At 40.0% G+C, this 144,179-nt stretch overlaps 1 protein-coding gene, 1 long non-coding RNA gene and 3 pseudogenes across 2 annotated transcripts; 2 read left to right on the plus strand and 3 right to left on the minus strand.

Moving 5' to 3' along the window:
- Positions 1-6,151: 6,151 nt before the first annotated feature.
- On the minus strand, positions 6,152-9,306 carry LOC132440239 (UDP-N-acetylglucosamine--peptide N-acetylglucosaminyltransferase 110 kDa subunit pseudogene; annotated as a pseudogene).
- A 2,786-nt stretch (positions 9,307-12,092) lies between these two features.
- Positions 12,093-16,117, minus strand: LOC132440240 (uncharacterized). The gene is made up of 3 exons (XR_009522544.1): positions 15,515-16,117; positions 14,462-14,557; positions 12,093-13,286 (listed from the first exon to the last, which is right to left on the minus strand). It is a non-coding gene; the product is annotated as an uncharacterized lncRNA (long non-coding RNA).
- An 11,075-nt stretch (positions 16,118-27,192) lies between these two features.
- On the plus strand, positions 27,193-101,634 carry LOC132440325 (uncharacterized). Its single transcript, XM_069540006.1, has 4 exons — positions 27,193-28,326; positions 37,613-37,694; positions 39,658-39,748; positions 101,390-101,634. The coding sequence occupies exons 1-2, from the start codon at positions 27,193-27,195 to the stop codon at positions 37,646-37,648; spliced, it is 1,170 nt and encodes a 389-aa protein (XP_069396107.1). The 3' UTR covers positions 37,649-37,694; positions 39,658-39,748; positions 101,390-101,634.
- A 4,425-nt stretch (positions 101,635-106,059) lies between these two features.
- Positions 106,060-118,472, plus strand: LOC132440326 (ferritin light chain pseudogene; annotated as a pseudogene).
- Positions 118,473-131,885: 13,413 nt separating this feature from the next.
- On the minus strand, positions 131,886-135,116 carry LOC132413105 (UDP-N-acetylglucosamine--peptide N-acetylglucosaminyltransferase 110 kDa subunit pseudogene; annotated as a pseudogene).
- Between the last annotated feature and the right edge of the window lie 9,063 nt (positions 135,117-144,179).

Raw genomic sequence — 144,179 nt, forward strand, 5'->3', positions numbered from 1 at the left:
AATGAGCACGGATATACAGACCTGCAACAGGACCATCATGGGAACGAATAAGCTGTTGAAGCAAACGAAAAGAGGATGATAATTCAGGGTCATTAGTATGTCCTATGCTCACAGTCTCCAGAAGAAATCATAAGCTAATAAGATATTTACTATCAGAAAACAAATTAAAAGGTATAGAAGGCAAATGTTTAAAAGACATAATGACAGCATACAGTTCAACACGTTGAGCTGAAGTCAAGGAAGTTTCTTTAATGAGGTTTGTTCCGTCATCAATGATTACAGTAGCCACTCCTGAAGAAGAACCGTCTGTAAAAACCAAAGGTACATGAGGAACAGGCTGTTGCCTAATTATAGAAGGAAAGATATGAGTTAAGTTTGCTGAATTGGATCAATTTATCAGCAGGATAATGGCATTCCAAGGTACCTGAAAATGCTGCAAGAGCAAGACCCCATTCATTACTATGTTGAAAAAGCCAATTTTGTGGACTAACTGAATAAGGGATAATAATTTTAGAAGGTTCTATACTTATAGGTTGTAAGCATCTAGTTCTACCTTGCATTATTAAATTACTAATAAGTTCATAATAAGGGTTAATAACTTTAGAGGGTGTAGTTTTCATATGAATCTATTCAATAATTCCAACAGTTTGCCATAAGACGGCAGTAGGCACATGAGGAGTTGGACAAATTATTAAGAAAATTGGAAGGTGAGTATGAATTCTAGTTAATTGTGTAGAACTGATAGATCTATTGACTATTTGTAAAGCTTGAAATCTTTCTGGAGTCATAGAGCGTGAAGAAGAAGGATCTGAGTCACCTTTAAGAATATCAAACAAAGGCTGTAATTGAGCAGTAGTAAGTTTTAAGGAAGGCCTTAGCCAATTAATATCGCCAAGTAATTTTTGAAAAGCATTTAATGTTTTTAAATTATCAACTCAAATTTGCAGTTTTTGAGGCCTAATAGTAGTGTTATCAATATATTTTCCCAAATATAAAAATGGAGATTGTCTTTGAATTATTTTTGAGGCAATGACCAAGCCAAATGATTGTAAGGACTGTTGTAAAAATTGAAAAGCAGTCTCTAATAAAGAAATATTATCAGTGGCTAAAAGTATATCATCCATATAATGTATGAGATATAACAATGGAAACCTTTTTCTCACAGGAGTCAAGGCCTGAGCCACATATTTTTGGCATAATGTAGGACTATTTGCCATGCCCTGAGGCAATACTTTCCATTGAAATCTCCTCATGGCTTCCTTAAAATTTAAGGCAGGCAAGCTAAAAGCAAAATGTTTTCTATCTTCAGGAAACAAAGGAATAGTGAAAAAACAATCTTTTAAATCTATAACTTAAAGATGATAGTTGTGTGGTATGGCTGTTGGAGAGGGTAGGCCTGGTTGAAGAGCTCCCATTATTAGCATAGTTTTATTAACAGCTCTTAGATCCTGTAATAACCTATATTTTCCAGATTTTTTCTTGATAATAAAAATAGGAGTATTCCAAGGACTACTGGAAATTTCTAAATGTCCTAATTGCTCCAGTACTAATTGTTCTGCAGCTTCTCATTTCTCCTTTGTGAGGGTCCATTGGTCCACCCATACAGGGTCATCAGTCAGCCAAGTAATTGGATCAGCAGTGAGTGGAGGAGAATCCAAGGCCCCTAAGAAAAACCCAAACCTTGTCTATCATATTTTATTTTCACATCAATAGGATAGACAGTTCCTTGTTGATTTTTTCCCAGCCCTTTTGTGGGAAGAAATCCTTGATCCAACATCATATTAGAGACTTGAGAGTTTGGACTATAAAGTAATACTCCCATTTCTTTTAATATATCTCGGCCCCAGAGGTTTAAAGGCAGCCCAGGCAAAACATAAGGCTGGAAGTATCCTGAATGGCCCTCACTATCTTGCCATAATAAAAACTGACTACTTTGCATAGGAGAAGAACTTTGTCCTATTCCGTGAAGTTCTGTAATAGTAGGACTAATGGGCCAACGTTTAGGCCAGTGTATCTGCGTCATAACAGAGACATCAGCTCCAGTGTCTAAAAAACCTGAAAAAACCTTTCCATTAATGGTTCATTTCATTTCTGGACGTTCTCTCCCTATCTTCTGAATCCAGTAGGCAGCATCAGACGATCCAAAAGCCTTTGTTTCTCTCTTTTGATGTTGTAAAATTTGTCCATGAGGTACAAAGGGCAAAAGTAGCAACTGTGCAATTTGATCACCAGGAGAAATAGTTATTATATTTTTAATAGTTTGTGCCATGACTTTTATTTCTCCTTCGTAGTCAGAAACCATGACTCCTGGCATAATAGTTAAACCTTTCATGGTGACACTACTTCTTCCCAATAATAGTCCCATCAAACCCTTGCGTAAAGGTCCACAGATGCCCGTAGAGAGGGCCTGAGGACCCATTTCAGGAGTTAATACATATCGGGCGGAGGTACTGAGCTCCAGTCCTGCGCTTCCTGGTGTTGCTCTGGAGAGCGAGCATATTGTATGTTTTGTTTTTGGTTAATGTCTGATTGATAATTTGAGGAGGATACACAGACATTGCCCTTATTATTTGTTGGGGCCGGGGAAGGCCCCGGGAGGAGTTTCCCGACAGTGGTGGCCCATCCTTGTGGGCCACTGAGCAACAATCTTGTGCCCAATGTTTTCCCCTATTGCATTTAGGGCATAAACCAGGGATTTTCTGACCATCTGGAGGTTTCTGAGTAGGAAAGGAAGGACTAGGGTTAGAATTAAAAGATCTACATTCTCTAGCAAAATGACCTGCCTTTCTGCATTTAAAACAAGTCTTTGTTTTCTTTTGATTGTTTTTAAACCCCACTTTAGTTAATGCTGCAGCCACAGCAGCACCCTGTATATAAGTGGGCCCAATGTCTGCACAAAGGTGAATATAATCCTCCAATGTTTCCCGTTTTCTCCAAGGTCGAATCGCAGCCTGACACTCATTATTAGCATTTTCAAAAGCAAGTTGCTTAACTACAATTGTACCAGTGAGTCCGTCCACAATGAGTCTCCCCACCGCCTGTGACAACCTATCTACAAAATCAGCATATGGTTCATCAGGTCCCTGTCTAAGTTTTGAAAGATCTTCAGTTTTGTGTGTAGAAGGACATTTCCTCCAGGCTTGTAATGCCAAATGATTTATTTGAGGATAAGCAACAAAGGGATAAGTTAATTGATCTTGTAAAGAAAGATACTGTCCTTCCCCAATCAGCATATGATAATCAACTGGAATATTATGGGCAGCATTCTTTTCTGCTTGTTCAGCAGCCCGTTCATAAAAATCAAACTTCCATATTAAATAATCTCCACCATTTAAACAAGCTCGTGCAATAGACTTCCAATCAGCGGGGGGAAGAGCTTCTCCTGTCAACCATAGCAGTAGTAAAAGGAGCAGTGGGCCCATATTGAGCACAGGCAGATTTTCAATCTTTCAAAACTTTCAAAGGGAGAGCCTGATGCCCCCTAGTAGCTTGTTGAGGATTATTAGGATCAGGTCTTTCTATGACGGGACAACAGAAAATAGGATCTTCTCCTCGTTTTATTGCTCCTTGTACAGCACGCTGCAAGGGACTGAGCATTTTTACAGATGTAGATTTTTGAGGAAGACAGTCCTTATTAACCTGCAGCTTTTTCACTGACTTATCTATCACAGCCATTAGAAAATCATCCTCAGGATATTTCTCTCTTTTATGTTTACAAGCCTCATCTGTTAAGTCAAAATGTTCCTCTTCATCTAAAATATTTAAATTAATTAGCTCTTTCGGTTTAGGAAGTGGCGACACAGTAGTTGATAATACAGTCTCTCCTTCTGTCAGAGGCTTATGTTTTTCTGACTTTACATTCAAATCAACACTATCATGAGAAGAATCTAAACATATTTTTATCAGAGTCCACAAACTATATGTAACAACAGGAGTATGAGTAGGCCCTCGAGACTCATAATAATTTTTTAAATCTTCTCCAACTTTCTGCCAGATTTCTATGTCAACAGAGCCGCCATCAGGAAACCAGGGAGATACACCATGGATATGCTGTAAAAATTCAGTCAACTGTGAGGTAGAAATTTTATTACCCCGAGCTTTAAGCATCGAAAGTAAAACCTGAGCAAATAATTCACACTCTTTGAGCCCGTTTGCCCCATCTTATTTCACTTCTGACTATTGCCTTATGCCTCTATTCGTTTCACTTTTACTGGTGGCCACACATATTTTGCATAAGGGTTCTCTTACCTGCACTTTCTTTTTCTTTTAATTGCCTTCACGCTTCAGGTCCCTGTTCGAGTGCCACTTGCCGCGGACCAGCCGGAGAAAGAGGATCTCACCGCCCAGGGTCAGAAGGGAAGGGGTAAGGAACTGAAGTAGCACCGACGGATGGGGTCAGAAGGACCAAGACAACTGATGGTTGCAAGGCAAATTTTATTATGCTACAGTTGCAGATTATCTAGACTAGAAATCGGAAGGTTGCCAGATGGTGGTTTACATTATCTACAGACTGTCTCGGCTCAAGGTTAACTTCCCTGGGAGGAAACCCATAAACCCAGAAGCATCAAAAATAACCTGCATGTGCAGGGGGGAGACAGCTTTGCTTGTCTCATTTTACATTCTTTCTGATCTCTGGGCCCTGGTGATTTATCTCCCATGGAAAGGAGAAAGGAGGGGAACAAGTAGGGACAGTCCCTTCGAGCAGCGGCGGCATGCCTAGCATGTCCTTACCTGCTCTCAAGGCTGACTGCTTCCCACACATATGTTGCCTTGTTTAAGCCTCAAGCCCTCAATCCTTTGTTGAAATACAATAATTTCATTCCTATGGTATTCAATACCAAAAACTCAACCTCCAGGAGGGCTAAAGTCTAATTTGTACTCCAAACCAAGTAGCAGTGCAGTTCACTACTACTGAGGCTGAATCCATAAAGACTTCAAGACCACGTCCAGAAGACAAGTTATTATATATAATACCCTAGAAGTTCTGAAACATAATTATCATATACATAGCTGGTCCTTCAGAGCTTTTTACCTATAACATGTTTTTTGATGAAAGTTATTTAATGTACTAGAGATAACTGTGACTTACTGATCAAATATTTGAATACTTATACTTACCTGGGATTTCATTTCTGCTGAAAGAAAAAGGAAGAACAGGACTCACTAAAAAAAAAACAAACTTTAGAAGTGAACGTAAAAATCTTAACACACACTATCACTTTTGGAAGCAGCATAGAGGGGCAGTCAATGGTAAACACTGGTGAAATAGGTCAAAACTCTAGGCCAAAAATCCATTATTATTATCATCAGTGACAGTACCACAACTGTGCCCTTCAGAATTAATAATCACTCCTAAGAATCTTCATTTGGCACCAGATGATGCGGTTAAGAGAAACACTCTGGGAGGTTTTGAATCAGACTTGGTTTTTTGTTAGCCAAGTTACAGGAGAATTTTTAAAGTGGGGGGAAGGGAAGAAGGAAACGGACCAGGAGAAGAATTGAAGCCATCATCTATAAACCAACAAAGCACTGATAGTTCCAAACATTATGTCAGAAACTAAAATGACTGATATAGGCTCAAGTGGTTTATAAAACCTACAAAAAGACTACACCAGCAAAGTCCCCATTTATCTGTAGAGTTCAGAAACTAAAACAAGGAATATTTTAGCTTAAAAGCTTGTCTCAAGAGAATCATATACACTTCACATGAATAAAAATACCTGAAACCAAACATTTTTAAAAGCTCCAATACCCAAAATATAAAGAAAAATATTAATTCAGAAGACTCAATCAATCCATGATAATCACAAAATGGCTGGGCAATCTCTATCTCCCTTCCACACTAACCATCCATCCCATGGAAGACCAAGGGAGATCAGACCTTCCAGACTTACCTTCCAGACCTTCCAGACACCTGGCTGCTGCAAAATTCTATGGAGACTCCTTGTGCAACAGCAGTTTCCCATCTCTTGTGTCTCTCCTCATCATGATCATGATCATGCAGGAAGCAAGTCTGGCTGTGCTATTTCTTATCATTGTCTGTCACCCATCTGCAGCATGGTATTGTACAGATAAGGAAAAAGTAGTTCCCTTTCCCCCAGAAGGTTGAGGCTCAGGTACAGGGTAATTCTCCTGTGCACACAGTCATTATTTAGGCCGACTCAGTGACTTCAACAGGCTTAATCATGTGATCAGGTTTGTTGCCAGCTGCATAATGCTCCCACATCTGTAGACAGAGCCACTCTAGGTCCATTGTGTATTGTTTGGTGTTGAACAGAGGGCTAGATGTTCTCTGCTTCCAGACTTTGCCACGAATTTTCTTCAGGTATTCTAGATCAGTTCCCAGTTTCACAGCTATGTCTTCATATTCTTGTCTATTTTGAGCAATAAGCTCAAGACAGCCTAAACAAGTGAGCTGGGAAGCTGCAACTCGGGAAGCAAGAGTCTCTCCTGACATAGTCACCATGGGTGTCCCTGACCAAAGGACATCCATCCCTGTGGTGTGTCCATTACAGAGTGGAGTGTCCAAGCAGACATCAGCCAGCTGGCCTCTCCGAACATGTTCCTCTTTAGGAGCAACAGGTGAAAAAATGATACGCTTCTGGGGGAGGCCCATATTTTGTGCATACTGTTGAATATTAGGTTCTCCTACTGCTGGAAAACGCAACAGCCACAGTACTCTATTGGGAACACGCTTCAGGATATTTGCCCACATCTGCAAAGTAGATGGGTCAATTTTATATAACTGATTGAAGTTACAGTACACAATGGCATCTTCCGGTAACCCGTACTGAGAACGGGTGGTTACAATAATGGTACGGGGAACCTCCTCTCCAGTGGCAGCCTTAATGTTGATCTGGGTAGTTGCCAGTCCATTGCTAAGACTGAATCCATTAATTGTTATCTGAATTTGTCCTCTGTTAATCATTTCAATAACTGCCTCTGCAATAGTATTCATAGGAATGACAGGCATATTAAGAGCCGTATTACTGCTGTCTGCGTTGTCTCCTCCATCAGGACATTTCATCTTGACAATCTGCACATCTGGGAGACTATCAAGAAATGCTTTGAGGTCGATGCCATTCAGCACAATCCGATTGTCATAAATGTGCCCATTGGACTTAAAATCGATGACTGCCTTCTTCTTCAGGTGAGGGAACATATTAGCATGATCACCAATAAAGAAAGTATGGGGCATATAAGCCAGTTTCTCAGAATACTGCTCAGCAACTTCAGCAGGTGAAGTTTCCTGATCAGTGATGGTATAATCCATGAAAAGCACGCCACTGGTCCCAGGGTAGCCCAGCCACATTGCCTGAATAGGAGCTGGCCTGAGAGCAAAGAGTTCATTTCGAGCACCCCTGGTATAACCATTCATATTTACAAGGATGTGTATACCATCTTGATGGATGCAATCAGCTGCTTTCCCATTGCATGGAATCTGAGAAAGATCAATGAAATGATGGGCTTCTGCCATCACCTTCGCTCGGAAGTTTGTGCCATCATCTGGGCTCAGGGCATAACAGAATACCTCAAATTTATCAGGATTGTGCATGCCTGGAATAGACTGCATAAGATGAGAAGTAGGATGATTCCCAAAGTCAGAATTCACGTATCCTACACGCAGTCGACCATCACTGAGTTTCAAGTCTTTTGGATGTTCGTACGGTGGTTTATGAAGGGCACTGATCTCATCCAAGCAGAGGTTTCCATGGCTCTCAGCCATGAGAACCTTCCTGAAGCCATGAGAAAGAGGATAGAGCATACTATGATGAGGCTGCACAGAAGGCAACCTATTCTTCTCCAGCTGGTCAGCCACAATGCTGACCAACTTCTTCATTCGCTCATCATAGTCTGTCCAATCACAGACAATCTGCAGGCAATGAGCCAAATCACAATAAGCGTCAGGAAAATCAGGTTCAAGCTTCAGAGCAGTGCGATAAGAAGCAATTGCTTCTGGAATATTCCCTGAATACTTGTGAATGGAAGCCACATTGCTGTGGGCATCCGCAAGTGCAGGGTTAATCTGAATGGCACGAGTATAACACTGCAAGGCTCCCTGAACATCCTGCATCTCCTTTAGGGTGTCTCCCATGTTACAGTAGGCATCAGCAAAGGTAGGACTGATTCGAACAGCCTCCTTATAATGCATCAGAGCTTCCTGCAGTTTTCCCTGCTGCTGCAATACACTTGCTAAATTTGAATGGGCAACAGCAAACTCTGGGAAGACTTCTAATGCTTTACAATACAAGCGAACTGCCTCTTCAAAGTCTCCCTGGTCTCCTTTGATATTGGCTAGGTTATTCAGAGAGTCTGCATGGGTGGGACACAGCCGCAGAGCTGTATTATAACACTCTTCTGCTTCGGCAACACTGCCCTTCTCTTCCAGAGCGTTGGCTAGGTTGCAGTAAGCATCAGGGAAATGTGGTTGCAATTCAATAGCTCGCCTGCAGGTGTCTATTGCCAGATCTATCAGGCCTTGCTCATAGTATACACAAACCAGGTTGGCACGTACCACTGCATGATTTGGGCCCAAGCTTAGGGCACAAAGGTAAGCTGCCACAGCTCTGTCAAAAATCCGTGCCTCTTTCAAGACATTTCCTAAATTGATATAAGGATCCAGAAAATTGGGGTCAAGGGTGACAGCCTTTTCAAAGTGATGAATTGCAAGCCAAATCTCCCCTTGTGCATTGAAAACACAGCCAAGATTACTCCAAGCTACTGCAAAGTTCGGTTGCGTCTCCATTGCTTTCAAATAACATGCCTTGGCTCCTTCCAAGCGACCCAGGGCTTTGAGCAGGTTCCCCAGGTCACTGCAAACACAGTACAAATCAGGATTGCACTGAAGAGCAGAGACGTAAGCTTGTACTGCCCCTTCCATGTCGCCTGCTGCTACCAAAGCGGCTGCCAGGTTAATATAACCATCGATGAAATCTGGTTTGAGATGCAATGCATGCCGGTAATGCTCAATCGCTTCCTGCAACTGCCCTCTTTCCTTGTACACATTCCCCAAATTCGAATAGGCTTCTGCCAGAAGAGGGTTCTGTTTAATTGCCAGAGTACTAAAGTGGGCAGATCTGTCCAGCCTTCGACACTGGAAGTGTAGAGATGAAAGTAATAAAAGTACTCCAGTATTGTCTGGCTCTTGTCTCCACAGCTGCATGCAGTGTCTCTCAGCTGCCTCAAAATCTCCTGCCTGATACTCTCGATGTGCCAACTCAGCTAACCCTTGGAAGGAAAGCATACGTTTCGTTGGTTCTGTGCTGTCGGCCACGTTGCCCACAGAAGACGCCATCTGGAGCTTCTGGAGAGAGTGAGAAAAGGGGGTAATTGAGTCCCGCTGCCGCCACTACTGGCAAGAATGTTTCTAGAGGTAGCAAATACGAGGGCAGCAGCCGTACCACTGCTTTGGTAGGCTTAAGCGGCGGCAACAGTTACAGGCACCGAACCTTAGGAACTCTGGTTGGCCATCTACCTCTCATGCTCTTGAAATCTTAATTCTTAACCCTGCCCTCTTCCACCATTTTTCTCCTAATCAGGGAATAAAAATTACCTATACACTTGCCTTAGAAGAAATCAAAAGTCAGTAGTCCAAACACTGTTTAAAATTTTGTTTTCTGTCCAGTTGGGAAGGAAATACATGATTGACTTTACTTCATCATTCATGTAGTCAATGTGGAAAACATTAGGGCCGTGAATTTCAATACAGTAAGATCAGAAAATTTTAAATTGGCCTTCCCAAACCACAAATAAGTAACCGATGTTGCATATAATGCTAAAATCTTAGAGAATGAGTTTGATATTTTAAAAGTTCTGAAAGGATTAGCTAATTTCTCTTCATCATACTTCTCATGCCTCAAACCTGAGTATTACTTTTTTAAAAATAAATTTATTTATCTTTATTTATTTATTTTTATTTTGGCTGCGTTGGGTCTTCAATGCTGCGTGCAGACTTTCTCTAGTTGTGGCGAGCGGGGGCTACTCTTTGTTGGGGTGCCTGGGCTTCCATCACAGCAGCTTCTATTGTTGTTCCACAACTCTATGGGTTCCTTTTTAGGTCCTATGAAGAACCCTAGAAATTAGTTCGTGGAATTATAGGTTTTTGCAAAAATTGTCAAAAGTGAGATATTTTAACTTCCATCAGTTAAGACCAGCGTCTCTTTCTTTGCCAATTTTCCTTCTATCATATTCCGCTATGTTGGATCATATTGGAATGGCCACAGGCTTTTTTGAAATCTGGCTAAGGAGATTTTATTTTTTCTGTGGTACGCGGGCCTCTCACTGTTGTGGCCTCTCCCGTTGTGGAGCACAGGCTCTGGACGCACAGGCTCAGCGGCCATGGCTCACGGGCCTAGCCGCTCCACGGCATGTGGGATCTTCCCGGACCGGGACACGAACCCGTGTCCCCTGCGTTGGCAGGTGGACTCTCAACCACTGCGCCACCAGGGAAGCCCTAGGGAGATGTTTTAAGTGAGGCTATTATGTGATTTTCAGACACCGCCATATGTAATTGACTATATACTATCCCATTACAGGAATAACTTCCAGTACTCATACTGACTACTCTACTGACTTAACTAGCACAAGACACAGAAGCATAAGGACAAACACCACCTTACAATATAGCCATGTCTTGCACTTCACAGCTCTCAAAGCATGTGCGTTTGAAGAAGAAAAAAAGAACTGAAAAGTACAAAACCAGAAGCTAATCTGTGGAAAATTATTTCAATCATCAGGCATGTGAAAGATAAGTCAAAGATTCAGTTCTCATCAATGCTTAGTCAAAACGGAAATTTTCTTCTGTCAAGAATATACTCCAGGGGCTTCCCTGATGGCGCAGTGGTTAAGAAGCCACCTGCCAATGCAGGGGACAAGGGTTCGAGTCCTGGTCCGGGAAGATCCCACATGTCACGGAGCAACTAAGCCAGTGTGCCACAACTACGGAACCTGCGCTCTAGAGCCCGTGAGCCACGACTATTGAGCCTGCGAGCCACACCTACCGAAGCCTCCGTGCCTAGCGCCCGTGCTCTGCAACAAGAGAAGCCACCGCAATGAGAAGCCTGTGCACCGCAACGAAGAGTAGCCCCCAGTCCCTGCAAGCAGAGAAAGCCTGCGCACAGCAACGAAGACCCAACACAGCCAAAAATAAATAAATAAATAAATAAATAAATAAATAAATAAATAAATAAATGAATGAATGAATATACTCCGTCAACAATGTGTGTAATGGAATGGTGTGAATGAGTATTTTATCAGAATCCCTGTAATGCACAAACCTATAGCAGTACTGAAATCAGTAATGCATTTATAATAGTAAATACTTATGAGGAAGTAATGCATAGAGGTTTTCTCAAAGTTAACAATGAAAATTAATGTGACATTATCAATAATAAATTGTGAAGCTGAAATAAACTTTTCTAAACTATTAATAACTGGAAGCAAATTCTAATCAACCATGTTACAAGAAATCTATGTCTAAAAACTACAAAGTTTATTTCTTAAAATTTTATTTCGAAAATACATAAACTGTCGTATGAGGAGGCAGTTAAAGAATATATAGCTAAAAGAGTGGGGGAAAAGTTTTATAGAGACACATCTGGCAGTAGTTAATTTTTAAATGTCATTTTCCTAGATTTTGTGACACCTATAGTATTGATATTTGAAAGCATTTAAAAAATTGTAATTTGAAGATTTGCTACTTCCAGGTAGAATAAAATATTTTGAAGCAAAACAACGTTTCCACTGAGAAAAACAAAAAAAGCCAAATAAAATAGCCAGCATTCAATCAAAAACGGACTTGAGGATATGGGGAGGGGGAAGGGTCATCTGTGACAAAGTGGGAGAGAGGCATAGACATATATACACTAACAAACGTAAGGTAGATAACTATTGGGAAGCAGCCGCGTAGCACAGGGATATCAGCTCGGTGCTTTGTGACCGCCTGGAGGGGTGGGATAGGGAGGGTGGGAGGGAGGGAGATGCAAGCGGGAAGAGATATGGGAACATATGTGTGTGTGTGTAACTGATTCACTTTGTTATAAAGCGGAAACTAACACACCTTTGTAAAGCAATTATACCCCAATAAAGATGTTACAAAAAAAAAAAACACAAGAAAATATATAGGTGAAGTGTAAAAGGGTTGGAATAGATATACCATAACAGTAAAAACAAAACAAAACAACAACAACAGAACTGGAGTGGCTAAGAAAATATCAGAAAAAAATTACATTTTAAGATGAAAATTTTTACTAGCGACAAAGACATTTTAAAATGATAAAATGATTATTCCATCTAGAATGCATAATAATTATAAACTTATATGCACCTAACAACAGGACTTCAAAATACAATGAAGGAAAATCGGCACAACAGAAAAGAGAAACAGACAGTTCTACAATAATAGTTGGATACTTTAATACCCTTCTTTCAGTAGCAGAACAACAGAAAATCAACAAGAAAATAAAAACCTTGAACAGCATTATCAATCAAGTAGACGTAACAGCCATCTATAAAACATTCCACCCAACAGCATCAGAATATACATTCTTTTCAAATGCACATGGATATACTATATGCTAGGCCATAAAACAAATTTCAGTACATTTTAAAGGACATAAACAATACAAAGAGTGCTCTCAGATGACAACAGAATGCAATAAGAAATCGTTAACAGAAAGAAATTTGTTGAAAATCACAAATGGAAATTAAAGAATATATTCCTAAATAATTCATGGGTCAAGTAAGAACTCATAAGGGGAATTAGAAATAATTTGAGATGAATTAAAATGAAAGTATAACATATGAATACTTGATTGGTCCCACATACTCTTCTGAAAAGCAGAGGGGTTAGACAAAGAGATCTAAATTAATTAAAAAATCATTTATTATTCTGGGAATAAAAAGAACTGGGCTTAGTCTCAGTTTTGCCTTTATCTTTGTGTCTGTTGATTATCTTGGAATAGTCATTACATAGTCAAAATACAGTTGCCAGCTCAGGAATCAAATACTGTCATCTCTAGGGCTACCATAACAAGATACCACAAACTTGTTAGCTTAAAAGAACAGAAATTTATTTTATCACAGCTCTAGAGGCCAGAAGTTCAAACTCAAAGTGTTGAGAGGGCCATGTTCTTTCTGACGCCTCAAGGGGAGGATCCTTCTTTGTCTTAACCAGATTCTGGTGGTGACCATCAATCACTGGTGTTGGCAGTTGTTTGATTTGCAGCTGCATCACTCTGGTCTCTTTCACTGTTGTCACATGGAATTGTCTCTGTGTGTTTCTGTCTCTGGAAACAATTTGAATAGAAATTTCTATTTTTAAAAAACAAACTGTTAATTATTATGCTCTATTTAGATGCTTCCTATAACCCACACCCACCTCCATTTCCCCATATGTATTTGAGCAGGAAAGAGGAACTCCTCTGAGCTATCATATTGGAAAGAATCAATAATACAATGTTTTACTAGAGATGCCTCTTATCTAAAATATTTGAATTAAATATAAAATCTGGGGAAATTATCGCCCAGTTTCCCTCCTCTAGAGGCATGTTCTAAATGATAGACAGCAGAATATTTTATACCCATGAGGTTTGCTGACATTATTGATTTGGTCCAGGATCTGTATTTTCTCTCTAAAGAAAACAGTATTCTCTCTTTACTTTCTTTAATATATAATGTTGGTGTCTTAAGTTTATTGTCAGAGAGGATGCTTATATTTCAAATGGTTTGGTTGTATTTCACCAGTATTATTACAAGATAGTCAAACAATGGCTGGGCTCCAGGATAGACCTCGGTCCCTTTGTTCCACTGGGATACTGATCTGAAAGCCACTGTTTTCTTATATTCCAAAGACCAAATAAATAAAACAAATAAATAAACAAACAAAAAAAACAAGTCAATGAAACTATTTTAAAACCAACTCTCTTTTCTTCCTCATCCATGTTAATTCTCTTCTACCTAAAATTGCTTCCTGGAAGTGATTTTTATGTTTCTTAGAGCTTCTTTATGTACATATCCACACTAATGCATATAAAACTGTGCCTTGTAGATCTTATACTTTTTCCATTTGAATAACTATTTTCTCATGTCAAATAGAGTTTATCCATTGTCCTAGATATGCATTTTTCCTGTGTATTTGAGCATCATAGGAAGATAAATTCTACTCCTGAAAATGTTAACTGGTCACTGAGACACAGAAAGCTATTATTCTTACCAGTTTTCAATAGTGAGTAGATTTTGTAGGAGTGGAATTTTAAGATGTAAGTATACTGTTTTTCTACACTCAAATTCCGTTCCCCTTATCATAGAAATTGACCAGTGAAGTGTGCTGCTGACTTTTCAGAATCCGTGTACATATAATCCATTAGGTTATTAGATATAACATTGGTCAGAAAAGCATACTGTGAAATGTTGCTTTTATTTAAACTCCCACTATTTTCACTACATGGTTTCAAGATTTTACTTCATTATTGTCCTCTGGTGGTGGGCTCTGTGAACTGCATATTTACGGGTCTGGAGCACATATCTTCCCGGAGGTATACAACTCCTCAGGTACCAGCTAAAGAGTAGATGATAAGAAGCATTCAGATTTATTAAAACTCATTAAGAATATCAGTAGCCTGACTGTTGTTTCTAAAAATATAAAATATTTATCCTTCTGTTGTCAAACAACCGTATTTCATGAAAAGAAGTGTAACTCCTTTTTTGCTTGCAATAGAAGAACTATAATTGAAGATATTCTTCATTTGGACCAAATACCTTCTCTGAAAATATAAGTTAAAATAGGAGTTGAAATTTCCAAAATATTCTTTAGGAAATAAAACTCCACATATAATTTCAAATTATAATTTAATTTTACCTTAAATTTAAACATCTATATTGAATTTAATTTAAGGAAGGAAGAAAGAAAGAAGAAAAGAAGGAAAGAAAGAAAGAAAGAATGGAGGGAGGGAGGGACGGTGGGAGGAAGGAAGGAAGGAAGGAAGGGAGGAGGGAAGTAAGGAAAAAGGAAAGAAAGAAAGAAGATAAAGTAAAATAAAGTTATTAAATTAAAAAATACTTATTAAGAAAAAAAATTAAGAAAAAAAACGAACGGATAGAACCTTTGGATAAATGGTGGAAGCAAAGCTATACAGACAAAATCTCATACAGAAGCATACACTTACAAACTCACAAAAAGAGGAAGAGGGGGAAAAATCATAAATCTTGCTCTCAAAGTCCACTTCCTCAATTTGGGATGATTCTTTGTCTGAATGAGGGAAGGAAAGAAGGAAGGAAGGAAAGAAAGAAAGAAAGAAAGAAAGAAAGAAAGAAGATAAAGTAATATAAAATAAAGTTATTAAAATAAAAATAATTATTAAGAAAAAAATTTTTTAAAAAAACAAACGGATAGAACCCTAGGACAAATGGTGGAAGCAAAGTTATACAGGCAAAATCTCAAAGAGAAGCATACACATACACGCTCAGAAAAAGAGGTAAAGGGGAAAAAATGATAAATCTTGCTCTCAAAGTCCACCTCCTCAATTTGGGATGATTCGTTGTCTATTCATGTATTCCACAGATGCAGAGTACATCAAGTTGATTGTGGAGCTTTAATATGCTGCTTCTGAGGCTGCTGGGCGAGATTTCCCTTTCTCTTCTTTGTTCTCACAGCTCCCAGGGGCTCAGGTTTGGATTTGGCCCCGCCTCTGCGTGTAGGTCGCTGGAGGGCGTCTGTTTTTCACTCAGACAAGATGGGGTTAAAGAAGCCGCTGATTCGGGGGCTCTGGTTCACTCAGGCCGGGGAGGAGGGAGGGGCACGGAGTGCGGGGCGAGCCTGCGCCGCCAGAGGCCAGCGTGACTTTGCACCAGCCTGAGGCTCACCATGCGTTCTCCCGGGGAAGTTGTTCCTGGATCCCGGGAACCTGGCTGTGGCGGGCTGCACAGGCTCCCCGTAGGCGGGGTGTGGATAGTGACCTGTGCTCGCACACAGGCTTCTTGGTGGCGGCAGCAGCAGCCTTAGCGTCTCATGCCCGTCTCTGGGGTCCGCGCTTTTAGCCACGACTCGCGCCCGTCTCTGGAGCTCCTTTAAGCAGCGCTCTTAATCCCCTCTCCTCGCGCAGCAGGAAAGAAAGAGGGAAGTAAAAGTCTCTTGCTTCTTCGGGAGCTCCAGATCTTTTCCTGGACTCCCACTCCCCCACCCCCCCCAGCCGTGGTGCACTAACCCCTTCAGGCTATGTTCTCGCCACCAACCCTAGTCCTCTCCCTGCGCTCCGAGTAAAGCTCGATCCTCAGCTTGCAGCCCCGCCGCCCCCGCGGCTGAGCAGACAAACCTCTCGGGCTGGTGAGTGCCAGTTGGAACCTATCCTGACGGGCTTAGTTGCTCCATGGCATGTGGGATCTTCCCACCAGGGCTCGAACCTGTGTTCCCTGCACTGGCAGGAAGATTCTTAACCACTGCACCACCAGGGAAGTCCCTAAAGCAATTATTTTTTTAACTCTATGGCTTTAAATAATCCTTGGCTCTGAAATTCCCTGTACCCCTCAGCTACGTAACCACAGGCCCCTCTGCACTAAATCCTTTTCTTACACTTTGTAACTTTTTAAGCAACGCCCCTCTTTAGGAAGACATAATCCCTTCTCTGTAGAAAACATGAAAGACCTGAACAAATCAAGATTTCTCCATGGAGAATTCAGCTAGTCCTGTGCTTAGCTCCGAACAAGGAAATCCATGTCTACACCAAGCAGCCATTACCCGGACTAATGCCTGACTTGAATAACAAGCAAATTATTGTGCTTTTAATTGTACCCTGCTGGGTCACAAACCACGTGTGAGAGAGGAATGTGCCCAGCTTCTCCAGGAGAAACAGGTCAGGCCTCTAATCCTCCTTTTCTGTCAACTTCCCCTCCCCCTTTCCAATCCTTTCTCTTCTCAGCAGAGCAGAGGGAAAAGAAAGAGACAGCTAAATTATGTTTAAAATGGAAGAGTCTAAAAGAAGAAAAACGGCGGTCAGTACTGACTTGGGAGAAGATGCATTATCTATCCACAGCCTCTGCAGTGTGGGCCATTTGAGGACAATCAGTGTTCCAACCGGCTTGCTGGAGGGCGATATCTGCGAGCCTAAACCAGGCTTTCTCAGCCTCAGCACGACTGCTGGGTGGGGTTGGATGCTTCTTTGCTGTGGGCCTGTCCTGTGATGGAAGGACTTTTAGCCTCGCATAAGCTGTGACCATCCAAAGTGTCCCAAGACACTTTCAAATGTCTCCTGGGTGCAAAATTGCCCCTGGTGGAGAACCACGGCCCCAAGCCCTTCCATATTGGGATGTACTTGCTCTCTCTCCCATTCTCTCCCCCCCCCCCATACACAAAACCCAAGAAAATCATGGTTCCTGTGTTAAAACTGGGGAGATCAACGTGCTCTTCATGTAGGTAGAATGAGTGGAAAGGAAAAAGACACTGACTTGTGTGTAGTCAGGGGACAGAGTGGGAACCCGCTCAACGCCAAGACTGAAAAGAGTCTTAGGATGTGGGTGTGTTTCTGGCTCCCTTTGGGAAGTAGCAATGCCCCTGGTTGAACAAGCCAACTTTCGAACGCCTCTACCCTGTGCACTTTGGAATAGGGCTTGCTGTGGGCGAGATGAGGAGTGATGGCGAGGCTGCAGAGATGAAGGCGTCTGTGAAGGTGCTGTCTGTCTCCTCCCACACTACTTGGGACAGGGGAGAACTATCCAGCTTCACAGAGATACCCATTGCTCAGACAATGACGATCCTGTCTTGGACCTAAACATCGGGATGAAAGAGGGCTACTGACAAGACAGACGTTGTGCAAGCATGGGGTTGCACTTTCATTACAGACATTGAGGCAAACATTTCACTCCTGGTGATATAAGACCTCCCCTATTTTTAGGAACTTACAAGAAGCGTTATTGCTTGTTCTTACCGGCCAGAAGGAAAGGCGGGAGAACGAGCACACTGCAGTGAGCCCCCATATCCACTAGATGGCGGTGTACATCTTCCTCAGAAGCCAGGCGGGCAGCGCTCCGGGCAGCTCGTTGGCCTAAGCAAGACAAGGGCCACTTTTCTTTCCGGAGACAGGCGTCTCTTCTCATTGTGGGCACAAACAGCCCCAAACAATTGCACTGACCACACAGCTCTAAGCCACGTTCCAGGGCACTGCCGTCTGTTCAGGAGTGAACGCTGGGAAAATGAACCACGCTGCTAATTTGCTTGATTGGGGGGAAAATAAGATCTCAAGTGACAGTGGGTGTAATTTATTTTTCCAACAAGAATAGGGGCAAAGCCATTTCATCCACCACCACCCCCACACACAACTGCTACCATAAATGAAAGCAATCACCTAATTAGTCCTGAATTACTAACTGGCAGGGTAAAGATCTGCTGGAAGTCAAGCTGAAGTGGGGAGTCTGGAGAAAGGGATGTGATTTCTGCAGGGGAAGAGGGGAGGGGTAGGGCGGGGTGGGAGGGGCGGGAGGGGAGGGAAGGCCTGAAGCCCATTGTGAGGTCCTGCGCCCCTGTGGTCTGGGGGCCGTGCTGGCCCTGACCCTGGGAGAAAAAGAGGCTCAGTGATGTCTTCAGGCCGTTCATTTTGTGCAGGAGAATGACTTTATAAAGTGAAGGAAAAAGAACCTGTTGGAGAAAACCTATCCGAGAGTTTCTCTGAAAATGCTACAGATGGAGATGAACTGGCTTGGGAAGGAGAGCACAGCCCTGTGGCGCCTGGCAACCCCGCTGCTGGTGGACCCCCCCCAGGAAGGTTCTGTCACGGAAACGACAGGCAGATCTGAAACCAAGTTGGGCTTTACGTCATTAAGAAATCCCCCAAAGGAATGGAATAAAGGCCTCCTTTCACACTTTGGGTTTTGCATGTGTCCTGAGCAAGCGCCTCTTCCCCAGCTGAGACAGCGCGCTGTCCCCGCGACCCAGTGAGCGGCCCTCGTCCTGCGGGGAAAGCAAAACAGCAGCGGGGTGGGTGCGCGCCCAGAGCTGCCCCTCTCGCAATTGATTTGTTCAGGGATGACTTCTTGCGTTCTAGTTAGATGTGACTTTAATCGAAGTGCTTTCCTAAGGCGATTTATCACAACTGTGAACAGTCAGTCTGCACAGCTGCTGCTCTTTTAGGGAAACGCACAGGCTCGGGAGGCGGAGGGCGCGGCGCGGGCTCCCCTCTTTCCCACGGACCGGCCCGCGTGCCCCTCGCCCACCAGAAATATGTGCGCCGCGTCCTCAGAGGCCGCCGCTTCTGTGCTCGGGCTCCTCTGCTGTTTCTGGCTGCTGAACAGCCATCTCCTCTCTCCTGGGAGGGGCAGCTGGTTTCCTTTTGGGGCTCTCCCCTTCTCCCCGTCTCAGCTCCTGGAGCGGAGACGAGGCTGCCCCTCTCTCCCTGCACGCTGTGGGCTGGGTGTGCAACCCGGCTCGTGCCACAGTCCCCCCCGCCCCCCCGTCCCCGCCGATCCCGCTCGGTGCCCACCACAGCCGGCAAAGCCCACACGGGGCGCCCAGTTAAAGCTGAACCGCAGATGAAAACCACGACTTTTTAGGGTGTCTTCAACATTGCATGCAACATACTTCTACTAAAAAAATTACTGTTTATCTGAAGTTCAGCTTTAACGAGGCGGGCATCCTGTATTTTGTCTGGCAGCCTTCTTGGTTGTAAAGAAAATGTTTGTCCAGAGCAGGTCAAATTGGAATCAGCCTAGGACTTTTAACTGGAGCTTTGGGGAAAAATACTTAAAAGGTATCTTTTGGGACTGCTAGGCTTGTAGGATTCATGCTTGCAACCGCTGGGAGCCAGCTTTGCTATCATGTGGGGAGAGCTGCTTGAACTAGAAGCCAACACCACAGAGAGCAGACCTGTTTCATTTGAACAGGTGGATCCAGCTGTTCTTGAAGCTGGCCAGGTGGGTGGTAGAGGTCAGTGTGCCGATGGCCAGGAGGGATAATAATTTCCTACCCCTCAAATCTGGGAAGTGAAAACAGCAGGGCTGAATGTGCCCACGGGGCATGGCTTCTGTTCAACTGGAAGAGTGGTGAATGGCTATTGGGTGACCAAAACAGTCGGTCTACTATATTCTTACTTTGTTTGCTAATTGTTTTGCTGCATGTAAACTCTTTGTTGCATTAGCTCTTGTTCATGACATCATGTCTGGAGACAGGGTCTGATAGACTTACATGTGGAATTGGAGACTTCAATTTCAAATCTGCCTCTGCCTGGTTGAGTGGCTTTAGGGTCCTCGTAACCTCTACAAAGTTGAGTTTCTGGGTCTGAAACCTAAGGACAGAGGTGATCGTAATCCATTTGGACTGCTATAACAAAATACCAGAGGCTGGGTAGCTTATGAACAACAGAAATTTATTTCTCATAGTTCTGGAGGTTGGAAGTCTAAGATCAGGGTGCGAGCAGATTCACAGTCCGGTGAGTATCCTCTTCCTGGGTCACAGTTGGCGTGTTTTCTCTGTAACCTCCCATGGCAGAAAGGTCGAGGGACCTTTGCGGGGTCTCTTTTATGAGGGCACTAATTTTGTTCATGAGGGCTCTACCCTCATGACCTTATCACCTCCCAAATGCCACACCTCCTGATACCATCACTTTGGGGGTTAGGATTTCAACATATGAATTTTGGGGGAGGCAAATGTTAAATCTATAGCAGAGGCACTTTCCCCATAGGACGGGGGAGAGGGAAAGTATGTAAGCACCTGTCATAGGGCCTGGTGTGGAGCAGGTGCCCCATACAGATGTTATTATAAAATATTGAGTATAGTTCCCTGTGCCATAGAGGATATCCTTCTATCTATTCTATGCCTTCTTTGAATGACCGTAGCACTTGTTGTCTGTATCATTTTTATGTCTGTTGTTGCTTTGTGACTGAAAATGAAAAATTTCTATTTGTCCATGTCCTGGCCCTTACATAAAAATGTGTTCATTTATCTATTTCATATTTATTGACTACATCTTAGACACCGTGTTAACTGCTGGTTCTAGATGTTAGTAAAATATAGACCTTCCTGCTCAAAGGGTCACAGTATTTGTGGGAAAGCATAAATGAACAACCTATGTCTCTAAGAGCTTTGTACTTCCCAAAGAGAACACACCTCGTAGGTACAATAAATCCATGTATCATACGTAAGTGTATAAATAGTTAATGGGATTATACACCTGAGATAACTGCTTTTCGATTCCGAGGAAATGATGATTATATTTCACCAGGAGCTCAATACCACTCTGAGAATGAGGGCTTAACCCCCGACTTGACTCACTGCCTCGATTTCTTATATAAAAATACACAAGTCTGTACATACACTCTAGAAAAAGGCTTATCTGGCATGAATTTCAGATAGCAAGAAGAAAACTTCAAGAGGTTCAGAGAAGCATCCAGAAGCTCAGATGACTCTCTGGCACTAATACAACATGCCTGACAGGAAAATAGAACTGTAAATCTCACAAAATTAGATGATCTTTTAAGAATTTCAATACCTCCTGCTATTAATTGGAAATCCTAGAAGAATAGCTTCTTTTAAAATGTACTGATAATATGCTTTACAGCTTAATATTCAGAAGCCTATGTTTTGGCTAAGTGAGCTTCAGGAAGGAAGGAAATTTGCAGTTTACCTCCACTTACTTTGGAACCGCTGGTTCCAAACATCTACTTCTATGCACAGTCACCTTATCATCTGTAAAATGGAGGCAACTCTAAGACAACAGAGTTACAGAGATGTTGCACAGCTCCATGTGTCATTGTCTTCATTTGTTTCAGAATACCAATAACATCTAAGCGACTACTGAAAGAGTGCTATATTATTTGGGGTCATCTAGTGCAGCTCTGTCAAAGTAAAGAAAAGGGACCTAGAATGACTATAATTTTCCCAAGAGGACACAATTATTTTATGGTAAATCTGGGAGAAGAAACCTGATCTCTTGGATCCCATTCCATTGTTCTTTCATTGGGTTCTGAACAACCCAGAGAAATAAAGAAAAATAAAACTCCTGTGTGCTGTGTCACTGGTACAGGACACGGCAAGATTGGAATTGGAGCACTACATATTAAGAGGTATCTGAGAAATTCTTCAAACTAATTGAGATATATACCAGGTACATAGAAAACACTATGTTTTATGAAGATGATTTTGTGCAATGAACAGAACTGGTAACACACACTGGAAGGTGAATTCTCATTTTCTGGCACCTTGAAAACTCCACCTCAACATACACGTTAAAATAAACATTTGAACTGGGTCATATTTAATTCTGCATGCTCTTGTAAGTCAGCAAAATATTCCATATATCATTTAAGTTGTCACTCACTTTTAAACTTGACTTTCAATTTCTAAAAGTCTTTCCAAACATAAAACAGAGGTGGGAAAATGGTATATGGGAAGCTGCAGAGAAGAAATAAGCTTATTTCATTAGGCATAAGGATGAATATCCAAACAACTTCTTCATGGCTGAAAGTGTCCAAATCTACTGTCTTCATTTTGTAGTCAAGGCTTCCGGAAAAATATGCTAATGGATTCCTTATTACCCAAATGCCCCATATCAGTTTCAGTAGGTATCATTATATCTTATGGAAATTTTTCTCAGTGACAGTGAAAGATATCCTGGCTGAACATCCCCCTGCCCATGACACAGAGATGATGGTCTCAAGCTATCTTGAAGGCATTGGAGCCCACACTATCTGTTACTAATATTAATGGTGGATAAAACTTCATATTCTGTTTGCTCTATATTTGTTAAATCATTTCTTCCCTTCATTAAACTGGATGGCCCATAATTGAGTCTGTAGTGTGTCTATCATTGGAAACTGAACAAAGTTTTGTTGGTTTTATTAATGTCATACGTTTCTAGGGAGGGTCTATTCAATAACTAAGTCTAGTTTCACAGTTACAAATAAATTATGATGTAACTTTGAATAAATTAAGCTCATCATAAAGGAAGGATACTGAGAGTTGCTACTACCCCTTCCTTGAGGGGCTCTCGTAAAGCACTAAGTAAAGTAACAGAGGTGTATATGTATGCATATATTTTCAATGATATTTGTACAGACTTAAAAAGAACTCTACAGAATGCATTACAAAAACCTTAATGCTGTGTGTCCCTAGTTCCCAGCTCTCTCATTAGAACTACTTAAATGAACACAATCTTATCTGTTAGGATAGCTATCAGAGTACTCCAAATACTACTTCTTGCAGTACCCTGTCCCAACCATTTGCCATCCTCTTCACATTAGTCCTCAAGTCAGAAGCCCCGAAGATCTGTTCATTAATTTATGAACACATTTCTTCATCCAGCCAAGAAAATTGATTGATCTCTTACCAAATTTCAGGCACCATTCTTCAGTATGATGTATAGGCATGTTCAGGAAACACAGTAGTGATTAACACAGATGAATATAGTCTCTCTTGAGCTGAGGGGGGAGACAAACGTAAATAAGCAAATATAAAATCGTAAGTATAGGGCTTCCCTGGTGGCGCAGTGGTTGAAAGTCCCCCTGCCTATGCAGGGGACATGGGTTCGTGTCCCAGTCCGGGAAGATGCCACATGCCGCGGAGCGGCTGGGCCCGTGAGCCATGGCCGCTGAGCCTGCGCATAAGGAGCCTGTGCTCCGCATTGGGCGAGGCCACAACAGTGAGAGGCCCGCGTACCGCCAAAACAAAAAAAGCTATGAAAACAAAACCTGTGGATGGAGACCTCCATGAAAGATGGAAGAGTATAATAATGGCCAGAGTACATTACTGTGGCAGAAGCAGCAGCCCTTAAGGAGGACAATTTTATAAATTACAAATTGGATTTAAATAGACAGGGAATTGAAAGTGGAGACATTTTCTGCAGAAGATGATGGACAGGGGAGAACAAAGAAAAGAAAACTGACATTGTTAGCAAAATACAATGCTAAACATATAAGATAGGACTGAGTCCTTAACTTTCATTTTTATTAATGAGTGGGTGAGTATAGATTACTGACTACACAGAACCAAGCCTGGAAACACATTTTATATTTATGATCTTTGTGCCTAAAACTAGATTCTCCTGCAATTTAATATGACACTAGGACAATGACTGGCCAAGTTTTAGATTAATCACTCTTACACAAAGATTTTTCATTCATATAATCTCAAACAAATACTGCGTCACCAATTAAGTTCCAGATCCTATGCACTCTGGCTGAAGATATAAATATCTTGCAAGCCCAGCGTCACTTTCCTCTTTCTCTGGTAACAAATCACACTTTCTATTATGACAATGGCCCCAGTTATCGGCCCAGGAATAAACACTTGACTCAGGAAGAGCCAATTAAAGCCTTCCTTTAGAGTTGATCGAGAGCTTTAAGGTTAGAGTATTTCAATCTTATGAAATTTTTGTAAAACAAAATTATTTCAAAATCGACTAATTATTCTTTAAGTTCTAGAAACTGCATTCTGCGACTAAGAGGACAATTTATTTGCCGTCGTTTCTGCTCTGCCCACTTTATGTTTCTGTTATTGTGAGATAAAGGCAGTGGGGAATGGCAAACCAATTCTGATTCATTCAACACATGAGTGCTTCTTAGGTACAAAAAACCATTCTGAACATTGTCCGAGGTAAAAAGATAAATAATACCTAGCCCCTTATAATACCTAGCCCCTTACCCTCAAGGATCTTCCAGCTTAGCAAGGGAAATAAAACATGCACACAGATGACTGCAACAAAAAGAAGATAATGATTGCTGCCAGATGTTTGGGGAGAATGAGGAGAGCAAAGAGAGAACACAGAATAAGGCAACATTCAACAGTCAGCCAAGAACTATTTGTTGAGCAATTGCAAGCTGTGACCTGGAAATGGAAGAGGAGAACATAGATCTTCACATGGGCAGGTGAAAAATCAAGTGTTATTACTTGTAACACAGCTCTTCAAATATATTTTTTGGCACCAAATGCCTATTAAATAGCCTTAAATTAAAAACTAAATAAGGATACAGTCTCTATCAAATATAGCCTCAGGTACTGATGCCTAAATACTAGGATCACAGTATTTGTGTTCCCAAGGATGCCTTTCTATTGTTTTGCTTCTTTCCCCCTTTCCAAACTAGCTAATGCTGCCTTACCAGGATATCTATTTCACTTGTTCCAGCCTTTTTGATCCAATGTATTGAATAGCAGAATAGGTGAGTTACAAGAGGATATTTTGACTTCAAACAACAGAGATAAAATACTATATAATTGAAAAAAAAGAAGCAATCTTTCAGGCACATGTGGATCCAGGAGTTCACATGTTCTAACCAGGTCCCTTTCTCTCTTCCCCACCCCTTCTTCTCTCTGCCTTTTCTCCTCTCTGGTATTTCTCATTATGGGATCCAAATATTTCCCTGTTTATGTGGGAGCTTCTGGCACAGCTGCGGGCTTATACGCTCGCAGCTCCAGGGCTGGCTGGAAGGGGCGGGCGCATCACAGCATAAGGTTGCACAAGGTGTGCACTTATATAGCAGGGCATCACATTTATGAGTGACGGATGATCACATTGTATACAGGGGTAGCTTCTCATAGTTTTTACATCACTTTTCTTGAAGATGGCGGTAAAATGGTATGTTTTTACAAAATCAAATAGTGTAACATTGTCCAAAAGATATACATAAAGCATTTCGAGGAAGGAGGCTCCTTTTTCTTTTAACTCCGGCACGGATTGTCTATTGGACAGTGGTAACCCTATGTCATCAACCTCGTTACTCCAGCAGAAGTCCAGGGATTAGCCCTGCATAACTCTTGTTAGCCTCTATTCCCTTCCTTGAACACTGTAGCCAGAAGGTTTTTTTCCTCCTCAAACCTTAAGTATTGAAACCTGGAGGAGGGGCATGTCTGAAAAGAAAATGATGGACTGGACTCTCCCTAGAAGGAAGATAAATGGGTGGTCAACAAGAAAAATAATAAAATCCTCTGTACCAGGAAACGTTTGAAGTGTTGTCTGGGTATCAAAAAACGGGTGCCCTACACATAAAGCAACAGAGGATATTGGTCTAAAAAGAACACCATGGCCAAAGGTGCATGACCTATTTCAACAGAGGATTTGAAAGCTAAAAGTTAACGTGTAAAATATTCAATTCAATGTCATCATTTTACAGATGGGCAAAGTAAAACTCAGACACAGGAACAGAAGTGCCAAGGTCAGACAGGTGGTTGGTGGAAGAGACAACCAACTTCCCAACTTCTGACTTTTTAGGGGTGTGTGTGTGTGTTGTTTTGTTTGTGTGCAAGGACATTTTTCTTTAGTACACTAACATTACAACAGAAAGTATAGTCTTGTCTTGGTTTTCTCTACGCCCTCAATTCTGTATAAGACAGTTTCGCTGCACTCCAACAGAAAGGCTCAGCAAGAGTAGAGACCACCATAAGCAGTACACGTGGGCACCAAGGGCAGATACATTGCCCTTCCTTGTGTAGGAACTAGGGCCACTTGTTGCTTTAATGGGCCAAGTTTGGGCTGGACCTGCAGGAGGGGACACCTTTGAAAAACAGCTTCCTAACTGCACTACAACCTGCTCTGGCATCCTGATTCCACTCCCCAAACCCCCCAAATCTTCAGCCAGAAAAAAAAAAAAGAAGAATGGATCACTGGATCACTGGATTGATGGGGAGATTTCTGTCTGCTCCTCCTACTGCCACCTCTTTCTTGCTATTTCCTGCCCGAGGAAACCTGACATCAGCCCAAAAGCATCTCTGGAAATGGGCAGGAGGGAGCCTTACACCTGTCAGCGCCAGAGAAGAAAGTGCGCTCTGCAGAGTTCTCAGTTGTTCCATCTCTTGCGATGAAAGGAAGAAAAGGAGCGAATCCGCCACAGATTTACTGGAGACCAGGGTTACTTCATCCGGCTCCGGCCACAGTAACCCCTGAAGACCAAAGATGCATTTCCATTCCCAGCATTTCTTGTTGGCGTCTTTCCCTACAGGCTAGCCCAGTGCCTGGCCCCGGAGAAGTCTCTGCGTAAAGGTTCTTTAGGTCATCAATCAGCCTCCTGTGTGTATGTGTGTTTTTCTTAGGAAAAACTGGCACAGACGAATTAGCAGTACAGACTGGGGTCTCCCTACTACCCTTCATGCTTGGCGGCATCACCTTCGACTACCTCGCATTCTCCCGGCGCTGACAGTCCCGGCTCCGGACCTCAGGGTTGGAAGCAGTCAGCCCCAACTAGAACCGCCCTGTCCGGGGCTGATGCCACCCTGTGTCTAGAATGTGCGTGTGGGTGCAGGCGGGCGAGCGAGCGGCTTCTACAGTGAGACCGAAGCAGGAGCTCAGCCTTCGCCTGCGACCTGCAATCCCCAGATTCCCTGGGGACCTCGAAACTCCGAATCGGAGGTACTCCCCCCCCACAGCCGCCCACCCATTCCCTCCCCCCTTACCTCAGCACGCAGCCCCTCCCTGCGTGATGATGCAAAACCGTGGGGAGGGTGGGCGCTGGGAAGGGTGGGGAGAGCCTGAGAGCGAGCGAGGGTGGGAGGGAGTGGGCGGAGGAGGAGAGGGAGCCGAACGCGCATTTAAAGTGATAGCCATCCTCGCTCTCTCCCCAGTGCTGGGCTGTTGGAGAGCTCGAGCTGCAAGCCACCGAGCGCGAGCTCGAGCGCGGCGCGCTGGCCGGGGAACACAAGAGCGCACGGCGCCCCAAGCTGGCAGGCGCCGCGGGACCCCCCACCCTCGCCGACTGCCCTTCCCCGGGCGCCCCTACCCTCCTCGCCCGCAGGAGACCCTGGGCTTCCCCGGAGGAGCTCACCCCAAGGGGCCAGGACTCCGGCGAGCCCGCCACCGTCCCCTCGAGTGCCGCTGCCACCACCGCAGCCGCGGGAGCAGCATGGTCCAGCTGGGGAAGCTGCTCCGCGCCCTGACTTTGATGAAGTTTCCCTGCTGCGTGCTGGAGGTGCTTCTGTGCGCGCTGGCGGCGGCGGCGCGCGGCCAGGAGATGTACGCCCCGCACTCCATTCGGATCGAGGGGGACGTCACCCTCGGGGGGCTGTTCCCGGTGCACGCGAAGGGTCCCAGCGGAGTGCCCTGCGGCGACATCAAGAGGGAGAACGGGATCCACAGGCTGGAAGCGATGCTCTACGCCCTGGACCAGATCAACAGCGATCCCAACATGCTGCCCAACGTGACGCTGGGAGCGCGGATCCTGGACACTTGTTCCAGGGACACTTATGCGCTCGAACAGTCGCTCACTTTCGTCCAGGCGCTCATCCAGAAGGACACCTCCGAAGTGCGCTGCACCAACGGCGAGCCTCCGGTTTTCGTCAAGCCCGAGAAAGTAGTTGGAGTGATTGGGGCTTCGGGGAGTTCGGTCTCCATCATGGTAGCCAACATCCTGAGGCTTTTCCAGGTAGGGGGGCGCTCCCTCCGGGGCAGAGCGCGCCGTAGCTCCCCGCGCTCTTTATCCTGAAGGCTGGCTTGGACTCCAGGGGTGCGGGGTCTGGTCAGCCTTCGCTCATTTCCACCCTGGAGATCCTGCCGAATCCCTCCCACCTCACCCGAGGAGGTACTTGCCCTGCTTGATTCCTTTCCCTTCCATCTCTCCCTTGTCCGCGCTCCACTCCATCCGGCTTGACATTCTGGATTTATGGCCCCATTGACAAGAAACAGTCTCCGAAAAACAAGGCGATGATTTAAATGGGTTTGCATTCGAGTGAAATATGGTTCCAAACCAGGCTTGTAAAAGTGCCGGGCTCCTGTGAGAGCCACTTAGGCGCAAGGAATATGAAAGATGAGAAGACGCCTAGAAACTAGGCATTTCTCAACTCCCCAGCTTCCCTGCCCCAAGCCGCCCGACAAGCTGCAGCTGCCTTGGAAAATTTCGAGAAGAGCTTAGGGAGGCAGTTCTTAAACCGAAGGCTAAGTCTTCACCTACATTTGGACGTGAATTGCCCATTTCGCTCGGGTTGGATTTCCCGACCTGTCACCTATCTCTGCGAGGGCATGGGGCGGAAGGCGTGGGGACTGTCCTGAAGCGGGGAGAAGCCACCCGCAGACATGCCCCCAGGTGATTTGCTCTGGGCAGTTGTTTGCACCGTCTAAACTGCCTTTGCGATCCGGCCACTGGCAGGAGCCAGGCGATCAGCTTTCTACTCCTGCCAGCTCAGAGCCCGGAGGTGAGCTCATGCTAACTGCGAAACACAGTCGCTTTTTCTGCACCCACCCTGTGCCCATCCTTTCCCACGACCTCTCTAACGCAGCCCCCAACCCCAATCCTGGGTTTTGAGGACGATTCTCAGAGCCAGACAAGAAGGCGCCTGGAGGGAGGCAGTAGGGTGCGCTGAGCAAGGCCGGGCGGTCCTCTAGCTCCGGGTGCAGGCGGGCAACGGCGGAAGATGCGAGGACGGCGGATCGGGCCCGCTGAGCGGTGGGCGGTGCTGCAGTGCTCTCTCACCGCCTGCTCCCGCAGCCTCGGCCCCACGGCTCCTGTGCCGCCCTGGGTATAGATGGATGGCTTCTGGATGAAGAAATTGAGTTTCAGGGTCTGCGTGACTATGGGTTCTCTTGTTTCTCTGTCTTTCTTCCTGTGTGTCTCTCTCCTTGTGTCTCTTTCTCCCTGCTTTTTTTTTTTTTTTGTCTCTCTGTTTTTATGTTCTCCCTTTCAATTTCTGCCTCTCTTTTCCTTCTCTACCCCTATCTCCAGGTTTTTTGTTCCTCTCTGTCTTGAAGTGATCCTTTCCTAATGCACAGCTCTCTCCCTGCCTGGTAGGACCCAAGCTCAGTTAGTCCCTTCTCCAGATGTTCTGGGTGACCCTTATGCTCCCCGTAGCTAAAAAGTCGGCTCCCTCTCAAGTGCCTTTCCTGAAGCATGTTGGGTTTCTGGAGGGGACTCCTTGTGAGATTCAAGGTGTCACTACATCAGCACCCAGGGGTATGAAGTTTGTGTTTGTGCTAGAAGGAGGGGTGCCTGTCTAAAGCTGCAGCCTGGTATGGCCCCTCTGAGCCTCTGAGCATCCCTAGCACCTGTTGAGTATGCCACCTCTAGATGTTTGCAAGGCCAAAAGTGCTTCTGGGCAGCCTTCACTTTGAGGTAATGCTTTCAGGAAGAGCCTGGGTTGTCGGAAGCAAAACCCAGAAGCACTTCCTTTACCTCTGAGCTTAAACTAGAGAACCTGAGGAGGCAGCGCTGCAGGGAGGATGAGGCCAGAGGTCACCTGAGAACCACAGGGGCAACTCACAGTATTTTTACTGGAGCTCTGGGGGTTGAAGGCACATTTGCTGTTTGACATTTTTAAAATTATTTTGGCGCCTTCACTTGGAGCTTGGGAGCTTGCAGATGGGCCTGCCTGTCGAAAAAAGAGTGAAATCTTAAAGTCAAGAGAGAGCTTGCAGACTAGGTGAAGGATTGTGTTTGCTGAAAAAGATTCCAGGGGGAGCTGATTCCTTCTCCGGTGTGTGGATCTGAGGCACTTGCAAGAAAAGAGAACGCTTGCCTTATGCTTAGTTCCCCCGTTCCCTGGGCTGGGAAGGAAAGGAACTGAATGCCAGCATTAGCAGTGTGCGTTGGGACCAAAACCATTCAGAGAAAACACTGTCATTTTCCTCTAATTTGCAAATTGCAACTATTCATGTTGGATTGAACAGCTGAGGGAAAAGAGCCCCCAGTTTTCACCTGCATTTATTGAGAAGAGGCTGGTAGTAGGAGGGATGCACCAACTTGTAGCTTGTGCTGCAAGCTGGATATAAGCTTGGTGTGAGCATCCTGGTTAACCACTGTCCATGTTCAAATATACAGAGATAGATTCCAACAATCTCTTCCAGTAGCCTTATTTTTGCGTGTGATCTTAGAAGCTCCTGGCATGTAAGTCCAGCCCCCAGTTTCCCAGCCTCTGTAAACCTGCAAAATGAATAGAGAGAATAGTGGAACACAGACCCCTTGTTCAAAGACACAGTCACTTTAGGGAAAGAGGAAAAGAACGGGTAGGTGAATCTTCTCTGGGATTGCAGGGTTCAGCTCAATGAAGACTGTCCTGTATAAAAGAAACTCCTCTGAATGGTTGAATTCTTAGCTCTCCAGAGATTTGAGTTTTCTTTTCCCCAGTCCCTGTGGGTTGCTGTGGGGAATGTGCCAAACCTATCATTTGAGATAAAAATTTATGGTGAGGTAAGCTTCTAGGCTGGAGGAAGGAAGACTTAGTGACTGAAATGGGGGATGCTAAGCACTGGGGGGCAGGAAGGAACAAGGAGCTAGTAATGGATGTAACAAATGCTGCAGCTGCCAGCAAAGCCTGGATTGAAGTTCCTTCCTGAAAATGAGGACCTGGGCAAGAATGACCACTCAGATGTAAACAGTGTCTCTGACTGGGAATTCTCATCTGCCTGCCGGTGGGCCAGAGCTGAGCAAGTCCTTTCTCTCCTCTGTATGCACACTGAATTGGTTAGTAAGTGACATGTCAGAGGACAGGAATCATATTCAGTGGATCTTTCAAATCCAGGAGTTTGAGGCTAATGAAATTAGTGTGTGGCCAGGGCTCTGCCAACTAGAATTAAGTCACTGCAGCCACCCTGCAATGCATTTTCAGCCTGAAGGGAGCATCAGGGAGGAATTTCGGGAGATTTGTTTCTGAGCCTGTACAAAATAATACTCTCCTAATGCTAAGAAAGATTAAATGTAAATTAATATTGACTACGAGTAACATATTTAAAAAATAATCGCCGAGTGGGGGATGGCTTAAAGTGGAGAGATTATATAATATGGTGTGCAAAGAATAAATCTCTTCTGACCACTGTTTCATGGGCTATAAGTAAGATCTATTACAATGGAAAGTAATGGGAACGTTTTTATTCAAGACTTCTCTGCTATTGACTTGAGAGCAAACACTCTGAGAGTATAAATTACTCTTGCTATGTGCTGACTCTGAATGAACAATATTTCATGTGCAGTGACATGGTCTAAGCTATAGACTTGGAATTGAATGGCATCTGTTTCAATTGTTTTGTTCTCTCAAGAGCAACTAGATAGAAAAAAGTGGTCAATTTGACCCTTGTGGGAGCGTGTTGCAAATCTAAACCTGTGTCCCTCATACCATAAATGAAATACATTTGTAAATTTGTGTTTTCCTTCTGTTCATTGATGCTTGAGTATAATCTCAAACTTTGGCAGCAACATTTTATACATAAGTACTTGGTTTTCTTCCTTTCTTCTTTCTCTTTCTCCTCTCTCTCTCTCTCTCTCTCTCTCTTTCTCCATCTTATGTAATTGGATAGAACTGGGCACCTAGGATGATGTGGTGTTACTATAGTGGGATTTTTTTTTTTAAAAAAAAAACAACTCTAAGTTACCCTTTTAAAAATTTCATAAATACAGGTGTCAGTGCCATTTGGAATAGTCTCTATAACAATTTCTGTCTCCACATTAACTGTGTTTCAGCAAATTTACCTAACAGATGGTGAGTGGGCAATTTTTAAAGGGGCATTTTTTAAAAGAGCGGAGAGGGAAGGAATAGAGACAGGCACATACTATATTTGAAGTTACCTCCACGTGTATTTTATGTATGTATACCCATACAATTAAGAAGTCTTTGGATGTTTTATCTTCAAGAATAATTCAGATAATGGATTACTTGAATATCATAAACATTTAGGGTTTAACAGATTTGTTACATATAGACGTTGTATCATGGATTTAAAAGACCATAGCAAGCGGGCAGCGGCGGGCGGAGCGACCGAGGGGCGGCGCGGGCTGGGCGGCGGGTGCGGGGGTCCGTGCTTCCTCGCGGTAGAGGGCTGGGGTTCGCCGGCGACGCCGGGTTGTTCCGCGTTGCCAGGTTACCGAGCGCGTGCCCCGCGCCCGCTCTTCCGCCCGGGCCGCCCTCGGCGCCGCCTGAGCCGCGGTGCGGGCTGCGCGGGGCGCCGGTTCCGCGGAAGCCTGGGTCGGGCGCTGCGTGCGGGACTCTCGTCGCTCGTGGACGGGGCGCGAGCGCGCGGAGGACGTAGGGCGCCGACCTGGGCCTCCCCGGCGCTCCGGCTCCGCTCAGGGCGCCCGCTCAGGGGCCTCCGGCGCGAGGCCCCCTTCGTGGTCAAGATGGCGGCGCCCAGGCGGGCCGCGCCGAGGTGAGCTGGAGCCGGGCCCGGAGAGGGGCGAGTCGGCCACTCCCAGGACTTGGACCCCGGGCTGGTCTCCCGTCTCCCGGGGAGCGGTGGGTGAGTGGGCGCGGCCGCGCGTTGGTCCCTCTCGTGGGGTGGTCAGCTCTTCGTGCGTCCGCAGACTTCTGTCGTCTTATAGTCAGATCTGGGGTGGCCCAGGTTGGAGGCGAGGGTGCTTGATTGGGGAAACCTGAGGGGTTTAAGGACTCTATTGCGATCGTTTCAGACCCCAGCAAGAAGCTGAGCAAGTTTCCTCCTGACTCTCTTCCCGGCTAAGTTTTCTCCTTTCTCTGAAGGCGCCAGCTTTCCTGAATCACCTTGTTACCCGGGGGGATACAGTTGGTGGTTCTGATGGTGGAACGTAGGACCCGGCGCGGGGAAGCCTGAGCTGGTTCTAGTTACTTTGTTTGCAAAGCACTTGTCTTGTCTTTGGAATCTTTGTGTATGTAACCAACGTTGGGAAGAGCCAGCGTTTTCTCCTCCAAAACACTGCGAGGGGTAACTTTATACGTAAGAAACAAGTGGGCGTTCACATCCATCTCTTTTCCAACCACTGAGTTTTGGTTGTGTTTCTTTTCTTTAAGTTTGTCTCGTTCTGAAGTGATAACAAAAAAACACACAAAACAAAAAAAAGACCATAGCCAATTACACAAAGTATACTCTAGTCGCAGTCCTGCCATTAATTAGCTTAAGTCATTTAATTTTTCTAGGCCTCATTTTTCTCATGTGATGTTTTTTCTTTGAAAAAGTATAGTTTCTGGAAGTCTCTAATCTCTGTGTCATAGTTCAGCTTGGAGAAAACCTGTTCTTATCCGAACTCCATGACATTGTATTTCCAGCTCCAACTTTGGACTTTGAGTGAGTTGGGGGCAACTTTTTAAGGATATTTTCACACAGCTTTTTTAGTTAATATCAGTCTAGCTGACTTGTGATACTCAGACTTTCTCCCATATTCTTTTACCAGTGTGTTCCTTAGTCATATATGTAAAGACTGTTGTGGGAAAAATGACCTCCTGGGTCAGCTTACTGCATGGTCATCGACACAGGGCAGGGAGTAAGATTCTGTGGATTTTACAGAAGCAGATACAGGTTTCATTATCCATGTCCTCTCCCCTTTCATCTTACAAAAACAGCAGGCTTTTCTTGGAGAACTGCCAGATAATGCCATCCTGCCTCCTCACGAGCCCCGGGGATGAGTCGCCCAGGGACTGAACTCCAGTAAAGCAGGTGATTGGCTCATGGGTAGGCATCTGACCTCGGCTAAGTCTATCAGACTCCTCCCCAGGACTTTTGTCTCAGAGCAAAATGGAAGAATTGTCTTTTCTCTCTGGAATTTCTAAGCTGGGGAGATATGACTCTGGGACTCCCAGTGACCATCCAGCACAAGAAGAGACTTTCTGTAAAATAAAGTCTTGCAGAGGTAAGCAGGGCTGAGCGATGTAGACAGAGCTGGAACCCTGCTGATACTCTGGAACTTCCAGATCCAACTGTATCTGAATATGGCTGCATCCCTGAATTTCTAGTACTTGTTTGTTGAGGTGGTTGTTGTTTGGTTTTTGTTTTTAAATTTCCTTTGACTATTTTGAATTTGTTTTCAGCCATGTGCATTTGAAAGCATCATAGCTAAAAGAGCTAATTTCCTACATTAATGTCAGGTTTGCTTCCTTAAGTGAAAAATCATATCCTCTATTTTCTTTAAATAAAATCCTTCTAGCTCAGGTTTGAGATATTCAAAACTCTGCCTCCTACCCCCCTCTTTTCCAACATTTACTATATCACCTTGAAGAACTTGTGACCACATCTTTCCCATCTAGACGCAGTTGAGAGAGAGAGCAAAGACTTCTGATATAAACTGCAACCTATACGCCTCCTACCTGGAAGCTTTAGAACATACTTGATTCTTGTCATTAAAGCAAATCTTTTGTTGTTGTCTCCAGGGCACAGAAGCATTTTCATGGCATAATGGAGTACAAAGTACATTAAGCCTAACTCTATTTCTCATCCTCTTACTTTAAATAGGCAGAAAAGAACAATCTCAAACACATTTTCCCAACAAATAAAATACATATACGATTATGTTTAGAAGACGTTTATGCAACATATAGTTAGACTGATTAATTAATGGACCTTTCGCCAATTGGCACAGTAAATATATATGTTCAATGTGCTCAATTAAAAAGAAGACAATAACACATTTTTACAGGTTAATTATCTGAGAAGAGTATTGTGCCAGCACACTTGATACTACAGTATTTCATGTTTGACAGGTAATCTTCTTTCAATTATATTTACTGCTAAATGTTTCTTGGATCAAGCTATTAAATTATAAGGTCACAAGTAAAATGATATGAAATTACAATGATAAAGGGACACATATCCCACTTTATGAGAATAGAAGTTCTATTCAGTACTACTAGTAGTGACCACAGTACTAATTTGAGCCCTTACTATGAGCCACTGTGCCCATATACATTTAGTTCTTACAGTAGTTCTGCAAAGGGCATATAATAATCCACAGTGTAAAGCTGAAGAAAGTGATTCTCATAGCTGAAAGTCACATAGCTGGTGAGTGGCAAAGTCTAGATTCAAACTTAGAGTCGTCTGACAATGCCCAGGTTGCTGACCACTATGTACACTGCTCAATTGTTGCACCAATAAAGAAGTGCTTGAAATAATTATAGATTTGCCTACCCCGAAACTGCAGTGATTTAAAGACATCAAAGTTGCCAGTTGCTTAACCACATCTACTTACAGAAAGAAATTACATTTTATTTCATTTCTAAAACAAGATTAATTCTGCAGGCCCATCGAAACTTGAGCACACAAATCCTACCTCCAAATGAACGATGCTTGTTTTCCATTATTCAACAGATGGCCCTGTACAGAGGCAATAAATATATAGTAGAATTTTCATTCAAATAAATGAGAAGAGAGGTTTCTTCTTGTCCTGATTCAGTGCCCATCATTATGGATTATGATGGCTCTTCCCAAACTTTACTTCATTCACTCCACTCTTTCTACAAAACTCCAGTAATGGAATCCATCATTCAGATATATGTGCAAAGCGAAAGGACTGTATTGATACAGTTGCTGAAAGTCAAGTTGATAGAGCACAGGAAATACATCCTAATAAATGCAACATTAATGTTTGTGTGGGCCTTGGAGTGAGGGGTAGAAGAATTTTCAGTTTAATGGAATATTTTGCCTCTTGCTGTGAAAGTGTGGCTTAATAGTCTTGTAATTGGTCATTTACAGAATCCTCCATCTCTGGGTTTCATGCTTGCTTTACTCTGCAGCTGTTGATTCCTTCTCTTGTTCTGGATGGAAGATAGCAACGAAGCCACTTCAAAGGGCTCAGCCTGCCTTTTTGTGTTATTGTTTAGATGAAGATATTTCCATTTATTAAAGCACACTATTTAAACATTTTTATCATGTTTCAAACTTGACTGTATCCTGAAGGTATGAGCACAGGCAGACATAATGGGGGATGTTTTCCAGGAGAGAACATACCCTTATCAAAGGAATTATGAGAATTTTCATGTATGGATTGAGAATCAAATGCTGGAGTTAGACCTGAATTTAAATTCATACTCGCAACTTATTACCAGTCTCATCTTGATCAAACGGTTACCACACTTCTCATCAATTTCCTTATCTTTGAAAGCGGAATAAGAGAAGTATGCCTGGTGGAGTTACACATCAAGCTCATCTGATAGAATATTCATAAGGATTTTGCACAAAATATACATGGAAATATTTTAGCACTGAGTTTAGCATGCGATTCGTCTTCAATACATTTAAGAGCTATTATTTTATTATTATTATGCTATCATTAAATATCACTATTACTTAAATGTCATTATTGCTAAAATTGCTGTAAAACTACCGCAATAACCCATGATGAATTCCCCTCTTCTGTTTCCTTTGTTTAAATGGAAAATATATATATAAATCTAGACAGAGAACACTTTAGTGATCCTATTCAGTGGAGTGAGAATTTCCATGGCACTGATTAAAACAAATCCTGAATTGCATGGACTTAAGATAGCAGAGAGGGGCTTCCCTGGTGGCGCAGTGGTTGAGAGTTCGTGACCCGATCCGGGAAGATCCCACATGCTGCGGAGCGGCTGGGCCTGTGAGCCGTGGCCGCTGAGCCTGTGCGTCCGGAGCCTGTGCTCCGCAACGGGAGAGGCTGCAACAGTAAGAAGCCCGCGTACCGCAAAGAAGGAGAAAAAAAAAAAAAAAAGATAGCAGAGAGGCTAAGAGATTTGAAGTTCGACATCCCCAAGTGTGAATTCTACTGTGACCCTCTTCTAGCTCTAGAACCTTGAGGAAGTTACTTAAACTTTCTGAGCTTTACTACTAGTTTCCTCATCTGTATCTTTTTCAGGACTATTTATCAAGCATCTTCCTGTTCTCTATGCTTGGACGTATCAATGAATAAATTAGACAAGAGCCTTTGCCTGCGTGCTCCTTCTTGCATGCTTTCTCCCTCCTTACACTCTCGTGTGGAAACGGATGTTATAAATAAATTCTATGCTTTGTCACAGGTTGATGGGCGCTACGGGATAAGGAAAAGGATGTGAAGCTCACTGAAGAGGCTTGGGTTGGGAGTGCTGGAGGAGTGTACAGGTAGGTTCTGATTTTAAATAGGGTAGTCAGGGTGGATTTTATAAGTTGACATCTGAGCAAAGACTTGAAGTGAGGGAGTTGTCAGAATGTATGATGGGGAGCCCACTCCCTGGGAGCAAGAATAACCAGTCCCAAAACTCTAAGGCAGAAATATGCCGGGCAGCTTGGAGGAATATCAAGGAGGCCACCCTGGCTGACTTAGTCAGTGGGGAGGAAGAGACAGCAGGAGGGCTGGAGGTCGGATATGTGATGGGATGGATTGGGTAAGTCCTGGGAGGCCATCACATGCATTGTGTCTTTTACTCTAAATGTAGGCAGCCAGGGGCAGGATTTTAGCCGAGGTGTGGCATGAACTGTCTCTTGTTTGAAAAGCATAACTCTATCTGTGGTCTTGAGGATGTGGGGAGAGAGTGGAGTCAGGGAGAATCTCGGGAGGTGACTACAGGATCCTCGAGGTCTATGTTGGTGGCCTGCACCAGGCTGCTAGCGGCTGGTAATTCTCAGAAGTGGCACATTGGGAAGGTTGTGACAGCATTTCGTGGTAGATTGAATGCAAGAATGGAAAGGAAGAGGGGGTCAAGGGTGAATTCGAGATTTAGGGCCTGGGGAACTGGAAAGGTGTGGTTACTGTCACCTAAGATGGAAAAAGTTTGGGGTAGAGCACGTTTGGGGGATTAAAGACCAGTTTTGGAGGTATAAGATTTGAGATGTTTTCGTGACATCCAAGTAGAGATGCTGAGTACACAGTTGGATACACAAGTCTGCAGTTCTGAAGAAAGGTCTAAACTAGAGATACACTTTAATACAATGGAGATATTAAGAATAATTACATGGAAGCGCTATTTTAAAGGTAAAATGAAGTAATGCAATTAGCACTCTGTCTTCTCAAAACATTTAATAACTGTTAGCTAAAATAATTACCTGAAATGAAAAAATACCTATAGTTTGTTTTGTTGTTTGCAGTAAAAGTGAATAAAATGTCACAATTATTTTAATAGTATTTGTGACACAGTAGTTTTAGTTAAGACACCATGACTACAAACATTTACACTAAACCCTTCAGTCTCCTGCTTTTCACTCTGATAGGGTACTTGGAACCATATTTTGTAAGGTTTAAGTTAGTTGTCATAGGGTACCTCTTTAATTAGAAGTAATTCTGAACTGCCTAGTTCCATGCAGTTTTATATACATATATGTATAATTATTATTTTATGATTTATCAAACTCTGTTGAAAATTTGCATCACTGATATACATTAGAATTTAAGCATTTACCCAGGTACTCAAGGAAAAAAATGTACTTGTCTTGTAATTTCCATAGGGGTACTTACTTTCACATCTTCCCTTCACTTTGCAATTGCAAACATGGCAGGGGAAATATTATCTTACTGGTCTTTGAGTTCCCCTTAGCTATCTGCAACTCCTTAAACAGCCTTTGTGGCTTAACCAAAATTCTCTTCCATCTTCATTCCGCTAACAGATATTGGTCTAAGCATGTACTTATACTAAAAAATGCATGACCACGTTGTCTCTACACATCTATAATTTTATGTTAACACTATCATTATGTAAGCTGTACTTTAATTGTAATTATTAACAGATTTTATGTCAACACACATCCATTTCTAGTGTTCATCTGGTGTTCAAGGGGAGAGCAGCATGTCGTAAATTTTATCAAAATATAACATCTGAAGAATAGAACAGAGGGTAATTGTGTAATTCTGTATTCACTCTAATTAAGTTCAGTGGAGTTGGCATAATAGAATTAAGATGAAAAAAAAAAGACATCGAGGTACCATGACTCCCTCTCCTAACACACCCTTTTCGTATCCGAGAGCAGAGACTCAGCACCTTTCTGTACAGAAATGGAGACAGGAAGAGGCCAGAGGATGAATGACAGGCACGAATGAGGTGGAACTTTGAAGAGCAACATGGAAATGAAATACTTCTTTTGTATTTGGTAGGTGGGGAAAATGTACCAGCGTGTATGCCTACTGGGACCACGTTTTCCAGAACAGTTAAGCCCAGTGTCAACTGTGCTGTCCCACCTTCCTCGTAAGTAGGAACATACTGTTACTTGAATCTTTGCTTCCTGTTTCTTGATAGCTGGTTGAGAAGATTATCACAGGAAGTGCATCTTGTTAGCAAATACACTGTTTTGAAATGATTGACACTCACTGAAGAGTGGCAACTCCAAGCTTGCTCTCTCTTGATCTTGGACTATTTAAGTCTGGAGTGCAGGAGTGGGTTATGGGGAAAGACCATTGGAATTCTTATGTCTTCAGCATAATGGTTATAGCATAATGGTTAGGAGTGTAGGTGCTGGTTCAAATCTCTGCTTTCCACTTGCTAACCATATGAGCTTGGGCAATTTACCTGATTACCTGAACCTCAATACTCCTGCCTATAAAATGATGTTAATAATATTTCATCCCCATAGACTTGTTTTCAATGTTAACATGAAGTCACTTACGCCAAGCACTTAATACAATGCCTAGAGCATAGTGAAGTCTATTATTACTATTACTAGTACTACTACTACTATTATTATTATTACTGTCACAATGCCATGTGCTATTTTTCCTATGCCTTATTCCATTATCTTTTGCCCTGTCCCCCCATTTCTGTCTTGTTTCTGTACAAGGGTAGGTTTGTCACAGAGCATTTTCTTTCCCTAGTGTCTGACTCTTAGTCATCAAGGTGACTGGTCCACGACCCGACATTCATTGCTGCTCGTTGAAGCAACCCATTTTGAGAAGGGGAGTTGGATATTGATGCCAAGTTGGGTCAAGGAGAGAGAATTTTCTCTCTTCTGCACTCAGAGAGCTAAGTGGAATATTCAGGCCTCAGAAGGAGAATCAGGCAAAGGGCAACATGCTTAATTTCATACCTTAGTGATTAAGAACAAGTCAGACAGGCTGGATTTGAACTCATTTCCGTCATGTACTGACAATGGGATCTTAGGTGCTTTTGTAACCCGTCTGAGGCTCAGTCAACATCTGAAAGAGACGAATAACATTATCAGGACCTAGCGTATAGCCTCCTTGTAATAAGTGAGTAAATCCTTTTAAAACGTTCAGCACGTTGTTTGGCATATAAACACGTAATAAAATTTAGCTTCTTTGACTACTCCCGCTGCTAATATTAAGTAGCTGAGCAGATCCGAGGCCCATTTTTTTCTTAGATTGCACATAATCATTTGGACAACCAGCTCACATTGATCAACCGTTGCTTATATATAAACCCCCATGAACCCAAAGGTGCTTTAACTCTCTCCCAGTCAGAGCCTGTTCTGGGGGCAGAAGCAACACCGGCACTACCCCCGTCATCTTTGCCTTTATTGTCACTACACTCGCCTGCTGTACTGAGCACTTTCTGTGTGCCAGGCACCAAATTCAGCCCTGCATATGCACTGTATCATATAGTTCTCACACTCAGGTGGGAGACATTATCATCGTCCCCAATTTTCAGATAAAGACGCCGAGGTGTTGGAAACGTAAGAAACTTGACCCACAGCAAGAGATGGAGCCGGAGTATTCAAACCCTTCTCTCTGACCACAAGAACCCTTAAATATTAGCATACTACTACATCCTGGTAAGAAAATCTGCTTCCAGCCACTCTGGTGAGAGTAGAAATGATTCTCAGTCCCCACATTCCTCTATTGCCCATGCCACCCTAGCCTCAGGACTAGGGGGGAAAGGAAGTAATCTCTTCAAAGAGCAGCCAAAGGGAACCTACTCCCTTCTGCCTTTTCGTAATCAACTAACCAATATTTTATTTCCTTCTTAAGAGTCCCCACGTGTTCCTTTTGGTACTTAGCTTGGCCTTTTAGAATTCTGACATTCTGTACATGACTCATCCACTGTATTTCATGTTAATTTATTGAGGTCAAGTATAGGGTCTTACTCATCCTGAAGTCCAGTTATCCCCTGTCACATCTAACTCTGTTCTTTTCTTCTCGTAGGACATCTGCAGATATTTATTTGAATTTTGTTCAATTGTTCTCATCAATAGTACATTAAAAGTTATACAGAAAGTGCTTTCTTATAAGGAAAACCATCGAAATAGATTTCTAGCTCTTTACTTTTTATAGCACTATTGTAGAGATTATAGATCTCCAGGTAATATTTTTTAGATTGAGTTCTTCATATCATCTTATTTTTACATATAATGATAAATCTGAATTTTCTCTATCAAAGCTCTGAGACTTCACTGGCTTGTAACTTAGCTTGTTGATTATGTGTGGTTGACTTTTCCATTTACAATGATATTTGATCCTGGTAAGGATGGGGCTGGGTGGGAAGGTACATCTTAGCGCCATCAATTGGTTTTGTAGAGAACTAACATAAAGATCTAAAGTCTCATCATATTTCTGCAGAACTCATGAATCATTTTATTATAATTCCATTCATTCAGGGAGTATAAAACCATTTTCAAATTGTTATTCCTAATTTGTTCATCTTCTCTTCCTTAGTCTTAGTGAGAAGAGAGCAGGCTGAATGGAAGAAAGTCATTATGACCACTGGGGCCACTAGGGTAGGCATCAGTCCCAGAGTTTTGTTTTCATCTCTCCGCTATTAATATTGGCTAATGTCTTGAGTGCTTACTTGGGGCAAATTACTTAGCCGACCATGGCAAATGGATTGTGTCATTTCATCCCCTGATAGTCATACAATTAATGTATGTATTATTATGATATCCCATAATGCATACGTGGAACAGAGCCTCAGAAGTAGTTATTTGCTCACCAAAATATGGTAGATGTGGAATTTGGACTCAGGTCTGATAGACTCGTAAATCACTCCTAGTGATTTTTACCACGAAATTAAAGTTGTATACCTCTGGAGAGTAGATAGTTTCTAAAATTTCCTCAGCTCTAACGTTTTATAATTAAATTTTTGTCTGATGGCAAGCTTAACGGTTAAGATGGGTAGGAAGGAATGCCAGCCTGTTGAATGGAATTTCCCTGAAATGAGCCGGTTCACTCATTCATTCACTCAGCATGTATTGAATGTTTGCTCTGTGCAAAGGCATTTTAGGCATCACAGTGGAGTGAGCGCCCCTTCCATAGACTCTCCTGCAGCACTCAGAGAAGTCTTGGACTGGTTTGCCTGTTATGGAATGGGGCTTGGTGATAGAAGCCTGGTTTGTCCTCCACTGATAAAACTAAGACATACTCATATGAGTTTAGAGGCATCTTGAAGCCGTGGGATAGTAACACACATGAATCTTACCATTTTTGCCTGGGATTAATGATATAAAGGCTTTGGATTTGGGTATGGAAAATGGGTGCAATTATGGGTGTGTTGGTTCTACATATATATGGACATCACGTGTCATCAGCCTGCAGCTACCTGCCATTCCTCACTACTCCTTCTTTTCACAAACCAAACAAGTACCTTCTTATCTCTCCTGTGGATAAGCTCTTGACAGTGGCACTAGGGCCTCCCTCAATAAGTACATCATTGGCTAAACCAGTGGTTTCTCAGATATGCTCATTGAACAACCCTTAAGGTGGATTGACATTCCACTGCCTAGAATAGAATATGGTGTTCTTTAGAAATCGGGGGGAAAAAATAGGCCACCAGATGTACTTTCTTTAATTTAAATTGTTTATATATATGAACAATTGTTATATATGTGTATGTATACTTGTTCGTATATATGAATGGTTTAAAATTGAAGAGATAGATATATACACACAGACATGTATATATGTATATTTAAATTTTGGCTTCTGTTAGCAAGTAGTAAATTAAATTATTAGCAGATCCATACTGCAGGGAAATAACCAATCAGATTTCATTCAATAGCTTGCTTTTTTGTAGACTTATGGTTGTGATTTTACATCTGCAGGTATGTTTGCTGAAGAAAATATTTCTGCCACTTTACACAAAATTAAATTCATTTAATACCAATGCGGCATGTCTCAAATGTCTTAGTACAGTTTTAATCTTGAATCGCATCAGAAGTATGAAATTAGAAACATACCCCAAAATCATTTGAAGATATAATTACTTTCATTTCCCTTATACTTTTGAGACTTTTGAAAAACAAGTATTTAGTTGTACTTATCTGTTTCTGTCTCTCTAAGGATAGCAAACACTGAAACACAATTCTTTTTAAAAGTCAGGATTAAAAATATATTGTCCAAGATGATCAAAACTAAGGAAGTGGCAAAGAAATTCAAAAATTTAAACTTTCAAAGGGTGCTTTTTTTGTGAATGTGTAGTACTTGTTCTTCTGAAGGAATTAATCTTTTAAAAAATTTAATTAACTTATTTTTTATTGAAGTATACTTGGTTTACAGCGTTGTGTTAATTACTGCTGTACAGCAAAGTGACTCTGTTATACATATGTATATACATTCTTTTTCATACTCTTTTCCATTATGGTTTATCACAGGATATTGAATATAGTTCCCTGTGCTATATAGTAGGACCTTGTTGTTTAGCCAATCTATATATACCAGTTTGCATCTGCTAATCCCAAACTCCCAGTTCATCCCTCTCCCACCTGCTTCCCCCTTGGCAGCCACCAGTCTATTCTCTATGTCTCTGATTCTGTTTCTGTTTCATAGATAGGTTCATTTGTGTCATATTTTAGATTCCACATATAAGTGGTATCATGGTATTTGTCTTTCTCTTTCTGACTTACTTTGCTTAGTATGATAATCTCTAGTTGCATCCGTGTTGCTGCTGCAAATGGCATTATTTCATTCTTTTTTTTATGGCTGAGTAGTATTTCATTGTATCTATGTACCACATCATCTTTATCCATTCATCTGTTGATGGACATTTAGGTTGTTTCCATGTCTTGGCTATTGTGAATATTGCTGCTGTGAAGATCAGGGTGAATGTGTCTTTTTGAATTATAGTTTGGTCTGGATATACGCCCAGGAGTGGGATTGCTGGATCATATGGTAGGTCTATTTTTAGTTTTCTGAGGAACCTCCATACTGTTTTCCACAGTGGCTGCACCAACTTACATTCCCACCAACAGTGTTGTAGGAGGGTTCCCTTTTCTCCACACCTTCTCCAGCATATGTTATTTGTAGACTTTTTAATGGTGGCCATTCTGACTGGTGTGAGGTGGTACCTCATGGTAGTTTTGATTTGCATTTCTTTAATAATTGGCAGTGTTGAGCATCTTTTCATGTGCCTATTGGCCATCTGTATTTCTTCTTTGGAGAAATGTCTCTTTAAGTCTTCTGCCTATTTTTTTGATTGGGTTGTTTGCTTTTATTGTCATCAAGTTGTATGAGCTGTTTGTATATTTTGGAAATTAAGCCCTTGCTGGTCGCATCATTTGCAAATATTTTCTCCCATTCTGTAGGTTGTCTTTTCATTTTGTTTATGGTTTCCTTTGCTGTGCAAAAGCTTGTAAGTTTGATTTGGTCCCCTTTGTTTATTTTCATTTTTATTTCTATTGTCTTGGGAGACTGACCTAAGAAAACATTGGTATGATTTATGTCAGAGAATATTTTGCCTGTGTTCTCTTCTAGAAGTTTTATGGTGTCATGTCTTATGTTTAAGTCTTTAAGACATTTTGAGTTTATTTTCGTGTATGGTGAAAGGATGTGTTCTAACTTCACTGGTTTATATAAGGCTGTCCAACTTTACCAACACCACTTGCGGAAGAGCCTGTCTCTTTCCCATTATATATTCTTGCCTCCTTTGTCAAAGATTAATTGTCAAAGATTAACTGAGGTGTGTGTGTTTATTTCTGGGCTCTGTATTCTGTTCCATTGATCCATATGTCTGTTTTTGTGCCAATACCACGCTGTTTTGATTACTGTGACTTTGGAGTACTGTCTGAGTCTGGGGTGGCTATGCCTCCAACGTTGTTCTTTTTCTTCAGGATTGCTTTGGCGATTCTGGGTCTTTTATGGTTCTGTATGAATTTTAGGATTATTTGTTCTAATTGCGTGAAAAATGTCATGGGTAATTTGATAGGGATCGCATTAAATCTGTAGATTGCTTTGGGTAGTATGAGCATTTTAACAATGTTAATTCCTCCAACCCAAGAACATGAGATGTCTTTCCATTTCTTTGAATCATCTTCACGTTCCTTTATTAATGTCTTACAGTTCTCCGCGTATAAGTCTTTTGCCTTCTTGGTGAGGTTTATTCCTAAGTATTTCATTTTTGGGGTTGTAATTTTAAAAGGCATTGTTTTTTACATTCCCTTTCCGATCTTTCATTGTTGGTATAAAGAAATGCAACCAATTTCTGTATGTTAATCTTGTATTCTGCTACCTTGCTGAATTCGTTTATCAGTGGTAGTAGTTTTCATGTAGAGTCTTTAGGGTTTTCTCTATATAGTATCATATCATCTGCATCTAATGACAATTTTACCTCTTCCTGAAGGAATTAATCTTGAAGTTCTACTAAGACTTTTGGGATACCTGTTTTAATGAGCCACTACTTCCTGCCTGAGATTGCACTATGCACCAGAGATTCTAGAATTAGCATAATAAAACTAATAATGCAAACAACAGCAACAAATCTTCACAAACCTCCCTTGCAAGGAAGTAAAGTCCACTGGAAAAACAGACAAGTGAAACACACATTCAAAATGGCAGTGATTCTCAAACATTTAGGTGCTGAAAAATCATGACAAGCATGATAACCAGGGCAATTACTAGACCCCTTCTCCAGCTGGTCAGGTGTAAGGTCCTGTAACTCTATTTTTGGTGAATGCCTCCAGGAGAGTGTGAGACAGATGTTCTCAGTTGTCGTCAACCTTTAGTGTGCATCAGATTTGCCTGAGAATATTGTTAAAACACAGATTGCTGGGCTCCAGTGCCAGAGTTCTAACCAGTTCCCAGGTGTGGCTGATATTGCTGGCCCAGGGACCACATTTTGAGAACCACCTTTCAAAACTCTGCAGTATGTGGTTGTGTGTTGTGAATGCAGTATGCAGTTGTGTGTGTTGTGAATGAGACGGGCCCAGAGAACCAAAGGAGGGCAAAGGGACTCTGCCCTAAATTAGCCAAAGGTAACCATAGCAGCTAGAATTGATTGACCCAAGAAAAAATTATAAGAACTTTACCTGCATTTGCTCATTTAATCCTTTCAGTAAGGTACATAGGTGCTACTTAGTGTTCCTCTTTTACAGGGGTGTCCAGAGAAGGTAACTACTTTGCCCACGTCCTAAACTGATAAGTAACAGATTAAGAATTCAAGTCTAGGAAGTCTGATTCCAGAGCCCACACCTCTACCCTTTCTGCATGTAGAGAGGAGTAAAGGGTTGTCAGTGAAGCCTTCCTGGGGGCCCTGGCCTCTGAGTGTAGATAGAGGGATGAGTGGACATAAAGATCATTATTTGTGTGTGGTGGGGGTAGGGGAGGAAGTATGAGGGCTTTCAGGAGAGCCTGCCCTCCCCATACATCTGCTATAAGCAAGTCTGATGATCATGAGTATGACTATGGGATACTGAGAAGGGTTCTAGAACCCTGAGGTTAGAGTTCTGGATCAGTTAGTAGGTTACAGAAAGTGAATGAGTGATTTACCTTACTTTCCACGGGTAGCAGGAAGTTTGGAGATAGTCCCTCTAGCGTTAGTCCAGCTGCTGAAGGGCATCACCAGGGGACTGGGTTGCTTCGCTCTTCCAGCTTCCACATGTCTAGCACGTCCACATAGCTTCAAAGTGACCCCAGAATCTCCAATAGTGTTCCAACAATTTGGGCAGGAAGAAAGAAAAGGAAAAAAAAAAAGAAATTAAGTAAGAAAAAAAAGGCAGTGTCTAACTCAGAGAGCAAATTTTTTACCACAGATGGTCAGCAGACTTGCACTTAGATCTCATCAGCTCGGATTTTAAACTGGCCACCTTAGCCTTAAGGATAATGGGGTCTCCTAAACCAGGGCTCTGGTAGTAAGGAATAAGGAGAGAGTGGTACTGATTAGCAGTGCCTGCTGTCCCAAACAAATATTATCCCCAAACTATTTTTTTTTATCCTATATTTTACTTTAAAGAATGGAGGGGAAACATTATGTATCTGTAAATAGCCTTTTAGAAAGGGTACAATTATATAGTTATACAACCCCCTGGAGGGCTCCTTTCTTCTAAAATCTCTTTAAAAACTGTTCAAGGTTAAGGACATTTTTATCTTAATTTAGTCACTTGCAGTCGATTATCTTGGAATGACATCCTCTCTCTGCAGATGTTCTGTCAGGCTTTAGAAAATTCTAGAAGTGGACAGAGAAGTGTTATGGTACATGTATTTGCAATATGCACGTCTTTGAAATGAAATCCATTTAGGGACCAAAAGGCATTTCATGTCTTTGCTATACATTTTCACATATTTGCCTTTCCAGAATTCCTTTGAGCAAATCTGTTAGATGTAACCCATCCGTTACTCCCATCTGAATTCTTTATTACTAAACATTCTTCAGTATGCTCTCACTCCCCTCTGTCAAAGGCGTTTCTCTGGGTCCTCACCCTTCTCATCTCATATGTGAATGCGTATCTTAAACTGAAGCAACAGTCTGCTATGACTTCTCCATAACTTGAAGAACCCGTCTTTGTGGGAAAAAAAGTAGACTTACTAACTTAAAAGGTAAAATGCGCGCAATTTTTCTGAGAATTAAAAACTAAGATAAAAACATAAGCAAGGGAAAAAACTTACAGTGGATCCTTTTCAAAGACTTTATTTTACAGAGAAGGCAACTGAGGTTTAAAGAAAAAATGCGTTAGTTAAACACTAAATAATAAACCTTAAACCTCAGTGGAGCAACACATGGACAGTTCATTTCTCACTCACTCAGGAGTGTAGTATGGACTTTGGTGGTCTGAGGGTCAGTTTTCTGCTCAGTTATTCAGGGACCCACCACCTTCATCAAGTGGCTCTACGTTTGTCCTAAAAAGGAAAGGAGAGAGGAAGCTGCAAGCTACAATTATCAACTCGTTATCCTTCAGACATAAACTCTTCAGGTCACCTCTGGTCACATTCTTTGGGATAGAACCATACCCAGATGCAAGCGGAGATGGAGAATGTTGTTCCTATCTTGGTCCTAGTGATGCCTCTACAGGCTGGAGGAGCTAATTAAAGTGTAGTCAACAGCTCGTTGTTTCTGCCACAATGAGTGATTAGCCTAAGGCTGTGGATTAATTATGTGTGTGTGTCACATATACATATAATACACACAAACATATATATGTGTGTGTATATATACATTTTTTAGCATGAGTTGACACATGGGCCTTCTGCCGTATCAAAAGAGTACAAACTGCCTCTTGTTGCTTTTTCTTAATTGAAGTTGACTACTACTATCTATTTCCCTTCATTTTGCTACCTCCCCCCCCCCGCCTTTCAGTATTATATGAAAATTCTGAAAGAAATAATTTCAAAGTTTCCAGTGCTTTTAAAGGTAATAGAATACTCAGACCTTAACAATTTTCCTGTGTGAACCTTTTGCCAGACTAAAATAGTTAACTTATGAAAAGTAAATTTAGATTGATACAAAAGAGAAAATAAGCTGATTTTTTTTTTTTTACACAAATACCCTGAGCCAGGGTGGAAAATACATGGAAAACTGGAGGAATTTAGATCCTTTTGTTGTAAATTTAAATATTTTTAATTGTAAAAATAATACAGGCTCATTGCAGAAACTGCAAAATTGAAAGGATTTAAAGAAAAAAGGAAAAATAACTCAAAATCCCATTTCTGATAAATCATCTCTGTAACATTTTTGAGGGTATCTTTTGAAACTTTTTTGTGACGGGGTGCATATAAATACAATGCAAGTATAAAATACCTTTAATTATTATATCAAACTACAAAACAGTTCTATAACATTTTTATTTAGTAATATAAGTATGATTACTCATCACCTAGTAAAAATCTGCAGCATCATTTTTAATGGTTGAACAGCATTCTATTATTTATTTAACCAGTCCCTACTGTTCAACATTTAGATTATTCCTGTTTTGCTTTGCTAAACAATGAGACAAGCATCCTTGTTCATATGTCTTTGAGCATTTGTTTATTTCCTTAGAATGGACTTCTAGAACTTGAATGGCTGGTTGTCAGTTCTGGTACATACTGACATATTGTCTTCCAGAAGGGTTACCGTGCTTTTTATTTCTACCAAGAATTTAACATCTAGTGTGGTTTCTTACACACACTCATCAGTACCAGTATTATCAATATCAATACCAGTATTATCAAGTTTTTTAAAACTTTGTCATTCTAGTCAGTAAAATATGACACCTGAATTATTTTATTTGTATTTCTTTGATTAATAATAGCAAAGTTGAACATATTTTCATATCTTTATTGGCTGTTAATACTTTTTACTTTGTGACTTTATGGCATCCATTTTTCATCGATGTATAACAACCTTTTATATATCAGTGTGTTTATTTTGTTATTTGTTGTAAATGCAATTTTTTTCTCTTCATTTATTAATTTTTATTTTGTGTGTGTTGAACTTCTTTAATACTGTCAAGTCTATTCAAAAACCCTTTAATGAACACAACAAATGTGGAAAATCAGTCATTCTCCTGCATTTTGTAATCAATGTATTTCCTTTTGGGCAGTGTGGAAATGTAAGTTCTTATTTCATCTTATGGTTGGAAAGAATCTATTCCCTCGGAAAGGGATTATAGTCTCCATGATGCAGTAATGGGAGATTTTATAGGGTAGGCAGGGTCTACAGAAGAAAAAACCCTAAATCACACTCCATTGGTGGTTGCCTTATTTATAAAAATGGCATTTGAGGTTGTGTGACTGCCATCAGGTAAGCAAAATTAATTTTTAGCATGAAGTACTCCTATCAGCAAGAACAGCCTAGGATAGGCTAGCAGTAAGAAGTGAGGGGTTATGGGATTGGGGCATAGCCTCTGTTTCCTCCAATGCAGCTGGAAATTTAAACTCTGGGGCTCCTGCTTGATCCAATCAGCCCAGCTAGTATGTGTTGCCAGGTAGGGTGAATAGACTCAGAAGTACAAGAGCTCATCCTTGGTCCCCTCTGGAAATGAGCAGAGAATACTGTGTCAAGCAGAGGTGATCAGTCCATGGTCTGGAGACCTGGATCTCCTCACAGAGTCCTTAAAGTCAGGGTGAGACAAAATGCCAATACAAATTATATTGATGACAGTATCAATGAGGTGACATTGAGTCCTTTGACCGACCCAACGTGTGTCTGCAGTGTGCCATCCATTAGTAAATGGGCAAAGCCATTTGACAGATCTATCTGATACAATGAATGAATCTGACACTCATAGTTTGAAAAACTGAAACTGTATCCATTTGTCAAGAACAGTGGCTACTTGTTCTGCTTTATTCCCCCTGGTAGAACTAGGTAACATTGCAGGCAGTAAGACGTTCCGGCATTTCACCCTGGAGTAGCCCCCAAACTGAAGAAGCTGTCTTATCAGTAGTTAGCTCCTTGTCACCAAGAATATTAAAGTAGATTTGTATGATTAGCAAATTAAAGAGACTGTAGTGCCTACCACTACTGTATTCACTAAGGCACCCAAGTTATTCTAAGGAAATCCTCATAATACATTAGGACCGTTTTGAATATTTTTATTTGATTAGCCATAATCTTCTAGTTATAACATCCATCACCATTTTGGCCTTCTTTTCTTACAGCCTAGCCCTGTGGTCTTGGGCTAATCACTAACCTGCTTAGATACAATTTTCTTCTCTATGAAATAGAAACAATATTATATGCTTTGAAGGACTGCAGGAAGATGAGCTGTAATGTTTATCAAGTGCCTAGTAAGTAGCCTGGCCCATAATAAATACTTGGCTAATTGTAGATGTTAGTTTCATTTTTAGTTTTATTTCCAAACATTGCTCTTTACTTTTGGAACTCTAAAATTTGTTTTGAGAGTGGAGGACTTGTTGTTTGGATTCCTCCAACACTCTCTGTATATTCTGTACTTCTATCCCTACATCATTTATATTAATGGAATAAATGATCTTTGGTCTGGTGATTCCAAGGTGACGAGGAGCTAAGTGGAGGTTCAGTATACACCTGGAAGTATGGATTTTCATGCCCAGTGCAAATGTGGGAAAGGCATTATTCCCACATTATAAAGGGGGTAAAGACCTCCAACTTGAGGAGACTCTGGGTTGAGAGATGAGAGATCTACAGGTACTGTGTGTATCGTACAGGGTACCACAGGGGCTTTTATGTTCTGTAGCAAGAATTTGCACCTTATACCCTTGTAGTTAGAAGTAAAGCATACCACATAACTAATATCTAGTAAGCATTAGAGTTAGAATAAATACCATTTATTTAACGTTTCCTTTGTGTTAAGCATTTTACAGTTACAACATATGGATGGATACTATATTGTAATGGTTAAGAGTGTAGTTTTTTGAGCTGGATAATCCTGGATTGGAGTCTCATCTTTATTACCTCTTTTTTTTCTGTTTTATTGAGGTATAATTGACAAAACTGTAAGATAGTCAAAGAGTATATCATGATGATTTGATATACATATGCGTTGCAAAAGGATCCTTCCCATCACGTTAATTAATACATCTAACAGCTCATGACACCTTTTTCCTTTTTTTCTTTTTTTGGTGAGAACACTTAAGTTCTATTCTCTCAGAAAATGTTAGTTATACAATACAGTATTATTGACTGTAGTAACTATGTTATACAGTAGATCCTCAGACCTTATTCATCCTGCAGCTGAAAGTTTGTACCCTTTTACCAGTCTTCCCCTCTTTTCCCCACCCACACCCCAGCCCCTGGCAACCAGTTTTCTACTCTGTTTCTATGAGTGTGGCTTTTTTTCTTTTTAGATTCCATATATAGATGATATCATTCGTATTTATCCTGTCTGGCTTATTTCATCAGCATAATGCACTCCTGTTTCATCTATATTGTCACAAATGAAAGGATCTCCTTCATTTTTTTAAGGCTGAATTATATTCCATTACCTCTTAAATGAGTGACTTTTGGTACATTGTTTACACTTTCTAAGCCTCAGGGTTTCTTTTCTTCTGTAAAACAAAAATATATATATACTAACAGGTTATTTTCTGATATGTGGAATGTTTGTTGAATCAACAACTAATTAGTTGAGATCATAAATGTGACACTTAGCACTGTATTAACATTTATTAATACTCTCCCTGTTAATTTCTACAATAAATTGTATAATAAGTAACAATAATAATAGTACTACTAGTAGTTTTAGAAAATGCATAGGATGTGCCAGGCATCATATACTGTGCTACCCTCCTTCATGTGTACCACAAGTTACATGTGGACATCATCTTCCACGTTGTTTCCTTTAAAGAAAATTGAAGCTCAGCAAGATTGAGTAGCTTGCTCCAGATGTGAACAAGTGATTCAGGTCTGAATCACTCCACATATAGGTTCTTAATGACTCCATGTCTTTAATTCCACATCTGCATTTGTTTGTTGTTGTTTTTAACTTTCCAAGCATCTGATCTGAAATTCCTTTCTCTGGGGAATTTTCCACTTTGTGGGTCTTGGTGAGAAACAGAGCCTTCCTCTCGTTATACAAGCTGAACATGTCAGATACACTGTTTACTCACATGCTCAGTCTCCCTTACAGATGGAAAACAGTCGGGCGACCTCGGGTTGGCCAACTGCACCCCTCTCTTGGATTTTGAATTACAAATAAATGATGTAAAGAAGCAAGGCCAGCAGTGCTGGGTCAACCTCCTGTTTCCTGTTCCTGCTTGGTAGCAAGGCCAGCTAGGACTTATAACATCACTTTGGCCTGATCCTATAATTGCAATAGCATAGGCTTGGCTTTCGGTTGTTTAGTCTGCTTCTAGTTACTGAGACCTAACCATAAACTTCCAAAAGTTTCCTTTCTGCTCAAATTAGCCGTATCTGGTTCCTGATTACAAATAAGACCTTTCCTGATATACAATGGTGACCTACTTATCCAGGCAGATGTAACATCGTCCTGGCAGGGACAGAGGGCAGGCAAGTTCCTTGAACAGCTGAACAAGAAGAAAAAGACCTAAGAAGGAAGAATTGAAGCCAGTTCTGCTTGTGTTATAATTCTACCCGCAGCTGCCTCTGTTTCACAGAGCACATGCTAAGGACCATGTCCCTTCCCCTGTAACAGAAGAGCAAAGTAGACCCAGGCCTTCCAACCCAGAGACCAGCTGAGCTATACTGTGGGCAATCTAGGATGTGAAAGACTTCACTCAATGTCTTTGTCACTTGACACATTGTTCCTCTCTTTGGGAAGTAGCTTCTTTGTGTGACAAGAATATGCTAAACCAACACTTAAGTGGACAGAGGTGAAAGATGCCAAAATTAGCTACAGAAAAAAAGGCGTAAAGACTTGTATTTTCTGTTATTTGAAGGTGTTAAGACCCCACATAGAATATGAGTCCTTTAAAGGAAAGTTGTGAGTGGCCCAGGGAATGTTGAATTTCCATGTGGCAATATGTTCTTGATCGGTCATGATGATGATGATGGTAGCATCAGTAGCATTTATCAATGTTTCCTGGGTGAGAGGCACTTTATCCTAATGACCTTTTATCCCCATGACGACCCTGTGAAGTAGGAAATACTGTTTCAGCATCTTCAGGTTTTTCTTTTCTTTTTTTTTTTTTTTATCAGGAATTTACCCTAGATCACAGTTGGGTGGTAGAACGACCAGAACTGGACACTAGCCTTTCCTGAATTCCCAGAGTGTGATCTTAGCAGTTGTATTGCCTGATGCAGAGCCATGTAAATGTTGCCAAAGCAATGAAACGTGTACCTATTTCTAACAGATTCTAACTCAGAAGCTCTGGGGTTAAGTGCAGAGCAGTTGAGTGTGATTGTCTTTACAGACAGTAGATAACTTAAGAGAAGTTGTTTAAAAGTATATTTGCATATTGCACTGCACTGTCATATCTGTGATTGGTTAGTTATTGAGTAACTAACACAAATCCCAATCCCAACTCTAATCTCATTCATCTCTTGTATGATATTTGACCTAACTGAGGCAGTTTTTTTTTGTTCTTTCCCACAAACACACATCGAACATCCAAAACATGCTTACCATTGGTGAGCATATTCTCTTAGTTATTTAGGAGTTGAGTAAGAGTGAGAGAGAAGGGCTTCCCTGGTGGCGCAGTGGTTGAGCGTTCTGCCTGCCGATGCAGGGGACGCGGGTTCGTGCCCCGGTCCGGGAAGATCCCACATGCTGCGGAGTGGCTGGGCCCGTGAGTCATGGCCACTGAGCTTGCACGTCCGGAGCCTGTGCTCTGCAATGGGAGAGGCCACAACAGTGAGAGGCCCAAGTACCGCAATAAAAAAAAAAAGTGAGAGAGAAAAAGACACATAAATATGAAATACGGTCATCATTTTTTAAATATCCTTTATGTTGTTAATCCCTCTTAGCATTTACTGCCATTCACTCATTTGTATTATTTGGGGTATAGCAGTTTATTCACACAGCATTTTTATATATGGCTTATAATTTGTATTCTATTTTATAACACTAATAATTATAGACTATTGACAAACTCATCAGACCCTACATATTCATTTCAAAATCATGAAAATAAGGTGGAAAATGAGATGTAAAGTGGAAAATCTATGTGTATGTTTTCATTGGTGGAATGAGGAGCTACCTGAATATCACTCCTTTAGCTTTTCCTTCAAATGGTGCACTTTTTCCTCCATGCATAGGAGTCCCTTCCATTAGGTAAACAGTAGTCTTGAGGGCAAACCTCAGAAGTAGAAACAGGAGAACTTTTCAGTTATGGTAAAATCAAACATATTTTTATTCAGTAGTGAAAAAAAATTCTTCATGAGAAGTTCAACCACTGTGAGTTCCATGGTGAAAAACTTTCCACTTATAGATGCAACTTCCCCCAGAATTCTGAGAAATGTCGGTAGTAGAGAGGGGTGTTGCATACACCTGTTTCATTTCCCTCTGACTTTTCCTTCTCCTTTCTCTATTGACATTAAAATCTATAGTGAAAGCGCATAGTAAGCAGTCTAGGACAATTGATATGACATTTGATCTAAATCTCCAAAGTCTATTTTAGATGGGGATGATATGAGAGTCACAGGAGGGGAAAAAATCTAGAATTATTCTTATGTGATCAAATGTACTAAAATAACAAAAGCAAATCTTATTTCTAGCTAATAAAATAGCGTTCCTTATATGATGTCATATTATGGCAGAAAAGAAATATATGCGTCTATTTTCTTCTTTTTTTTTTTTTTAACATCTTTATTGGGGTATAATTGCTTTACAATGGTGTGTTAGTTTCTGCTTTATAACAAAGTGAATCAGTCATACATAAACATATGTTCCCATATGTCTTCCCTCTTGCATCTCCCTCCCTCCCACCCTCTGTATCCCACCCCTCCAGGCTGTCACAAAGCACCGAGCCAATATCCCTGTGCCATGCAGCTGCTTCCCACTAGCTATCTACCTTACTACGTTTGTTAGTGTGTATATGCCGATGACTCTCTCTCGCCCTGTCACAGCTCACCCTTCCCCCTCCCCATAACCTCAAGTCCGTTCTCTAGGAGGTCTGCGTCTTTATTCCTGCTTTACCCCTAGGTTCTTCATGATATTTTTTTTCTTAAATTCCATATGTATGTGTTAGCATACGGTATTTGTCTTTTTCTTTCTGACTTACTTCACTCTGTATGACAGACTCTAGGTCTATCCACCTCATTACAAATAGCTCAATTTTGTTTCCTTTTATGGCTGAGTAACATTCCATTGTATATATGTGCCACATCTTCTTTATCCATTCATCCGATGATGGGCACTTAGGTTGTTTCCATCTCCGGGCTATTGTAAATAGAGCTGCAATGAACATTTTGGTACATGACTCTTTTTGAATTTTGGTTTTCTCAGGGTATATGCCCAGTAGTGGGATTGCTGGGTCATATGGTAGTTCTATTTGTAGTTTTTTAAGGAACCTCCATACTGTTCTCCATAGTGGCTGAACCAATTCACATTCCCACCAGCAGTGCAAGAGTGTTCCCTTTTCTCCACACCCTCTCCAGCATTTATTGTTTCTAGATTTTTTGATGATGGCCATTCTGACTGGTGTGAGATGATATCTCATTGCAGTTTTGATTTGCATTTCTCTAATGATTAATGATGTTGAGCATTCTTTCATGTGTTTGTTGGCAGTCTGTATATCTTCTTTGGAGAAATGTCTGTTTAGGTCTTCTGCCCATTTTTGGATTGGGTTGTTTGTTTTCTTGTTATTGAGCTGCATGAGCTGCTTGTAAATTTTGGAAATTAATCCTTTGTCAGTTGCTTCATTTGCAAATATTTTCTCCCATTCTGAGGGTTGTCTTTTGGTCTTGTTTATGGTTTCCTTTGCTGTGCAAAAGCTTTGAAGTTTCATTAGGTCCCATTTGTTTATTTTTGTTTTTATTTCCATTACTCTAGGAGGTGGGTCAGAAAGTATCTTGCTTTGATTTATGTCATACAGTGTTCTGCCTATGTTTTCCTGTAAGAGTTTGATAGTTTCTGGTCTTACATTTAGGTCTTTAATCCATTTTGAGCTTATTTTTGTGTATGGTGTTAGGGAGTGATCTAATCTCATACTTTTACATGTACCTGTCCAGTTTTCCCAGCACCACTTACTGAAGAGGCTGTCCTTTCTCCACTGTACATTCCTGCCACGTTTATCAAAGATAAGGTGTCCATATGTGCATGGGTTTATCTCTGGGCTTTCTATCCTGTTCCATTGATCTATCTTTCTGTTTTTGTGCCAGTACCATACCGTCTTGATAACTGTAGCTTTGTAGTATAGTCTGAAGTCAGGGAGCCTGATTCCTCCAGCTCCGTGTTTCGTTCTCAAGATTGCTTTGGGTATTCGGGGTCTTTTGTGTTTCCATACAAATTGCAAAATTTTTTGTTCTAGTTCTGTGAAAAATGCCAGTGGTAGTTTGATAGGGATTGCATTGAGTATATAGATTGCTTTGGGTAGTAGAGTCATTTTCACAATGTTGATTCTTCCAATCCAAGAACATGGTATATCTCTCCATCTATTTGTATCATCTTTAATTTCTTTCATCAGTGTCTTATAATTTTCTGCATACAGGTCTTTTGTCTCCTTAGGTAGGTTTCTTCCTAGATATTTTATTCTTTTTGTTGCAATGGTAAATGGGAGTGTTTTCTTGATTTCACTTTCAGATTTTTCATCATTAGTATATAGGAATGTCAGAGATTTCTGTGCATTAATTTTGTATCCTGCAACTTTACCAAATTCATTGATTAGCTCTAGTAGTTTTCTGGTAGCATCTTTAGGGTTCTCTATATATAGGATCATGTCATCTGCAAACAGTGACAGCTTTACTTCTTCTTTTCCGATTTTGATTCCTTTTATTTCCTTTTCTTCTCTGATTGCTGTGGCTAAAACTTCCAAAACTATGTTGAATAAGAGTGGTGAGAGTGGGCAACCTTGTCTTGTTCCTGCTCTTAGTGGAAATGCTTTCAGTTTTTCACCATTGAGGATGATGTTGGCTGTGGGCTTGTCATATATGGCCTTTATTATGTTGAGGAAAGTTCCTTCTATGCCTACTTTCTGCAGGGTTTTTATCATAAATGGGTGTTGAATTTTGTCAAAAGCTTTCTCTGCATCTATTGAGATGATCATATGGTTTTTCTCCTTCAATTTGTTAATATGGTTTATCACATTGATAGATTTGCGTATATTGAAGAATCTTTGCATTCCTGGAATAAACCCCACTTGATCATGGTGTATGATCCTTTTAATGTGCTGTTGGATTCTGTTTGCTAGTATTTTGTTGAGGATTTTTGCATCTATGATCATCAGTGATATTGGCCTGTAGTTTTCTTTCTTTGTGACATCCTTGTCTGGTTTTGGTATCAAGGTGATGGTGGCCTCATAGAAGGAGTTTGGGAGTGTTCCTCCCTCTGCTCTATTTTGGAAGAGTTTGAGAAGGATAGGTGTTAGCTCTTCTCTAAATGCTTGATAGAATTCGCCTGTGAAGCCATCTGGTCCTGGGCTTTGGTTTGTTGGAAGATTTTTAATCACAGTTTCAATTTCAGTGCTTGTGATTGGTCTGTTCATATTTTCTATTTCTTCCTGATTCAGTCTTGGCAGGTTGTGCATTTCTAAGAATTTGTCCATGTCTTCCATGTTGTCCATTTTATTGGCATAGAGTTGCTTGTAGTAATCTCTCATGATCTCTTTTATTTCTGCAGTGTCAGTTGTTATCTCTCCTTTTTCATTTCTAATTCTATTGATTTGAGTCTTCTCCCTTTTTTTCTTGATGAGTCTGGCTAGTGGTTTATCAATTTTGTTTATCTTTTCAAAGAACCAGCTTTTAGTTTTATTGATCTTTGCTATTGTTTCCTTCATTTCTTTTTCATTTATTTCTGATATGATTTTTATGATTTCTTTCCTTCTGCTAGCTTTGGGGTTTTTTTGTTCTTCTTTCTCTAATTGCTTGAGGTGCAAGGTTAGGTTGTTTATTCGAGATGTTTCCTGCTTCTTAAGGTGGGCTTGTATTGCTATAAACTTCCCCCTTAGAACTGCTTTTGCTGCATCCCACAGGTTTTGGGTCGTTGTGTCTCCATTGTCATTTGTTTCTAGGTATTTTTTTATTTCCTCTTTGATTTCTTCAGTGATCACTTCATTATTAAGTAGTGTATTGTTTAGCCTCCATGTGTTTGTATTTTTTACAGATCTTTTCCTGTAATTGATATCTAGTCTCATGGCGTTGTGGTCACAAAAGATACTTGATACAATTTCAATTTTCTTAAATTTACCAAGGCTTGATTTGTGACCTAAGATATGATCTATCCTGGAGAATGTTCCATGAGCACTTGAGAAAAATGTGTATTCTGTTGTTTTTGGATGGAGTGTCCTATAAATATCAATTAAGTCCATCTTGTTTAATGTATCATTTAAAGCTTGTGTTTCCTTATTTATTTTCATTTTGGATGATCTGTCCATTGGTGAAAGTGGGGTGTTTAAGTCCCCTACTCTGAATGTGTTACTGTCGATGTCCCCTTTTATGGCTGTTAGTATTTGCCTTATTGTATGTATTGAGGTGCTCCTATGTTGGGTGCATAAATATTTACAATTGTTATATCTTCTTCTTGGATCGATCCCTTGATCATTATGTAGTGTCCTTCTTTGTCTCTTTTAATAGTCCTTATTTTAAAGTCTATTTTGTCTGATATGAGAATTGCTACTCCAGCTTTCTTTTGGTTTCCATTTGCATGGAATATCTTTTTCCATCCCCTTACTTTCAGTCTGTATGTGTCTCTAGGTCTGAAGTGGGTCTCTTGTAGACAGCATATATAAGAGTCTTGTTTTTGTATCCATTCAGCTAATCTGTGTCTTTTGGTGGGAGCATTTAGTCCATTTACATTTAAGGTAATTATCGATATGTATGTTCCTATTCCCATTTTCTAAATTGTTTTGGGTTCATTATTATAGGTCTTTTCCTTCTCTTGTGTTTCTTGCCTAGAGAAGATCCTTTAGCATTTGTTGTAAAGCTGGTTTGGTGGTGCTGAACTCTCTCAGCTTTTGCTTGTCTGTAAAGGTTTTAATTTCTCCATCAAATCTGAATGAGATCCTTGCTGGGTAGAGTAGTCTTGGCTGCAGGTTTTTCTCCTTCATCACTTTCAGTATGTCCTGCCACTCCCTTCTGGCTTGTAGGGTTTCTGCTGAGAGATCAGCTGTTAACCTTATGGGGATTCCCTTATGTGTTATTTGTTGTTTTTCCCTTGCTGCTTTTAATATGCTTTCTTTGTATTTAATTTTTGACAGTTTGATTAATATGTGTCTTGGCGTATTTCTCCTTGTATTTATCCTGTATGGGACTCTCTGTGCTTCCTGGACTTGATTAACTATTTCCTTTCCCATATTAGGGAAGTTTTCAACTATAATCTCTTCAAATATTTTCTCAGTCCCTTTCTTTTTCTCTTCTTCTTCTGGAACGCCTATAATTCGAATGTTGGTGTGTTTAATGTTGTCCCTGAGGTCTCTGAGACTGTCCTCATTTCTTTTCATTCTTTTTTCTTTATTCTGCTCTGCAGTAGTTATTTCCACTATTTTATCTTCCAGGTCACTTATCCGTTCTTCTGCCTCAGTTATTCTGCTATTGATCCCATCTAGAGTACTTTTAATTTCATTTATTGTGTTGTTCATCATTGCTTGTTTCATCTTTAGTTCTTCTAGGTCCTTGTTAACTGATTCTTGCATTTTGTCCATCTATTGTCCATTCTATCTCCAAGATTTCGGATCAACCTTACTATCATTATTCTGAATTCTTTTTCAGGTAGACTGCCTATTTCCTCTTCATTTGTTAGGTCTGGTGCATTTTTATCTTGCTCCTTTATCTGCTGTGTGTTTTTCTGTCTTCTCATTTTGCTTATCTTACTGTGTTTGGGGTCTCCTTTTTGCAGGCTGCAGGTTCGTAGTTCCTCCTGTTTTTGATGTCTGTCTCCAGTGGCTAAGGTTGGTTCAGTGGGTTGTGTAGGCTTCCTGGTGGAGGGTACTAGTGCCTGTGTTGTGGTGGATGAGGCTGGATCTTGTCTCTCTAGTGGGCAGGTTCACGTCTGGTGGTGTGTTTTGGGGTGTCTGTGGCCTTATTATGATTTTAGGCAGCCTCTCTGCTAATGCGTGGGGTTGTGTTCCTGTTTTGCTAGTTGTTTGGCATAGGTTTTCCAGCACTGTGGCTTGCTGGTCGTTGAGTGAAGCTGGGTGCTGGTGTTAAGATGGAGGTCTCTGGGAGATTTTCACCATTTGATATTATGTGGAGCTGGGAGGTCTCTTGTTGACCAGTGTCCTGAAGTTGGCTCTCCTACCTCAGAGGCAGAGCCCTGCCTCCTGGCTGGAGCACCAAGAGCTTTTCATCCACACGGCTCAGGATAAAAGGGAGAAAAAGTAGAGGGAATTAGTAGAAGTATGAGGAAAGAAAGAAGGAAAGGAGGGTAGGAAGGAAGGAAGAAAGAAAGAAGCAAAGAAGGAAAGAAGGCAAGAAGGAAAGAAAGGGAGGGAGGGAGGAAGGAAGGAAGGAGGGAAAGAAGGAAAACAGAAAGAAAGACGATACAGTAAAAATAAAATAAAGTATAGTAAAGTTATTGAATTAAAAAATTCTTATTTAGAAAAAGAAAAGGGACGGATAGAACCTTAGGACAAATGTTGGAAGCAAAGCTATACAGACAAAATCTTATACAGAAGCATACACATACACCCTCACTAAAAGAGGTAAATGGGGAAAAATCATAAATCTTGCTGTCAGAGACCACCTCCTCAATTTGGGATGATTCGTTGTCTAAAGGAGGGAAGGAAGGAAGGAAGGAAAGAAAGAAAGAAAGAAAGAAAGAGAAAGAAAGAAAGAAGGTAAAGTATAATAACGTTATTAAAATTAATTAAGAAAAAAAATTTTTTTAAAAAAACATGGACGAATAGAACCCTAGGACAAATGGTGGAAGCAAGACTATACAGACAAGATCTCACACAGAAGCATACACATACACATACACATTCACAAAAAGAGGAAAAGGGAAAAAATCATAGATGTTGTTCCTAAAGTCCACTTCCTTAATTTGGGATGATTGGTTGTCTATTCAGGTATTCCACAGATGCAGGGTATATCAAGTTGATTGTGGAGCTTTAATCCGCTGCTTCTGAGGCTGCTGGGAGAGATTTCCCTTTCTCTTCTTTGTTCTCACAGCTCCCAGGGGCTCAGCTTTGGATTTGGCCCTGCCACTGCGTGTAGGTCGCTGGAGGGCGTCTGTTTTTTGCTCAGACAGGATGGGGTTAAAAGAGCCGCTGATTCGGGGGCTCTGGCGCACTCAGGCCGGCGGGGAGGGAGGGGCACGGAGTGCGGGGCGGGCCTGCGGTGGCAAAGGCCGGCGTGACTTTGCACCAGCCTGAGGCGCCGCCGTGCGTTCTCCCGGAGAAGTTGTCCCTGGATCCCAGGAACCTGGTAGTGGCAGGCTGCACAGGCTCCGCGGAAGAGGGGTGTGGAGAGTGCCCTGTGCTCGCACACAGGCCCCTTGGTGGCGGCAGCAGCAGCCTTAACGTCTCCCGCCCGTCTCTGGATTCCGCGCTCTCAGCCGCGGCTCGCGCCCGTCTCTGGGGTCAGCGCTTTTAGACGCGGCTCGCGCCCGTCTCTGGGGTCCGTGCTTTCAGCCGCGGCTCGCGCCCGTCTCTGGGGTTCGCGCTTTTAGCCGCGGCTCGCGCCCGTCTCTGGAGTTCCTTTAAGCAGCTTTCTTAAACCCTTCTCCTCACGCCCCAGGAAACAAAGAGGGAAGGAAAAGTCTCCTGCCTCTTCGGCAGGTGCAGGCTTTTCCCCGGACTCCCTCCCGGCTAGCTGTGGTGCACTAACCCCTTCAGGCTATGTTCAAGCTGCCAACCCCAGTCCTCTCCCTGCGGTCCCTCTGAAACCGAAACCCGAGCCTGAGAGCCTCCGCTCGCAGCCCAGCCCGCCCCGGCGGGTGAGCAGACAAGCCTCTCGGGCTGGTGAGTGCCGGTCGGCACCGATCCTCTGTGCGGGAATCTCCCCGCTTTGCCCTCCGCACCCGTTGCTGTGCACTCCTCCGCGGCTTCGAAGCTCCCCCCTCCGCCTCCCGCAGTCTCCGCCCGCGAAGGGGCTTCCTAGTGTGTAGAAACTTTTCCTCCTTCACAGCTCCCTCCCACTGGTGCAGGTGCCGTCCCTATTCTTTTGTCTTTTTTTTTTTTTTTTTCTTTTGCCCTACCCAGGTACGTGGGGAGTTTCTTGCCTTTTGGGAGGTCTGAGGTCTTCTGCCAGCGTTCAGTAGGTGTTCTGTAGGAGTTGTTCCACGTGTAGATGTATTTCTGGTGTATCTGTGGGGAGGAAGGTGATCTCCGCGTCTTACTCTTCCGCCATCTTCCGCCTTCTCCGCGTCTATTTTCTTCTATATTAAAACTGCTAAGGAGTGGGGACCAATGAACTAAATCAATTGTTTTGGGTTCAAGTTGTAGTTTTTAGTAGCCATCCTTCTTAGCAAGTTTTCAGAAGCAAATGTAGTTTGTTTACTATCACCACTAAATGTGCCATTGTGTAGATTTGTGGAAAAAAGTATTATCAAATATATATACTTTAAAATGATTTGTGTAAATTTATCTATTCATATTATTATTCTTCCCAAGTAAATCAAAATATACTATATACTATGTTTTTCTTCTATAGCTTAAAAGGGGAATGTATGTTGAAACTTATTCAAATATTTATTAGGTGTCTACTAAGTGCCAGGCACTCTACTAGGCAGTAGAGATGTTGTATTAGAGGTGGAAAATGTCCTTGACCTCCAGAACTGATACTCTTGTAAGAGAAATACTGGGTCAAACTAAGTCAACAGTTTCTTTGCTACAGAGCTTTTTACGAGTCTTGTGAATTATGAGTCTCTGATAAGGAGATGTAGTGGACAACAGGTCCCAAATTTATTTGAAATCTTTTCCTTCATGGACTGTCTCATAGGATTTATGATCCACTGAACACACCTTGAGAGACACTAGTATTCTGCAGTGGTTAGTTAATTGTTTTCTATTATATACTGAATCCATGATATTATTATCTGGATTTTTTGGAGGATACAATGATGTACATGGCCACTGTGATGATAAGGGGGTCCAGTTTAGTTAAGAAGAGAAACCACAGGAGCTGTAACTTAATGTAACAAAGAAATACACACACATATACATATATTTATATGTAAATTACTATTTATATAGTATACAGTATCTTCTGAAGAAGATAGAGTTGTTTGTAACTTGGGATCTCACAGGAGGTTTCACAGAGAAGGTAGACCCTGAGCTGGGCACAATTTCAGTAAGTTAATTTGGTTCTGACCGTACGATAAAATCAGGTATTTGCACTGGTCAATCTGACCTTGATGGAACAGCATTCCATTTGCAGGGAATAGTGTGATCAAACATGCAGTGGTGGAGATTGCCAGCTTGTAATATTTCAGTACCTGGAAAGTGTTGGAACATCTGCTTTCTCCACGGTCTAGAAAAGTGAATCTCAAGTGAAATGCAAGTATAATGGAGGCCAGTGCTCTTTGCTTTGTACACTGCTTTGATTCTACAACATGCAACAATGTAGTGATCTGTTTCAGATTGTCATTATTCGAGAGGGTTCTTAGTAACAGGAGTGGAAAAGGAAGACCTCTCTTCCTGTGTTTCTGCCCTATGCTCTTTTTTTTTTTTTTTTTTGTTGCTGTACGCGGGCCTCTCACTGCTGTGGCCTCCCCCGCTGCCGAGCACAGGCTCCGGACGCGCAGGCTCAGCGGCCATGACTCAGGGGCCCAGCCACTCCGCAGCATGTGGGATCTTCCCGGGCCGGGGCACGAACCCGTGTCCTCTGCATCGGCAGGCGGACTCTCAACCACTGCGCCACCAGGGAAGCCCTGCCCTATGCTCTTAAGCCAGAAAAGGTACCAGCATCACTGACCTGACCTTGTCTCAGGTATCTATCAGGATCTACTAGAATCATTCTAGTGAAAGGTAACTAGACGTCCAAAGGACTTAAAAGATACACTATAACCTTTGTATACTTTATATACCTGGTGAAACAAAAATGTCACCTGAGTGGTCCCCTTCCCTAGAAATACCAGTATGTTTTTCCAGTGCATGGCAGAACTTTGCAGGTAAAACTGGGATAAAGGTGAAGAACAGTCTTAAAATTCTAGTCCTTGAACAGCACCTAACACACAACAGGTTTTCAATAATCTTAGCAACAGTATTCACAAATAATGACCATCAGCGTAACTGCTCTTTTGTGCCAAAATACATTACCATATTACTTTTTTTCCTTCAGCTTTACAACTTGGGTTCTATTATTGTTTCCGTTTTACAGATTAGGAAAGTGAGGCTCAGAGATGCTAAGTCACTTGGGCAAGGTCACAGAGCTTGTAGGAGATAAACCTGCACCCTTACTGTTGGATCCTACAAACCGGACCATAATTTAAGTCCTTCAAAATATACCTCAGAACATTTGAGTAAATTAATGAATAAATCCTCCTAGTCAGACTGACCAGATCATTATATTAGGTTCAGCTATAAGTGGAGGAAAGTCATAATCATAGTTGGACAGTTAATACAGTAATTTACTTGCTTTGAATTTTCTAAATGATATTTAGCTGGTAGTTTCATGATGATAACCATCGAATAAAAACAGGCATATTTTGGTGTTTGGAATAAGATCTCATATTGAGTAAAATACATATTGATTCCTAGACCTATATGATGTGAGTAACAGATGACATTGAGATGTCATCTAGAAGTACTCCTGTGCAGTTCATCATGTCAACCCAGCTAATAATTTTAGAATGTTCAGAGTGAATAATATATGCAGCCATAAAGCCTATATCTAATCAATGCAAATAATATTTTTCCTATGCTAAACCCAGAGTTAAGTTATAACACGCATCATAAGATTAATGGGCCATTTTTTCTTCATCACTTTGCTAAATTACTTAGTCTGGAAACCATTCAGAAGGTTGCGAATTGGAGCTCAGCAGTAGTAGTGAGACTGTGCCTCTGATGATGAAACTATTTCCACCCCGACCCCTACTGCTCCCTTCTTGGGAAAGAAGGCAACATTTCTCCTAGAAAAAGTCACAGGTTTATAAGCTGGCTTGAATAATACGTTTGGAGGAATAGTGTGTCTTTTAAGCAGAGCCTATCTCAGCATATAAAATAATTTTTACCTACCATTTAATGAAATTAACACTCACTTTGAGGCTAGGTCTTTTGCCATTTGACTCCTGGATCACGTCTATGGATATATTTTTTTCTTGAGATGAAGTGTGAACCCAATATAGTATCCATCATTCAGTCTATCTAGCTGATGTACATCCTCTGAAGTACAAGCTCCGTGAGGCCAGGCACTTTATCTGCTCTATCAGTGTAGCCCTGATGCCTAGTGTGTAGCTTTTGGAGATTCTTAATAAACATTTGTACTGAATAAGGTATGTATGTGGTGAGTAAAAGTTGGCTTCCCATTTTACAGTCAAGAGTATCCCACTCATGTTCTGTGAACACTGGATAGCAGAATCTTACTATGTTATTTTTCTGTTCCCTTTGCAAGTTTCCTGAAAGGGCATTCCTGTCCTTAGAATGTCCATCTCCTCCCATCTTCCTGGAGAATAACTCTTCTTTCTTAAATACTTAGCCCCTTTATTGACTCTTTAAGATTGAATATTACCTCCTTACAAACAGGAAAATGCAGTGCTTCTTTTTTCAACATTTATCACCAGAAAATTATTCTAACACCTGAAATTCTGGACCTAAAATGCTTGGACTAGTGGTTCTCAAAGTCTGGTACCCAGACCAGCACATCAGCTGCACGTAGGAATTTTTAGAAGTGAAAGTCTTGGGCCCTGCTGCAGACCTACAGACTCAGACACTCTGGGGGTGGGGCCCACTACCTGTTTCAGCAAGGTCTCTTGGTGATGCTGATGCATACTCAAGTTTGAGAGCCACTGCTTAGACCTAGAACTTAAGGTTTAGGCTTTGGACAGATCTGAGTCCTAAACTACTGAGACACTGGAGTGACCATGAGCAAGTTACTTCTGGGAACCTCTTAGCATCTGTGTGCCTTGCTTAGCTAATAGTGATTTTAATTAATTAGAATAATGCACACGGTGTGTACTCAAGAGAGTAACCAAAGCATGCTTTATGTTCCATAAATTCTAGCTGTTTACCATTATCATCAATCAGAGCTTACTGACACATCCTGAAGACATTCTTCTAATAAGTGTAATAATGTGGTTTGTAAAATTAACAGCTTAGAACAGCATATTACAAAGTTCATCAGACAGGGTCTCAGCAGGAAATCAGGGGTACATCAATAAGGATAAATTCGGCCCAATGTAGAGAATCAAGAGATAGTGTAGTGCCCTGGGTTCAGTAAAAGTGTGGCTACTTTATAGGAGATGAAAGAGAAAGGAAGCCTTGCTGGAGAGAGAGTCCTCCCCAAAGATGCTGTGACGCCCCACAGAGAAGCACTATACGTTAGTTGGGGGATGCAGCCAACTCCCAGCAATTTGGCAAGAATTAATAACCCTAACTTCACTCCTCTCCTTCATTCCCTACAATCTTCTATTGGTACTCTTCATTGGTGAGCCAAACGGAAGCCAGAGCAAGGACACTTACTAAGATAGGCCGTGCAAGCCATCCATATAGAGTTGGGTGGAGAAAGGATGTGGAAGGGCAAATAGGACATATTTCCCGTAGGTGGTGAGCGAGCTGTAAAATCACTCGCCCTTCTAACATCATTGCCATTGCAGGAGCATGGAGGAGCAAGTGGTTAGTTCTGACTCGGCAGATCCAGGAGACTGCAGGACAGAACTGGTATATGAGTTGGGCTTTAAAGGTAGATTTGAATTTTAATGGAGAGTATGGAGTAAGAAATGGTGAAGAACCAAGGGAAAGGGAGATTCATTGCAAATGGAGAAAAGAAAAGTGGCATAAAGACAAGAAAAGTCAAGACTTACGGAAGAGATAGCAAATACTCTGCGTGTGACTGGAGCAGAGAATGGGTAGACGAAGGCTGGAAGTTAAGATGAAGTCATCCTTGAATAACATTAAAGTTTCCTCCTTTAACCTCAATTTCCACCTTCTACTCCCTTCATTAACATTGGAAAATTAAAAGTGAATTTGACTGGGCTGGTGACAATGGCAGCATGAAGCAAAGAGAGAATAGGAGTAAAAAATTTAGTAGTACCTTGGTGAAGCTGGGTAAATGATGGGTGGTGGTGTCACGTCAAAGCATGGGCAAGTGATTGTGACAAACATAGGCTTATTTCTTGACTATATGACTTCAGTTAAGGTACTTAAGCCCTCTAGGCTGCAGTCTCCCAACCTGTAAAATGGGGATAAAACCTCGCTTCCTCCAAGGTTTCTGTGAGGATCTAATGAGCAATGGAAGTAAGAGTTGAGTCCAGTAATCAGTTTTTAATACATATAAACTAATGTGAGGATAAGGGTAAGAATACTTGCTATCATTTATTGAATACTTATGTGTCCAATATTGTGCTAGTCTATTTACATATCTTTTCTCACTTAGCTTTCTTTTCTCTTATCTGCCTTTGTATAGGCAAGAGATAACTGATGGCTCAGTTATGAGGAAACGCAGTTGTGAGGAAAATGTCAGAGGGAAAATGTACCAGAAAGTTAATTCCTAATGGATCTGTCAACCTTAAACAGAGCATGTCTGTGCTAAAATGTGTAAAATATCTGTGCTAAAACTACTCAATTGGACAAGTTTTGATAAAGTATTAACTTAATGAATAGGCATAAACAGTGGCTGTTTTTACAAGATCTGGTACAATATGCACAGTAGTTCTGGCCTTAGCACTAGGCAAGGATCATTCTTTTTGTATCTTCCTGATTGCTTCCTCTACAGAAATGGGATAATCCCTCCTCTTCTAAACTGGAAAGTAGTTTCTTCCCTCAATAAAACTAGTTTCTTCTCCAGGTTGAGCTTTTCCAACTCTTAGAGGTCTAAAATGAATGATATGAAACATACTATATTTGCATCTTTTTTTATTTAAGAGTTATCTAAGGAGATTTATCTAATTACATAGGAATTTCCTAAGAGATGCCAAAATAAACAATCAACAAGTTTTCTTTAAATATCATATATATTATATAACAAGATCCACCTAAGAGTTAAAATATAAGTAGGTATAAAATTTAACTATTTGAAGATAATTTTTCTTCTTACCACTGAAGCAATAAGCAGGTAGTAGTACAATTTGGGGAAAACAATATTTCTGGCTTTTGTCTGTTTTATTTTAATTTGTGATATTCATGAGATCTTTTGTGAAGCCTTTGGGTATATAGTAAAATTCATGGGTTTTTAACTTTGTATTGACTCGTATTTTTGTAGGTTTTAAATTTTTCTTCTGGCTTTAATTTATACTATCTCCTTTTACTTCTTCATTTAGAAATAATGTATTTTTCTCAGGATTGCAATCTCAGTGCAGTCCTCTACTTTTCTATTTGTTGGACGTTTTCTTAGACATCTACATTTTTATCTAGTTAGTACATTTCTAGTTTTTTATACAATTGATAAGAACTCTTTAATCTTATGAATTCTTTATATTTTCTCTTTGGAGACAAGATTTATAGGGATTTCCTTGGGCTTAAACTAGAAAGAAAAATGAATTTGCATATGAAATGTTGAAGGCTTTGTTACAAAGTGGATTAACATTATATGTATGTTTGAAATAAACTACTTCAACCAGAGCACCTAGCTGTTAACCTAGATTAATATCTATCATAAAATATGTGCATGCTTCCAACACATGGCATTGCCTCCTATTACTGCATGTCCAGGAGAAATGGTTTTGTCTTGCAGCAAAAGGCATTAGCTCTTTGCACATTTTTTTTTTTTAATGACAGCTATCCAAAAATCAAGCTGAACCCTTGTATGTGAGGACAGAAAAGGACAATTTTTAGACAGGTCTAATATCCAGTTGTACCTTTCAGTCACTTAGAGAGAAGGCTTAGACCCCTGAAGTCTAAAGTCACAGGTTTTTTAGGATTATGGTGGTATATACCTCCAGTTTATAGGAAAAAAATGCGTTGTAGAAAATCCAAGTTAAATTAGGACTAAAATCCAAGTTAAATCTAGAACTAAAGTTTTACTGCCCCAAATACTTGTAAACTCTAGGTTACTGCTCTGTTGTCCATTTCATCAGTTGCAGAATATTCAAGTTAGTCTTTCAATGCTAACAAGAACATAAAAATGCATTATGTCTAAAAGCAGAACATGATTGCCAAGCCAGATCTGCGCATTACCTGAGAGTTTGGGGGGCCACCCAAGCGGCATCTACTTGTTTGCTACTGACCTTCATTTAGACTTGCTCAAGAATTTTTACAATGTAATAACATACACCCTTATGTACTCTTGAGTTTATTGAAAACACACAGCAAATGTGCACACACACACACATACACACCAGCACACCAGCACGCACCTACTCTAGAGCCTAGAATTTTAAGAGTCAGAACTATTTATTTGCTTCTGGATTAAGATGGACCCTGTATTTCCTCAGCATGCTAATTAGAAACTCTATAAACAATTCAAAACCAGCTTCTTAAAATTCTGTTTTACAAAAATTGATGTTAAATATTATCCTCAGAGAGTTCTACTCTGACTTTTCAAATTGTTTTTTTCTCCCTTCATGGGATAAACAGTTAGGGTTTCTTTTTGTTTGTTTTTTATCTCTCATTGTAAAAAATTCTATCTTAAAAGCTGATTTATTATTTCTTCCTTAGCATGGATGACATGGGAACAAAGATGATATTTCATCAGTCTTGTTTTTATTTAAGTTGAAAGGTTATATATTTCTACTATCTATTGCAATAATGCTAAATATATATATATATATTTTTTAATGTTTATTAACCTTTTCAAACCACACGTATGCGTCTTTTTTTCTTTTTTTTGCGGTACGAGGGCCTCTCACTGTCGTGGCCTCTCCCGTTGCGGAGCACAGGCTCCAGACGTGCAGGCTCAGCGGCCATGGTTCACGGGCCCAGCCGCTCCGCAGCACGCGGGATCCTCCCGAACCGGGGCGCAAACCCATGTCCCCTGCATCGGCAGGCGGACTCTCAACCACTGCGCCACCAGGGAAGCCCCTAAATATTTTTAAAGTACTTGTAAATCTTATGACATTATTTTTTTAGTTTGTATTTAAGGCATTTACTCAAAAGGGACCATATGCCTCAGTTCATGTCACTCTATCATCAGTGTGTACGGTCACTCTATTTTCTAATACTTTTAAGATTGGTTTTGGCCCCGACGTTCCTCTGCCAGATTTATTTCCTTTATTTTCCCCTATATAGCACCATTTGGGCCATTTAATATGTAATTTCCCAACTCACCTTTCATAGTTATTTTAAACATGTGTATCTATTTGAAATACCGAATTGTTTTGTATTTTCTAATTTTTGCAAAAGTAGTATCGACTAAAAATCACATCCTATTCTTTTATTTTTTCTACACAAAATTATTGTTTTAAAATTTGTCTGTGTTGCTCCATAGAAATTATTGCTTCTGGCCACTGTCTAATATTCCACCATATGTTAATACCATGTTTTGCTTATCCATTACCCTGGTGATACATACTTAGGCTATTTTCAACACTTTATGTCCACCATAAAGCATTAATACACTCTTTCCACATGTCCCCTTGAGTAACAGTGCAGAGTAACAGTGCAGCCGTGGAATGGCTGAGGTAGAAGTCATATATATGCCTTATTTCACAGATTCCTCCTCGGAATAGCTGTACCATTTTCCCCTCACCAGCAATACTTGGAATTTCTCTCTTGCCATATCCTTTGTCACCACATGCTGTTAATCTGCATTTTAAAAAATTAATCAATTTATTTATTTTTGGCTGCATTGGGTCTTCGTTGCTACACTCAGACTCTCTCTAGTTGCAGCGAGCGGGGTCTACTCTTCGTTGCGGTGCGCAGGCTTCTCATTGCAGTGGCTTCTCTTGTTGCGGAGCACAGGCTCTAGGCGCGCGGGCTCAGTAGTTGTGGCTCCCAGGCTCTAGAGCGCAGGCTCAGTAGTTGTGGTGCGCAGGCGGAGTTGCTCCACAGCATAATTTGCACTTTAACTTCTGGAAATTTGGCATGTGTGGATTCATATGAAGTAAGGTGTTTTAATTCTGCATTGCTCTGATTCTAGAAAAGTTAGGTCTTCATATACTTTCTTGCTATTCATGTTTTCCATTCTATGAATTGCCTATCATGACCTTCGCTCATTTTTCTATTGAGTATTGTGTGTCTTTAGAGATGTAGAAGTTTTTGTATTCAGATGTTGTGTCCTTTGTTGGGTTTTAGATAATGTATATGTCTTCTACCCATCAACTGTTTTTCAGTCTGACTTTGGTATCCTTTATTGTACATAAAATTCTAATTTTTTATTAAAGTATAATTGATTTACAATATTATGTTAATTTCAGGTGTACAACATGGTGATTCAATATTTTTATAGATTTTGCTCCATTGAAAGTTACTATAAAATATTGGCTGTATTCCCCATGCCCTACAATATATCCTTGTATCTCATTTATTTTATACATAGTTGTCTGCACTTTCTAATTCCCAGCCTGTATCTTGCCCCTTTCGCTTCCCTCTCCCCACTAGTAACCACTAGATTGTTTTCTATATCTGTGAATCTGTTTCTGTTTTGTTGTATTCATTCATTTGTCTTATTTTTTAGATTCTACTTATAAGTGATATCATTACAGTATTTGTCTTTGTCTGACTTATTTCACTAAGCATAATACCCTCCAGGTCCATCTATGTTGTTGCAAATGACACAATTTAATCATTTTTTATGGCTGAGCAGTGTTTCATTGTGTATATATGGCATGTATTCTTTATTCATTTATCTGTTGATGGACACTTAGGTTGCTTCCATATCTTGGCTATTGTAAACAATGCTGTTATAAACACTGGATGTGAGTGCATGCATCTTTTCAAATCAGTGTTTCTGTTTTCTTCAGATATATACCCAGGAGTGGAATTACTGGATTATATGGTTGCTCTGTTTTGTTTTTGTTTTTATTAACATCTTTATTGGAGTATAGTTGCTTTACCATGGTGTGTTAGTTTCTGCTTTATAACAAAGTGAGTCAGCTATACATATACATATGTCCCCATATCTTCTTCCTCTTGTGTCTCCCTCCCACCCTCCCTATCCCACCCCTCTAGTGGCTACATCAGTTAACATTCCCACCAACAGTGTACCAGGGTTCCCTTTTCTCCACATCCTTGCCAAGGCTTGTTAGTTTTGTTCTTTTTTATGATAGCCATTCTGACATGTGTGAGGTGATCTCTCATTGTGGTTTTGATTTGCATTTCCCTGATGGCTAGTGATGTTGAGCATCTTTTCATGTGCCTGTTGGCCATCTGTATGTTTTCTTTGGAAAAATGTCTATTCAGCTCTTCTGCCCTTTTTTTTAAATCAGTTTTTATATTAATAAATTTATAATTTTAATATATAGTTAAATTCATCACTTTTGCTTCATACAATGTATGCTTCTTTATTTTTCAAAGATCTATTTCACCCTGAAATCACAAATATATTACCTTGCAATTTCTTTTATTCTCTCTAGATTTTATTTTTCACATTTAAATATTAAAACTATTGTATTTTAGTTTTGTACATTAGGTGGAATTATATAACATAATGGTTAATAGAATGATTTCCGTGGGGTTTAAGTTCCAGCTCCACCATGTACTTTTTAGGCTAGTCATTTTATCTCTCATACCTCAGTTTTTCCACCTGTAAAATGAGGATAATAGTTTATGCCTTGTGGATTTTTTTGTGAAGATTAGGTGAGCTATATAGGACTGGGTACAACATAAGTGATATCACTAGGTTAAGATCCAGTCTCATCTCTCTTTTTAAAATGAGACTGTTTCCCCAAAAGCTGTAATTCAGCTTCCTCCATTGGACTATAATTCCATCTCTTTCATGTGCCAACTTCCTATCTGTATATAGCTCTATTTCTAGACCACCTGTTTGATTTGTTTTCTTGTTTGCCGTTTCTTCCAAGGGCATCACACAGTTCTTATCTATCATGACTTCCCAATATATCTTAATGTGTAGGGCACATTCTCCATTTTGAGCTTATTTTTCAAAACTACCTTAGCTGTATGGAGAACTTTATTCTTCAAGATACATTTTATTTTATTTTATTTTAATTTGTTTTTATAGAAGATAGAGCAATCTGCTGTTTTTTTTTCTTTTTTTTTGGCTGCATTGGGTCTTCATTGCTGCATGTGAGCTTTGTCTAGTTGCAGCGAGGGGTGGGGCAGGAGGCTACTCTTTGTTGTGGTGCACAGGCTTGTCATTGCAGTGTCTTCCCTTGTTGAGGAGCACAGGCTCCAGGCTCGTGGGCTTCAGCAGTTGTGGCTCGTGGGCTCTAGAGTGCAGGCTCAGCAGTTGTGGTGCACCAGCTTAGTTGCTCCGTGGCATGTGGGATCTTCTTGGACCAGGGATTGAACCCATGTTCCCTCCATTGGCAGGCGGATTCTCAACCACTGCGCCACCAGGGAAGTCCCCCAGATACATTTTAGAATCACTTTTTTATGCTGTCCCTCAAAAAAAAAACAAAAAACAAACGAGCTTGGCCTTTTATCACAGTTGCATTTAATTTTATAGATTAATATAAGGACATTTATATTATTATAGTAAGTCAACTCATCCATACCTGTGATATATATTCCTTTTACTCATGTGTCCTCTAATAAGGTTTTCATTATTAAGATTTTCTGCATAATTTATTAGGTGAAACCCCATACTCTCTATAGGTTTTGTTACTATGGTAAATTCATCTTGTATTGTATCTAGATATTGATGCTATGGAGGAACACAATTGATTTTGGTGTATTAATTTTTTTCCAGCCCCTATGTTGAGCTCTTTTCTTAGATTTAATAGCTTATTGATTTTCCTGTGTTTCCAATGACATACATAATCAAAACAATCTATAAATATGACATTTTTATCTATATTCTTCTAAACCTTCTCTCTTTCTATTTCTCTCAATACACAGCTCCAAAAAGGTCGGTTCCAATAGACCAGTAATGTTAGAAATCTTTATCTCAATTCTCTCCTTAAAGGAAATGCATTAATGTTAGAAATGTTAGAAATCTTTATGTAATGTTAGAAATCTTTATCTCAATTCTCTCCTTAAAGGAAATGCTAATTTTTTAAAAAAATTAGTAGTATAATAATTTTTGTTAATGTATACATGTGCCATGTATTTTTGGTATATAGCCTTTATCAAGGAAAGATAGTTATTATTTGGATCTAGTTTTATAAAATTTACCCTACCCAATAGATTTTGAACCTCATGGGATGCTTTTTATCTCCTCTATCTAAAAAGAATGATGATATGATTTTCTCCTTTTATTTAACTAATACAGTGAATCACATGAATTGATTGGCTGATACTGAACCAACCTTGCATTCTCAAGGATAAACCCACTTGACCAAATCGTATTATAGTATAGATTAGCTTTTGCTGTATTACAAACCACCTCAAAACTTAGTGGCTTAGGGACATCAGCTTGGTACTTTGTGACCACCTAGAGGGGTGGGATAGGGAGGGTGGGAGGGAGGGAGACACAAGAGGGAAGAGATATGGGAACATATGTATATGTATAACTGATTCACTTTGTTATAAAGCAGAAACTAACACACCACTGTAAAGAAATTATACTCCAATAAAGATATAAAAAACAAAACAACCACAACAAAAAACTTAGTGGCTTAAAATAGCAATTACTTGGCCATTTGGGACTGGATTCATCTGGGTAGTGTTTTACTTTTGGTTTTATCTGGGCTCCTTCATGCAGTTTTAGTCAACTGATGGATCAGCTGAGTGAGAGCTGGTCTGAGACAGCCTCACTCACAGGTTCGGTGGTTGGTTTGGACAGTGGGAGCACCTGGTCCACTTGTCTTCAGAACCTAGTGGGCTAGTCCTCGGCAACTGAGCCATCAAGCTCTTTTGCTATTGTCTCATCATGTGGGTTGAGTATGCCAAAGCCCAGTCCTGCTGAAGTGGTGACTCAGGAATGAGGGTGTCAGAAGGGGATTGTACCATAATTTTTGAAACATCCTATTACAATGATTTTAATATACCCTAAAACTCTGTGGAATAATAGTGTATTTAGGTTTTTGACTTATATTTTTAATAAGGAAAATTTGATTGTTATGTTGTTTTTATATTGCCCCTGTTTGGTATAATATTCTTCTTGCACCTCTAGCCCCATTATTCTAGCTTGGGGTACTTAAAATGTATTGAAGGGAATAGAAATGAGTATTGCATCTTAAATAAAATAGTCTTGGACAAGTGGTTCCCACTTATCACTGAGGTTGTTCAAAAGGCTGCACTCTCACAGTGGACTATTGTAGCCTTATGCACACCAAGCATTACATCTCACTCATACCTTACTAGCATTCTTGTGCTGGTTCCTTGATTTTAATTTAAAAAGTAATAAGTACTTGAAAAACTAAAAAGTAAGAAGCAAAAACCCTCCATCACCCTAGTCTCTTTCCCTCACAGGGGAAGCAACTATAAAGTTAAGATGTCAATTTAAAAATATTTAGAAGATGAAAATGATTCTTAAAAGTCCCTGGGGGCATTTAATCATTGAAGGGTATGCTGAAGAAGGTAAGTGACAGTTTGACCTCCAATCCAGAGACTATTGGCAATAAGTGTAAACAGTGCTCTAACAACATGGCCTAATAGAACTATAGAACTAAAGAAAAAGCTAGGATTAGGATTATTGGGCCCAAATTCACATTTTTCATAATGAAGAACCTTAAAATCATGAAATATTGTCTGATCTCTAATTCTAAGTCATTCCAGAATGCTATTTTCTATGTCGAATAGTGGAGTTTGAGAGAGACATAAGAAGGAATAAAGTCCAATTTGGTTTTAAAGAATCATGGAGAAATGAAGATTATTTCTGTCATAATTTCCCCATAGATAGAGCTCTTCTATGACAGACTGTTTCACTAAAGCAGGGAAATACAGGGTGTTATCCAGAAAATCATATCAGTTTACTTCAAGTCAGTCCTCTTCTGGGCAAACACATCTTTAACTTCATTTGTATTATATAGTATTTTAAATTATGAATTGTTTTGTCTTCTCAGGTCAGTTTCTTCTAGCCACGTGGGTTTGTTCTCTATTTATTCCTTCCTCCTTCCCTCTCTTCCTTCTTCTCTCCTGTACTCCCTTTTTTATTAGTGAATTGGAAAGACGATTTCCTTATATATGCTAAACTATGCAATAGCAAAACCCCAAAATATAACTAACGTTTTATGAAGAAGACAATAATGAAAAAAAATTATAGTGGAAAAATCTTAGGAAACTGGAAGGAATTTGGGGGTCTTTCTGTCTCGAAGTAGATTTGGAATGTGCATTTCAGGTTCCCTTTTTTAATGCAGGGTTGCTAGTTGAGCCTTTATTTTTTTTCCAGAAAAACAATCAGCTCACATATTTTTTTAACAAGGTTTTCTTCACCTTTGGAAATTAGTAATGATTAAAAAGAATATTATACAGTTAAGTGATGTCTAACTTTTTTCCTCATGCGTTCACCGTACTTCAGGTTATAGCCCTGATCTGTTTAATCCTCCAACAATCCTGAGAGGGAGCAAAGGGGCAGATGTTCTTTCCTCATTCCACAGATGAGAAAACTGAGGTTCAAAGATTCAAAGTGAGGTTAAGTGCTTCTGCCAATGTCATTCTCTGAGGTGAAGCTGGAGCCAGGAATAGCACCTCATCCTCTTGTTTTCTCTCATGTGATTCTCCATCCGCTGACCCACTCTGACTATAAAAACACACTGTACCAGGCCTCAGACAGTCCCTGAAACGTCCTTTTAGTAGGACACTATGGTAGTGACAAGATTGAACAGATATGAAGAATGCTGTAAAAAAGGACCTGTCTTTTTTGTTGACTCCATCCCATAAAATTCCACAGCCACACTGCATGAGAAACATGAGACATCCATTAAGATCATGTTCCCATTAGTTCCCAAAATCTAGCTAGAACTCGATTTTGCAGAAATTGAAGACACATCTTGTGGCCTGACTGCTGAAAATGAGTGTCTCAGGAGTCAGAGAGGCATTGCTGCTCAACGAAGTCAAGAATGCCCTTTGCTAATTATTTCTCCTCCACTTCTGAGGGAATTTAAATTCATGATCAGCACCATATATTATACTTCAATACTATTCATCATCCATCTTGTACGTATTTGCAGGAAAGAATGTTGCCCAAGTCATTATATCCCGCCATGATTCACAGTCGTATGACCTTAGGTGGCAGCTCAGCAGGAGCTTACCGGTGCCTTAAATCATCCCTGTTGTGGACATAAAAGAGCGTGACCTCTGACTTCCCAAGCTGTCTCTTCATGAAATGAAAATGGAACTGAGAGTTTAGGGGAAAGTGTCTGGCTCTTGTAATCATCTAATGAGGTCCTCATTTCCAGCTGCTAAGCATGCCCTTTAATTGGTGGTCACTCGAAAATCAATGATAATATAACTGTCCAACTCTTTGGAGCTATTTTTCTCTCTGCTTTCTATCCTGCAAGTACACGATAAAAGAAACCACCCATTCAGCCATTATCTTGTGTCACTTACTATTCAGAGATCAGTCTTCCTTTATGTGCTCCTTCAGGAAAGACCTGGGTTGTATTTTTCACTTGCCTTTCAGGCAGAGAGTAGAGTCCTTGGCACAGATTAAGTCCTCAAAAATGTTAGATGGGTGGATGGGTGGGCAGTGGATTGCAGCACATGAGCAACTACAGTAGCATTGTGATACATGACAAGGAAATGACCTCAGTTAGGGAAATAAATACCTAGCACATATGCCACCACTTTCCCCTTCCATCTTCATTACAGTCCTTACTAATCTACTATGAAATTTTTCCCCATTGGGTCTAGACATGACCTCAGGATCCTTGTAGAATATAAACAGTCCTGTGCAATGTAAACCTTGTATAATGTAAACAATGCTTTACTGTTTGATTTGAGTTGGGACACGAGAAGAATCCTATTTTCCGTCCATAACATAGACGTTGGGAATAATAGCTAATGCTTATGTAAACATATAGATTCATAGGATAGAAAAAATAATTTTTAAGAAATGACCTAGTACAGACTCAGGGGGAAGATATATGTTAACTTGATTATAGAAATTTGGTTCAGCCACTCAGCTTCAGCCTTCAAAAATCATGTCACTTTTTATTTTAAACCAACATATGAATCCAAGGTATAGCAAAGTAAACCATAAACCTTGCAGAACAGGGCCCTTCTAGATACGATCTCGTTAGGACCTGATCCTCCATGGTTGTATCTACACAGAGGGGTAATGCCAGGTCCCCTACTGGGAAGTTGAATTGGAGGAAGAGATAGACATAGAGGTACTATGGGTAATTCTAGACTGACATGGTCATCAAGAAGTCCTATGAAAAATAATTTCTGGTGAGTATAGAGTAAATCAGCAATGAGAAATGGAGAGGATTGGAATTAAGTAGACTCATCACTAGTCCATGGTTATTACCAGTGTACCAGTTTAGCAATGAATTACTCAAGGTAATTGATGCTACGGAGTCTAACAAACACTCCTGAAAGCCAAGTGTCTTAACTTAATAAATGTTTATTTCTCTTGTCAGAGACCAGTGTGAATTAGGTGGTTCATTCTTAGCAGATTGCTTTCAAGTAGTGAATCAGGAACCCATGCCCCCTCCACCTTGAGGTGTTGTCTTAAATGCATGACTACCTAAACTACAGCAGAAGGGAACATGGGCAATCATGCATAATATCTCCTGGCCAGGCCTGAAAGTGGTAGACCCATACCCTTTCAACAAGAATGCAAAAACTTGACCTCTGCCTGGCTCCAAGGGAGGTTAGAAAAGGTCATTGTTCTGTGTGTCCAGGAAGAGGAGAATGGAATGCATCTCACTGTCTCATCCATAGCTGAAGGCAGGTAATCTGTGAGAGAGAGCAATGTTTGCAGATGGTGATACATGAAGATTGAGGAAGACTGATTTCTCAATCATTGAGGAGTACTGTTCCATCTAACTGAGTTTGGAATGGTAATAAAGTCATCCACTGAAAACTTACCAATCTAGTTTGTGTGCAAGATATTATGAATTATAGTCTTACCGTTAGTTTAGCAGACCCACAAATATTTACATCTACCAAGCACCGTGCTGGCAACTGCAGCTTACCAGTACTTCTTTCCTGGGCCCTGGATAATTTCCAGTAGTTGGTATCGGGATCTAAGCTATCCACTTGATGTGGACACTAGTCCCCTTGTAGCCCTCTCACAGGAGCCTTTAACCATTCATGGCCAAAAACAAAGGAAATGGGCAAGAGTTACTGCTCTACTTATCAGAAAGTGTCTCCTAAAATCTTGTCTCCTAAATCATTTTTCTGGCCCCTTTATAGTAATTCTTTCTTAATTCACATTTCTTGCCCTACTGAACGCTATAATCAAATCCTACCTCAATTTTCTTTTTTCTGAAGTATATAAAACTACATTTTCTTCAGCCTTTTTTTAAAAAAATGATAATTATCTTGTTCATTTGTATTTGGAAAATCTAATGAGATCACATATTTAAAAATCACATACTATCAAAAGATAAATGGTAGTAGTAATTCCTTCTGGAATATTTTTTCCCCTCATCCAACCAACGTTAGGTCCCTTACCCCCTTTCTTAGCAACTTTTATTAATTTCTTTTGTGTCTATCAGAAGTTTTTTGTGGCAAAGGTACACGTGTATGTTTCAGAGGTTACTGTTGTCATGAATTCACAGAAGCCAGAGCCTGGAAAGCATTAAGTGGTCCTGAGCACCCCATTTCCAATGAGAGAGTGCAGCAGTACTCAAACGGCTGGGTGTCCTATAATTCAACTCAATTCTGGCACTTTCTACCTGTAGATAGCATCAGATCTCACATGTGAAGGGCTCAGTCCAGCAGGAATGCACACACACACTTCAGGTGCCAGTCACCAAGTATATGCTGTCACCTGTGCTTCTGACCCTTGTACCACAGATCAGAGGTTCCAACGACCCCCTTCTTAGCTTTAATTAATTTGCTCAAGTGACTCATAGAACTCACAGAAATATTCTATTAACTAGATTAACCGGTGTATTATAAAATGATAAAACTCAGCAACAGCCAGATAGAAAACATGTATAGGACGAGGTCTGGGGAGAAAGCATGGAGCCCACTCTCCCCAAATCTCCATGTGCTCACCAACTGGGAAGCTCCCTGAACCCTGTCCTTGGGGGTTTATGGAGGCTTCAGTACACAGGCGTGTCTGAATAACTCATTGGCCTTGGGCGATTGAGCTCAGTCTTGAGTGGCTCTTCCCTGCCCTGAGGGCAAGGGGGTGGGACTGAAAGTTCCAACCTCTAATCACAAGTTTGGCTCCACAGGCTGCCTGCTCCCATCCTTAGGTGCTTTCCAAAGATCACCTTGTTAACATAACAAAAGGCACCATTATCATCTCATCACTTAGGAAATCCCAAGGGTTTTAGAAACTGTGGCAGAAACTGGGACAGAGACCAAAAATATAAATCTTATTACTCCTAAAGCACAGTTATCTAGGTAAATGTTTGTATCACCCCAAACAGGCAGTAGTCACCAGGGAAAATAAGTTAATTGCCAGTCTTTTCTATTAATTTTTAAAAATCAGATTTAAGAAGAGAATTTTTTGAATGGCCAGTGAAAATGTCTCTTACTTTAGCTCTTACCTTTTTCTACTTATTATTTATTTTTTCAATTTTTAGTTTAGTTTTGAAAAGTGTCTTTAAGTTATTTTAAGGTTAGAACCGAACCTTCCAGGGTTAAAAAAATATTGCGTCACTTGAAAGAGATTATTTTAGACTTAGTGAAATGGATTTGATGCTAGAGAACATGTGACATCATACATTTGGCCTTATTGAAATGATTTACATTATATCAGCTACATTTTAAGTCCAGCAACTGTAACCCAAAAAAAGAAAAAAAAAACCCTACTAATTAAGGCAACTTTGCAGATTGATGGCATTAGATTATCAATTAAGATCTCAGTTTTAAACCAGATTTTTCCTCTAGTGATCCAAGGAACACTAGTTTTATGGTCAGTCTAATTAGTCAGACAGCCTTCTGATTGTTTAGTGCCTTCACTTGAAGTTTGTTAAATATTTTTGAATAGCACCTATGCTCCCTTGGGACATTAGTGAATGTGAAGTCAACAAAAAAGAAAAAAAAGTAAGAAAAAGGATTTTGTAGTAAAATAAACTTGAGAAATCCTGGGTTCAGGAAATTTAAACATGTTTCGTGACTGGAGGACTTTTGAGATGTGGAATGAGCTATAATGTGCTCTGTGAATTTCACTGTTAAGTAGAGTTTGGTCTGAAGGGTTTTTAAACTTTATTTGGCTCTACAACCCTTTGTCAGTGGAACATTTTAAAGGACTCTTTGTTTCTAGCAACTTTGGAAAATGCTGTTCTGGTCTCAGTTAAGCCCTTGAAATCTTAGCATTTGGAAGGAGATCCACACACAAGCTTATCCAATTTCTGGTACAGAAATCTACCATGTATCCATGCTATAGGCTCACTCAGCTGTGGATGAGTATTTTGATAACAAAATGCTCACTCCCCATAAATCAGCTGATTCTATAGTCGGAATGCTGGTCTGTTAGGAGGTTTTAACCTTTTAAGTGCCATTTACTCTTAGAAAATTTAAGTTTTTTTTTTTTTTTTTTTTTTCTGTGGTACGCGGGCCTCTCACTGTTGTGGCCTCTCCCGTTGCGGAGCACAGGCTCCGGACGCGCAAGCCCAGCGGCCATGGCTCACGGCCCCAGCCGCTCTGTGGCATGTGGGATCTTCCCGGACCGGGGCACGAACCCGTGTCGCCTAGCATCGGCAGGCGGACTCTCAACCACTGTGCCACCAGGGAAGCCCCAGAAAATTTTAAGTTTTAAAATATTGTCTATTGGACCTAGATCTGATCTCTGGATTAAGGTAAGTCCTACTCAAGTAAAAGAATCCTTATTTTTCAAGGATGATTTGTACATGAAAAAAAAAAATCCATATACTTCAAATCATCTGTAAATAGTGACTGAAGAGTAATTGAAAATACATTTGAAAATAATTTTCATTTGAAATTTATGTCAAAATATGTTATTATATAAACGAATCCAGTATACTTTCTCTTATAGCCAGTAAAATTTAGGTTAAATTTTAATTAAGCACAAGTGCTACAATTAAAAAAAAAGAATTACATTTTGTTTTGAGTGATTATTTCAGCAAAACTGGTTTATGGGACAGTAAACTGTCCTTCCCTGCATGTTCAATGTTAGCAGCTCAAGCAGGCTAACTCTGGTAAAAATTTAAGTTTTCCAAGGCCTTCTCTTAATTATTTGATACTCAATTGTTTTTTCTTTTACTTCTGTTGTATCTCTTTTTTAAATTGTTAACTACACATCCTCATTTATCAGTGGCTTTGTATGTTTAACCCTGCAGATCTCTGGTATTATTTACAATGGCTTCATGATATTATATCTTTAAAATTCAGAATTTCACTTTAAAGTTGATTTGAATTTTATTTCTATTATACGGTATTATGTTTATGTTATGAATCCATCAGTGAGTAATTTTCTGAAACAGGATGAGCAGTTTGCTGACTTAGAAGGGCTGGAATCTATAGACACCTTAAAATTAGGATGTAGATAACGAATAGTTGGATGACAAGAAACTCTGTTATATGAAAACAGGAATAATAATGAGTGTTTCAAATCTTATCTTTTCTGTTCTTACTTTTCTCCAAAGGTTAGTTCTCGAGTCCTTAATTCTCCATTCAGTATTAAATGATTGACTATTTGCAGCCTTCCCACCATTCTCCCCACTTCTAGGTCTGAGTTGGATAAACCTTTTGGTTTCATCCTTTCTTTGTGAAGTAGTGTTCCTAGTCAAGCCAGAAGGCTGTTCCATTAAAGGTTTAGCATTTTAGTGATTTTAGTAGTAAGGGTAAGGATAAGTGGTCTTCAACCCGTCACAGTCTTCCACCCAACCTTTCTTCAGATGAATTTCCTGCAGTAGAAAAATCAGACAACCAGGCTGAATGATTGAGTCCCTGACTATGACTAGCAATGAACTACTCAGCCCTGGCTTCCTGGGCATGCCATCCTTCAAAAACAGCCTGCCAGATGGAATCTCAGTCCCCTAGCTTGGCATTCAAGATACTCATGCTCTAATCCACCAAAATCCAGTTCCAGTAGTTCTCCCCACTTCTTTCATACAGCAAATATCCATTCACCCAACTGCATTCACTTATCTGGAGTACAAGTTCTTTTCCTTATATTCCAATATATTCCTATTTCATCTGCCTAGGAAGTCTTTCAAATTCTTCACAATCCTAAATCCTACATGGTCTTTACTTTCCTACCTTTACAACTTGACCTTAAGAAAATTTTTGCTTTCCAAGATCTATGAGTCAATCAATCAATAAACCATTAATAAGTTCATAGGCTGCTTCAATACAGTTCTCCTCAATACAAATATAGTTGTCAATCCTTAATAATAACAGCTTATATTTGATCACATAGAAATGTATTTTAACTCACATATTTGTTATCTAAAATGATAGTATAGCACTCTTCATTTTGTTGGTTATTTTCACATGTTTTAATGTCAGTATCACCTCTTTGAAGACTTAAAGTATATGTTGTCCATTTTTTCAGTATTTTAGTATCCTGCCCTGTTTTACATTTAGTGGGTGTTCAATAAATGACGTTGACACTTCACAGAATGGAGAAAATTTTCCCTAATCCTACCTAATCCTACAAGCGTTGACCCTCTCTGACTTTGCACATCACTTGTTAATGGCAGCTGGGTAGTTGTGTTTGATAGAAATTCAAGAAAAAATTTCTACATGTTTCAAGACCAAAGCCACAGTCATATGAGGACCTTAGTCAGCATCATGAATATATTCTTAAACATATACAATGGAGAATTGCACTTTTATGATTTTGGGATGAATCACATGTAAAACAGTCATTCACATTTTATTTATTTATTTATTTATTATTTTTAAATATCTTTATTGGAGTATAATTGCTTTACAATGGTGTGTTAGTTTCTGCTTTATAACAAAGTGAATCAGCTATACATATACATATATCCCCACATCTCCTCCCTCTTGCGTCTCCCTCCCACCCTCCCTATCCCACCCCTCTAGGTGGTCACAAAGCACTGAGCTGATCTCCCTGTGCTATGTGGCTACTTCCCACTAGCTGTCTATTTTACATTTGGTAGTGTATATATGTCCATGCCACTCTCTCTTTGTCCCAGCTTACCCTTCCCCCTCCGCGTGTCCTCAAGTCCATTCTCTATGTCTGCGTATTTATTCCTGTCCTGCACCTAGGTTCTTCAGAACCATTTTTTCTTTCTTTCTTTTTTTTTTTTCTTAGATTCCATATATATGTGTTAGCATATGGGATTTGTTTTTCTCTTTCTGACTTACTTCACTTTGTATGACAGACTCTAGGTCCATCCACCTCACCATGAATAACTCAATTTCGTTTCTTTTTACAGCTGAGTAATATTCCATTGTATATATGTGCCACATCTTCATTATCCATTCATCTGTCGCTGGACACTTAGGATGCTTCCATGTCCTGGCTATTGTAAATAGAGCTTCAAAGAACATTGTGGTACATGTCTCTTTTTGAATGATGATTTTTCAGGGTATATGCCCAGCAGTGGGATTGCTGGGTCGTATGGTAGTCCTATTTTTAGTTTTTTAAGGACCCGACATACGGTTCTCCATAGTGACTGTATCAATTTACATTTCCACCAACAGTACAAGAGTGTTCCGTTTTCTCCACACCCTCTCCAGCATTTATTGTTTGTAGATTTTTTTGATGATGGCCATTCTGACCGGTGTGAGGTGATACCTCATTGCACTTTTGATTTGCATTTCTCTAATGATTAGTGATGTTGAACATCCTTTCATGGGTTTGTTGTCAATCTGTATATTTTCTTTGGAGAAATGTCTGTTTAGGGCTTCTGCCCATTTTGGGATTGGCTTGTTTGTTTTTTTGATGTTGAGCTGCATGAGCTGCTTGTATATTTTGAGATTAATACTTTGTCAGTTTCTTCATTTGCAAATATTTTCTCCCATTCTCAGGATTGTCTTTTCATCTTGTTTATGGTTTCCTTTGCTGTGCAAAAGCTTTGAAGTTTCATTAGGTCCCATTTGTTTATTTTTGTTTTTATTTCCATTTCTCTAGGAGGTGGGTCAAAAAGGATCTTGCTGTGATTTATGTCATAGAATGTTCTGCCTATGTTTTCCTCTAAGAGTTTTATAGCGTCTGGTCTTACATTTAGGTCTTTAATCCATTTGGAGTTTATTTTTGTGTATGGTGTTAGGGAGTGTTCTAATTTCATTCTTTTAAATGTAGCTGTCCAGTTTTCCCAGCACCATTATTGAAGAGGCTGTCTTTTCTCCATTGTATATTCTTGCCTCCTTTATGAAAAATAAGGTGACCATATGTGCGTGGGTTTCTCTCTGGGCTTTCTATCCTGTTCCATTGATGTATATTTCTGTCTTTGTGCCAGTACCATACTGTCTTGGTTAGTGTACCTTTGTAATATAGTCTGAGGCCTGGGAGCGTAATTCCTCTAGCTCTGTTTTTCTTTCTCAAGATTGCTTTGGGTATTCAGGGTCTTTTGTGTTTCCATACAAATTGTGAAATTTTTTGTTCTAATTCTGTGAAAAATGCCGTTGGTAGTTGGATAGGTATTGCATTGAATCTGTAGATTGCTGTGGGTAGTATTGCCATTTTCACAATGTTGATTCTTCCAATCCAAGAACATGGTATATCTCTCCATCTGTTTGTATCATGTTTAATTTCTTTCCTCAGTGTCTTACCGTTTTCTGCATAAAGGTCTTTTGTCTCCTTAGGTAGGTTTATTCCTAGGTATTTTATTCTTTTTGTTGCAGTGTTAAGTGGGAGTGTTTCCTTAATTTGTGTTTCAGATTTTTCATTATTAGTGTATAGGAATGCAAGAGATTTCTGTTCATTTATTTTGTATCCTACTATATAACCAAATTCATTGATTAGCTCTAGTAGTGTTCTGGTAGCATCTTTAGGATTCTCTATGTATAGTATCATGTCATCTGCAAACAGTGACAGCTTTACTTCTTCTTTTCCAATTCGGATTCCTTTTATTTCTTTTTCTTCTCTGATTTCTGTGGCTAGAACTTCCAAAACTATGTTGAATAATAGTGGTGAGAGTGAACAACCTTGTCTTGTTCCTCATCTTAGAGGAAATGGTTTCAGTTTTTCACCATTGAAAACGGTGTTGGCTCTGGGTTTGTCATATATGGCCTTTATTATGTTGAGGCAAGTTCCCTCTATGCCTACTTTCTGGAGGGTTTTTATCGTAAATGGGTGTTGAATTTTGTGGAAAGCTTTTCTTGCATCTATTCAGATGATCATATGGTTTTTCTCCTTCTATTTGTTAGTATGGTTTATCACATTGATTGATTTGCATATATTGAAGAATGCTTTCATTCCTGGGATAAACCCCACTTGATCATGGTGTAGGATCCTTTTAATGTGCTGTTGGATTCTGTTTGCTGGTATTTTGTTGAGGATTTTTGCATCTATGTTCATCAGTGATATTGGTCTGTAGTTTTCTTTCTTTGTGACATCTTTGTCTGGTTTTGGTATCAGGGTGATGGTGGCCTCATAGAATGAGTTTGGGAATGTTTCTCCCTCTGCTATATTTTGGAAGAGTTTGAGAAGGATAGGTGTTAGCTCTTCTCTAAATGTTTGCTAGAACTCGCCTGTGAAACCATCTGGTCCTGGGCTTTTGTTTGTTGGAAGATTTTTAATCACAGTCTCTATTTCAGTGCTTCTGATTGGTGTCTTTATATTTTCTATTTCTTCCTGGTTCAGTCTCAGAAGGTTGTGCATTTCTAAGAATTTGTGTGTTTCTTCCAGGTTGTCCATTTTATTGGCATAGCGTTGCTTGTAGTGATCTCTCATGATCCGTTGTATTTCTGCAGTGTCTGTTGTTACTTCTCCGTTTTCATTTCTAATTCTATTGATTTGAGTCGTCTTCCTTTTTTTCTTAATGAGTCTGGCTAATGGTTTATCAATTTTGTTTATCTTCTCAAAGAACCAGCTTTTAGTTTTATTGATTTTTGCTCTCATTTCCTTCATTTGTTTTTCATTTATTTCTGATATGATTTTTATGATTTCTTTCCTTCTGCTAACTTTGGGGTTTTTTTTGTTCTTCTTTCCCTATTTGCTTTAAGTGTAAGGTTAGATTGTTTATTTGAGTTGTTTCTTCCTTCTTGAGGTAGGCTTGTATTGCTATAAACTGCCCTCTTACAACTGCTTTTGCAGCATCACGTAGGTTTTGCGTCATCGTGTTTTCATTGTCATTCGTTTCTAGGTATTTTTTGATTTCTTCAGTGATCTCTTTGTAATTTAGTAACATATTGTTTAGCCTCCATGTTTTTGTATTTTTTACAGTTTTTTTCCTGTAATTGATATCTAGTCTTGCAGCATTATGGTCAGAATAGGTACTTGATACGATTTTAATTTTCGTACATTTACCAGGGCTTGACTTGTGACAAGTCAATATATGATCTATCCTGGAGAATGTTCCATGAGCACTTGAGAAGAAACTGTATTCTGTTCTTTATGGATGGAATGTTCTATAAATATCAATTAAGTCCATCTTGTTTAATGTGTCATTTAAAGCTTGTGTTTCCTTATTTATTTTCATTTTGGATGATCTGTCCTTTGGTGAAAGTGGGGTGTTAAAATCCCCTCCTATGATTGTGTTACTGTTGATTTCCCCTTCTATGGCTGTTAGCATTTGCCTTATGTATTGAGGTGCTCCTGTTTTAGGTGCGTAAATATTTACAATTGTTATATCTTCTTCTTGGATCGATCCCTTGATCATTATGTAGTGTCCTTCTTTGTCTCTTGTAATAGTCTTTATTTTAAAGTCTATTTTGTCTGATACGAGAATTGCTATTCCAGCTTTCTTTTGATATCCATTTGCATGGAATATCTTTTTCCATCCCCTCACTTTCAGTCTGTATGTGTCCCTAGTATGTGTCTGAAGTGGTTCCTTTGTAGACAGCATATATAGGGGTCTTGTTTTTCTGTCCATTCAGCCAGTCTATGTCCTTTGGTTGGAGCATTTAATTCATTTACATTAAGGTAGTTATTGATATGTATGTTCCTATTCCCATTTTCTTAATTCTTTTGGGTTTGTTATTGGAGGTTTTTTCCTTCTCTTGTGTTTCCTATCTAGAGAATTTCCTTTAGCATTTGTAGTAAAGCTGGTTTTGTGGTGCTGAATTCTCTTAGCCTTGGCTTGTCTGTAAAGGTTTTAATTTCTCCGTCGAATCTGAATGAGATCCTTGCTGGGTAGAATTATCTTGGTTGTAGGTTTTTCCCTTTCATCACTTTGAATATGTCTTGCCACTCCCTTCTGGCTTGCAGAGTTTCTGCTGAAAGGTCAGTTGTTAACCTTATGGGGATTCCCTTGTATGTTATTTGTTGTTTTCCCTTGCTGCTTTTAATATTTTTTCTTTGTATTTAATTTTTGATAGTTTGATTAATATGTGTCTTGCCATGTTTCTCCTTGGATATTTCCTGTATGGCACTGTCTGCGCTTCCTGGACTTGATTGCCTGTTTCCTTTCCCATATAAGGGAAGTTTCCAACTGTATTCTCCTCAAATATTTTCTCAGTCCCTTTCTTTTTCTCTTCGTCTTCTGCGACCCCTATAATTCTACTGTTGGTGTGTTTAGTGTTGTCCCAGAGGTCTCTGAGACTGTCCTCAATTCTTTTTATTCTTTTTTCTTTATTCTGCTCTGCAGTAGTTATTTCTACTATTTTATCTTCCAGGTCACTTTTCTGTTCTTCTGCCTCAGTTATTCTGCTATTGATTCCTTACAGAGAATTTTTAATTTCATTTATTGTGTTCTTCATCATTATTTGTTTGCTCCTTAGTTCTTCTAGGTCCTTGTTAAGCGTTTATTGTATTTTCTCCATTCTGTTTCCAAGCTTTTGGCTCATCTTTACTATGATTACTCTGAGTTCTTTTTCAGGTGGACTGCCTATTTCCTCCTCATTTGTTTGGTCTGGTGGGTTTTTTCCTTGTTCCTTCATCTGCTGTGTATTTCTCTGTATTCTCATTTTACTTAACTTACTGTGTTTGGGGTCTCCTTTTTGCAGGCTGCAGGTTCGTAGTTCCTGCTGTTTTTGGTGTCTGCCCCCAATGACTAAGGTAGGTTCAGTGGGTTGTGTAGGCTTCCTGGTGGATGGGAGTGGTGCCTGTGTTCTGGTGGATGAGGCTGCATCTTGTTTTTCAGGTGGGCAGGACCGCATCCTGTGGTGTGTTTTGGGGTGTCTGTGACCTTATTATGATTTTAGGCAGCCTGTGTGCTAATGGATGGAGTTATGTTCCTCTCTTGCTAGTTGTTTGGCATAGGGTTTCCAGCACTGTAGCTTGCTGGTCGTTGAGTGGAGCTGGGTGTTAGCGTTTAGATGGAGATCTCTGGGAGAGCTTTCGCCTTTTGATATTACGTGGTGCCGGGGGGTCTCTCGTGGACCAATGTCCTGAACTTGGCTCTCCTGCCTCAGAGGCACAGGCCTGACACCCTTCAGAGCACCCAGACTCTGTCAGCCACACGGCTCAGAACAAAAGGGAGAAAAAAAGAAAGAAAGTAAAAAATAAATAAAATAAAGTTATTAAAATAAAAAATAAAAAAATATTAAAAATTTTTAAAAATTAAAAAGTAATTTAAAAAAGAAAGAAAGAAGAGAGCAACCAAACCAAAAAAGAAGTCCACCAATGATAACAAGCCCTATAAACTATACTAAAAAGCAAAAAAACAAAAGACGTACAGACAGAACCATAGGACAAATGGTATAAGCAAAGCTATACAGACAAAAATCACAGAACGTCCACCGCCTCAATTTTGGGATGATTCATTGTCTATTCAGGTATTCCACTGCTGGGATAGATTTCCCTTTTTCTTCTTTGTTCGCACAGCTCCTGGGGCTCAGCTTTGGATTTGGCCCCGCCTCTGCGTGTAGGTCACCTGAGGGCGTCTTTTCTTCACCCAGACAGTACAGGGTTAAAGGAGCAGCTGCTTCGGGGGCTCTGGCTCACTCAGGCCGGGGGCAGGCTGGGGTACGGAGTGCGGGGCGAGCCTGCCGCAGCAGAGGCCAGCGTGATGTTGCACCAGCCTGAGGCACGCCGTGCGTTCTCCCGCGGAAGTTGTCCCTGGAATTCGGGACCCTGGCAATGGCGGGCTGCAAAGGCTCCCGGGAGGGGAAGTGTGGACAGTGGCTTGTGCTTTCACACAGGATTCTTGGTGGCTGCAGCAGCAGCCTTAGCATCTTATGCCTGTTTCTGGGGTCCGCGCTGATAGCCGCGGCTGGCGCCCATCTCTGGAGCTCGTTTCGGCAGTGCTTTATTAATCCCCTCTTCTTGTGCACCCCGAAACAGTGGTGTCTTGCCTCTTAGGCAGATCCAGACATTTTCCTGGACTCCCTCCCAGATAGCTGTGGCACACTAGCCCCCTTCAGGCTGTGTTCACGCAGCCAACCCCAGTCCTCTACCTGGGATCTCAGCTCTGAAGCCCGAGCCTCAGCTCCCAGCCCCCACCTGCCCTGGCAGGTGAGCAGAGAAGCCTCTGAGGCTGGTGAGTGCTGGTCAGCACCGATCTGTGCGGGATGCTCTCCGCTTTGCCTTTCGCACCCCTGTTGCTGTGCTCTCCTCCGTGTCTCCAAAGCTTCCCCCCACCCACTGCTCCCTGTCTCTACCAGTGAAGGGTCTTCATAGTGTGTAAACTTTTCCTCCTTCACAGCTCCCTCCCAAAGGTGCAGGTCCCATCCCTATTCTTTTGTCTGTTTTTTCTTTTTTCTTTTGCCCTACCCAAGTACGTGGGGAGTTTCTTGCCTTTTGGGAAGTCTGAGGTCTTCTGCCAGTGTTCAGTAGGTGTTCTGTAGTTGTTCCACATGTAGATGTATTTCTGATGTATTTGTGGAGAGGAAGGTGATCTCCACGTCTTACTCCTCTGCCATCTTGAAGGTTCATTCATATTTTAAATACTCTTCAGAGCACAATTTTTAAACTTCTATTTCTCGAAACATAATTATTTAATAATTAAGAGGTGTCAAAATATTACAGTTGGTTTTTCTTGTCATTCTGTTTGTTTGTTTGATTCCATATTGTATCTTGGAGATTTTGGGGCAACTTATATTCTGTAGCAGTATACAGTATATATGCACAATGTTTTAAAAATCTGATGTATAAATATTGAGTTTTACTGTCACCTAGATGGCAGATATGCAAAAAAATAAATTCATTAAAATATTTCTAATGTCCTGGTTTTAAAATAGGGAGCACTTTGTCAATGTTCATCTCCTCACATAGTCATAAAGTTTCCTACTTTAACAAAAGTCACTTGGTTCTCTGCGCACCAATGAACTTGAATGTTAAATTTACAAGTTCATGCTAATGTGTTCTCTGCTAAATTTGGGAAATTTTCTTTCTGTGTGTCCATTGATATTTCACTATTTATCATGGTGGTGTAAATGCTTGGGTTAGCTTGACCTAAAGGCATCCAAATTCATGGAAATGAATGTGGAAATGGGACGATATAATTAAATATCACAATTAATGGGCTTGATGCTCCTATTTCATTCTTCACACAAACATATTAAAAGTAGATTTTTTTTTATTACGTAAGACTTGGTTCTATATATAGTTCAGCCAGAAGTAAAATTATTCCTAAATCACCCTGTCTCTCAACCTAATGCATCAGCTTCAGCCTGTACACATAATGACAGTCAGACCTTGATTGGCTTTTTTCTCTTCCAACTGGCGGTGTAGACAGCAAACAGGAACCCTGTCTGAGAAGAGTTTGTGTATAGACCCAGAGAAAAATTTTAACATGGCACTGTTGTTTATGTTATGATCAACCAAATTTATTGATCCAGTCATTTATTTATTTGTTCTTACAAAGTCCTGTATTCATCCATCCAGCACATTTCCTGAATACTTACCATGCACCAAATACTGAAAGTACAGTAATAAGCAAAACAGACATAGCCCACGTAGTCCCGGATTTCATAATTTGGAAAGCACAGCTGGACTAGAGTTACCCTTAGGAAAAATACGTTCAAATATAATTAGATAATCACACAAATATGTGAAATGAATAATAAACATATGATGCTGTAAAAGCAACGAGACCCAGTATTTTCAGGAGGTCAAAGAAAGGCTTCTTTGTGTCAGTGGCATTTGAACTGAGATGGGAAGGACGCATTAACTAAACAGTGGCGGTGATGGGGAAAGTAATCACTAGCTATCTGACCTCAGAGAGGTTACTTAACCAGTTTATGCATCCGTTTTCTCATCTATCAAATGAAAAGGTTAATAGTACCTACTTTATAGGGTCTGGTGAGGATTTGGTAAGAGTTTAGGACTATGTTCACTACATGGGCTCTATGTAAATATTACATATTGTTGTTACATGGCATTTTTACCCATAGTTTGCTAAGTTAGAAACATACTGAAGAAAATAAAAATACTTAAATAGTACTGAATGTTGATTTCAGATTTATTCAAAGTAAGATGCAAGTGATAAATAAAACTTTCCATACAAAAAGTCACAATTCAGGTAGGGAGACAACATGGAAAATGTTGAAAGCGATGAAAATGATGATGTGAACTGCTTACAATATATGCATTATGAAATGACACCTAGAAAAACTGGAAATCAATGAAGTTGTGTTAATTGCTAGTTTTTCTGGAAAGGGAAGATGGATGCTTGCAATAAACTTAAATGAAAGGTTTTTAAAAATGGTGCCCTGGGAACAGAGAGGCACAAAAGCATGCTCATAATTTTGTGGCTTGGGCTGAAGCATTTCTCAAATGTCCTTGAAAGTTTCCAAAGACAGTCTTTCCTCAGGAAAGTATTTCTCCTGTGAGTAAATGATGTTCTTGCCTAGAAATGAAATGCAGTAATATATTACATTGCAAGTGAACTGTTAGCAAGACTGGCAGCAGAAGTTCAGAAACAAATGTCGCATTGCAATCTAGAGTTTGAGGCTCTGTATCTGAACTTCCATAACTTCTAAAGGGATGCCCTTTGTATGAAATCAAAATAGTCCAGAGAAGAATTTTGACTTCTCTTTACTTAACTATTAGAAGGATTTATTTGGAATTATTATTGTGTCATGCATGTTCTGCCTTAAATTTTCTGTGGTTGAGTTGCACAATTGATAAGCTAAGGTTTCTTTCCACCATAAAAAGGCTCCTTTTAAGGAGTCCTATAATAATGACATTTAAAATACTTGCTTGCTTTTGAAGAAAGCTTCATGCTTTCCAAAGTGCTTTATAAACGCATTTCTATGAGGCAGGTGGAACATGTCCTGTCAACAGTATTTTACAGAAAAGAAAATGGAGGCTGTAAAGGAAAGCTGCTTGGTCGAGGTCATTCAGTGTGTTAGGCGAGTTTTCATCACAGGAGTACTCACAGTTGAGCAGGGAATCCAGCAGGGAAAGCTTAAGGCTTTAGTCTATCTTTACACACGTATTTTTGCATAAATGAAAAATTTACCCAAAATGAAGTGCATTAGGTACCTAGTACTGCCTTCTTGTTCCTTAGCGTCTAGTGAGGGATATAGACTGAGCATATTCTATCCCAATGAAGATAACTTAGATTTTTCTGAGGATGATCACTTGGGCTTCAGAATCTGAATTCCAGCTTGACCCCTTACATGAAGGAAGTTACTTAATCTTTCAGATCCTGTTTCTCCATCCCTTAAATGGCAATTTGAATGCTGTCTTATATGTTTATTAACTCATTCACTTAACAAAGCACCTGCTAGATCTCAAGTACTCTGCTAAGAAGGGTGAAGCTTTTCTAGGAAGCCAGAAGGCATCCTTCAGTGGATAGCGGAGGTCAAGAGAGGTTAGAGTTAACATTTGAATTTGACAGTGGGAGAAGATGAAAGGTTCACACGGCAAGGAAAAGAGAAAAAGACTATTATACAGGTTAAAGAGCTAGACCTGGAGATATTTGGAGTGACAAAATTTCTGAATTTTGATGTACCATACTTCCTGCCTCAGTTTCCACATCTTGGAAATGGGAATAATGATTAAACATGTTTCACAGTATTCATTTGGTAGAGATTAAATGAGGATTAAATAAGCATGGAAAGTGGCATAGGACAAATTTGATAAATTATTATGTATGGAAGTGTGTATAAATAAAATCAATTGCCATGACCCCTCTTCGTACCAAGTGATCACAGCACGCTTTAATTTTCTAGCTGAGTCTGGATATGGATTCGTAACTTTATTCAAACAGTGTATCAGGCACCACTTAACCTTTGGATTGGCTGGAAATTTTTGCTCCTCTGCTCTACTACAATTTAATTTTAATTTTGGTTTTTAAGGTACATACATGGGTATAAATAAGAGTGTTAAAGAAATGTATTTCAGATTTTAAATTCAAAAATGTAGAAAAACTTTCTTTTACTATTTTTCATTTTACCTTTGGGTGCACTGATCAGCTACTTTTTCTTCTGCACCCAGGCAAAAGGGATTCTGAAGAAAACACTTTAAAATTTTGATTTCATTTATAAGATAGTGGGAGCCGCTGCCTGCTTGATTTACATTTGTGCTCACCTTCCACTTTATGTGGGAGGGGGCATACGAGTAAAGGAAATTTTTATATGATTTCAAGTTATTTAATTCCTGATATTATATTTAGCCATGATAGAGTGTTATGATTTGCCTACAACATCCATCCTTTTCTTGTACCTTAACCTTGTTCAGAGAGGACTTGTGCCTGTTCTGCTTTGAATTTCTCAACCAGTTCAGCTGCTAAAATCACAGGTGAAGCTTAGTTTCTGCTGATTTAATCCACCCAATCGAGATAGAGTTTCTCATTTTATTCAGCAAATATTTACGATGCCTTAAAAAAATATTTTTAAAAAATGCATGGTCTTATTTGCTAATGCTGCTGGGAATTAATTAAGTTTTAGGTTCACAGTAAAATTGAGCACAAGGTACAGAGATTTCCCACACATTCCTCTGGTGGGAATGTAATAAATTGGTACAGCCACTGTGGCAAACAGTACGGAGGTCCCTCAAAAGCTAAAAATAGAATTACCATATGATCCAGCAATCCCACTCCTGGGCATATATCCAGACAAAACTATAATTCAAAAAGATACATGCACCCCAATGTTCACAGCATCATAGAGGCGTTATTTACGATTGCCAAGACGTGGAAACAACCTGAGTGTCCATCAACAGATCAATGGATAAAGAAAATTATATATATATATATAATTTAAATTTATATATTTGCATACATATATATATAAATACTACTCAGCCATAAAAAAGAATGAAATTAATTTTGCCATTTGCAGCAACATGGATGGACTTGGAGGGCATTATTCTAAGAGAAACAAGTCAGACAGAGAAAGATAAATACTGTATGATATCGCTTATATGTGGAATCTAAGAAATAAAACAAACTAGTGAATATAACATAAAAGAAGCAGACTCACAGCTATAGAGAACAAACTAGTAATTGCCAGTGGGGGAGGGGGGAAAGGCAATTTAAGAGTTGGAATTGGGAAGTGGGAAGTACAAACTATTTGGTGTAAAGTAGGCTCCAGGATGTATTATACAACAGGGGGAATATAGCCAATATTTTGTAATAAATGGCAAGTAGTCTTTAAAATTGTATAAAAATATTTTCTTTTTTAAAAAAGATACTTCTTAGCTGATAGAAGCTTTAGAAGTCTACAGAGGCAGGTAATTTTTAAATTGCAGCATATAACTTCTGGAGCCTGGCTGACATTCTCATAGGAAGCCGCATGAAAATTACTTTCAAAGGCAATCATCACCTTAGCTTGCAGGAGCCTGTTCCTTCAGTGTGTATTAGTCCATGGTGCATCCTTACTTTGACTTATCTGTGAGGTTCACTTCTCGCCCCCAGGAACAAAGCCTGCAGAGGGGCAACTTGTTTGGCTTGGGAGCCTGCCCAATATGAAAAGTTTGCAGGCAAAATCAGAAAGAACAGCTGCAGGAGGAGAGATGAGGTTTGCCGACAGCTAACGATTCAGAAAGCAATTTGCATGAGAGCCTTCTGCTTAACAGGAGGCAGCATGTGCAGGGCAATGGTTTACCATCCACTGCCAAGCTGGTTTCTACACCCTGAGTCCTCTTTCCATCAAAACACATGTCCTGAGGGAACGCCCAGCCACCAGCTTCCACTTACCTGAGTTAGCAGGACCTGCCATCTAGAATTTCAGAGAGCTTTTCATTTATTAACTCACATGAATCTACTTTATCCTGAGGCTCTGGATACTAGTCCCATACAAACTGATTTAATAACAAACATTTAAGTGCAAATCCAAGGTCATCTAGATAATATTCTTTGACAGCTTATTGCATATGAGGCACTGCACTGTGCACTTTTTATACCATATCGGACTTCATAACAGACCTCTGAAGTGGGTGGTTAAGTTTCCTGCCAAGGGATCCATACACAAGAAACGATCATCAGAAAAGACCAAAGTATTATTTATTACTAGTGAGCTAGTCGCTGTTACTTCATTTTGGAATTCTAATTGAGGCTTTCCTTCTCTCACTCTCTTGCCCCCAAATCACAGATGACTAGGTCATGGGACAAGCTTAAGCTAACATGCCTTATTCTGTGAATCATAAGCTGAGCTACTGGGACAGAACCATGTGACACGTTTGTCCCTTTCAAATGTAATAATTCTACCCATTGCTCCATAGATGTTCTGGTTACTGACCAATAACGTTAACAATTCCTCTTCCAAGAATAGGATGGAGGGGAAAGGCACTGGATCTCCTATGCCTCCCAAACATGTGAAGGCCAAAGCATGGTGGGAGGAGAAGCATATCGCTTTGTAATATGTTTTATTCCCTGTTTTGTAGATGTGCATATGGAAGATTAGAAAGGCTGAGTAACTTGTCCATGTCATGTAGCCCATGCTTTTAACTTTTTTATTATACCACTTATCCTTCTCACCTATCAATTTGCCTTTTATACTGATGTCCTGAGAAACAGACCACTGTATGGTATAGAAATGAACAACCATAAATAAGCTGGAAATGCATTTCTATTTACATTAACTAAGATAGTCACTTGTTTCTTTTAAGTGAGGTCCTCCACCTTTTTAGGGACCTGAGTAAACTAATGATGTGCTTCCATTGATTAAACAAGAATTCTCCAATATTCCATAGAAGAATCATACATTTCTTTAAGCCCTGTGTATGCTTCTAGGGTTTAGATTCTAAATCAAATAGGTTTCTGTTTTTCATTAAAAAAAACGAACACAGGATTTCACTTGTAAATTTATTAACTTTTTTTTTCTGTCTAGCAGCAAGCAGTGACTATTGTTGGGTTGGTGGACATAGTAGAGATGGCCATTCAGAAAATCACAAAGTTTAGGAACTCTAGCATTCATGTAGCTCAGAACTGTAAGAAGAGACCAGAGGAAGATCAACATGCTTTAAAGTATATTACAAATCAATATTGAAATAGAGCTTAACATATAATTCATCTGGAAAGAAGCTCAGAACATAATTGCCAGTTATTTAATATTCTGGTCAAAGACAATGGAAGCACTATTAAAGTATGGCATTTTGACTGCTATTGGAAAGGTCAGGTTTCAAACAGCAGTGCACTAGTTGTGCTCAAAATGACTAAAGAATGATGAATAATTAAGTGAAGAGGAAATGGGAGACCTGCACTCTAATCTTGTTTTAGCCATTGATGGGAATCATGTGGACTTTAAGCCCATCACACAGTCATTTACGACCTTGGCTTTCTCACCTGTAAAATGAGGGAGTGACTATAGTTCTTTAAGAATCCTTGATGATCTTTAGCGCTATGATTCTAGAAGCATCTTGATTTAATACAGTTTGAGGATTTATGTCTAAACTCTAGCAAGCAGAAAAACGTTCTTTTATTTCTAAAATGGACTTGACATTGCGTTAACAGAGCAAATGAAATCTTTTGAAGATTGTTCAAAGAATCACCAACTTAAAATTCATCTCCATTGTTGGTTTTTATTGTCTGTTTAACTTTTACTAGATCTATAATAGTTCTATTTATTTTCCTTTGCACCTGGACTGGCAGCCTGTGTGGTTGGAGAAACACATCACCACTTCTTTTAGATACTTTGTTATCAGAGCCAACTCTGTAATCTTTGCTCTGCCCGTGAATTATTTATTTAATTTGATGTGTTTTTTCCTGGATTCATAGAATTTCCATTTGTCATGATGCTTCTTTCCATTTATGGGACTGTAAATACAGCTGACTAAACCTCTCTAGTGGCCGATACATATCAGGTCTTTTGTGTGAAGGATGCTAGCTAATCTTCCCGTTCATAGGCTGACTACATTTTTATTCATTTGCTTTTTTTCTACTCACCCCTGACAGTAGTATCTGTGGAATAAATAAAATAATGATACCTACTACTTATTTAACTCAGATCAGAAAACTTGACCTTTTCCTAATTTTTTACATTTGCTAGCTTTGTGGCAATATGCACCCCTATTTTTCTCTGAATCTCAGTTCACCCTCTACATGGGAATAATTGCGCCTACCATACAACGTGGTGATCATAAAAGAAATTCTGCCCATCTACTACCATATTGGGGAAAAATATTTGGATTGACTTTGACCAGACTTGGAGGCACATGTTTGCAGTGGCCTGTTTGAAAATACTGACTACATGGGGTACAGTGGGATACTCTGAAGCCACCTTACAGAGGTAGATAATATCTCTCCCAGGGCATCAACGCTAAAAGTGAGAAGCATTTTGATTTCTCATCAAGAAAGAAATGTTCTATGATGTTAATGGTTCTTAACTTTTGGTGATTCATTAAAATCTCCTGGGGAGCTTTTGATAATCTTAAAGCCCAGCCTGTAATTTATACCAATTAAATATGAATTTCTGGGGGTTGGACTGAGGCATTGGTATATTTTAAGGTTTGCAGGATGTAATGGTTAATTTTAATTGTCAACTCTCAACTATATCCTGAGATACACAGATATTTTGCTAAACATTATTTCTGGGTGGGTCTGTGAGGGTGTTCCCAGATGAGATTAGCATTTGAATTGGTAGGACTCACTGTCCCCTGAGTCTTGTTTTGTAATACAGAGAGGGACCCACAGTTACATAGTAAATTGACACCCGAGACTTGTTCTTTTTTCAGCTAGAAGTGGAAAGGAGAAATATCTTTCACTGAAGCAGAGAGTAGAGGTATAAGTGGGGAAGACAAGGTAAAGAAAGAGAAAAGAAAAGAATCCATTTAGAGAAGACTTGCTCTTGGGGCAAGCCCTGGACATATAGTCATTTATATATCCTATTTCAGGATACATTGCATGCTTTACTGTAAGTAAGCATTTAATGATTTGTCTTCCACATACTTTGCTTCATTAAAGAGATTCACTTCTGCTGGCATTTTGTTTCATGGGATCCCAGGCCCTTAGCATAGTCCCTTAGTAAAGTATTTGTGGAATGAATCAGTCAATATGTCCTCAAACTCAGTACCCTTCTCAAATCAGTTACCTGCTTTATACCATAACTGAGATTATATTATCATAGTGTTAGGACTCAAAGGGAAATATGATCTCGATTTTAGAAGTTGACGTCATCTGTTTTATCACCTCATCCAATGTAAGAATTCATGCTATAAAAGTACTGGTAATCTGGCCTCTGTTTGAGCACTCCTCGTATCTTGAATGCTCTACTTGGTGAGTTAAGTCATCCAGCATACGAACAGCTATAATTTCTACAAAGTACTTCCTTATAGTTGCCTTCCTGAAGCATGTCACCCATTGGTCTTAGCTCGACCTGATGGAGCTACAGAGAAAAATATTTGAGTTTCAAATACCTATGTTTGCACGTCACATCTTTGTAGTCCATTATCACACAACTGAAGTCTACTTTTCTTCAGGAAAACATCTGTTTTTTCCTAAAAATCCTGTGAAAGTATGTCTAGGCCCTTCCCCATCTTGTTTATTGATGTTTGTAATAAATAAAACTATTTATTTCATGTGGCTATCTGAAACATCAGTGATTTACATGTGTTTCTTTTTTTTTTTAACAGATTTGTGTGTGTGTGTGTGTGCCCATGATGAAAACATCATTAAAGTAAAATATCATGAATAGACTCTTAAGAAGCAGAGTCTACTGAAAGTCCTGGAAAATATGAAAGCACTAATATTCATGGACAGCTCTACACTCTGAAAGTTACTCCAAATGTTGTTGATCTCTCTTTTGTCTAGGAGTTTTACAAATTTTCTACCATGATCATTTGTTAGTTTTATAATTACATAATAAAGGCATTCCATCATACAATCTTTTGTTATCCATTGCAGTTTTAAAACTATTCCTTTCCTTGTCCTCAGCAGATATGTCATAGATTATTAGTACACAAGCAAAGACTTTCAACGTAACAGTACTTTATAGTGAGAAGAACTATACTGAGCTATCTCTATCCTAAGACAATGCACTAGGAAAGCACTAGGAATTCTTAAGCACTAGGAATACAGAGACGATCAAGGGGCAAGTTCCTTGCCTTCGAGTATACATGATCATTACAGCAAATGCTTAAATAGCACTTAGTGTGTAACTCACCACAGCAGTCTTATTATCCTCCTTTTTAATAGTTGAGCAGAGGAAGCCACAGGGAAGTCATAGGGTAAAGCCAGAATTTGAACCTAGGTAGACTAGTACACTCTCCACGGCTTTAACTACTACATTAAAATATATATATATATATATATATGTTTTATATATATATATATATTAAAAAAAACTGCAAGTATTCCAAAGTTACAAAACACTTATCTACCAAAACTCAAAAAGGAGCACACAAACTTGCACAGAAAATAAACATGTAAAAGTTCATAAATAAACCACAATATAACCTGCTCCACATAATATACTGACTGCAGTGTCCTGGGCCCCTCCCATCCTTAGGTAGCTGGAAATTACAACAAAATAATACTTTTCACCTTTGGAAGCCACACCATCTCTCATACCAACCAACCAATTACTTCCTTAGAGGGAATAGGAAATTAACCTGAATATCATAAAAAAATATACATATATAGCATTACTGATGTAGAATCTTTGTTTAAAGACAATAATTTCAATAGCAGAGGGAACGTTACCATTGCAGGCTTCCGATAACCTCTATATTTCTCAGATTTCATGCTAAATCATATAATGCCATATTGTGTCTGAAGCTATTTTTTCAATAGTCCATTTTCTTAAATGGACTAGCAATGCCGTAAATACTGAGGAACATTTTGGCTCCCAAATCCTAAAGCCATTCTGATTATGCCTGGGTGATCATGGGGACGTCATCGGAACTACCAGAGGACTGGCTGAAATACCAGTGTTCTGGCCAGCTTACAAATCAGAAATTATACAGAATCCAATTTTATTTTTTTGTTAAGTAATTCCTATGAGGCTTTTGGGATGTCAATGTAAAGTCCTTTCATGTGTAATCTTTATCCATTAGATAGGGAACAATGCCAATCCCCGTCATAAATACTTTCACAACCTGACACTGAAAATCCACTGTAGGGCATAGGACCTGCAAATAGGATGTGAATCACACACATCCACTCATTCAGACAATCCACAAATGTTCATTTTTAAGTCTACTATATGCCAATAATGTACCGGCCTCTCAGATGCTAGACCATGCTAAATGCTGAAACAGACATACTCAGTTCGGGCCCTCCTGGAACTTATTAACTACAGAAGTGCCTTCGTTGTAAATGGTCAGGTCTCAGCCAATGCTATTATCATCAGCAGGTGACCAAAGGATAGAGCTTGCTTTCTAAACAAGCTCCACACTCTTTGCTTTCAACATTTTTGCTTTCCTTCAAGGCACATAATCCAGTGGTCAGTTTCTCCCAGTTAGTGAGGTTTGGGGAAAAGGTACCCAGTGAACAATTCCTTGTGGCCTCACTCTTTCCTCACACTCTCCTCTGTGGTTTTGAGCTAAAGAGACCTGGATTAAAGTCACTTGCTTTAACCTTATTATTTTAAAATACGGCTGCTCCTGCTTTGAGGATTTCCACTGGACCAATACAGCAGCAAAGCAGCACTGAATCAGAAGCAGGTAAATTTCAAAATGACAGCTCTAAACATATCCACTCTCCTTTTGTTCTCCTCCTATCCCTTTGCTCTGAACACCTCTGCCCTGAGGCTTTGCCTTTACCCTTCTCTGATTACTGCTCCAAAAGGGTTTCCAAGAGCGGGGAGTATTTATGGTTTCATTTGCTCCCAAGTCCTTGGTGGAAAAGGATGCTTGCTTCCTGGTTCTTACTAATTCCACACTCACATCATCAACACAAAAATCATCATTAAAAAAAAAATTTCCTCAGCTTCATATTTCTTCTGGGCCAACACTGAAAGAATATTTTCAAAGAAACAATATCCTCTCTCCTTTGCTCTTCTGAGTTTCACGTTCTTACCTCCAGTCTCATTTTCAACCCTTATTACAGGATGCATCACAAAAACAGAAGAAAGTTCTTTGTGCTGTCCTGTACCAGCTAATTATTCTAATTTGTTCTGTCTCTACCAAACAGAATGCGAAATCAACACAAAGGCTGATTATGCGACCTCTTCCAAGGGAATGGTCTGAGAGTTGTCTATTTACTAATGAAGCTCAGTGTGTATTAAGGGTTGACTGAAACAATCATCAGGAATTTTCATCCCTTAAATTAGTCTTTTCTACCAGATGCACATCTTTCATTTCGGATAATATAACTTGTAAGTTCAGGATACAACTGGACAAAAGAAAAGAAAAAAAGGTAACCAACACAACATTTGCAGTAATAACACAGTAACAGCTATCATCCTTCCCTGAGGAATTCAGCCTACTTTATGGACACAATTTAGTACAAACTCATAAGAAAGCTAACAAAGCCCCAAACCACTTCACAAGAGCATAGAGAGGTAAAGGTCAGAAATTATTACTGCCAGACCCAGCAGACAATGGCACCTACCGGAAAGAGCACAGGACAGGAAAACCTGGAAGCCCGTGTTCCAGTTTCGGTTATTCCTGTAAGCATTAGTACGATCTGAGTGAACTCAGCCTGCCCTGATAAAAACCTACATCATCCTCTCAGTAGAATGAAATGCCACATCTGAAAAGTTGCAGATCTCTGTAGGAAAGAAACAAAACTCATGCTTTCCAACCAAAATGGAATAATTCTGTCAATGGAGACAATAAAAATCTGCCATAAAGCAATTGTTTACTTGAAATCTATCTTTTGTGGTATATTTATTGGGGTAAGGAGTGTAAGCAAATCGTAATTAGAGTTACCGATTATTCCAGAAATCAAGGTCATTGAGTTCAGATTCCAACTTTGACCCTGACCCAGGCTTACAGAGATGTAAGATGTCCCAATACCTCATATCCAGCATACATGGGAGAAACAAGGTATGCAGACAGATCCTCTTATAAATATCCCATATGTAGTGGTTTTAATACAGGGTCTCAGATTCATTGCCATTCTTCGCATCCAGATGTGGGCATTTTCCCTTGAATTTAGGCAGGCTTTCCATGGCTTCAAACAATAGAGCAGGGGTCAGTAAATTATGGCTGGTGGGCCAAGTCTAGGCCTCTACCAGCTTTTATAAATGAAGCTTTATTGGAACACAGCCATGTTCCTTAGTATATGTATTGTTTGTGTCTGTTTTCACATCACAGCAGCAGAGCTAAGTAGTTGCAAAAGAGACTGTATGGCTTGTAAAGCCTAAAATATTGACTGTCTGACACTTTATGGAAAAAGGTCTCCAACGCCTGCAATAGTATATAATGAAAGTGATGCTATGTAACATCTAAGACTAGGTCATAAAAGGTCATGCAGCTTTTGCATGATTCTCGTGGAATGCTTCAACCCTGGACACTCATTCTCTTGGAATACTCTATCTTGAATCCTAACTACCACGTTATGAGAAGTCCAAGCCACCTGGGCAGCCATCTATAGGCACTCCAGTCAACAGTCCTTGTTGGGCCCAGTCTTCAAGGGCCAGACATGTGAATTAAAATTATCTAGATGATTCCAGCCCCAGCCATCTGAATCCTCATGAGCTGAGGTTCCAGACATCAGTCATGGAGTAGCAACAAGCCATCTCCTCTGTGTACTGTTTGAATTGCTGACCCACAGAATCTGGGCACATATTAAAATTTTTGTTTATTTCACCACTAAGTTTGGACTTCTTTATTATGTAGCAATAGATAACTATAGCACTGTGTCTGTACACAGGATATCTACATTTCACAGAGCACAGATTTTTAGATGTGAATGTTGACTGCTCACTTTCTAAGAAGAACGTATACACACACATAGGTACAAAATGTTTATGCATATGTAAATATTAGACCTATATAAACTAATCTATATTATCCATAAAATGAGGGGGCCTTGATAATGGCTAACATTATTTTTCGGTATTTATTGTTTTCCAAGAACTGATAAATTCTTGCATTGTATGAATTTTCTCTTTCACCCTCATAGCAACTCCCTGAGAGAAGTAATGGTATCTCTATTTTATAGATGAGAAAACTGAGGCAAAAACAGATAACATGCTCAAGAGTACTCAACAAGTAAATTTTAGAGTCAAGATTTGAACCCAGGTTCTCAAGTTTTAGATCCCTTACTCATACTCACCAAGCTATATACTGAGGAAGGGGATGAAAGCTGACGCCATTACCTCATGCTCAAGAAGTTAGACAGAAACTTAGCAGGTATGGTTGAAAGAAGACAGGACTTGGAGTCGTAAGTCCAGAGCCTGAGTTATGAGATGAATTCTCCTCTCATCTAGATATAGGTTTGTTTTTAGAAAATGAAGAAGATCACTGCATATTTTGATTGTTAATTTCTGTACTTAATGATTACCAAAGAATGGAATTTTACCAGGGAGCTATTTTGCAATGACATAAATTATTGATTCAAACTCAAACCCTTATTATAAATTATTGATTCAAAATCAAATCTTTATTAAGTCTCCCTTGCATCAGAAGTTTTTCCCACTCTTCATTTCTTTGAAACCCTTTCCTGTCTACTCTTGCCCAAAGCTTGAAGCCTAATTTAACACTTGGAAATAAAATAATGAAATAGTCATAACACAGCAATTCCAATGCCTACTGAAATGGAAGCTCTAAATAATTTTTCAGATAATTTAGGAAATTAAAAATATTTACATCATAGATGCAAAGACAGAAGTTACTTGTGTAATAAATGGTGAGACAAAAAGTTTCTGGTCAAGTAGATTTGTTTAAATATGATCACTAATCTGAGTTCTACCCCTGTGCTAAAACCCAGTGACAGGTTGCATACAGCTTCTAAAGGGATAGTTCAGTGCATTGGGTCAAATTCATGCCATAAAATGTGGTATTAGTACTAGAAGACAGAGTGACTGTCTTCTTTGGGACATAGATGAAGACCCCAAGATAGACAATATCAAGGACAAATTATGTAGAATAAGATATTATCTCAGTCCTTGGAACATGTCATCCAGGATAGAACAAGAAGTAGATTTATTATCAAGTACATGAAGCCAGAGACAGTAAGCAATGAGTGGTAGTTGGTTAAAATAGACAGGTTTTAGAAGCAGAGGCACGGATGTAGAAAACAAACTTAGGGTTACCAGGGGATTGTGGCAGGGAGGCTAAATTGGGAGATTGGGACTGAAATATACACACTACTATACATAAAATAGATAACTAATAAGAACCTGCTCTTCTTATTAGCCCAGGGAACTCCATTCAGTACTCTGTAATGGGCTATTTGGAAAAGACTCCAAAAAAAAAATAAAAGTGGGGCTTCCCTGGTGGCACAGTGGTTGAGAGTCGGCCTGCTGATGCAGGGGACTCGGGTTCGTGCCCCGGTCCGCGAAGATCCCACATGCCGCGGAGCGGCTGGGCCCGTGAGCCATGGCTGCTGAGCCTGCGCGTCTGGAGCCTGTGCTCCACAACGGGAAAGGCCACAACAGTGAGAGGCCCGCGTACTGAAAAAAGAAAAAAAAAAAAGTGGATATATGTACATGTATAACTGATTCACTTTGCTCTACACCTGAAACTAACACAACACTGTAAATCAACTATACTCCAATAAAAATTTTTAAAAAAATAGGTTTTAAGAACCATAGTCGGGGAGCAGTGTGGATTGGAAAGACCTGGCAAGAAAAATTTCTGCATCCTCAGACAATGCTCCCCAAGCTGGCTATTGCAAGGGTGAGCATTTAAGAGATCTTTGACCTAAGGAGGACATGAGATTAACAATCTATCCCAATGTGCATGAATTATTCTCCTCAGTGCTATCAGAAATCAGATGGCATCCTAGAGCAGGGGTCAGCAGATCTTTTTTGTAAAGGGTCAGATAGTAAATATTTTGGATTTTCTGTACCATACGTCTCCATTGCAACTGCCCATCTGCTGCTGCAGCACAGAAACAGCCATGCACAATACGTTAATGAATGAGTGCGGCTGGGTTCAAGCAAAACGTTATGTACAAAACCAGGAATCAAGCGAGATCTGAACAGTGGGCCAGAGTGTGCGGACGCCAGTTCTGGGTCAGTGTTCACGGCTGAATGAGTCATGAGGCCTTAAGTTCCAGTTCTCATTGTACTACTTTCTACCTGGGTGAACTTGGGTTTGTCCTTTTATTTATATGGGCCACTGTATTAGTCAAGGTTCTCCAGAAAAACAGAACCAACAGCATGTGTATACAATGTGCCCATATATACTGACAGATATAGATCTAGATATCGATATTGATACCTAGATCTATATCCATATCTATATAAAGATAGAGAAAGAGAGAGAGATTTTAAACAATTGGTTCACACAATAATAGAGGCTTGGTAAATTCAAAATCTGCAGGTTAGGCTGTCTAGAGACTCTCGGAAGAGTTGCAGTTCAATTTCTGTAAGTCTTCTGGCAGAATTCCTTTTTGCGACAGGGAGGTCAGTCTTTATTAAGAGCTTCAACTGATTGGATGAGGCCCATGCATATCATGGAGGATAATCTGCTTTACTCAAAGTCCACCACAAATTTAATTATGAATTTCATCCAAAAACACCATCACAGGGACTACCCTGCTGGCACAGTGGTTAAGAATCCGCCTGCCCATGCAGGGGACATGGGTTTGAGCCCTGGTCTGGGAAGATCTCACATGCCGTGGAGCAACTAAGCCCATGCACCACAGCTACTGAGCCCGTGCACCTAGCGCCCATGCTCTGCAACAAGAGAAGCCACCGCAATGAGAAGCCCGCACACCACAACAAAGAGTAGCCCTCGCTTGCTGCAAATAGAGAAAGCCCACGTGCAGCAACGAAGACCCAATGCAGCCAAAAATTATAAATAAATAAAACATAAAAATTTTTAAAAACACAAAAACACCATCACAGAAATATCCAGAATAATATTTGACCAAATAACTGGGCATGGTGGCCCAGACAAATTGACATGGAAAATTCACCACCTAAGCCATAGTTTTGTCACCTTTTACTGAGAAATATGACTTATCTGAGCTATTTTGATACCTAGAAGATACCTTCTAGAGGTAACACCCTCAGTATTTTACATGGTAGGCAGTAGAGGGAATGAGCCCATTTGCCCAGTCATATGACACCTAAAGGATAAAATTCTGTCTTCTCTCTCCAACCCACAAGGATGAATGCCAAAAATACATCACTTATATCTGCTTTAGCTAACATAGGATAGGTCTGGAACAGACCTATGCTCCCAGTAAGTCTCATGAAATGCTGTTTCATTAAGGAGAGACTTTACTTGCTAAGATTAGAAGCAAAAGAGGGTGGTGGATGAAAAACTGCCCGAGGATATAAGCTCATGCAAGGAAGCAGGAGAGAGAATGGGTATCCGAAGATGTGCGCTCTGAGCCAACACTAATTCCACAGCATCAGGTTATAATTCAGGCAGCCCAACCGCTGGGTTTTTTTTCCCCTTCTTTTCCCCCAAAGAGGGACAAGCATACTGACAAAGGAAGAGCATCAGTCACCACAGATAAATTGCTTTTTAGAGGTGATCTCGCAAATGATTTGGCTCAGTGTAGACTATGATTTGGCTCCCCAAACCATAAGCTAGAGCATTTCATTCCAGGTCCCTCCTCAAATATCCATGATAGGTAAAACTCTGGCATCAAGTAGGTCTTGAAATCTCCCCAGGTGATTATAATATGCAACCAGGGCTGAGAATCTGGAGATGTAGAGCAAATTTAAATTGAACTTTAGTTAAACAGTAAAACAAGCTCTGACTCTACTGGCTGGAGCTAGACAAGGGATATGGATTTAGTGGGATGAGAAGATAAAGGACACCAGGGAGTAAATCAAATGCTTTACACCTGTGCTTAGCTAATTGTTACTCAGATAATTCAGACAATCTTACAGCACCTGAACCCTGAAATTCCTCAGTTCTGTTTAAAAAAAAGTAACTCTTCAAGTAACTGAACTCTGAGAATCATGCCAATCATAAAGAAAAAGAAGAAATCTTATTTTTTGAATTAGTTGATTTCATATATACTGTTTCACTTTCATGATATTAACTAGTTATCTTTCTTTCCATTTTATGTTTGAGGAAAGTAAGGCTTTAAAGTCTCAGTAATTTTCTCAAGGTCACTTGTTAAGGGTGTGGTAGGCAGCATAATGGCTCCTAAAAATGCCCTCACCCTAATCCCTAGAACCCAATAATATGTTACCTTACATGGTAAAGAGGACGTTGCAGATATGACTGAAGTTATAGGCCTTGAGATAGAAAGGTTATCCTGGATTACCTCATGGAACAAATCTAAATGCATGAGTCCTTAAAAGCAGAAAACCATTCCCAACTGTAGAAAGAGAAAGAGAGAGATGTCCTAATAGAAGCAGAATCAGAGAGATGCAACATTTTGGGGTTTGTAGGTGGAGAAAGGGGACTCTGAGTCAAGGACTACAAGTGACCACTGGAAGCGGATAAAGTCCAGGGAACAGAAACACCCCTAAGAGCCTCCAGAAAAGAATGTAGCTCTGCCAACACTTTTTTTTCTTTTTTAACCATCTTTATTGGAGTATAATTGCTTTACAATGGCGTGTTAGTTTCTGCTTCATAACAAAGTGAATCAGCTATACATATACATATATCCCCGTATCTCCTCCCTCTTGCATCTCCCTCCCACCCTCCCTTCCCTATCCCACATATCTAGGTGGACACAAAGCACAGAGCTGATCTCCCTGTGCTTTGTGGCTGCTTCCCACTAGCTAGCTCTTTTACATTTGGTAGTGTATATATGTCCATGCCACTCTCTCACTTCATCCCAGATTACCCTTCCCCATCCCTGTGTCCTCAAGTCCACTCTCTATGGCTGCGTCTTTATTCCTGCCCTGCCGCTAGGTTCTTCATAACCATTTTTTCTTTTTTTTTTTAGATTCCATATATATGTGTTAGCATATGGTATTTGTTTTTCTCTTTCTGACTTACTTCACTCTGTATGACAGTCTCTAGGTCAATCCACTTCACTACAAATAACTCAATTTCATTTCTTTTTATGGTGAGTAATATTCCATTGTATATATGTGCCACATCTTTATCCATTCATCTGTCGATCCTGCCAACACTTTTACTCAATTGAGGCCAATGTCAGACTTGTAAGGTAATAAATTTACGTTGTTTTGAGTCACTAAATTTGGGATAATTTGTATGAAAGCAATAAAAAAAATACAGAGGTCCTACAAGAGCCAGGCTATATATTTATACTTAAGTATTTCTGAAATGAATTTAACCTTGTGATTGACAGCAGCAGCAGCAGCAGCTTCCAAGGGATCCCACCACACACCTGAGGCAAAAGGAGCCTAATACAAAGCAGTGACAGCAGCAGGTCACTGCCCCACACTTGGGGTAGAGGGGGACTTGATCTACTGTAGCAGCAGCATAGCCTGAATGGGAACCCATCCTCCTGTGGCACTAGTCCCATCAACATTAGTCTAATCTGCTAGCATCTGCTGTGCCAACAGGCCCAACATATACAAACCCTCCAACTCAGTAGCATTAAGTGAGCCAGGCTCAGTGTTTCCTGAAACTCATATCCAGTTGCACTGGAAATCCAAGATATCACCTACTGTTATGAAAACATAAACAATAACAGAAGACTGGGAACTTCAGAAAGAAAAGGGGAACAATGGAATGGGTGAAAACAAATGGGGTAAATATAAGAGACTATCATTAGCCTCATGAGTTTCTTAAATTCTATATGATGGTCAAAGCAAAAATGATGACACCATCTGATGGGGTTCTCAATGTAGAGAAAGGAAATACTACAGAAAATCATACTTTAACTTCACTTGAAGTAATGAAACACTGATTCCAGTAGGCTATGATAAGTTACATATGTATACTGTAATGCCAAAAGCAACCACTAAGAAAACTATACAAACAGTATACACAAATGATTATAAATGAATTAAATTAAAATGGACTTATTAAAAAATGTTTAAGTAACCCACAAGAAGGAAAAATAAGGGAAACACAGGATTGAGAAACTAAGGTAAAAGACAAAACAAAAAATAACATGGTAGACCAAATCTTTGACATGGCAATAATTACATTAACGGTAAATGATCTAAATAACCAAGTCAAAGACAGAGATTGGAAGAGTAGATTAAAAAATCGCAAGCATGATCCAACTATATACTGTCTATAAGAAGCTTACTTTCAACATCATGATATAGGTAGTTCAAAGTAAAAGGATGAAAATGATATATCATGTGAACATTAATCAGAAAAAGCAGAAATGGCTATATTAATATCAGATAAAGTAGACTTCAGAGCAAAGGAAATTATTAGGGGCAAAGAGGGTCATTACATAAAGATAACAGGAATAATCCACCTAGATGACCTAGTGATACTAAATGTGTGTGCACCAAACAACAGAAATTCAAAATGCATGAAGCAAACACTGAAAAAGGTAAAAGGAGAAAGTTTTAAATCCACAATTATTATTTGAGACTTCAACACAGCAATTTATACAACTACCAGAGAGAAAAATCAGCAAGGATATGGAAGAACTGAAAACATCATCAATCAACAGGATATAACTGACATTTAAAGAACACACTCAGTAAGAGCAGAATACATATTGAAGTGTCCATGGAACATTCACTCATATACCATATACTGGGTGATAAAAAACCATTAGCAGATTTAAAAGAATTAAAATCATAGAGAGTATGTTCTCTAGCCATAATGGAATCAGACTAGAAATCAATAAGAGAAAGACAACAGGAAAATCTTCAATCACATGAAAACTAAACATCACACTTCCAAATAACTCATAGGTAAAAAAGACAGCATCAAGGAAAAAATTTTTAAATGCATAGAATAAAAGAAAATGGAGATATAACAGACAAAAGTTTGCGGAATGAAGTGAAAGCAATGCTGAAATGGAAGTTTATAGCACTAAATTGGGAAAGAAAATATTTCAAAGCAATAATCTAATTTTCTATATTAAAATAGTAAAAAAGGAAGAGGAAAAAACACTAAACAAGCAGAAAGAAGGAAATAATAAAGATGAAACAGAAATCCATGAAACTGAAAACAGGAAAATAGGGGGGAAAATCAATGAAACAAAAGGCTGGTTCTTTGAAATAAGCAATCTAACCAATAAAGATCTAGAAAGACTGATAAAGATTAAACAGAGAGATGGCACAAATCACAGATATCAGAAATGCAACCAGGGATACCATGACATATCCTGCAGGTTAATGAGGGACAAGTTACTATGAACAAGTCTACACTATAAATTCAAAAATGTAGATGAAATGGGCCAATGTTTCTACACCCAAAACTACCAAAACTCAGCCAAGATGAAATAGATAATCTCAATTTTCCTGTAACCATTAGAAACACTGGTTTTTCATTTAAAAACTCCCAAAAGAAATGTTCAGGCTTAGATGTTTCACTTTTACCCAAGACTTAAAGAATTAACACCAATTTTACATGATTTGATAAGAAATAGAAGTAGAGGGAACAGTTTCTAATTAATTTTAAGAAGCCAGTATTACCTTGATACCAAAACCAGACAGGGATAGTATAGAAAGAAGAAACCTACAGACCAATATTTTTTATGAAATTGGCTGAAAAACCCTCAGCCAAATATTAGCAAATTAAATCCAGAAATATATGAAAAGAATAATATACCATGACCAAGTGGGATTTATTCCAGTTATGCAAAGTTGGTTAAATATTTGAAAATTAAACAGTGTAATCCACCATATCCAATAGATTAAGGGGGAAAGGTCATGTGATCCTATCCATTAATGCAGAGAAAGCATTTGACAAAATCCAATCCCATTCATGATTTTAAGAAAAGAAGAAAAAAAACTCCAAGCAAACTAGGAATAGAAAAGGAGCATACTGAAACTCATAAAGATGACCTACAAACAACCTATACCGACATGATATTTAACTGTGAAAGACTGGATGCTTTCTCTGTAAGATCAGAAACAAGGCACCGATATCTGCTCTCACCACTTTTATTAAATATATCACTGGAGGTTCTAGTAAGAAAATAAAGCAAAAATAAATAAATACATAAATTTAAAAGTTAAATTTTTTAAAAGTTTATTTAAAAGATAAAAGGACTATTCCTACTACGTTGCATAGGAAGGAACATATCCTACTGAATGTTGAATAGTAATATATCCTATTATACTGAATAAGGAAAAGTAAAACTGTCTGTATCTGAAGATGAGATGATAATCTAAATGGAGAAAATACCAAGGAATCCACAAAAAGCTTGAGAAATAATATTAGTTTGTAAATGATTTAGAGTACAAGATCACCACAATTTTATCAAATTATATATTAATAAATGTGTAGAAGCTTAAATAAAACTATGTGATGCCATTTACAACTGACCTAAATAAATACTTAAATATAAGCCCAATAAGACATTTATAGGACCTCTAGACTGAAAATTACAAAATGCTGATGAAGAAAAATTTTTAAGTCGCAAACAAATAGGGAGACATACCTTGTTCATGGATTAGAAAACACAACATGATAAAGATGTCAATTCTCCCCAAGTTAAGAGGCTTAACACAATTACTCTTAAAATGCCCTCAAGGTTTTTGTGGATATAGACAAGCTTATTCTAAGATTTATATGGTAAGAAGAGGCTGAAGAATAGCTAAAACAACTTGTAAAGGAAGATGAAAATGGGAGGAATTAATCTACCCAATTTCAAGAGTTTGCAGTAATGATGGAGGGTAGATACATAGATCAATGGAATGGAATAGAGAACCCAGAAATAGACTGACATCAATACATATAACTTGTTTTTGACAGCAGTGCAAAAGCTATCAAGGAAGAATAGACTTTTCAAAAAATGGTACTGAAACAGTTGGACATCCCTCGACAAAAACAAAAAAAAATGAACCTTAACCTCCACACCTTACACAAAAATTAAATCAAAGTGGATCATAATCTTAAATGTAAAAGCAGGACATTTTTAGAAAAAAAAATAGGAGAGAATGTTTGGCATCTAGAACTAGGGGAATAATTCTTAGACTTGACACCAAAAGTATGATCAATAAAGGCAAAAACTGATAAATTGGATCTCATCAAAATGAGTTAAAAATGCTTCATAGAAGATCCTTTTAAGTGGATGAAAACTCAAATTACACAGTAGGAAAACATATTTGAAAATCCCATATGAGACAAATGACTTGTATCTATAATATACAAAGAACTCTCCAAACAACTTAAAAAAATCCAACTAGAAAATAGGCAGAAGACAGGAACAGACATTTCATGGAAGAGAATATACACACGGCAAAGGAGCACATGAAAAGATGCTCAGCATCATTAGCCATTAGGGAAATGCCAATTAAGACCATAATGAGATGTCAGAGAGTAACTAAAATTAAAGTATAGTGACAACATCAAATGCTGGCGAGTACATAGAAAAATTATATCACATCACTGGTGGGAAAATAAAATGGTTTAGCCACTCTGATCAACAGCTTGACAGTCTCTTTTAATCCTAAAAGTAGATTCACCCTACAACGCAGTAATTGTACTCTTGAGCATTTATCCAAAAGAAACAAAAACTTAATTAAGTTCCCACAGAAACTTACACATAAATGTTCATAGCAGTTTTATTTATAATAGCCAAAAACTGGCAACTACCCAAATGTCTTTCAGTGGATGAATGTTGAAACAAATTGTGATAAAATCTTATGATAGAATACTACCGAGCAACAGAAAGGAACAAATTATTAATATATGCAAAAATTGAAATGAACTTCAAGGGAATGATGCCGAGGGAAAAATTTTGAAAAGCCGATCTCCGAAGATTAAGTAATTCATGATTATGTTTACATATTATTCTTAAAATAACAAAACCGTGGAGATGGAGAACAGATTAGAAGTTGCCAAGGGTTAGAGATGGGGGTAGAAGGTACAGCGGGGGAACTCTGTGAGGTTTTTGTGGTTCCAGTACAAATAATACAGCAATCTTGGTTTTAATCCCTAAAGATTTCTAAAAGCAATTCCTAATAAGAGGTGTCCAGATATTTAGCAATGGCAGATTAGAGGTATAGCTCCCCAACATAACAACTTCAAAAGAGAACATACTAATTCAATGCATATGTTAATTTCAAAAAAAAGGCCAGTCACAATACTTAAATGGTATATATCTTAACTATATTATTCTAAGTATCCAGCTATACCAGATGGACTAGCAAGATTTTCTGTACATTCAACCTTATTTAAGACAGTAAATCTTATAATAAGACAGTTAGAAAAAGAAAAAAAAAACAAACCTCAACTACAGTTGGATATTCTCATAGGAAGATGAGATGAAAATATGCAGCAGCGGTTCAAAAGCTTAAGCAGTGGCACCTAAATTTGGTTGTGCATTAGAATCATCTGAAGCACTTTTTAAAAACCCTCACACTGACGGTTGGTCATCGTAGACCAATAAAATCATTTTAAATCTCCTCAGACGATTCCAATGTCTAACCAGAACTGAGAACCAGCGGACTAAGCAGAAGGGGATGTTTCTACAAAGATCTCTTAACAATAAGTCCTTTCACCCAATCAGATTTACCTCCCCGCAAAGGGCTAAAGAACGCTAGTGTTGTCCATACTTGCTTAGCTTTATAGCACTTGTGACTTGCCCAAAACCTAGATCATGTTTCCCCTAAATTTCATGTTATTCCCTACGTTTTTCAAACCCAGGGCTAAGGGGTTTGCCAGGATGAGATTTTAAGTGCTCACACAGGGGAAGTCCCTGGCAAACCAGGACAGCGGTCCCTCTACATTGAAATGTAAAGCATCCTAAATAACCCTGCCACTGCTCCCAGATCCTAGTCTGTGCCAACCAGTGGAGAAAAGGCATTCTCCATTACTACCACGGCAAATGCTGCTGTACTTGCCTTGGCTGGTCCCTATCTTTTCCAGGCACCACTCCCCTTCACCTGCTGGTGGACGCTTTGGCCAGCTGACAATGCAGATATTTTCAAACTTTAAGGTGAATAAAAATCATCTGGAGGGCCTGTTATAACAGAGATCACTGAGCCCCACCAGAGTTGCTGATTCCATAGGGCTGGGACAGGGCCCTAAAACTTGAATATCTGACACATTATCAGGGGACGCTGGTAAAACTGGTCAGGTTGTTACCGAATGCAGGTTCGTGTGTCTGAAGCACAGTGAGGCCAAACAAACCTAAAGGTTGGAGTCTGGAGCAGAGAAAGGTTTATTGCAGGATCGAGCAAGGAGAGGGGTGGCCCGAGTTCCAAAACACCCTGAAATCTCCAAAGGATTTCAGCAAAGCATTTTTAAAGGCCAGGTGAGGGAGGGACGTCCCAGGGAATGTGATCAGCTCGTGCACAATCCTCTGATTGGTTGATGTGGAGGCCACAGGGCAGGTAACATTATCCATCCTTAGGTGCCAGAAGGTCTGGGGGCTATGTGCTCATGATCATCAAGGAGTTAATTTCTTCCATTGGGTGGTGGTTTTTAGCATCTGAAAACTCAAGAAATATGCCTGAGATACTATTATCTGAGTACTTCAGAGAGGAACTACAGCAGAGGATATGGGGGATGGGTCTGTCCTAGGAAGGCCCCATAGGGTACTGCTTGGTTACAAGGTGACCATACTTTGAGAACCACTGCTCTAGTGGCTTGGAATGTTCAGAAAGTAATGGAAGAATCCCTTCCCAGGTCTAGATTCTAGTATCGCCAGCTATTTTGGTGGGGGGAAGGGTAAGTTTTGTCCTTGCTTGGACTTCTTGTTCATTTATAGCAAAGCCTATTTGAGGCAGTGCGCTCGGCAGTCCTGCAGTTCTGTCTTTTGCTTCAACAGTGTTTGGAATGAACAGACCCAGGGACGCTCCTTGCTCCAGCCCCCGACCACCCTCCAACCTTTCTTCCTGTCGCAACCTTTGGAATCAGCCACTCAGCTATCCTCAGCCTCCAGGACAGGCCAACACCGTTTTTTGAGCTTAGCTCCTTCTCACTGATCAACCACGAGTTCACAGGTGCGTCAGAATTATTCCATCGAGGTGGAGGCCGCCGTCCACCGCCTGTTCAACATGCATCTGGGGACACTTACCTCTCTCTGAACTTCTATTTCGACAGCAACAATGGGACTCTGGACAGTGTGGGCCACATTTTTCGCCAACTGGCTGAGGAGAAGTGTGAGGGCGCCCAGCGTCTCTTGAAAATGCAAAACCAGTGCTGTGGCCGCGCCCTCTTCCAGGATGCGTGGAAGCCTTCTCAAGATGAGTGGGGTAAAACCCAGGACGCTGTGGAAGCCGCCATTCTTAGGGAGAAGAGCCTGCTCCAGGCACTATCAGATCTGCGCGCCCTGGGTTCCGCCCGCGCAGACTCCCACCTCTGTGATTTCCTGGAGAGCCGCTTCCTGGAGGAGCAGGTGAAACTCATCAAGAAGATGGGCGACCACCTGACCAACCTCCGCAGGCTGGCTGGTCCGCAGGCTGTGCTGGGCGAGTATCTCTTTGAAAGGCTCACCGTCGAGCACAAACAGGAGTCTCTGAAGTCCAGCGGCCTCTGAGGAGCCCCTCTGGCATCAGAGCTTCTGCCTGAAGCCCTGCTCTGCAGCTACTAGGCAGCTTTGTAACCGCCCTGGAGCCCTCTCCCAAGCCTTGGACCAAATGGAAACAATAACACTTTTTGCAGAAGGAAAAAAAAAGCCTATTTGAAACACAAACAGAATAAAGAGGAAAAAAAGAAATATATATGTATATATATATATTCATGTTTTTTTTCTTTTAAAAATTTATTTTACTGAAGTATAGTTGATATACAATGTTGTGTTAGTTTATGCTGTACAACAAAGTGATTCAGTTATACATATATATAATTTTTCATACTCTTTTCCATTATGGTTAATTACAGGACATTGACTATAGTTCCCTGTACTATACAGTAGGACCTTGTTGTTTATCCATCATACATATAATAGGTTACCTCTGCTAATCCCAAACTCCCAATCCATCACTCCCCCACTTCCCCCTTCCCCTCGGGAACCACAAGTTTGTGTGCTATGTCTGTGAGTCTGTTTCTGTTTCATGGATAAGTTCATTTGTATCATATTCTAGATTCCACATATAAGTGATATCATATGGTATTTGTCTTTCTCCTTCTCACTTACTTCATTTAGTATAATAGTCTCTAGGTCCAGCCATGTTGCTGCAAATGGCATTATTTCATTCTTTTTTATAGCTGAGTAGTATTCCATTTTATATATATCACATCTTCTTTATCCATTCATCTGTGAGTGGACATTTAGGTTGTTTGCATGTCTTGGCTATTATAAATAGTGCTGCTGTGAACATAGGGGTGCATGTATGTTTTCGAATTATAGTTTTGTCCAGATATTTTCCCAGGAGTAAGATTGCTGGATCATATGGTAGCTCTATTTTTAGCTTTTTGAGGAACTGCCATAGTGTTTCCATAGTGGTTGCACCAATTTACATCCCCACCAACAGTGTAGAAGTCAGAAAGAGAGAGACAAATACCTTATGCTAACACATATATATGGAATTTAAGAAAAAAAAATGTCATGAAGAACCTAGGGGTAAAACAGGAATAAAGACACAGACTTACTAGAGAACGGACTTGAGGATATGGGGAGGGGGAAGGGTAAACTGTGACAAAGCGTGAGAGAGGCATGGACATATATTCATGTTCTTTTAACATATGAATTGCCCCACTTTATCTGTGTGAAATAAGTTTGTTCCCGTTATTGGGCTGCTTCTCAAGCTTTGCTGCTCATTTGAATTACCTAAAGAGCTTTTAAGAAAAACATTGGTGTCTGGGTCCCAGCCCCAGAGATTTTGATTCAGTAGGTCTAGGGAGGAGCCTGGGCACAGGGAGGTCTCAGAGTTCCCCAGGTGAGTCTAATGTGCAGCAACTTTGGGAACCACCTCTTGGCTTCAATCCAGCTAGTGATCAGATATTAAATCTAAGACACATGGGCTAGTGCGTGAGCTCTAGGAAGATTCGTGCCAGGGAAAATGATCGATAGTTGTGTTACTTCTCTGAAATGGATTGAAATTTCCAATTCGCATGAACAGGGGAGGGTGAATGGATGAATGCAATAAGGTGTATCGTTTACGTATTGCCCTATGTGTATGGCTAGAAGCTTTTGCAACTGGGGTCTGCCCTACTTTTCATGCTAATGGTAATGCTTGTCCTCCTAATGCAGCTGTAAACTTTATAAGCCCATAGGTAGACAGCATCACAAAATATTTACCCCTCCCCACTGGCCCACTCTCAAGCTTCTCTCCCCTTCCCCAATACACAAATGTACATCAATGCTCTTGAGACCACTATCAACATATTGACCTTCAATTCTTCTACTTTGCAGCTTCCCTCTTATCAGGAGATGTCAGCATTTAGTGCAAGGACAAATGCTTGCCTCTTGGTGAGTAATGTAGGCAATGCCTCCAAGAGACAAAAAGCCCTTAGGGAGGGGGAAAAAGTCTTTCAAAAAGGTTGATGCCCAGAGGAGGCATTTTCAGTCATCTCAGCTTAGAGGTCAAATATCCAAAATTAAAAAGGTTAAAAAAAAGGAAAAGAAGCAAGGAAGAAAAGAAGGAAACAATTTTCTTATGCCATAGTAATAAGGCAGTTTTCCTTAAAAAAAAAAAGACTTAAGCCATAAATTCTCTTTCCTAATCAAAATGTGCTTTTCCGTCTTTAGACTATTCCTCTTATATCCTGTATTATTCATGACGTTTAATTCTTGAAATAGCACATGGCTGAAAACAGAAGCTAACCTCTTGTCCACTATGAATTAAATCTTCTTTTCCTAGGACCTGTCTACAGTGTACAATTTGGGGTTTGCCAACATAATTATTTTTTCTGAAATAAGTTACAGCATTTTGCCTTTTTAATATATAGTTATACAATATATTGTTAACACAACATAGTTAATATAGTCAATATAGTCAATACAACTATAACACACGTGATATGATGCCACTTTGGTGATTTTCTTCATCCATGTAATACTGAAATTTGACAGTATAGTTTTCATATTCTAATGAGCTGAGTATTACCTTTGCAAGGATAGAAAAATAAAATAAATTCATAATATTCTTGTGTGGTTTGCCCCTGGGGTGGATTACCATAATGAGGGGATATTTGAGCCTTTCCCCAAGTCATTAAAAAACCTCCAGCGAGCAGCCCCTTGTCCTCTCCAGGGAGTGGGGGGAAAGGATCTTTAATCATAATAATCCTGGGGGGAGAAATCTCAGAAATAAGACATCTGCTTCTGTGCCTTGTTGTTTTGCAGAATACCAATGATTGCTTTAGCAGCAATCATTGGTAAACCTTTAGTAAGGTTTTAAAAGGTTTTAAAAAAAGTGTATTGGAAGGTTTTAAAAAACACTTAAGGTTTTAATACACTTTTAAAAAACCTTTTTTTTCTATTGCCATGTGTGTACAATAAGTAAATGAACATAAAATTGAATGAACGCATAAAAGAAGGATAAACCCACCCAGCTTAACAAATCCACTCTCTCACCTGCTGAGCCCTGAAACATGAAAGAAAGAATCACGGGATCATAAGGATTAATAAAATAACAGTCTCTGTTAACAATATTGACAGGAGGTATAGGAAAATTTGTCTGATGTGGGACCAACAGCTTAACTGCTTAATCCTTTTTTTTTTTAAGGGCAACTCATTCATTTATTGTTTAAAGATTGCAAGACAACTTCTGAATTTCTGTAGCACAGTTTAAATGTTTTACTTTTTTGATAAATCAGAGTATAATAGAAAAAACAATTAGTTTCCAGTAATATCTATATCTCTATTCAGAATTAAGTCTTCCACAGACATGTAACCCGGAAACAAAATCCTGTTACACTAAGCAAAGCTTCAACAGAGCTGCTACTTTTCGGGCCAGGGAAAGGTTCATCCCTATAGGAGGAGGATGTGCTATGTAAAATGGCTGCAAGGTCACAGCCTTGAGGGCGCTGGAAGTCTATTATCCTATCCCACATTAAGTAGTTTGGTGAACTTCAAACGTCCGTTCATCTGCAACCAAGCTGGCAAACTTTAACTGATATTTCAAGCAGGTAAAAAATAAATTAAAAGAAATCCTTACACTGATGTTCCTTGATTCACACTGTTAAATGGTTCATTAACATGTAATTCTGGCTAAGAATTACATTTGAGACTCCTTGCTCAGATTTTGGTTAACAGTACAAATCTTTGAGAAATTCAAGTTCTTATTAATCAATAATTTGTCAGCTAGGCTACATTCAGGCATCAGCTGCAACTACAGAATAGGTGCACTGCCTCAGCGCTTTGGAAAGACATAATCTAGAACACTACTAGCAGACAAAATATCTGTTACTAGACAGCACAGGTGCAGTACAGCAAGACAAAAACATATATTCATGTGTGCTGCGGACCAGCCGGAGAAAGAGGATTTCACCCCCCAGGGTCAGAAGGGAAGGGGTAAGGAACTGAAGTAGCACCGACGAATGGGGTCAGAAGGACCAAGACAACTGATGGTTGCAAGGCAAATTTTATTGGGCTACAGTTGCAGATTATCTAGACTAGAAAAAGGAAGGTTGCCAGATGGTGGTTTACATTATCTACAGACTGTCTCGGCTCAAGGTTAACTTCCCTGGGAGGAAACCCATAAACCCAGAAGCATCAAAAATAACCTGCATGTGCAGGGGGGAGACAGCTTTGCTTGTCTCATTTTACATTCTTTCTGATCTCTGGGCCCTGGTGATTTATCTCCCATGGAAAGGAACAAGGAGGGGAACAAGTAGGGACAGTCCCTTCGAGCAGCGGCGGCATGCCTGGCATGTCCTTACCTGCTCTCAAGGCTGACTGGCTTCCCACAGGTCCCCCTTTTTTATTTTTTAACTTTTGCTGCAAAATAATTCCATGAAGTTTAGTGCCGAGAGTACTCTACTGTTGCATGAGGATACGAAACAGACATGAGAAGATTATTATCAATAATAGGCAAATTATGGCCAGGGTAATAAATCCTGACAACCTTCCAGTAATCCAAGACTGAGGGTTTAACCACTTTAAATGATCCAGTGAAGTCTGAATTACATCTTCTGGCGAAACATCAAGATGTGTATTTTGTATATCCTGAATTTCAGCATTTAATTTCTTAAGATCAAGACTAATATTATTATCTGATCAAACACTCAGCAGATGCACTTTTACTTTTTCCCATTCCCAAACACAGTCAGTGTACTTTTAAGGAGTAACACACATCCATGTATACTTTGCATGACAAGCTAAACGCATCCTCAATTTTAATGCTGCCATCTGATCTCCACTCCCCAAAATTGCGTTTTTAAATTCATCTAATTTGTTATTAATCCGTAAATCTATGTGACTTTGTAAAGATAAAGCAAGACTGGTATGTTGAGATAACTGATTAGCAAAGTGAGCATGATAAATACTCTGTGAAAGAGCAAGACCGGCAGTAGCCACGGTAGCAGACAGAGCAGCCGAGGCAACTAAACTTACTATTAGCCACCCAAGAAAGCGTCTCCTCTGCAAGGCTTTAGAGTTCCACCCATGCCTGTACTCCAGTATCTTCATACCAAGGTTCTCTTAGATGTACAGGCACCATAACATACATGGGTTGCTTTAGTATAAGCACAGATTGCGTTCCTGCAGAAGGGAACATACAACTGCTAAAAATACAATTAACACAGCTAATATTATATCCTCCTTTGGAAGAATTACCAATGTTAATAGAACCAAACAAAAGTGTATACGGAGGAGCAACACAAGTTATAACAGGTGTATTGGAATAAGTTAGAGCTAGTTTCCATATATCCCTGTTCTTTTGAAATGTGATAAACCTATCTATGATGGGAAAAGAAGAGATAAGAATTGACACCTTGGTATAATCTATAGTACACCATATTTGGTTATTATTCGAAGATGCACTGCAACGTTCAAAATTGGATGCAGGAAAGTTAACGGTCATAAGGGGAGGAAACTGATTTTTTGATTTTCTGTTAAGCATAGTAACCTTATGTCCAGCTATAAGTATCCCTTGTCCTCCAAGTAAACGCTTCATACAGAAATAATTTCCTGAATCTTCACCTGTAACCTTGGCTATAGTAATAGCGGAATCCCTAAGTGGTGAGGCGTATCAGATTTGACCTCTAATATTAATAGCTTGCCCATTTTATACCAAATGATGGTATCCTTAAGATCCTCTCGTCGGCTGGTAGCCGGGCATGTAAGAGTAATGTTGGTTCCTGTAAAATGAAGGATGCCTGGAGAGCCTGACAAACTAATTGATTGATCCGTTCCCTCATAAACATCTGTATGCTCATAACTAATAGCCTTTACACATCCAGCTTCCAGATTCAATGGGCTAAGACAGACAGGATGGGTACTAAACCAGTTAGTATAATTTACAGACATATTGATTTGTTTTATATTCCCAATAAGAGGCCCATAAACACTTATCATTGTAAAATACAGGAAACTCTGCTTCAGACCAAGATATGGGTTGTAATAGTGGAGGATCAGGTACATAGGCCCAGTAAGTTGCTGCATTAACAGAGGGAACACATGAAATGGTTGCCAACATAACCAAAAATAAAGTTACAGGTGTAACAGGATTATTCTGTTGTTTCACTGACTCTTGAGCTCATGAAACCAGTTGTTTAATTTGTCCCCAAGTTGGAACATCACTCCTTTGAGTCGTCCTGGCAAGTGCTCTCCTCTTCTTCTTTTTTTTCTCAATCAACACTGTCAAATTTTCCGGAGAGGTGCAGAGCTTCTTCATCTTCTGATAGGTGAGCTGTGGCGAGCCATCTATTTGCGTGACTAAGCGCTCAGGAAGCCAGCAAGGTCCAGGCGCTGATCTGGGAAAGATACACATGTGACCACGTCCCCAAATCAACACAGGATCAGGACCACGCCAAGTGCTGGTTAACGGATCTTTCCAGAGGACCTCCGGAGATTGAGAGGCCAATCTTGGCTCAGCCACCAACCTTCTCCCTGCAGAGCAGCCAAATTTGTCAACAGTGAGAACATTTAAAATAAACAGAGCATGATTTATAAGGTTATGTGGCGTTGTTCTATACAATTCCCCCCTTTTTATTTTTTCAATAGTTAGCTTTAAAGATCTATTTGCACGTTCTATAATACCTTGTCCTTGAGGGTTATATGGAATGCCTGTAATATGGGTAATTTTGTAATGAATTACAAAATGTTGCAAAAGCAGCGGGCCCATTATCTGTTTTAATAATTTTGGGAAGGTTCATGAAAGCAAAACAGTGTAATAAATGAGAGATAACATGTTCAGTAGCTTCTCCGGTCTGTGCTGTAGCACAGAGGAAACCAGAATAAGTATCGATAGTGACATGAACAAACTGTAATTTCCCAAAAGACGGGATATGAGTAACATCCATTTGCCATAAATGTCTAGGTAATAATCCACGAGGATTAACAACATAATGTGGAACAGGAAGGTGAGGTAAGCATTGTGGGCATTGCTTCACAATTTGTGGGGTGGCTTCACCAGTAAGGGAAAATTGTGTGTGTAATGTAGCCGCTGACTGATGGTGTAAAGCGTGCAACTGCTGTGCTGCTTGTGAAGCAGTTTGATCATAACTTACCATAATATGAGGGTGTCCAGGACATGGACCATGAGTATCAAGAGTATGGAGATAATGAATGCAGTATATTAGCCATTCTTGACAGCATGACGAACGGAAAGGAGGAGTACGGTAAATTGGGACATGTCCTGCTTTAGGGAAAAGAGATTGAGGAGGAGGAGTAACTTCAACTCTATTCTTGGGAGGAAAATGTACAGGATAAAGATCACGTTTAGATCGAGTTAAAACATCTGCAGTCGCATTAAGTTTAGTCAATGGACCAGGCAAGTTAGAATGAGCACGGATATACAGACCTGCAACAGGACCATCATGGGAACGAATAAGCTGTTGAAGCAAACGAAAAGAGGATGATAATTCAGGGTCATTAGTATGTCCTATGCTCGCAGTCTCCAGAAGAAATCACAAGCTAATAAGATATTTACTATCAGAAAACAAATTAAAAGATATAGAAGGCAAATGTTTAGAAGACATAATGACAGCATACAGTTCAACACGTTGAGCTGAAGTCAAGGAAGTTTCTTTAATGAGGTTTGTTCCGTCATCAATGATTACAGTAGCCACTCCTGAAGAAGAACCGTCCGTAAAAACCAAAGGTACATGAGGAACAGGCTGTTGCCTAATTATAGAAGGAAAGATATGAGTTAAGTTTGCCGAATTGGATCAATTTATCAGCAGGGTAATGGCATTACAAGGTACCTGAAAATCCTGCAAGAGCAAGACCCCATTCATTACTATGTTGAAAAAGCCAATTTTGTGGACTAACTGAATAAGGGATAATAATTTGAGAAGGTTCTATACTTATAGGTTGTAAGCATCTAGTTCTACCTTGCATTATTAAATTACTAAAAAGTTCATAATAAGGGTTAATAACTTTAGAGGGTGTAGATTTCATATGAATCTATTCAATAATTCCAACAGTTTGCCATAAGACGGCAGTAGGCACATGAGGAGTTGGACAAATTATTAAGAAAATTGGAAGGTGAGTATGAATTCTAGTTAATTGTGTAGAACTGATAGATCTATTGACTATTTGTAAAGCTTGAAATCCTTCTGGAGTCATAGAGCGTGAAGAAGAAGGATCTGAGTCACCTTTAAGAATATCAAACAAAGGCTGTAATTGAGCAGTAGTAAGTTTTAAGGAAGGCCTTAGCCAATTAGTATCTCCAAGTAATTTTTGAAAAGCATTTAATGTTTTTAAATTATCAACTCGAATTTGCAGTTTTTGAGGCCTAATAGTAGTGTTATCAATATATTTTCCCAAATATAAAAATGGAGATTGTCTTTGAATTTTTTTTGAGGCAATGACCAAGCCAAATGATTGTAAGGACTGTTGTAAAAATTGAAAAGCAGTCTCTAATAAAGAAATATTATCAGTGGCTAAAAGTATATCATCCATATAATGTATGAGATATAACGATGGAAACCTTTTTCTCACAGGAGTCAAGGCCTGAGCCACATATTTTTGGCATAATGTAGGACTATTTGCCATGCCCTGAGGCAATACTTTCCATTGAAATCTCCTCATGGCTTCCTTAAAATTTAAGGCAGGCAAGCTAAAAGCAAAATGTTTTCTATCTTCAGGAAACAAAGGAATAGTGGAAAAACAATCTTTTAAATCTATAACTAAAAGATGATAATTGTGTGGTATGGCTGTTGGAGAGGGTAGGCCTGGTTGAAGAGCTCCCATTATTAGCATAGTTTTATTAACAGCTCTTAGATCCTGTAATAACCTATATTTTCCAGATTTTTTCTTGATAATAAAAATAGGAGTATTCCAAGGACTACTGGAAATTTCTAAATGCCCTAATTGTTCCAGTACTAATTGTTCTGCAGCCTCTAATTTCCCCTTTGTGAGGGTCCATTGGTCCACCCATACAGGGTCATCAGTCAGCCAAGTAATTGGATCAGCAGTGAGTGGAGAATCCAAGGCCCCTAAGAAAAACCCAAACCTTGTCTATCATATTTTATTTTCACATCAATAGGATAGACAGTTCCTTGTTGGTTTGTTCCCAGCCCTTTTGTGGGAAGAAATCCTTGATCCAACATCATATTAGAGACTTGAGAGTTTGGACTATAAAGTAATACTCCCATTTCTTTTAATATATCTCGGCCCCAGAGGTTTAAAGGCAGCCCAGGCAAGACATAAGGCTGGAAATAACCTGAATGGCCCTCACTATCTTGCCATAAAAAAAACTGACTACTTTGCATAGGAGAAGAACTTTGTCCTATTCCGTGAAGTTCTGTAATAGTAGGACTAATGGGCCAACGTTTAGGCCAGTGTATCTGCGTCATAACAGAGACATCAGCTCCAGTGTCTAACAAACCTGAAAAAACCTTTCCATTAATGGTTCATTTCATTTCTGGACGTTCTTTCCCTATCTTCTGAATCCAGTAGGCAGCATCAGACGATCCAAAAGCCTTTGTTTCTCTCTTTTGATGTTGTAAAATTTGTCCATGAGGTACAAAGGGCAAAAGTAGCAATTGTGCAATTTGATCACCAGGAGAAATAGTTATTATATTTTTAATAGTTTGTGCCATGACTTTTATTTCTCCTTCATAGTCAGAATCTGTGACTCCTGGCATAATAGTTAAACCTTTCATGGTGACACTACTTCTTCCCAATAATAGTCCCATCAAACCCTTGCGTAAAGGTCCACAGATGCCCGTAGAGAGGGCCTGAGGACCCATTTCAGGAGTTAATACATATCGGGCGGAGGTACTGAGCTCCAGTCCTGCGCTTCCTGGTGTTGCTCTGGAGAGCGAGCATATTGTATGTTTTTGTTTTTGGTTATTGTCTGATTGATAATTTGAGGAGGATACACAGACATTGCCCTTATTATTTGTTGGGGCCGGGGAAGGCCCCGGGAGGAGTTTCCCGACAGTGGTGGCCCATCCTTGTGGGCCACTGAGCAACAATCTTGTGCCCAATGTTTTCCCCTATTGCATTTAGGGCATAAACCAGGGATTTTCTGACCATCTGGAGGTTTCTGAGTAGGGAAGGAAGGACTAGGGTTAGAATTAAAAGATCTACATTCTCTAGCAAAATGACCTGCCTTTCCACATTTAAAACAAGTCTTTGTTTTCTTTTGATTGTTTTTAAACCCCACTTTAGTTAATGCTGCAGCCACAGCAGCACCCTGTATATAAGTAGGCCCAATGTCTGCACAAAGGTGAATATAATCCTCCAATGTTCCCCGTTTTCTCCAAGGTCGAATCGCAGCCTGACACTCATTATTAGCATTTTCAAAAGCAAGTTGCTTAACTACAATCATACCAGTGAGTCCGTCCACAATGAGTCTCCCCACCGCCTGTGACAACCTATCTACAAAATCAGCATATGGTTCATCAGGTCCCTGTCTAAGTTTTGAAAGATCTTCAGTTTTGTGTGTAGAAGGACATTTCCTCCAGGCTTGTAATGCCAAATGATTTATTTGAGGATAAGCAACAAAGGGATAAGTTAATTGATCTTGTAAAGAAAGATACTGTCCTTCCCCAATCAGCATATGATAATCAACTGGAATATTATGGGCAGCATTCTTTTCTGCTTGTTCAGCAGCCCGTTCATAAAAATCAAACTTCCATATTAAATAATCTCCATCATTTAAACAAGCTCGTGCAATAGACTTCCAATCAGCGGGGGGAAGAGCTTCTCCTGTCAACCATAGCAGTAGTAAAAGGAGCAGTGGGCCCATATTGAGCACAGGCAGATTTTCAATCTTTCAAAACTTTCAAAGGGAGAGCCTGATGCTCCCTAGTAGCTTGTTGAGGATTATTAGGATCAGGTCTTTCTATGACGGGACAACAGAAAATAGGATCTTCTCCTCGTTTTATTGCTCCTTGTACAGTGCGCTGCAAGGGACTCAGCATTTTTACAGATGTAGATTTTTGAGGAAGACAGTCCTTATTAACCTGCAGCTTTTTCACTGACTTATCTATCACAGCCATTAGAAAATCATCCTCAGGATATTTCTCTCTTTTATGTTTACAAGCCTCATCTGTTAAGTCAAAATGTTCCTCTTCATCTAAAATATTTAAATTAATTAGCTCTTTCGGTTTAGGAAGTGGTGACACAGTAGTTGATAATACAGTCTCTCCTTCTGTCAGAGGCTTATGTTTTTCTGACTTTACATTCAAATCAACACTATCATGAGAAGAATCTAAACATATTTTTATCAGAGTCCACAAACTATATGTAACAACAGGAGTATGAGTAGGCCCTCGAGACTCGTAATAATTTTTTAAATCTTCTCCAACTTTCTGCCAGATTTCTATGTCAACAGAGCCGCCATCAGGAAACCAGGGAGATACACCATGGATATGCTGTAAAAATTCAGTCAACAATAAAGTTCAGAAACTTTATTACCCCGAGCTCTAAGCATCGAAAGTAAAACCTGAGCAAATAATTCATACATCTTTGAGCCCTTTTGCCCCATCTTATTTTACTTCTGACTATTGCCTTATGCCTCTATTAGTTCCACTTTTACTGGTGGCCACACATATTTTGCATAAGGGTTCTCTTACCTGCACTTTCTTTTTCTTTTAATTGCCTTCACGCTTCAGGTCCCTGTTCGAGTGCCACTTGCCGCGGACCAGCCGGAGAAAGAGGATCTCACCGCCCAGGGTCAGAAGGGAAGGGGTAAGGAACTGAAGTAGCACCGACGGATGGGGTCAGAAGGACCAAGACAACTGATGGTTGCAAGGCAAATTTTATTATGCTACAGCTGCAGATTATATAGACTAGAAATCGGAAGGTTGCCAGATGGTGGTTTACATTATCTACAGACTGTCTCGGCTCAAGGTTAACTTCCCTGGGAGGAAACCCATAAACCCAGAAGCATCAAAAATAACCTGCATGTGCAGGGGGGAGACAGCTTTGCTTGTCTCATTTTACATTCTTTCTGACCTCTGGGCCCTGGTGATTTATCTCCCATGGAATGGAACAAGGAGGGGAACAAGTAGGGACAGTCCCTTCGAGCAGCGGCCGCATGCCTGGCATGTCCTTACCTGCCCTCAAGGCTGACTGCTTCCCACACGTATGTTGCCTTGTTTAAGCCTCAAGCCCTCGATCCTTTGTTGAAATACAATAATTTCATTCCTATGGTTTTCAATACCAAAAACTCAACCTCCAGGAGGGCTAAAGTCTAATTTGTACTCCAAACCAAGTAGCAGTGCAGTTCGCTACTACTGAGACTGAATCCATAAAGACTTCAAGACCACGTCCAGAAGACAAGTTATTATATATAATACCCTAGAAGGTCTGAAACATAATTATCATATACATAGCTGGTCCTTCAGAGCTTTTTACCTATAACATGTTTTTTGATGAAAGTTATTTAATGTACTGGAGATAACTGTCACTTACTGATCAAATATTTGAATACTTATACTTACCTGGGATTTCATTTCTGCTGAAAGAAAAAGGAAGAACAGGACTCACTAAAAAAAACAAACAAACATTAGAAATGAAAGTAAAAATCTTAACACACACTATCACTTTTGGAAGCAGCATAGAGGGGCAGCCAACGGTAAAACACTGGTGAAATAGGTCAAAACTCTAGGCCAAAAATCCATTATTATTATCATCAGTGACAGTACCACAATTGTGCCCTTCAGAATTAATAATCGCTCCTAAGAATCTTCATTTGGCACCAGATGATGCGGTTAAGAGAAACACTCTGGGAGGTTTTGAATCAGACTTGGTTTTTTGTTAGCCAAGTTACAGGAGAATTTTTAAAGTGGGGGGAAGGCAAGAAGGAAACGGACCAGGAAAAGAATTTAAGCCATCATCTATAAACCAACAAAGCACTGATAGTTCCGAACATTATGTCAGACACTAAAATGACTGATATAGGCTCAAGTGGTTTATAAAACCTATAAAAAGACTACACCAGCAAAGTCCCCATTTATCTGTAGAGTTCAGAAACTAAAACAAGGAATATTTTAGCTTAAAAGCTTATCTCAAGAGAATCATACACACTTCACATGAATAAAAATACCCGAAACCAAACATTTTTAAAAGCTCCAATACCCAAAATATAAAGAAAAATATTAATTCAGAAGACTCAATCAATCCATGATAATCACAAAATGGCTGGGCAATCTCTATCTCCCTTCCACACTAACCATCCATCCCATGGAAGACCAAGGGAGATCAGACCTTCCAGACTTACCTTCCAGACCTTCCAGACACCTGGCTGCTGCAAAATTCTATGGAGACTCCTTGTGGAACAGCAGTTTCCCATCTCTTGTGTCTCTCCCTATCGTGATCATGATCATGCAGGAAGCAAGTCTGGCTGTGCTATTTCTTATCATTGTCTGTCACCCATCTGCAGCATGGTATTGTACAGATAAGGAAAAAGTAGTTCCCTTTCCCCCAGAAGGTTGAGGCTCAGGTACAGGGTAATTCTCCTGTGCACACAGTCATTATTTAGGCCGACGCAGTGACTTCAACAGGCTTAATCATGTGATCAGGTTTGTTGCCAGCTGTGTAATGCTCCCACATCTGTAGATAGAGCCGCTCTAGGTCCATTGTGTATTGTTTGGTGTTGAACAGAGGGCTAGATGTTCTCTGCTTCCAGACTTTGCCACGAATTTTCTTCAGGTATTCTAGATCAGTTCCCAGTTTCACAGCTATGTCTTCATATTCTTGTCTATTTTGAGCAATAAGCTCAAGACAGCCTAAACAAGTGAGCTGGGAAGCTGCAACTCGGGAAGCAAGAGTCTCTCCTGGCATAGTCACCACGGGTGTCCCTGACCAAAGGACATCCATCCCTGTGGTGTGTCCATTACAGAGTGGAGTGTCCAAGCAGACATCAGCCAGCTGGCCTCTCCGAACATGTTCCTCTTTAGGAGCAACAGGTGAAAAAATGATACGCTTCTGGGGGAGGCCCATATTTTGTGCATACTGTTGAATATTAGGTTCTCCTACTGCTGGAAAACGCAACAGCCACAGTACGCTATTGGGAACACGCTTCAGAATATTTGCCCACATCTGCAAAGTAGATGGGTCAATTTTATATAACTGATTGAAGTTACAGTACACAATGGCATCTTCCGGTAACCCGTACTGAGAACGTGTGGTTACAATAATGGTACGGGGAACCTCCTCTCCAGTGGCAGCCTTAATGTTGATCTGGGTAGTTGCCAGTCCATTGCTAAGACTGAATCCATTAACTGTTATCTGAATTTGTCCTCTGTTAATCATTTCAATAACTGCCTCTGCAATAGTATTCATAGGAATGACAGGCATATTAAGAGCCGTATTACTGCTGTCTGCGTTGTCTCCTCCATCAGGACATTTCATCTTGACAATCTGCACATCTGGGAGACTATCAAGAAATGCTTTGAGGTCGATGCCATTCAGCACAATCCGATTGTCATAAATGTGCCCATTGGACTTAAAATCGATGACTGCCTTCTTCTTCAGGTGAGGGAACATATTAGCATGATCACCAATAAAGAAAGTATGGGGCATATAAGCCAGTTTCTCAGAATACTGCTCAGCAACTTCAGCAGGTGAAGTTTCCTGATCAGTGATGATATAATCCATGAAAAGCACGCCACTGGTCCCAGGGTAGCCCAGCCACATTGCCTGAATAGGAGCTGGCCTGAGAGCAAAGAGTTCATTTCGAGCACCCCTGGTATAACCATTCATATTTACAAGGATGTGTATACCATCTTGATGGATGCAATCAGCTGCTTTCCCATTGCATGGAATCTGAGAAAGATCAATGAAATGATGGGCTTCTGCCATCACCTTTGCTCGGAAGTTTGTGCCATCATCTGGGCTCAGGGCATAACAGAATACCTCAAATTTATCAGGATTGTGCATGCCTGGAATAGACTGCATAAGATGAGAAGTAGGATGATTCCCAAAGTCAGAACTCACGTATCCTACACGCAGTCGACCATCACTGAGCTTCAAGTCTTTTGGATGTTCGTACGGTGATTTATGAAGGGCACTGATCTCATCCAAGCAGAGGTTCCCATGGCTCTCAGCAATAGCCTTCCTGAAGCCATGAGAAAGAGGATAGAGCATACTATGATGAGGCTGCACAGAAGGCAAGCTATTCTTCTCCAGCTGGTCAGCCACAATGCTGACCAACTTCTTCATTCGCTCATCATAGTCTGTCCAATCACAGACAATCTGCAGGCAATGAGCCAAATCACAATAAGCGTCAGGAAAATCAGGTTCAAGCTTCAGAGCAGTGCGATAAGAAGCAATTGCTTCTGGAATATTCCCTGAATACTTGTGGATGGAAGCCAGATTGCTGTGGGCATCCGCAAGTGCAGGGTTAATCTGAATGGCACGAGTATAACACTGCAAGGCTCCCTGAACATCCTGCATCTCCTTTAGAGTGTCTCCCATGTTACAGTAGGCATCAGCAAAGGTAGGACTGATTCGAACAGCCTCCTTATAATGCATCAGAGCTTCCTGCAGTTTTCCCTGCTGCTGCAATACACTTGCTAAATTTGAATGGGCAACAGCAAACTCTGGGAAGACTTCTAATGCTTTACAATACAAGCGAACTGCCTCTTCAAAGTCTCCCTGGTCTCCTTTGATATTGGCTAGGTTATTCAGAGAGTCTGCATGGGTGGGACACAGCCGCAGAGCTGTATTATAACACTCTTCTGCTTCGGCAACACTGCCCTTCTCTTCCAGAGCGTTGGTTGGCTAGGTTGCAGTAAGCATCAGGGAAATGTGGTTGCAATTCAATAGCTCGCCTGTAGGTGTCTACTGCCAGATCCATCAGGCCTTGCTCATAGTATACACAAGCCAGGTTGGCACGTACCACTGCATGATTTGGGCTCAAGCTTAGGGCACAAAGGTAAGCTGCCACAGCTCTGTCAAAAATCCGTGCCTCTTTCAAGACATTTCCTAAATTGATATAAGGATCCAGAAAATTGGGGTCAAGGGTGACAGCCTTTTCAAAGTGATGAATTGCAAGCCAAATCTCCCCTTGTGCATTGAAAACACAGCCAAGATTACTCCAAGCTACTGCAAAGTTCGGTTGCGTCTCCATTGCTTTCAAATAACATGCCTTGGCTCCTTCCAAGCGACCCAGGGCTTTGAGCAGGTTCCCCAGGTCACTGCGAACACAGTACAAATCAGGATTGCACTGAAGAGCAGAGACGTAAGCTTGTACTGCCCCTTCCATGTCGCCTGCTGCTACCAAAGCGGCTGCCAGGTTAATATAACCATCGATGAAATCTGGTTTGAGATGCAATGCATGCCGGTAATGCTCAATCGCTTCCTGCAACTGCCCTCTTTCCTTGTACACATTCCCCAAATTCGAATAGGCTTCTGCCAGAAGAGGGTTCTGTTTAATTGCCAGAGTACTAAAGTGGGCAGATCTGTCCAGCCTTCGACACTGGAAGTGTAGAGATGAAAGTAATAAAAGTACTCCAGTATTGTCTGGCTCTTGTCTCCACAGCTGCATGCAGTGTCTCTCAGCTGCCTCAAAATCTCCTGCCTGATACTCTCGATGTGCCAACTCAGCTAACCCTTGGAAGGAAAGCATACGTTTCGTTGGTTCTGTGCTGTCGGCCACGTTGCCCACAGAAGACGCCATCTGGAGCTTCTGGAGAGAGTGAGAAAAGGGGGTAATTGAGTCCCGCTGCTGCCACTACTGGCAAGAATGTTTCTAGAGGTAGCAAATACGAGGAGAGCAGCCATACCACTGCTTTGGCAGGCTTAAGCGGCGGCAACAGTTACACGCACTGAAACTTAGGAACTCTGGTTGGCCATCTACCTCTCACGCGCTTGAAATCTTAATTCTTAACCCTGCCCTCTTCCACCATTTTTCTCCTAATCAGGGAATAAAAATTACCTATACACTTGCCTTAGAAGAAATCAAAAGTCAGTAGTCCAAACACTTTTTAAAATTTTGTTTTCTGTCCAGTTGGAAAGGAAATACATGATTGACTTTACTTCATCATTCATATAGTCAATGTGGAAAACATTAGGGCCGTGAATGTCAATACAGTAAGATCAGAAAATTTTAAATTGGCCTTCCCAAACCACTAATAAGTAACCAATGTTGTATATAATGCTAAAATCTTGGAGACCGAGTTTGATATTTTAAAAGTTCTGAAAGGATTAGCTAATTTCTCCTCATCATACTTCTCATGCCTCAAACCTGAGTCTTACTTTTTTTAAATTAAATTTATTTATCTTTATTTATTTATTTTTATTTTGGCTGCGTTGGGTCTTCAATGCTGCGTGCAGCCTTTCTCTAGTAGCGGCGAGCGGGGGCTACTCTTTGTTGCGGTGCCCGGGCTTCTCATCACAGCAGCTTCTATTGTTGTTCCACAACTCTATGGGTTCCTTTTTAGGCCCTATGAAGAACCCTAGAAATTAGTTCATGGAATTATAAGTTTTTGCAAAATTGTCAAAAGTGAGATATTTTAACTTCCATCAGGTAAGACCAGCGTCTCTTTCTTTGCCAATTTTCCTTCTATCATATTCCGCTATGTTGGATCATATTGGAATGGCCACAGGCTTTTTTGAAATCTGGCTAAGGAGATTTTATTTTTTCTGTGGTACGCGGGCCTCTCACTGTTGTGGCCTCTCCCGTTGTGGAGCACAGGCTCTGGACGCACAGGCTCAGCGGCCATGGCTCACGGGCCTAGCCGCTCCGCGGCATGTGGGAGCTTCCCGGACCGGGACACGAACCTGTGTCCCCTGCGTCGGCAGGTGGACTCTCAACCACTGCGCCACCAGGGAAGCCCTAAGGAGATGTTTTAAGTGAGGCTATTATGTGATTTTCAGACACCGCCATATGTAATTGACTATATACTATCCCATTACAGGAATAACTTCCAGTACTCATACTGACTACTCTACTGACTTAACTAGCACAAGACACAGAAGCATAAGGACAAACACCACCTTACAATATAGCCATGTCTTGCACTTCACAGCTCTCAAAGCATGTGCGTTTGAAGAAGAAAAAAAGAACTGAAAAGTACAAAACCAGAAGCTATTCTGTGGAAAATTATTTCAATCATCAGGCATGTGAAAGATAAGTCAAAGATTCAGTTCTCATCAATGCTTAGTCAAAACGGAAATTTTCTTCTGTCAAGAATATACTCCAGGGGCTTCCCTGATGGCGCAGTGGTTAAGAAGCCACCTGCCAATGCAGGGGACAAGGGTTCGAGCCCTGGTCTGGGAAGATCCCACATGCCACGGAGCAACTAAGCCGGTGTGCCACAACTACGGAACCTGCGCTCTAGAGCCCGTGAGCCACGACTACTGAGCCTGCGAGCCACAACTACTGAAGCCTGCATGCCTAGCGCCCATGCTCTGCAACAAGAGAAGCCACTGCAATGAGAAGCCTGTGCACCGCAACAAAGAGTAGCCCCCACTCCCTGCAAGTAGAGAAAGCCTGCGCACAGCAACGAAGACCCAACACAGCCAAAAATAAATATTCTCCATCAACAACGTGTGTAATGGAATGGTGTGAATGAGTATTTTATCAGAATTCCTGTAATGCACAAACCTATAGCAGTACTGAAATCAGTAATGCATTTATAATAGTAAATACTTATGACGAAGTAATCCATAGAGTTTTTCTCAAAGTTAACAATGAAAATTAATGTGACATTATCAATAATAAATTGTGAAGCTGAAATAAACTTTTCTAAACTATTAATAACTAGAAGCAAATTCTAATCAACCATGTTACAAGAAATCTATGTTTAAAAACTACGAAGTTTATTTCTTAAAATTTTACTTCGAAAATACATAAACTGTCATATGAGGAGGCAGTTAAAGAATATATAGCTAAAAGAGTGGGGGAAAAGTTTTATAGAGACACATCTGGCAGTAGTTAATTTTTAAATGTCATTTTCCTAGATTTTGTGACACCTATAGTATTGATATTTGAAAGCATTTAAAAAATTGTAATTTGAAGATTTGCTACTTCCAGGTAGAATAAAATATTTTGAAGCAAAACAACGTTTCCACTGAGAAAAACAAAAAAAGCCAAATAAAATAGCCAGCATTCAATCAAAAAGTTCCAGACAAACCAAGGGATAGAATCATATGACTGAAATTCTAAGAAAAGAACAGATAATACAAAAATATTTATATAAGATATTGTGTATCTTTATCAGGAAAAGTCTTTATCAAGAAAAGACTTTAAAATCATCAGAATTAATATTATATTTTATTTATTTGTATATTATATTTATATATGGATATTTATATATTTATATAAAGAACTTAAAGATAAAGCCCTAGTTCAGGCAGTGACAATAGCAGTAGCAGTGGGAGTGAAAAGAAATGGTTAGATTCAAGCATATTTTGTCAGGAAAAGTCCAAGATCAAATGTCTGACTGCATACATGGGATGGATAGACGGAGTGGGAAAAATCAAAATTAACTATAGAGGTTCTAGTGAAGATGGGGTTGCCGTCACCCAACCCAAGGGGTTGCGATCATCCCCAAGGTCTAGGAGAACTCAAAGGGAAGGTCATGGTCAGAGGCAAAGTTAATTGGTGGGAAAATAAGACTCCCAGTCTCTCCATCTCCTTATACCAGTTTTTTTTAAAACATCTTTATTGGAGTATAATTGCTTTACAATGGTGTGTTAGTTTCTGCTTTATAACAAAGTAAATCAGTTATACATATGTCCCCATGTCTCCTCCCTCTTGCATCTCCCTCCCTCCCACCCTCCCTATCCCACCCCTCTAGGTGGTCACAAAGCACCGAGCGCATCTCCCTGTGCTATGCGGAAGCTTCCCACTAGCTATCTATTCCTTATACCAGTTTTGTTTTTCTGCTCATATACGTAGCAGCATTTCATTCAAGGGGAAAGTCATTGATCTGACTGGTCAAATTAAACAACATAGTTCAAGGCACATTTACAGTGGTTAGTTCCTCCACAATTTAGAAAGTCACATTCACAATTTCCCTCTTCCTACGCCGCAGAACACATTGGCCATTCCTCCAAAGTTGCCACTCCACAGAGTGGACCAGAGATGACGTGAGCCCAGAACTGAGAGCTTGGCATGAGATGGTGTCAGCCCCACGTAGAGCTCTGGCATAAGTTATAACCCAACCCAGCTCTACAGAGAGCTCTGCATGGAATCCTGGGAGTAAACTCAGCCATAATAATGGGATTCTGTTTTTCATTTGCTTTTCTTCCTTGCTTAACTTTCCCTGGCCACTCTGACAAACAAACTTTCAGGCATTCCTGGGCCACTCATAAACTTCATTCCATTTAATCTCATCCAGATTCCCAAGAAAATTACTAACTATATGGAGGGAAATTTGGAACATGGTGAGTTTTAGATGCCTGAAATATACAGGTCATTGAATCCAGTTAAGTAGCAAATTATCTGGATCTCAAATATGCCAGTAGAATAGCAGACTAAGCTCAATTTAATGTACTCTTACTGGAGACACACGTAAATTCTGGGTCAATTTTGAAAAAGTTAAAAGCACATAGCTGAGATTAAAAGAAAGAAAGGAACACGTGCATGTTTCAGAAAGTAACAGAGAAATTAAATCCAGAGAAAGAAGAGCGGACTGATGTCTGTGGGTTCCGTTCCTTAGTATAGGCCTTATGTAAATAGGGGCTGGAGCTAGAAATCTAACATTACCTTGAGACCAGGAATTTAGACTCAGGATGGAACAATATTGAGAAGTTGGTACAGATATCCTACAGAAATTTCATGAGGAACTGCTTAGTCCATTAAGAGGACCAAGGGAGGTGGTGAGGAAGACTGATATCTCTTGAAAACCTTCAGGTACAGAAAACATCAACACCTCTGAAAAGTAGGCCTGTCCTTCCCTGCGTTGTGATGGCCAGGTTGTCACTAACCTGTAAGGCCCTGTATGAATCAGAAACTGCAAGGAGAGTAATTCAAAGAAAAACAGATGCAGGATGGGTGTGGCAATAAATCCTAGGACCCTATCAGAAACAAAATTAAAACCACTCTAAAGGGAAATTTTAACAAACCAGAGCAGATAGTATCCAGAATATCTGGTATCTATTCTAGTAACCAGAATAGAATAATAATTCTGAGGAAGTTATTTTAGTTATTTAAGTAACATTCAATGCATTTCCATGGCCAGGCCCTTTTGAAGAACTCTAAAACATATACAAACAATTCATTTACATCTTCTATATCCCACCATCCAGAGCAAAATTCACTTAAGTACTGTACTGGTGGAAATTGGGCAGCACTATGGAGACAAAAAAAAGGTGTTTACCATCAAGAAACGTCAAGGTAAGAAAGATAATGTCTAATTTTTAATTATCCTGTGGTTTATTGAAATCTTTTGGAAACCCAAAATAGAGAAAACCTAGCAGGCAATGAAGACTTAAATATTTAGAGATTTATCAACTCATCTATAAAAGCTTTATTAATCTCTTCTTTTGATACCATTGCTGAGAGGTATAAATGTGTCCAGTGATAGGGCTGAAGAAGCCTGAGAGAATTTCAATTGTTTACTATTCTTGGTCAGCTATTAAGACCTTTCAGGAGCATCTTGATTTTCATGGCATCATCCAACAAAAAGCAGGATATTTTACAGAAAGTCCTGATCCACTTTTTGGCTTGCTTTTGTGTTTATGTTTTTGGTTTTCTCACATTGGGCGGTACATTAGGCTACCTATTGCATACTCCCTCATTCATGCATGCATTCATTCAAACAATATTTACTGAGTTGAGATATTTAATTAACACCCAATAAATGATGTTTAGATGAATGAATGCGCTTTTTATCAAAGTAAGTGTAAGTACTGAGAAAAATTACAGAATGTATGATCCCAGCCCCACAAAAGCGTATAATTGTGTTGAGGATATAACATATGCTGGTGAAATAACTAATATATCATATTGGACAGTCTCTAAGTTCAAAAATGAGTTTTTATAAATAATCAGAGTCTAAGGAGGACAAAGAAGGGACAGTTCATTATGGGTTGAATCTATCAATAAATGTACATTTCAGATGAGATTTGAGATTGACCTTAAAGAAAGAAGAGGACTTAGATATACGAACAGAGAACAAAAAAGGCATGGTGATAGCATGTGCATAGATAGTGTGGCCAATATTTATGTTCTTCATTAAAGACAGTCAGAGATAACCCAAATGTAACTGTTCCCATGGGTCTATTCTCAGTATCCAAACAAAACAGCAAATCCTATCTTAGTAAAACTAATGAAAAACACAGTCTTTAACAAAGACATTGTGAAGGAAAGGGGGAGAGAAAGGCTTGCATCCCACACCACACAACAAAACTTATTTATTTGTTTCATTTTCTCCCTCTGAAAATTTCCTCTCCCTCTCTCTGTACGTCTCTCTTCTCCCACATCTGGCCACACTCTACCAGCCACCTTTCCAGATCTTTCCAGAACTCTCCATCCTAGTTTCATTATGCCACAAGTTAAACATCTCACAGGTCTCCAGGACGCATCCTCATCACTTATTCCACAAAGACAAACAAAGGACACTTCTCAGGATCACGTTTCTTGGAAGGAAGAGGTCACGAGGAGTGATTATAAATAATATAAGGTGGAGAGCAGTGACTTAAAATACCATTTTTCCTCTTAGAATGTGAATACAGGGAACTTTGGGAAACTAGAAAATCTAGAAAGGATTCATTGATAATTATTTATTTTCAATGAATAAAATAAAATGTAATAATACGGCTAAACTCTGACAGATTAACTTTTTCAAAAGTTGCTTTCACACACCTTCACTATTGGGATGTTTGATAAACACATCTTTCTTCTTTCTTTGCAGATACTGGCACCAAACTTTCAAACAATAAGAACCTTCCCATAAGTCCCTTGCCAGGGAAGATTAAGGTATAACAATCCAAACAGATTTTTGAAGAAGATAACTGGTTGAAAGCACAGGAAAAGAGCTGGGTTTCTCTTTTTCAACAGTCACATAATGAGTAATGTGGGAATTGGTTTACAAAGTCTCTCTCCATGAGGGGCTAAGGTTAAGATTAGAACTTCTGAGGCCAGAAGAGCAAAATAACTACAACAACACACATATTTTCAAGAGCCGCCCTTTGGATGTGAGAGATTGATTTTTCCCACGCTTTTTTCAGCAGCCCACCTGGTGTCTTTATTAAATGACATAAGAGAATACAGTGTGGCCAAGAAGGCTTAGATTTCCTTAGCCCCAAGTCAGATATTCTCAAGTGACTGTCCACTCAAATTAAAAAGAGAGATTTACAAGAGGAAACTGGATACAACTGAGTGTACTTTTATTTCAACCCTTTACCTGAATGTTTTGTTTTGTTTTCAGTTCTCCACTGAAGTTGCCTACATTAATATATTTTTAAGAACATTTCCTTAAGTTGAAGTATTCATTCAGTATATTCATTTACTATAATTGAGAAAAGCCAAATGACTTAGGCAAATTCATTTCTATATTGCCACAGCAGTGTATTGTGAACTAAATGACACACCTGGCAGTTCTTTACTCAGATACTAACTCAATTAGAAGGCAGAACAAGGATACCTACCCATTCAGGGAAGGAAAGGTCACTTAGCCTCTGTAGCTGTCTTAGGTCTCTTATCATCACAGTAACAAACTGAAGACTAAAGACCATACGATCATCTCAATAGATGCAGAAAAAGCTTTTGAAAAAATTCAATATCCATTCATGGTAAAAACTCTCCAGAAAGTGGGCATAGAGGGAACATACCTCAACATAATAAAGGCCATATATGACAAGCCCATAGCTAACATACTCAATGGTGAAAAGCTGAAAGCATTTCCCCTAAGATCAGGAACAAGACAAGGATGCCCACTCTCACCACTTTTATTGAACAGAGTTTTGGAAGTCCTAGCCACAGCAATCAGACAAGAAAAAATAAATAAATAAAAGGACTCCAAAATGGAAAGGAAAAAGTAAAACTGTCACTGTCTGCAGATGGCATGATACATAGAAAATCTGAAAGACACCATCAAAAAGCTATTCGAGCTCAAACATGAACTTGGTAAATTTGCAGGATACAATAGATTTCTATATATAAATTTTGTATTTCTATACACTCACAGTGAACTATCAGAAAGAGAAATTAAGGAAACAATCCCATTTACAATCGCATAAAAAAAGAATAAAATACATAAGAATAAACCTGCCTAAGGAGGTAAAAGACCTGTACCCAGGAAACTATATGACACTCATAAAAGAAATGAAAGATGACACAAGCAGCTGGAAAGATATACCATGGTCACGGATTGGAAGAATTAATATTGTTAAAATGACCATCATACCCAAGGACATCTACGCATTCAATGCAGTCTGTATCAACATATCAAGGGCATTTCCCACAGACCTAGAACAAATAATTTTAAAGTTTGTATGGAAACACAAAAGATCCTGAATGGCTAAAACAGTCTTGAGAAAGAAGAACACAACTGGAGGAATCATGCTCCCTGGCTTCAGACTGTGCTACAAACCTACAGTAATCAAAACAGTATGGTACCGGCACAAAAACATCCATCACTGGAACAGAATAGAGAGCCCAGAAAGAAACCCATGCACTTATGGTCAATGAATCTATGACAAAGGAGGCAAGAATATGCAATGGAGAAAAGTCTGGGCTTCCTTAGGGATGGTTTCATCAATTAATTTGTTTTCTTAAATGGACCATACTTTTCCATGTCTTTGTATACCTTGTGAGTTTTCTGGTTGAACATTTGGTTTTCAAATATTATAATGTGGTGTCTATGGAAATCAGATTCTCCCACTTTCCCAGGGTTTTCTGGGCTTTGGATTGTTGAAGGCTGTAGTAGTCTGTTTGTTTAGGGACCTTTCCAAACTAGTTTTGCAATGACTGTACTCCCCTTATCGTATGTACGCACTGAAGTCTCTGTTCCTTTAGTTCATGTTTAGCTAATGTTTTGACAGAGATGTCCTTGAATTCCTGCACCTAAGACAAACAAAAACAAATATACACAAGCACATCCACATGCACACTCAAAACCACACACCTCTCCCCATTGTGCAGATTGCTGGATCACTCCTTCAACATTTAGCTGACCTGCACTGAGTTCAGGGCTCAGCCCATGGTAAAAGCTTAGAGACTCCTCTGGTGTTTTCAGAACATGCATCTTATCTTGAGTATGCATGTGGCTTTCTTAATTTCTCTGGACACATGTGTACTTTTTGTATGTTCTAAGTTCCCAAAGAATCTCCCCCAACTTTTGCTCCTGCATCTTATGTGGTCTATTGTATTTCAATGCACAGTCTTCTGCCCCAGCCATCTGTGCTTTGTCAGTTCACCTTGCACTTTTTTTGAGCAATGACCGCTGCTTTTCCAGACTGTGTTCCAGGTTAGCTAAGACAGAGATAAGCATCTTGTGTCAGTCCTTCAGGTAGCTCCCAGACAGGTTAGAACAGATACACATAATAATCCAAGAGTATGGGCTCTTCTGCTCCCTCCTGAAGCAGGATTGAGGGTCCCATACTACGAATGGTCTGCTGCTACTTTAAGACTATCACTGCATTAAGACCCCACCACTTTAAGACCATCACTACACTAAGAGTAGATGGGGCAAGGGCAAGTAAAAATGCCACAAAGCTTTCCTGCCATTTTCAAATTGCCTCTTCCCTGGTTCAGTATGTGTTTGGTTGCTGTAAATCTTTGCCTGATTTCAGGACTAAGAGAAACTCAAGGAACGCCACAACAAGAAACAATATAATCAAACTCTCAGATGCCAAAAGACAGAGAAAGAATCTTTA

Source organism: Delphinus delphis, chromosome 17, assembly GCF_949987515.2.
Source record: "Delphinus delphis chromosome 17, mDelDel1.2, whole genome shotgun sequence".
NCBI classification, from domain to species: Eukaryota; Metazoa; Chordata; class Mammalia; order Artiodactyla; family Delphinidae; genus Delphinus; species Delphinus delphis.

Bases quoted from the DNA above. Each gene is read 5' to 3' on its own strand.
- LOC132440325 (XM_069540006.1), top strand. From the start codon at position 27,193: ATGTGCGTGTGGGTGCAGGCGGGCGAGCGAGCGGCTTCTACAGTGAGA. The intron at 28,327-37,612 runs GTAGGGGGGCGC...GCTTTGTCACAG, and splicing joins ACATCCTGAGGCTTTTCCAG to GTTGATGGGCGCTACGGGAT.